Consider the following 142,610-nt stretch of genomic DNA (forward strand, 5'->3'; position numbering starts at 1 on the left):
ATTAAGATTTGGATGTGCAACGGCTCCCTAGCCTGCAATATTCTTCTTACAGAGAAACACAAAGGCTGAATTAAGAGGGTCACTCACACACACCTTCCTCTAGTTTTCCAATGCTTTTTTTCTAAAAATGTTTAGGGGTATTCTCATTTTGACTCAAGAAAATCACCATTTTACATTTCAAATTGGGGAAAATAAATATAGTAAATGGACAAAAGTACAAAGATTCACAAAATGTTTAGGGGTATGCGTACCCCTGCGTCCACCCAGAAAAAAGCACTGCAGTTTTCTATCCATTCATTCCCTGTGTGCTGTTAGCTTGGAAGTGTGCTGTCTCATAGAATCACAAAACTGTAAAATTCGAAAGGGACCACGAGGGTCATCTAGTCCAACCCCCTGCAATGCAATAATATTTTTGGCCAACGTCAGGCTAGAACCCACAACCCTGGGAGAGACAGACGACATGAAATACAGGACAAAACTGTCAATACAGGATGTAGCATTTTACATTGAAATAAGGGACAACTCTGTACTGTATTATACAGGACAGGTGGCAGCCCTACTTCTGACCAATGTTGGGGCTTGAACCCACAACCCAGAGATAAGAGTCTCATGCTCTACCTAATGGGCTGTGCTTCAGCCCTGTTGTGTTCAATATGATGCACTTTGGTTGTTTCCCAATGCACTCTCCACAACAGTTATGGCCAAACTTGGCCCTCCAGCTGTTTTGGGACTACAATTCCCATCATCCCTGACCACTGGTCCTGTTAGCTAGGGATGATGGGAGTTGTAGTCCCAAAACAGCTGGAGGGCCAAGTCTGGCCATCACTGCTTCACAACAAGTATTTGTATGTTTGTTTTAAGAGATACAGCACGGAGCAAAGCTGGTGGGGTGCCGTCATCCAAACAGAAATGGTTTATAGAAACAACACAAGGGAAAGTCTTGTGTGCTAAAAAATAAAGCCATTTTATTAGAGAATTTTAGAAAGTTATTTTGGATGCCTCGTGTTTCACAATTTTAATTGTAAAATTCTACAAAACAGCCAGCGAACATAAAAAAGCAGAACGATATGTAAAAAAAACCCCAAACATTAATATTCCTTCATTTATTCTTGACCCACATTCTAGACTTTATCATCTCTACAAAGTGTGTCTGAACCCTGCAAAGTTCTTACTATCCTCCTGCATATGTAAACTATAAAAAAGTGAACATAAGATTGCAAAGGAGGTCAGCCTCAAGAATTTTGTTAAATTGGCTTTATGTTTATCATTTGTAGAGCTACGACTCTTGGAATTATAAAGTAAAAAGCAGCATCAAAAGATATGTTCTAAAAACCTCCAAGAGGTCAAACAAAGTTGCTTTGGCATTTCGCTTTTCTTGATAAATCTCAGGACTTTTAGAAGACACCTGAAGGTAGCCCTGTATAGGGAAGTTTTTAATGTTTGACATTTTATCGTGTTTTTAATATACTGTTGGGAGCCACCCATAGTGGTTGGCTGGTGCAACCCAGTCAAATGGATGGCTAATAATAATAATAATAATAATAATAATAATAATAATGCAGTCTTTTCCAACCTGATGCCCTCCAGATGTTTTGGACTACAACTCCCATCAGCACCATATGGAGGGCAATAAGTTGGTGTAGTTTGCCTTAGGCACTGACCATTAGACCCCTAATTCCTTGTGCTATTTGATCAGCTCCCTAGCATAACTTTTGTGCAGACCAGAGGTGAGGAACCTGTGGCCCTCCGAAGATTGTCGGGTGACAATTCCCACCATCCCTGACCGTATGGCATGATGGCTGGGGCTGCTGGGAGTTGGAGGAGAACCAGTAGTGTAGGTAGCCTGGGGGGGGGCAATCCACACTGGTTGGGGAGGCGTTGGGCATCATGGGTGTCTATAGGGCGGCACGGGAGTCTTTTGTGTGGCATGCCTTGACCGCCATGCCTTGGGGGCTTGCGGTGCCTTGGTTTTTTGAGCGCTGCAGGGTGGTGGAGTTCAATAACTTTAGCCCCTCCCAGAAGAGAAGAAGAAGAAGAGTTTGGATTTGATATCCCGCTTTATCACTACCCGAAGGAGTCTCAAAGCGGCTAACAATCTCCTTTCCCTTCCTCCCCCACAACAAACACACTGTGAGGTGAGTGGGGCTGAGAGACTTCAGAGAAGTGTGACTGGCCCAAGGTCACCCAGCAGCTGCATGTGGAGGAGCGGGGAATCGAACCCTGTTCCCCAGATTACGAGTCCACCGCTCTTAACCACTACACCACACTGGCTCTCCCAGGCGCCAGCGGGGGTTGCTACACAGCTGAGAACGTCTGGAGGGCCACAAGTTAACGGACTATACAGAACTGGAAAAACTAACTGGGAAAATTAGATATCAACGAGATCACAAGTTCATAGAGGACTGGGAAAAATTTTCGGAGTATTTGAAGAGTGTATGTGATGAGCAAACAACGCTAGTGGGTTTTAAAGAAGCTTTGTGAAAGAATAAGGAATATTGCAAGAATGTAATTATGTTTATAAAGGTATCTTAAAAGGCGATACTAAATTTGGGGAATGCGTAGATAAAAATTTAAACACAGATGATTGTCAGAGAAGCTGAGGGAAGTCCAAAAGATGAAATATGTTATTGGGGAAATTGTTTGATTAGCGATATTTGTGGAAAATTTAATAAAAAATTATTCCTGTTGGGAATCAAGCCTTTATCAGGAGAAAACTGGCCACTCTCCAGGCACCCGGCTTGATCTCCGGTTGACCTCCCTGTCTGCATTTCCCGGCAGGATACAGGCTAGGTCGCGATCGGCGATCCTTCTCAGCGTGAGAAGAACACACCACTCTTTCCTGCCCCCCTCCAGGGAGGGGAAAGAGATAAACAGAAACGTATTTACATGTCTTTATTTCTGTCTTTGCAGCGTTACAGAAAACACGTCTGCTCTCTTCAAACTCCAGCAGCCGAGAGAGAAACTCCTCCTGTACTTCCTGTACAGCTCATATTACACTCTGAGCTAATTCCGGTGCTTCGCACTGTAAATAGACTGTCCCTCTGTTTCCCACGGAACAGTCCCAACATTCCCACTATGTTTTGCTTTCCAGCTAGCAGCAGCTCGCGGCCGCATTGCTTCTATATCGTAACAATTCCCCCCCCCAAAAAAAAGAGAACGTCTGGAGGGCCACATGTACCCCTAAAAAAGGTAAAGGTAAAGGACCCCTGACAGTTAAGTTGAGTCGCAGACGACTCTGGGGTTGCAGCAGCTCGTCTCGCTTTATAGGCCTAGGGAGCCGGTGTTTGTCCACAGACAGTTTTTCCAGGTCATGTGGCCAGCATGACTAAGCTGCTTCTGGCGCAAGGGAACACCGAAACCAGAACAGTGCACAGAAACACCGTTTACCTTACCGCTGGAGAGGTACCTATTTATTTACTTGCACTTTTGGCGTGCTTTCGAACTGCTAGGTTGGCAGGAGCAGGGACCAAGCATTGAGAGCTCACCCCGTCCTGGGGGCTACGAACCGCCAACCTGATCGGCAAGCTCAAGAGGCTCAATGGTTTAGACCACAGCGCCACCTGTGTCCGCACCCCTGGTGTAAATAAAGGCTCCTCTCTAACTCGGGAAGGAAATGGAGCACAGTAGTTATGATCATTTTGGATTCCTGGCCCCTGTGGAAAGGAGACCTATGTAGCACGTGACCTGAAACAATGGAAGCTGATTCACGTACAAATAAACACTTGCCTTCTTCCTAAGCAACAGTTGGTCTGCAGCTGGTATTTTCTGCTGCAACTGTATCAGTCACTGGATTACAAACCGGCTCCTAGCATCAGAAAGTTGTTTTGTGTTTTTTTTAGGGGGGAAACGAGTGAACAAACCTTTTTCATGCTGAACTAATTTGTTACATTTGAACAGAAGAGAGAAGACAAACTTCTGACTTCTGTTCAGTAAATTGGTGAACTTCCAGTGCGGGGTTGTGGTTTCTGTTATCAGCTACTGGAAACTGAAGATTTATGTAGCTATAAACACTGGTCAAGCATCTGAACATGTTCTAAAGTGCAAAATATGGCTTTAAAAGAGACATCCAATATTTTTCTGCCTGCCTTATTTAGCATGAATGATAAATCTGCTTTGCCAGATATGATACTGCTGCTAGGAATAAAACTAAGATAGGCAATTTAGTACTACTTGAAAAGCACTCATGTGCTAGGCTGGGCATTCTGTTCAAAGAGCCAGTGATAACATTCCAAACCTGAAGCTCTTTCTACAGCCATAATTCTGTAGCCTCCATCCAGTGACAATGTGCAGTACAGTGGTACCTTGTTTCCCAAACGGCTTAGTTGACGAACAAATTGGCTCCCGAATGCCACAAACCTGGAAGTGTTCCGGTTTGTGAACATTTTTCAGAAGCCGAACATCCATTTCAACCGTCAGAATTGTTTCCGGTCCAATTAGCCAATCAGAAGCCGTGCCTTGGTTTGCGAATGTTTTGGAAGTTGAACGGACTTCCAGAACGGATTGAGTTTGAGAACCAAGGTACCACTGTATTGGCACACTAGAGTCAAACTGTCTTAGTAAGTACAGTGGTACCTCGGGTTACATAAGCTTCAGGTTACATACGCTTCAGGTTACAAACTCCGCTAACCTAGAAATATTACCTCGGGTTAAGAACTTTGCTTCAGGATGAGAACAGAAATTGTGCTCCAGCGGTGTGGCAGCAGCAGGAGGCCCCATTAGCTAAAGTGGTGCTTCAGGTTAAGTATGGACCTCCGGAACGAATTAAGTACTTAACCTGAGGTATCACTGTAAATTAATTTCCTCTCAGAGGGGAAGGGGGAAGCAATTCACACATCAAAAAGGGAAGCATGCTAACTAAACTACAATTCTCAGGAATCTCCAGGGCAAATCGGCATAAAGACGGTATGTATTTATAGTTCTGGTATAAGGTAATAAAAGGTAAAGGAGCCCTGGACAGTTAAGTCCAGTCAAAGGCGACTATGGGGTTGCAGCACTCATCTTGCTTTCAGGCCAAGGGAGCAGGCGTTAGTCCACAGAAGCTTTCCGGTCATGTGGCCAGTATGACTAAACCGCTTCTGGTTAATTCCTTTTGATATCGTTTATAGTTAAGAAGCCACCTATATCTGTACCATAGATCCAAAAAGCCGGGTAGACAGGGTTTACCACATGGATTTCAAACTGATGCAAAGGGGTTACCTTATCAGTGAGAGAATAAAAAGATAAGCCATTGCTTGGAATGTCCAGGAGAACGCCAACCTGCAGAGGTTTCTCTTCACTAATTGGAGTTTCTTGATTTCTGTGCCATGCCGAGAGCCGTTTCCTTGACCATTCTATGCACCAGGATACCTCACTTCTCCCTAGCTTGTCACTCCTACCAATGTCCTCACTGGCGACACCAATAGCCCATCCTCTGCTGTTTCTGGTGCTAACTTCCCAGTAGTGACACCCTTCAGAGAAACTCTGGGAGCCCAACACCTGGCTGATGCGGAATCTCTTCGGACAATATTCATAGTCAGATTCCCAAGAGGTCACAGAGACTTTCCTTTTATCTGCTGTGAGTTGAAGCATGTTGCTGACCCTCTTGGGATCAAAAGTCACACAGGATGCCCCTGTAATAAGCAAAATCATTTAAATTAAACAAGATCAACGTACTGGATCAAGAGAATTTCTGCAACAGGCAAGGACCGCCTCTTTCCATATGAACCTACCCGGACCCTGAGAATATCTTTTGAGGCCCTTCTTCATGTGTCTCCTTCACAAGAGGTCCGGAGGATGGCAATAGGAGAAAGGGCCTTCTCTGCAGTGGCTCCCCGTCTGTGGAATGCTCTCCCCAGGGAAGTTCGCCTGGCGCCTTCATTATACACCTTTAGGTGCCAGGCAAAAACGTTCCTTTCTAACCAGGCCTTTGGCTGATCTGATTTACATCCTATGCCCTTTTGAAATGTGTTTTTTTGTAAGGGGGGGGGGGACTATTGGGTTGTTGTTTTTATGTTTATGTATTCTGCGGTTTTATATCTTGATTTTATTCTGTGAACCGGCCCGAGACCCCTGGATATAGGGTGGTATATAAATTCAATTAATCAATCAATGCTCATTGTGTATCATGGCTATTTAATTAAAAATCCCAAAGTACATTGGTGGGGGTGGGGTGAGTACTGTATATGATAAATATTTCTCTGTGGCTAGGAAATCATTTAGAACCAGATCCTATCTCACACAATCTGGAGAAGTTTACAAAACATCTTGCAGCTCAATAAAACTAAATGTACCAATGAACAGGCTTTCTGAAAGCTGTCAGTTAACAAAGCTTAAGAGATGCCATGCTGTAGTTTCAAAACATAGGATTGAAAGAAAGCAAGTTCATGATTTCAGTGTGAAGGTTTGACTCTTAAAACAGACAAACAAACAAGTATGACTCTTCAGGGGCAGATTTAGGTTTGATGAGGCCCTAAGCTACTGAAGGTAATGGGGCCCTTTATATGTCCAGCTGTCCTTTGTCAATAACAAATTGTCACTATTTTTTTGTGTTGAATATATGCTATATGGTAATTTATGGACCTAATAGGTATCTAAAGCCATTTGCACATAACAAAATATGTATTTTATCAAAGTTATTGTTGAACTGAAATACAATTAAGAAGAAGTATATTAATAGAGAAATACAATTAAGAAGAAGATTATTAATAGTGAAATTATTATCAAGCTCTAATTGTATCTAGGTTTTATTTTATTTGTTTTTTATCTTATATTTTGGAAATGTACATCCAGTTGTTTTTTCCCTTTAATTTTTTGGGGTGCCCCCAGGAGAGTGGGGCCCTAAGCTATAGCCTGTTTAGCTTATACGTAAATCCGACACTGCTTTAACCGGACATAAGCTGACAGAATTCAGCAGTAGGACAATCAATCTAGGTCTTGAAGTACCAAAACAAGGGTTCATTGAATGCCATGTCCACACTTCCTAACACCACTATCTTGTATATACAGTGACTTATACTTACACTGAGAAAACTGACTTGAAATTGCTGGCATTGGACTATCTCTGGCCGATAACGTTGCTGAAGAAGAGCAGCTGGTTCCCTGAAGAGAATCTTGATGGAGTGCTAATAAAGAGAGTCCCCTTGTTAGCAAGTAAGGTAAAGGTAAAGGGACCCCTGACCATCAGGTCCAGTCGTGACCGACTCTGGGGTTGCGGCGCTCATCTCGCTTTATTGGCCGAGGGAGCCGGCGTACAGCTTCCGAGTCATGTGGCCAGCATGAGTAAGCCACTTCTGGTGAACCAGAGCAGCGCACGAAAACGCTGTTTACCTTCCCGTCGGAGTGGTACCTGTTTATCTACTTGCACTTTGATGTGCTTTCGAACTGCTAGGCTGGCAGGAGCAGGGACCGAGCAATGGGAGCTCACCCCGTCGCGGGGATTTGAACCGCCGACCTTCTGATCGGCAAGTCTTAGGCTCTGTGGTTTAACCCACAGCACCACCCGCATCCCTTTGTTTGCAAGAGGTCCTTAACCAACAACAGAGGGATGCTGTCATGTGATAGCTGCAGAATATACAGGTGGCCCTAAAAACTCCTCCCTGGGATTATACATTTACAGTCATACCTTGGAAGTCGAATGGAATCCGTTCCATAAGTCCATTCGACTTCCAAAACGTTTGGAAACCAAAGCGTGGCTTCTGAAGCCGTGGAAGCCCCAGCTTCAAAAAAGACTTCACAAACCGGAACAGTCACTTCTGGGTTTGAAGTTCGGGAGCCAAAACTTAGCAGTTCGAAAACCAAGGTACGACTGTATTTATTTACTTTTCTTACATTTCCATTCAATCTTTCTTCTGCGATGCAACCAAAGGTAGTATCCATGTGTTTTCCATGTGGTCACCCATCCGGGAACTAACCAGACCTACACCTGCTTAGCTTCACCAACCTCATGTGCTCTGAGACCACGCAGTGTGGGACTATACAGAGAAGTTACTTGATTTCTTACGGTGCTCAACATTTAAAGCACTGTTTTTCTTGAAAAGATCCAGGGGCCCATTGAACATTAACTAGAGGGAGGTGTGGCTTTCAACTCAGAAAAAAACTTCTGCCACAACTTGAAGCATGAGGCTGCAGTCCCATGAACTTCTGTGCAGCTGCTCAAAGTTGTAAAATCACTCAAGCGCATGAGAGCAACAGAGAAGGAATAAGATTCAGTTAGTTAACTACTCACAAGAACTACTGGTGGAGGCAATTTCATCCTCTGCCACGTCGGTTTGGATATCATTAGAGTCACAAGTCATGTTACTTGTTCCTGGAGAAAATTCTGAGGCAAAAAAAAAAAGGCACGCTCAGTTAAATTATTGAAACGCGAAGCCTGTGTTGACAGCACATGTCAAATTGTTCCTCCTTTGCAGACTATGGTTTCAATTCAGATCTTGATTAGATTAGAATCTGGGGTCTTTAAACTCATATTCAAAGTAAAAACTTCTGTATATGTGAGGGACTTATTTGGACAACAATCTACATCTTGGAACCGAGTCTCTGAGTGGACCTCATGGCAACAACATGAAGCCTAATTTTTAAACTCTTGTCTTTTTATTGCCCCTGCCCACTTTTGTGCACCATCTTCTCTGATGAAGAGCTCTCAAAAACTCACAAAATGTGATACTTTAGTGGATCCAAATAAAGGTATTGCACAACTGTGGATTTTGGAGTATCATTAAACATCTTTGTAATTACTCATATTGGCCTAAAATTATCAAATATTGTCCACACGTCCACATCTTTGGGGTGAGGGTAGGGAAATATAAGCACTAGAGCTGACAATCAACAAAGGAACTTGTCGATTTAGGAATTAGCCAATTTAAATAAATGTGCCTATTATCAAAACCTCAACAGAGGTTTCCTTCTGGGATACTGCAGGAAACACAACGCAAACACATTGCTAATAATAGCAGCTATCACTCACAGTTTAAAAAAAGAAAGGCTATCCTTAATATTTCCTCCGTAAAATTCCCCATTTCACCAGAACTGAAACAGCAGTCTCAACAGAATAAACCTCTCATCAAGCGGTCCTGTCTGTATGACTAACAGGGTACAGTACTCATAGTGTTGGCAGAACAGGAAAAAGAATAGGGTGTCTGTCGAGTGAAGAAAGCACCTTGAATTTGTTTGCATATGTGTGGATATCTTAATATATTAATCCAAAATCAAGTTCACTGCACTAATACAAATTGTCACAGCTGTAAAGATTAAGAAAACTGGGATGTGGGTGGCGCTGTGGGTTAAACCACAGAGCCTAGGACTTGCCGATCAGAAGGTCGGCGGTTCGAATCCCCGCGACGGGGTGAGCTCCCGTTGCTCGGTCCCTGCTCTTGCCAACCTAGCAGTTCGAAAGCATGTCAAAGTGCAAGTAGAAAAATAGGTACCAGTCCAGCGGGAAGGTAAATGGCTTTTCCGTGCATTGCTCTGGTTCACCAGAAGTGGCTTAGTCATGCTGGCCACATGACCCGGAAGCTCCCTTGGCCAATAAAGCGAGATGAGCGCCGCAACCCCAGAGTCGGTCACGACTGGACCTAATGGTCAGGGGTCCCTTTACATTTTTTAAGATCTGATTAAAAAAAAAGACCTATACAGTGGACACTCGGGTTGTGAACATGCACATTCGCAACTCGCAGCGTTTGCAACCCACAGCGGCACATCTGCGCACGCGTGGGTTGCGATTCAGCGCTTCTGCGTATGCGTAAAACGTGATTTAGTGCTTCTGCGCATGCTCAACCACCAAAACCCGGAAGTAACCTGTTCTGGTATTTCCGGCTTTCGGCAGTCCATAACCCGAAAAAACGCAACCTGAAGTGTCTATAACGCAAGGTATGACTGTAGTGGGAAATTCCAGAGATTCAGAGTGCTCTGTGGTGGGGCAAATCATCTATGAAGCCCTCCTCACTAACTTCCCAGGGGCATTTGGCTGCTATCATTGTCAGACACAATGCCAGACATGGTCTGATCCAGCCAAGACAGTACCACCTGAATGTTTCTGGCTGTCAGCACTACACTGGTGTAAGTATGCAGACTCCTATTTACTTCTCCAGCATCTTACAGGACTCAGCTTGGTAATGACCAAACACATTTCAGACTTCCTTTTGCTAGTGGAAAATTTCAAACTCCACTCACCATGAGGCTGCTGCCTGGGGCATTTTTCCAGCACTGCCCTATCCAGCTGCCTTCTGAACTCTTCCACTGCATATATGATGCCAGAAATCTTCTGAACACCAAGAACAACTTCGGTCACTCTGATAGGCTCACCGATGGAAACTTCTTGTTCCGATGAGGTATTCTAATAATTGGGGGGGGGGGAGTGTCACAACAACAAGCAACATTTCCAGCAAGGATTTCTGACAACTCTTAAGTTAGAAAAGTATAGATTCAGAGCGGTGGACTGAAAACTTCCAATGGAAAAAAAATATCTGGAATACATCTGTATATAAATCTATCCAGGGCAGTCTAAAACCTTCCAAAGAATGCTGATAATATTAATAGAAAGTTTAAAAAAGTATTTTAATTCAGGGGCTAGTATGAATGAATGGCGTTTCTAAAAACTTCCAGTTCTGTCACATATATTTGTTATTCCTTTTGCCCTAAAATCTTAATCCTGGAGCTCCTGGAAAACAAATTTTTATTTGTTTGTTTGTTTATATGCCACTTTTTTAAATCACAAAGGATTTCTGCTGTAGTCTATGGATGAATGCAGTAAATGCTATTCTATATTCTATTCACATAAGAACTCAAGGCTTGCTACAATATTTTTAAAAATCATGAAATGCATGACTAAAATCAGCAGGCAAAATGTTAAAATCAGCCTATCTGATAAACCTGGCATAACAGAAATGTTTTTACAAGTACTGTGCCTGACAGGTTCCATTTCAAAGAAGTTGCATATGGTCCTTAAGATACAGCCAATATAAACTGAGCCCATTCAAATGTGATTCTCAAGTTTCTGCGTAACTCATAAACACATCTGGGCAGGGGGATGAGGACTGAGAAAAAGGAAATTTAAATGCTGCTTTAGGGGTTTATGTTCAGAAGTGCTACAACAAAAACAAAAGGGGAAGTTTTCTCTAGGTTCAGGGATTCTGGGAGTTGGTCCAAATTTACATATCATATCTTTAGAATTGGAGAGTAAGTTTAGGCATTGTTTTTGTATTGCACTGGAAAAGCCACAATGGCGTGCATCTCGATCCTATACTTGTTTTCCCAGAAAACAAATCCAATTTGTTCAATCGATCTTATATCCAAGTAAGTGTGCACCGTTAATCTCATTCCTCCCCCACCGCTTTTACCTTAATCACTTCCTCAGAGTTACTTTGCAGTTCCAAAAGCCTGTCAATTCTTGCTGTGAGTTGCTCATTCATTAAGTCTATGCTTTGTTGAGCGGCAGCACATTCTTCGTCAATAACATTCAGCACCTTTTCCTCTTGATCATTAATATACTTCTTCATAAAACTGAAGCCTTCTCTAATGGAACTTTTGATCCGAGATACAGAATCCTAAAACCAAGGGAAGAGAAGCTGATTTAGGAGGACACATAAGCTCAGAGCTTCCTAAGAGGTGTGACACAACTCTTCAAATGCTTTTGGGATAGTTCAGCTCCCCCTCTATCCCACAGACAGGAATTCTCAACCCCTACATGGGCTTCTGCCTCTTTAAAACTACGGGATTTTGTATAAGAAGGGACATATCAATATCTGGCTTATGATCTACAGACTAGGATAGCACGATTCGAAGTACAACTTTACAACTTGACTCAATTGAATTAATAAATGGCCTCTTGTGGTATGTGGAATATTGGGGCGAATGGATGTACAGTGGCACCTCGGTTTTCAAACGTCTCAGAAGTCGAATGTTTTGTTTTTCGAACGCCGAAAACCCAGAAGTACATGCTTCGGTTTTCAAATACTTTTCAGAAGTTGAACATGCTACGTGACTTCCGTATTGACTTTCCCATAAGTAAATGTTTCCCTAAGTAAATGCTTTGGTTTTCTAACGTTTCAGAACTCGAACAGTCTTCCAGAACAGATTACGTTTGAAAACCAAGGTACCGCTGTAATAACCAAATTGGATAGCTCAGTCAGTGGAGCATGTGGCTCTTAATCTCAGGACCCCAAGTTGGGTGAAAGATTCCTACATTGCTGGGGGTGTGGGGTGTGGACTAGATACATGACTCTTGCGGTCCCTCCCAACTCTTCAGTTCTATGATACTAGAACATGCCATCCCCCTGAAGTCTTATGAATTATGAGGAAGGGGCACGGCAGACCTCAACTGAACACTCTCTGACCAAATAAACAACAACCCTGAAAGGCCTCTACATGTTCCAGAAGAGGAGAGGGTAGAAAGAAGCCAAACATATCATCGCAACTCATTCAGGTACCAACCTTCATTTCAGCGCTGTCCTTCATGCACTTGTCGATTGCTTCAAACGCCACTTCTATTTGTTTGCAGACTTCACTTATTTTCACCACTTCCTGGAGGATGGAAAACCACAAGCCACATATAAACCTAGATCTTGAAAACAATACCTCACAGACCGCCTTTCCCATATGAATTCGGGTGCTTCCCCAACAAGAGGTGCAAAATGTGGCAACAAAGGAATGGGCAAAGAATCTGCTCTGGAGGGTTAGAAAACCACAAACATATTTTTTGGGGGTAGGGTCAAGGGGGAGGAGGGGGTTTTCCACTTTCCCAAGGAAGCACTTAGCACTACTTTGAATACAAGCCATTATCAAATTTTCTTTGCTATACAGCGGGAGATATTTTCCTTCAGTCCCGTTGAAATGTAACACTTAGTCCTCCTGCCATTAAGGAATCAAACACCCCTGTTTGAAGTTCTAGAACCAGTTCATATGAGCATGTACACCTCCTAATCTTTTAGTGCTTTATCAAAACTCAATATTTGACCAGTCCCAGCCTAATATGTGTACTACCCACCGACAAGAATTGCCTTTGGTATTTGATCTTTGCCTGTGGCATTTGATAGTTGCTTATCCTTTCCCACATGCAATCTAATTCTCCTTAGATTTTGCAGTCACCCAGCCACAAATGCATGTGTCAACAGCGTCCTAATCAAGCCCGTACATACCTTGAGCTGATATGGGAAAACTCCAGCTGACAACTTCAGATCCTGGGATCCACTGGCTGCTTGGTGCTCTCTCCAGGAGGGTCCCAACAATTCCTGGTGGTTTTTCTTCATCTGCTGGTAAGTTTCCACTATGTTCGCAAGTGATCTATGATCTACCAAATTATTTTGACGGAGCTCCCCCCTGCACCTGGGGCACAAAGCCTTGGGCCCCATCTTTTTGCAGTGCTTAGAAATGCACTCCTTGCAGAAGCTGTGGGAGCATTTTATAATCAGTACTGGCTTGTTAAAAAAATCCAGGCAAAGGCAGCAAGTCAATTCGTCCTGCAAATTCTTAGCAAGATCAACAGCCTCCGCGGCGGTAGCCATGGCTGAAGGGAGGCAGAGCTCTAAGGGACTTTCAGTTTCTTTTACAGTATTAGGATAGAAAAGATTCTGTACTTGGAAGGAAAAGAGAGTAGTTTGCGCTTCCGCTCCTCTTCTCTATCGCAGGGCTTGTTGCTGTTTTTAGATGGGGGCGGGCGAAGAGCTGTGAATTTGTGGCTTTCAACAGCCTCTCCGCCGTGTAAAATGTAGTCCCGGTTGCCGGGCAGGCCTGAACGTGCGAATGCAAGAGTGCAGAGTCAGGAACAGCCGAGGTACGTCGCCCCCAATAGCCTCCCCCTACCCAGTTGCGCGGGGAAGGGCCGCGGGCTGTGTGTGGTCTCCATCCTCACATTAGAGCGGACATGAGTATAATAACCCTTTGCGATTCTCGGCCTCCGATCGTGGGAAGGGACGCGCTGCCGTGTAGAAAACAGCTGCGGGTGACACGCGAAGCAGTTCTCCCATCTTCATTTATGGGTGAAAACAAGGAGCAGCCCTCCCACCTCCACCCCCGGCAAAAGACAACGGGTGGGGGCGTCCAGAAGCGCGGGTTCACACGAGCAGCGGCGGCGGCGGCCGAGGGAAACACGCGTGTTAACTTTCTTAGAGCCGCGGGAGGGAGCCGGAACGATGCGCACTGGCTTCGGTTGCCGGGTGGGGGCGGGCGGACTCCTTTTGAGGGCGTGCCAATGGAACGGAGGCGGAGAAGGGGGAAGGAGAAGCGTGTTGCACCGAGCCGAAGCGGGCGAGGATGGGCTGGAGAGGGCTTCCCGACCTTCTCCGGGCAGGTAGAGACGGCACTGGTGCTTTCGAGGGAAGGTTTCCTAACGGGGTGGAAATTGGAAGAGAAGCGGGTGGCCTCTCTGAGGCCTTCTTGCATCTCTGCCTCCCAAAGGCCTGCACAGCTGGTTGTTGCAGCAGCCCTGGCTCCAAGCTCCCTGGGTGAATGGTGCCTCTGGGCTGGCCAGGGGTGCTTTCCAGGTCCCTGTGGGGCAGTGCGAGGAGGCGCCTCTCTTTGGGGCAGCTCAGAGACCAGGGGCAGCAGCTGCCCCAAGGAGAGGGGAGAAGAGAGGAGGCTGAGGGAACTCCCCACAAGGGAAGGCGTTTGGAAAGGGTGAGGGGCTGCCGGCTCTGCAGGCAAGGGGTGACCTAACTGGGCTCCTGAGCCCCACAGGGGTGCTGCAGAAAGAAGGTAGTTGCGTCAAGGGAGCCATGGACTCAAAAAGGTTGAAAAGCTCTACCTTGAAGCAAGACGCTGGGCTCTCTTGGGGGCCCCCAAAAAATAAAAGGGAAAAAAGAAACTGGATGTACATTTCCTAATAATAATAATAATAATAATAATAATAATAATAATTTATTTATACCCTGGCAAGATAAGTTCAACAATTACTTTGATAAAATACATACAGTAGTACCTCGGGTTAAGTATTTAATTCGTTCCGGAGGTCCGTTCTTGACCTGAAACTGTTCTTAACCTGAAGCACCACTTTAGGTAATGGGGCCTCCCGCTACCGCCGGAGCACGATTTCTGTTCTCATCCTGAAGCAAAGTTCTTAACCCGAGGCACTATTTCTGGGTTAGCGGAGTCTGTAACCTGAAGCGTATGTAACCTGAGGTACCACTGTATTTTGTTATGTGCAAACGGCTTTAGATAACTCTTAGGTCCATAAATTACCATATAGCTTATATTCAACACAAAAAACAGTGACAATTTGTTGTTGACAAAGGACAGCTGGACATACAAAGGGCCCCATTACCTTCAGTGGCTTAGGGCCTCATCAAACCTAAATCTGGCCCTGCCTAAGGGTCATCTAGTCCAACTGCCTGCAATGCAGGAATCTCAGCTAGATCACCCATGACAGATGGCCATCCAGCTTGCTTAAAAAGCTCCATTAAAAGGGAGTTCTCCAACTCCCAAGGGAGTCTGTTCCACTGTCAAGCAGCTCTTACTGTCAGAAAGCTCTTCCTCATGTTTAGTCAGAATCTCCTTTCTTGTAACTTGAATCCATTGGTTCAGGTCTCCGGAGCAGAAGAAAACAAGCTTGCTCCATGTGACAGCCCTTTAAATATTTGAAGATGGCTATCATATCTCCTTTCAGTCTCCTCTTATCCAGATTAAACATACCCAACTAACTAACCTTGGATTCTTGAGAAAGAATACATAAAATATTCTTTTTTTGCCCATCACACAGATTCTTCTTCTATGGATGAAGGGCAGGATGTTTTATAAATAAAATAAATGTGTATTCAGAAGTCCTGTTCAATACACCTACTTGTGTCTTTTATTGCTGACTGGCACAGAAACGTTTGGCTAAACTATTCCCTATTATTTGGCATAACAATTACAGGACATTGAGAATCTATTTACAAGTTTTGGAGAGGAACGTAGAGAAGATCCTGACAGTGAGGCCTTTTTGATAGATCTGTGATGAGAATTGGTGTTTACGATCCACTGAATTTTTCAACATATTACTCATGCTGGTGAAATGACTCAAACATGACAGGTGCTTTATTTTCAGGTAGAAGATGCTTTCTGCAGGTTCCATTTGGTTCATCTTCACTTCAACCTTTATATCTTCTACTGCGTCACAAGAAGTCAACATATGTCACACACCTGAATTCTGCGTCAGCAGCTGAGAATTTTAAGGAGGCAAAACGTGCAATAGATGACTTGTATTCTACCGAGCAGAAATCTACTCTTTTGCAGCTACTAAATTCAGCATCCGAGAAAGAACTTAGTGCTGTGAAACTAATGCGAGGAAGGAAGTCCATGAACATAATAGAGTACAGGAACAAGCACGGGCCATTTCGGAATTTACAGTGTTTGCTAGAAGTGCCTCTTTTTCAGTATAAAACAGCTGTTAAAGTCTGCAACTTTATTCTCAATCCCAATGCAAAAGAAGAAAGAAAAGAGAAAAAAATACAGAGTGTCACGTCTGCAATGAAATATATCAAACCTGATATAGAAAGAGAGCGGCTAGAGGTATCGTTTTCATTGGGTCCTATGAATATTGCCATTTCCCACATAGTAACATTAAGTCTTCAGTCATGCAACTTGGGAACAAGTCATTGAATCCCATTAAATCAAGCAGGGCTTACTTCTGAGTAAATATCAATGAAATTCAGCTGCGTGGCTTTTAATATTTTAGATGGTTAGGCAGAATTATGTGTAATGGTGGATTCAAAGACTTCCTCTGAAGGTACCAAAGGGCTTGAATTTTCTCAATGAGATTATTAAAAAAAAAACTTCTCTAGCAAACCCACTGCATTTTAAAGCTTACTTAATAGCAATTGTCTGGTTATTTTGTAGGGAGGGGGGCACTGCTGTTCAAGAAAATGAGGCAGAAGTTCCCTCGGGTGGGCAGAACTTGGTGTACTGTTCTTTGGACAATGTACATTTTATAAGAAATGTCTTAAAACAAGCTCACCCACAGCCCAAGCATGGGGGTATCTGTGCAGCAAGGTGAAGGAACGTATCTGCACATCCTGCCTATGAGAGTAGGTCATTAATGCAATTCAGCCATTTCTCGTGGCAAGAAGATTGTGCAGTCGGGCACTGCTTGTGGTGGTGCTTAGGGTTTATACAGTGCTTCATATTACAGTGGTACCTCTGGTTACGTACTTAATTCGTTCCGGAGGTCCGTTCTTAAGCTGAAACTGTTCTTAACCTGAAGCACCACTTTAGCTAATGGGGCCTTCCGCTGCCGCCACGCCGCCGGAGCACAATTTCTGTTCTCATCCTGAAGCAAAGTTCTTAACCCGAGGTACTATTTCTGGGTAACCGGGTCTGTAACCTGAAGTGTATGTAACCTCAAGCATATGTAACCCGAGGTACTACTGTAGTAGCTATTTGTTCTGTGAATAAGGATGCATAAGCCAACTACTCACTTCTGTACTCTGCCACATGTTTAACCTGCATGTGTGAAGAATTGCCCCTTAGCGTTTACAACAGGGGTCGCCAATCTAAGGCCCATGAACTACCCCCGAACCAAGCTACCCACTCATGCGCTGTGCTAAACCAGCGCGGGGCAGGGACTTGCTTCCGCAGTGCCGGAAATTGCGTCTGCGCAGATGCCAAAAATCTCGGGCGCACGATCCGCCCCCCCAGAGGAATCTTTACAGGACCGATCCGGCCCAGGCAAGATAAACCTTGCCGACCCCTGCTTTACAACCATCTTAGCGAGACTAATTGCCATTCTTCTTTTGTAAAACTCAAAGAGAGATGCATTTACAGTGTTATACCCTTCATTCTGGGGAGATTCTACAACCTGTAGCAAAAGGGGAGATGGGGGAATTATGTATTAGAAAACATGATGTGGTTAATGCTGTAAGTACCAACAAATCTTTTCTATGCTCCCTTTTAGACTGCCAATAGCATTGTATCCATTGTTTTTGGCACTCGCAAAATTGCATGGGCTCATGTTAATAGACGCTTGGCCGTTCAGGATTGGCAGCAGCAGGAGTGCACTATGTTTATGAAAGGTGCTTATATGCCAGCCGTCTATCTTGAAGAGGTAAGCCACATTAAGTTTTGATTGTATGCAGTTTTTCTAACAGCATATTTCTTTTGGGAGCAGCATGGTTCTGTTAGCTACATATATAGACCCAGTTTGCAGAAACCACGAAGCCAAGTGTGAGAGCTCCACAGAAGGGATTGTGGCCACTTGCTCCTCCTCCAGTCCTGCTTTTGTGAACTAAGCCATTGATTGGATTAGTGCAGAGGTCACTCATCTGGCACCTGTGAAGGCTTCCAGTGGTACCCCAGACTCCTGAGATTTTAATATTTTTTTGAAGTAGGTCTCTAAGCCCTCCTAGAAAGTAAGTTATGGAGCAAAAAGTGCAGGTACCTTTAAAGCCTGTGAACTGAGTGTAGCTACCTTGTATATTTTTCCTGGTATGATAAATGATCCCTGTTGCTATTAGGTAGCAACAACATCTGTGTGCATGTGTGATCTCCATAATCAGAATCAGCAGGACTTCCCATGGTAAAAATAAGGTGGTTGGGTGTGGTTGTCTAATTTTGTGTTATGTCGTGCCCCCTCCATGGCACCCATTTTGTGACTGGTGCCCCCAGCACACTCCTTGCTCAATTGGAAATGCCTATTTACTCACGAAAGATATTCTTCATCTAAGCTAATGATTCTAGCTCTAGTCATGTTGCATATTTGTTTTTTTTTAAAAAATGTGTAAAATTCCCCTCATTTTTTTTAAAAAAAGGATTTCAGAGAAATTCTTTCATATGTTGAACCAGCCTTACTTTGAAACCATTCAGGGATCCTGTAGGTTAAATAGAAAAATGTTAACTTGTTCTGCATCCTTGTAGAAACAAGCTTTAGCCACATCTCAAATTTCTTTGTATTTCATACTGGCAGATGAATTTCTTAGAAGCCGTGACAGCTTAATCCTAAAACATGGTTTTACTCCCTGTTGAATCCATTCGTTTGAAAGAGAGTTAAGAGTCTCCCGTGGTACAAGGTTGTGCCACTAGTCTTAGCTTTTGGGCCAGTAGAGGAAAAGGCTGGTACAGTCATACCTCAGCTCCCAAACGCCTTGGGAGTCAAAAGTTCTGGCTCCCAAATGATCAAAAACTGGGAGTGTTCCGGTTTTCGAACATTCTTTTAGAAGCCGAATGTCCGACGGGGCTTCTGCCGCTTCCGATTGGCTGCAGGAGCTTCCTGCAGCCAATCAGAAGCTGTACTTTGGTTTCCAAACGTTTCGGAAGTCGAACGACTTCCGGAACGGATTCCATTCGACTTCCGAGGTACGACTGCACTTCCGTTGTAAAATGTTTTTTGCATGATGCTCTGTACAGGAAAGGGAGCCGCTTTTGTACACTAGGATTGATGCTACTGCAGTCTATGTGCTGAGCTAGTGTCAGCTCCCAGGGGACAAGTTCCTTGTTTTTAAATCCCATTGCTGGAACTACTGTGTCTGATATTTTTGTTAATTATCAAAGTATAGGTGCTTATAGGAGTATCAACAAAAATAGCTCAATACATTTTGTGGGTTGAAGTCAAAAGGTCCAATTCCTCCCGCTTCCTTAATGGTGATAAAATTTGAGTTTGCTGCCCTTTAAGGGATCCCCATAATCTACTGCTTGAGACAAGCCATCTCACCCTTCCTAATGATAATGTACAGAGCCAGCTAGCTGCAAGTCCCAAAACTTTCTAAAATGTACTTCATCCTACTGTATATACCGTATTTTTCGCTCTATAACACGCACCAGACCATAACATGCACGTAGTTTTTAGAGAAGGAAAACAAGAAAAAAAATATTTTAAACGAAATAGTGGATATATGATTTTTGTGGTTCATGCTGTGGCCACAGACATGTGATCTGACAGTGAGTTTGGAGTAGCCCAATGCAAAAATCCTGAGGATCCATGTGGATCCATGCTTTGTAACCACGGAGGAGGAAAGGAAGGGGAACCATGGATCCTCTGCTCACGACTGCAGCAGATCCCCCCGCCACCCGCAGGCATTCACTCCATAACACGCACAGACATTTTCCCTTACTTTCTAGGAGGAAAAAAGTGAGTGTTATGGTGCAAAAAATACGGTAATTACTTGCTCTGGGTAACCAAAAAATAGTGTAAAACATATCTCATAGGACTGGAGATACTATGTTTATGGTGGATTGCTACTATTTATTCAGTGCTTGTTTATTTCAGATTTCTTCAGTAATATCCCGGCTTCCTGAAGCAGATTTTTATGTCTTGGAAAAAAGCGGACTTTCTGCTCTGAATGCAAATCTGTTTCCAGTAACATTACATCTTCGTACAGTGGAAGCCATGCTCTATGCGTTGTTACAAAAAACATTTTCGCAGGATGGCCAGTACAAAGTATTAAGTATGGCCCGAAGTGCTGTAGGAAAGCACTTTGAGTTGATGGTTGGGGACTCGCGAACTAGTGGAATAGACCTTGTGAAACAGTTTCTCTTAGAATCTGTTACGCATGCTGAGCCCCGTGTGAACTTTTCAAGAGAGCAGGTAGTAAATTATCGAAACGTCTTGTCATCAAACAAACAGTGGAGAGACGAAGAGCTGTGCGATTCCTTGTTGCAGGCAATAGCTTTTTATGAGCTACTGATACTGAACAATACGACTTAGTTCTTATCTTATTCAGTTTTGTTCTTTGCTGTCATGGATGATCTGTACAGTAAGTTCCAACTGATTCACTGTATAGGAGTGCTGGACAGCACATGGAAGACTGTGATAGGAAAACAGCATTTAATTCCTGCTGACCTATTAAAATTATTAAATGTGTAGAAACACTTTGTGTCAGGATTGTTGATAGTAACATGAGGTGTTTTTTAGGTTAGTATTGGCTGAAAAAAGGTGGAAGAACATAAAACAGGATCATTTTAACCATGGTTAGTAACAGCCTCACAGAATGAATTAAGTGACTGGTGCATAAACCTGTGGTGCAGTGCCTAAAACTAGACATGGGGAACCTCTAAGCCCTCCAGCTGTTCATCAGTCACAGCCAACACAGCTAGTGATCAGGAATGATGGGAGTTGTCCTAAAACACATGCAGGGGAGCAGGTTCCCCATCTGTAACCTAAACCTAGTTCTTGTTATATTTACATGAGACTTGTATCAAAGCCAGCGTTAGCTAATGTGGCATGTTCTAGATATTGTTGGACTCTCAACTCCGATCAGCCCTGGTGAGCATGTGCAATGGTCAGGCATGATGGGAGTTAGCATTGAGTAATATCCAGAGGGCACGCAATTAGCTAACCCTGCCTTAGATGCAGGTCTAATGTGAATGTAACAGGGTTTACATTGAGATTACAGATGGGGTACCTGCTCCCCTTTCGACAATCATGGTATCATTAATAACATGTCTGTACGTAAACCAAATCAGATGTTTAGATTCATGCAATAGGCCCATTTCCTTTCAGAGCTGCTACTATCATAGCTCCACATAGCAACTATGGAGGCTAAATCTAAATAAAAAGTTACCATCGCTAACAAGTCTTAGATCATCTACTGTTTGCCTCTGCTGTCCAAAGTAACAAAACAAAGATGCAGTATGCTAAATGCTTGGATTCTATGGAACGTTTTGGATTCCTGGTGGACTGTCTTAAATGCTTGTCAGTTGATATGCTTATATGGTGGTGCAGTTTCCATATACAACAGGGTTGACCACTGTGAGAATGGAACAGTGGACTAGATGAGCATTTGGTTTGAGCAGACAGAGCTCTTAAAATTATTACCGTATTTTTCACTCTATAGGATGCACCCGACCATAAGACACACCTTGTTTTAGAGGGGGAGAACAAGAAAAAAAAATTCTCCCTCTCTGCGCAGCGCTCCTTCAGCGAGGTGGCAGGAGAAACGGAGCCCCTTCCATTTCTCCTCCTGCTTTGCTGAAGGGGCGCTGTGCAGAGAGGGAAAGCTGCGCAGCGCCTCTCCAGCGAAGCAAAACCAGGAGAGCAAGAGGGATCGGTGCGCACTGACCCCTCGCTCTCCAGGCTTCAGCAAAAGCAACGCGAAGCCTCCGGAGCACAGCGGGAGCACTCCCACTGCACTTCGGAGGCTTCACATTGCTATCACTGAAGCCATGGAGCCTGCATTCACTCCATAAGACGCACACACATTTCCCCTTAATTTTTGGAGGGGGGAAAGTGCGTCTTATAGAGGAAAAATACGGTACATTTTGCTGCTACTTCAAAAAGCTTTCCACAGCTCTTGATACAAGATCTTCTTATTGCTTCAAAGAGAACGGCACTAAGGATTTTAATGGTTTGGGGCTGCATTTTAGTATAAGCCATTCAGAGAACCTCAGTGATGGAGTGGCAAAGAGTTGTTATTAATATATACATATAGGCTATTTTCCCAACCTATCAACATGTAGGCAGCAGTCTTCAGCAATTTTCAAATGCTTTCCTAGTTCGGAAGTATGATTAATGGTTATAACTGGGGATAATGTCTACTCTTACATCTAAAAGTCACCCTGCAAGAAATAGGTTTCAAAGCCCATCCAGATATTTATTATTTCGCTGTAGGTAAAAAATTAAAAAATAACCCAGAAGAACTTCAAGTGTAGTGGTAGGAAAATATCAGATAGTATAAAAATAAAATGTACAGGGTTACAGATAAATACAGATAAATACGACTATACAACCCAGTAGAACTTTTAGTATAAATTTACAAAACACAGATTATTTCTCCAAGCTGATTGAAGACCTTACTGTGTTGGTGAAGAAAACATTACTGGCTCACATGCACACACATAAAACCAAGCCCAAAAGCAGCCTTTGCAATGTAACAGCAAAAAAGTTTACGGTTACCTCATTATCAGCTGGCTAATCTTTTCCCAAGTAGCACCATACTTATGTGGAAATTAGAATAGCACCTTATAAACACAGTATTATGCCCGAATATATGGGACAAAACCCACACCCTAAAAAGTCAGCCAATACAGTAGTTGCAGCAATGGGCTTGATATGCTTCAGATTGTATTTGAATGCATCTGGTGTAGATTTCAACACATAGTCACTTCACATTTGGAATGTGGAAAGTACCTTGGCGATAGATATATACAAAATACAGTTTGTATTTTTAAATACTTAAAAGATTCACAATATAAGCAACACTCTGTACATATAAAATCATTAATGTATATTCAAAGGTCCTACAGGTTTGTTTTATGGAAAGTCATTTGCCAGGCTGTTCAAAATTTCTCTTGGAAAATCAAAGTGAATTCCTTCAAGGTAGTGGAGAAATCTGTTGAAAAAGAAATGAAGAAAAATGGTCTGTCTTTTTGAAAGAAGGGAAAGAAAATGCAGCATGCATGAGTTTAATGTTAAGTGAGCGTAGGATTGCAGTGTGTGTCTCCTGATAAGATATGAACATGATTGTGTTGCTAATAACACGAAGATTACCTTCTTTTGGCTTTCCCCTGTTCTTTCTGTTTCTCCAACTTGCAGATGTTGCGGAGAATAGGCAGGTAGTCCACTACACTTGCTTGTCTGTTACAAATATTTAAAGAAGGTCTACTGGAAAATACAGTTTCGATTATTTCCAACCTCTTCTGTGCATTATGGTAAATGCTGCAAAAGAAAAGCACATAGGTTTTTCCCCTGTCCCAGCTATAGTTTAACAAGAAATAACAGATTAAATTTCAGCAAATGTGCCCAATGTACAATCGCTGTTACACTGTACTGAACCAGCATCTATTTAATTCCTGATTTTTTATGATCTAGTTCTAGTATTTTTGTCCTTATAGAACCCAGGATTTAGCCTCAAGCATCCCACTGAAGGCAAACATTTTTCAAATGTAGTTCTGATGTAGATCTCAAAGCTTGTATCCTTCTTGGGAAGAGTAGATTGCAGCCCTTTTCAGTTTGAATCTGCTTGGACATTTGACCAATATTGCCTCTGGCACGTCTGAACAGACAAAAGCTGTTGTAGATGGTGGAGCAATACCTGCCTTTATTTCCTTGCTGGCTTGTCCCCATATGCACATCAGTGAGCAAGCTGTGGGGGCTTTAGGAAATATTGCAGGTGATGGTTCTGCCTACAGAGACCTGGTTATTAAATATGGTGCACTTGAACCGCTTTTGGCTCTGCTTGCTGTTCCTCATCTCTTCTATAGCTCTTGGCTACCTGCGCAATGTAACCTGGACTCTATCAAACCTCTGCCGTAACAAGAACCCTGCGTCATCCATAGAAGCTATTAAACAATTTGATTGACACCCTATGCCCTTTTAAAATGTAGGGGTTTGGGGGAGGAGGGTTATTGGGTTGTTGTTTTTATTTTGAGTATATATTTTGTGGTTTTATATTTCGATTTTGTTCTGTGAACAGCCCCGAGACCTCCAGGTATAGGGTGATACATAAAATCAATCAATCAATCAATCAATCAATCAATCAATCAATAGCGTAAATTGTTTTATGAGATTTGCCTGAAAAATGGTATATGCATTACTTAAATAAGTAATAGGTTCAAAATTAGGTTGCATGTGTCCCAAATGGCAGGCTTAAAAGAAAGCCAGCCATAGAACTTATACATGTTGGCTTGGGGGGTGGGGGTGTCATCTTTTTACATTGGTACCTCAGTTTAAGTACTTAATTCGTTCCGGAGGTCCGTTCTTAACCTGAAACTGTTCTTAACCTGAAGCACCACTTTAGTGTTGGTGCTGACCTTTAAAGCCCTAAACGTCCTCGGTCCAGTATACCTGAAGGAGCATCTCCACCCCCAGCGTTTTGCCCGGACGCTGAGGTCCAGCGCCGAGGGCCTTCTGGCGGTTCCCTCATTGCGAGAAGCAAAGCTACGGGGAACCAGACAGAGGGCCTTCTCGGTAGTGGCGCCCGCCCTGTGGAACGCCCTTCCAGCAGATGTCAAAGCGATAAACAACTACCTGACATTCAGAAGACATCTTAAGGCAGCCCTGTTCAGGGAAGTTTTTATTTGTAATAAATATTTGTGATATTTTACTGTATTTTTGGTTTCTATGGAAGCCGCCCAGAGTGGCTGGGGAGGCCCAGCCAGATGGGTGGGGTATAAATAATAAATTATTATTATTATTATTATTATTATTATTATTATTATTATTATTAGCTAACGGGGCCTCCCGCTGCCGCCGCCAGAGCACGATTTCTATTCTCATCCTGAAGCAAAGTTCTTAACCCGAGGTAATATGTCTGGGTTAGTGGAGTCTGTAACCAGAAGCATATGTAACCTGAAGCGTATGTAACCCGAGGTACCACTGTACCTGTGTCAGCCCACAGTCAGGCAGCTGACTCAGGATACTCAGCCAAAGCTTACTGACATCTGCAATCAATAATGTTGTTGCCGTTTCAATTCCAGAACATTGTTTTAGCTGTTTATTTCTATGTTTTACCACCTCTTCCCAGTTCACAGGGGCTTGCTGCACATAGGCACGCAAAAGGCTCAAACTTTGGGGAGGTGTAACATGGCTGGCAGGGAAAAGATTCCATGTATTTTACCTACAAGGTCCTTTTGCTGTTAAAATCTCTTCCTTCCCTACATTTCACACATGACTGGGCAGCCCCGTATTTGAAAGATGGTTCTGCTACCATCTTTGTTATAGCTAAACTGAGGCTGAAACCGGACAAAAAAAAAACAACAAAAAACCAGGCATCATTAAGACTCCAACTAATGTTAGAGTATTAGTGAATATTTGTAATAATTAAACTCGCAATAATTAGCCCACAACCAGCATTCCATGGCTCTTCCAAAGCATACATGGAGTTGCTGTGCAAGGAGTCTCCCTTGACTGCTTCAACTGCTTAGAGGTACCTCTGCAAATAAATATTCACAACATGAAAACAGAAGGAGGAAGCCCTTGCTCTCCTTGGAACTTTATATACTGAAAAAAGCATCCTTTTTCCTGTTTATTCAGTATTTTGACCTTACCTGGAATTAGCTATTGACTGACCAAAGTATAAATCGGCTCTGTCTTTTGAAACATTGAGTGCAAGTTCTTCCAATTCATCCTTCCCAGGAGTCCTGCTAGAGTTACTCTCCATAATTTTCGAAATTGTCTTAATGCACTTGTGAAAACTGAGTGCCTCCGCAGCTGCTTTCAGCTCAGCAGAGCTTTTGAAGTTCCGCCAGTCATTATGCTCCATGCTGAACTCATCCGACAGACCATTTTTTATCTTCCCTTTAGTCCAAATAAATTCCTCATATTTACATGATTGTTTTGATTCCTGACACCTCCTGTTGAAGCAATAATCTAAGAAAGACATGTTGTCCACAAATTCAGTTATTGAATTTAGGCACTGGTATGCTGGTGCAGAGCTCTTTGCTTTCGCTGGCGTTCCACTGTCCAGTGCTGCTGTGTTACCCATCGCAGGTTCCAGTCCACTCTTTTCGTCTTCCAAGCATGAACTAGGCATGCCAGATGGTAAAGTAATGAAACCAGAATAGTCTAAATCACTTTCAAATAAATCACTATCATCTAAGAAAGCCGTAATTCTTTGGCGCTTCGTCCGTTTAACCTTTTTCACTGGGCTTGTTTCCTCTAAGCAATCGCTGTCCAAAGACTTATTACTTGAATCGTTTTCTGTAACTGTGTTACATGAAGGGTTAGCCATTAGCGTTGGTTCTGGAAGTATATTAACTGGTAAAGGTAAAATGAATTCAAGATTGCTATAAATAAAGTCTATATTCTTCATCTGGAATTCTGTAAGCAGATCTGTCAGTCTACTCCAGTCTTCTTTTGTTGTGATTTCATGCTGTGAAAGATGGAATTAACGAATGAGTTTTAAAATTTTCTTTTAACAGATTTGTAGCATATACAGTCACTCTAAAGCAGGGGTGTCCAACTTCCAAGAGACTGCGATCTACTCCCAACTATAAATAAACGGCAGTGATCTACCCATTGGGTTGACCAGAATTCTTGAGCTTTTTTTGGCGGGGGGCGGTGGATCCCACTATCAACCAGGGACGCCCAGCGATTGACCAGTAGATCGGTTGGACAGGCCTGCTCTAAAGCAATAAACAATAAACCAGATGAAACAGTATTTTCTAAAGCAGCCATTATTAGCGCAGAATTGTGCAGCTTTGGTTTAAGTGAGTAAACAATAATATTTTTTTAATTCCCTAGGAGTTCCCTCTCTAAAGTATTTTTCATGTGCCAACATGGTTGCTCATCCATTCTACTTGGATAGTGCTAATTTGACTTCCGCCTACAAAAATGCATGAACCAAACATTTTTTTAAAAAGTATTTGAGATGCCGCAATACAATTTTTTGTAATAGTATTCTGTTTCATTTATGTCATTAATCAGCAGCATGCCCTGGGGAAGCTCATTGTACCAAAATAAACGTACCTTAAGAAATTGGAACAAATCTTCGGAAGGCAAAAAGATGTTCTTAAGGCCAAGCAGGTTCTCAGTGCAGCCAGTGTCACATTTTGGAAGATTCGCTGGAGAGCCAGGTTTACTGATCTTGGAGCTGGTTGCATCATCAATGCAAATAATCTGTTCTTTGCCACTTACCCCTCTCTCTCCTCCTACAAATAAAGCGTTTCAAATGGAATTCATAACAATGATAAGCTCTGACAACAGTGTAGCAGTCCTGTTCCTTTTTCTTTTTTTAAAAACGTTACTGGTGTAGATTTTTTGAAATTTGGATATTTTCTCTGCTGCCATTACTCATTTGATTGTTTACTTCTTTTAGTCTATTTTCCCCTTGTTGCAGCTTCATTTTGTAATTTCCTCATCTGTTCTATGTTGCTTCTTCATCTATTCAATAAAAATCACACTAATCATTCTCTCTAATAACAAAGTCTGGTGACTAACAGGATTGGATCCTAAAGGGTGCCATATACTCAGGTGAAAGCAGATGTATGCAGAAGTTAAAAACATTAAAAATACCAAAAAAGCAGCCCAAGAGTTCCATCAGCTGGAAAAAGAAACCAAAAAAACCAAGGGGGAAGAACAATGAATTGGCCTGCTTTGTCTCCTTACACTTTTCGTATCCTGGAGGACATAAGCTAGCTGGAACAAGAGCTGTCTGTTAGGGATCAAGGATACATTGCAAGATTTTTTTACCAGTTCCATTGTTCTTTCTAATAGACAAATAAAGTGGGTTTTTAAAAAGCATTTTAACTGTTTACCAGGTAAACAACAACAAACAATTCTGACATGTGAACTACTTTGTTCACCACCCCAGCTGGGCAGACTTGCTGTGCAGTACCATACCTTTTTCTTTTAAATAGCCGCCGCCACTCCGAACCCAGAACTGTAAGTATAGAATACTTTGTCTGACGTCACAATTATTTGCAGTTAACAAAGCAGCAAGATCTCTTATATCCACTCTTAAGTTCTCAGCCAAACAGAGAACTTGGAGATAGCTGGCAACATTTATCTAAAACAAAACAGATTCAAAAATTAGTAATACAATTTGGAAAAGAAGCACAACAGCAGAATGTTACTTTACATGCTAAGAATCTGTACCTACTAACTAATGCTGTCTGCCATGAATGGGTAGTGTTTAAATACAGCACATGTAAGCAAAATTTGAACCTTTAGGGGAAGAGCTGTAGCTCACTGGTAGGGCATCTGCTTTCCATACAGAATGTCTCAGGTTCAGTCCCCAGCATCTCCAGGTATGACTGGAAAGCTGCTGCCAGCCAGTGCAGACAAAGCTAAGCTAGATAGAGCAATCATCTGACTCAGTATAAGGCAGCTTCCTATGTTCCTAACTGCAGTGTTAAATCTTATTTAACTACTAAAAAGTAGATGGCTATAAGCCAACTGTGCTGTATGGTACATTATTTGTAAAGATTTGGTGTTATTGCAACAATGTCTTAAAACCCCTTGCATGGGTGATGCTTTAACTAATGCATAAATTTCACAAATCTATGAATTCAACTGCAGTTGCAATAATAGTCGGGTCCACGTTTTGTCATACTATGAAATCGTAAACTACTTATTTTATATTCCAAAAGTGAAAGACTTACCATAGAAGGTATACTGAAGGTGATTTCTTCAAGGCAGCCATCAAATATTAAACTAAATGATGGATCTACACAAAAGATTCAGAAGTAAAGCCTTTTAAAATTTGACCATTGAGAATTATTTTAATGTAATATTAAAATGTGAGCCCTGAACATATTATAGTTAACGTATATTACAACAGGAGAAAAGGAGAAAAAGATGCATGCCAGGGGGCGGGTGGGGGGGGGGGGAGAGAGAGACAGACAGAAGCCAATCTTCAATTATTCTACTCTCCAATAGCTCTTGAAGGAAAAGAGCTCCCACTGCTGTTCTGCCAACATTTATACAAGTCCTAGAGGAAGAGTTCACTCAGTGTGAAAACAGGTAAAGAACTGCCCTACGTTTTGTGTAGTATGGTGTAAGGTAAGGTAAAGGACCCCTGGACAGTTAAGACCAGTCAAAGGAGACTATGGGGTTGCGACGCTCATCTCGCTTTTAGGCCAAGGGAACCAGCGTTTGTCCACAGACAGCTTTCCGGGTCATGTGGCCAGCATGACTAAACCACTTCTGGCGCAACAGGACACCATGGCGGAAACCAGAGCACACGGAAACACTGTTTACCTTCCCACTGCAGCGGTACCTATTTATCTACTTGCACTGGCGTGCTCTTAAACTGCTAGGTTGGCAGGAGCTGGGACAGAGCAACAGGAGCTCACCCCATCGTGGGGATTCGAACCGCCGACCTTGATCGGCAAAGCCCAAGAGGCTCAGTGGTTTAGACCACAGCGCCACCAGCATAATATGGTGAATAACAAAGATAAAGGTGGAAACAGAAGTAGGGTGCCGACTTGTGGGGCAAGACTCAGAAAAGACAAAATGTGGGCACAACAAATGGGGTTGCAGAATGAATTAGATCCACTATGCTGTTTCTAAGAGAGACCAGCCTACAAACAACCATAAAAGGAACAGCATGTTTTATTCCCTCAGCATAGGGTACTGAAAAGTAAACAGTTACTTTGAGCAGAAAGCACCCATAGGAAAAAGGGTTAGGCATCCCCCCTGCATTGCCTGAGAAACCTTATTGAATTCAAGATTCCAAACTGTTTTCTCAACCTCCAAAACAGAAATTTCACTGTTCTAATGTTCACTTATTCAAAGCATTAACAAGATACTTGGAATCATCATCATCATAATACTCACCATTGGTAGTAAGAATGACAGGTCTCTTGGTAGTGCTCATGAATGTTTTTATTGCATTTAGAAATCCAACATCTTCATCAAATATTACATCAACCTATGAGAAGTGGAAAGTGTTTATTCATATAATGTCCAACAGATTTCATATTTGGAAGCCTTAAAAGAAGCTCCTGCAGGAGAGACACTGTGAGCAACAGAGGGATGTTTCTAGGACTCTGGTGAAACTGTGACGTTCCCTTCTTATTTTTGCTATTGGATGCTACATGCTGTTTAAGTAATCTTGTTACTAAAATATTAAAAACAAGAAATCTTGGTTTTTTGTATGTTATTGTTTTGCTATGTTATTATGAAATTGTTACGTTATTGTTTTGCTAAGTTATTATAAAATTGTTTTGTAGTGTATGTTTAAAATGCATCCTTATTTCTTTGTTGTAAGCCACTTTCAGCATGATCCTTTTGTGGAAAAGCAGCATACAAATAAAATGTATGAATGTTTGGACATCAAGTTAAACCATGGTCTAGTGTTTAACAGAAATGAGCTTAAGCTCCTCCCCAGTTCTTCAGCCTGCAGGGACACTCGGAAGCTTTTGCTTTTTATTTAACTATGGGTTGTCATTTTATCTGGAGTGATAAACTATGTATACATTAAGGATGATTCATTTAATACAATCCAGCTTCAAAAAATAGAAGATAGTTGATGTTAGGCAGTACAGAATGTGGGAGCTGCCATATAAACTTGAGCACTGCTACAAAAACTCTGCTGGCAAAAAAAAAAAATTAAAAGAAAAATGTCTAAGGTTGTATACAAAAGTGTCAGAGTGAATCATGCAAAGGAAATTATTCTTCCTCTTGTCCGCCGCTCCCCCCTCCCCCCCCATGCTCCATCCAGCATTTGCTCTGGAAGCTTGGAGGCCCCTCCAAAGTAGGTGTTGGGTATGGGGACTGCAGGGGTGGGAATGTGAAGTCCCATTGTGCAAATGTATTTAACCCATTGTAAGGTTGTATGGGACGCTGGTGGCGCTGTGATGTAAACCACTGAGCCTAGGGCTTGCCGATCAGAAGGTCGGCGGTTCGAATCCCTGCAACAGGGTGAGCTCCCGTTGATCAGTCCCAGCTCCTGCCAACCTAGCAGTTCGAAAGCACGTCAAAGTGCAAGTAGATAAATAAGTACCGCTCCAGCAGGAAGGTAAACGGCATTTCCGTGCACTGCTCTGGTTTCGCCAGAAGCGGTTTAGTCATGCTGGCCACATGACCCGGAAAAACTGTCTGCGGACAAACGTCAGCTCCCTCGGCCAGTAAAGCGAGATTAGCACCGCAACCCCAGAGTTGTTTGTGACTGGACTTAACTCTCAGGGGTGCTTTACCTTTACTTTAAGGTTGTATTATGGGAGTTTGGGGAGATAGATACATCATAGCTGGCCAACTCCTTTATTCTGGATGGTGCTGAAACTTTTTCTTCAGAAAGCAAGACCTGCATTTATGTCTTACCTCTTCAAAGAGGATAAGAGAAGTTGCACTTTTTTTACTGGAATCCTCTTCTCCAGTTTCCCTTTTTAAAGATTGGATCTGCACTTTTTCTTTAGGCAAGCGTTCAGTATATCCTGCATGAATAATATAGTAGGATCTGTATCAGTGGAAAATAAAGGTCCAGCAAAGCTGCCAAAAAAATCACTTAAGCATGTGTGATGTCTGCCACATATACATAAAAATATATTCAGATTGCCTTTCCTCTCAAATCTGATTTTACAATGATTTGTAATATCTAAGCGGTGCATCGAGAGTTTGCTCATGCTCCATACATTTTCATTCTGTAACATTTGCAATTATCCTCCAAGCAGCAACCTTTTGATTTAGCACTTGTCTGGTTTTGAATACATAGCCACTAACACAGATTGCTCCCATGGATATCATTGTTCCTCTGCTGGTAACTGAAAGGATAGAAAGGAGGCAGGGAGCACTGCGTGTGACTTTCATTTCGCTGTTCTAACACAGGGCTAGACCACGGAAGCTATACACAGTGCTTCTAAATCCATTCTATCTGTTTGCAAGCGAAACTCCAAAATAAGGCAATTATTTCTACATACTCGAAGAACCACTGAGATACACTGAAGTATATTTGTTTGTAAAGGGGGGGGGAGTTTTTTTTTATAAAGCAACTTGTAAGAACCGGTGGCTTCCAGCACCTCAGTTAGTTTGAGGGTGTTAGTTGGGGAAGCGGGGGAGGAAAAGGAAGACCAATGAGGGGAGGGAGAGGACATTGTTCTGCTTTTGTACCTTGTACATTAACAGGTGTTTAGTTGGCAGAATGAACAACCACCCTACATGGCTGCCATAGATTATAGCTCAGTTTTCATGTCTGATTACACATGCTGGGAGTTCATTTCTACACAAATACACTATGATCTTTTGTTTCCCATCTCCAAAGATCAAGCACACGAATGTGATGTTAAAAACCTACCTTTGTTGTTTTCTTGCACCCTTTCTTCTTCATTCTTAGGCCTGGGAGAAATTTTGAAGTAGTTTGCTAGTGTTTTGGATGCCGAGCTTTGCTTTAATCCAACTTTTCTGGGTGAAACTGGAAACTTTCTTGGGGACTTCTCTTTTCTGGGAGAGCTTTTTCCTGAAATATACATTTTATTTTTGTCTTAAACTTGAAACAGAAAGCATTGGCTTGCATAATCCAGTTGCAGAACCCCACACCCTTTCCTCGCAGGACTGTGGTGAGATGTGCTGCCATGTCCAGCAAGGGCAGACTGCTTCCATCACAGAAGAGCAAAATTCAGCTGCCCAATCCCAATATCTTGCTCAGGGGAACATGAAAGAACAAGGGCGAGGTCTGCAAATACTGCCTAAATTATCCTGGTTGCATACGGGTGCCATGCAATTTCTGTCCCCTGTACTCAAAACTGATTGATGTTCTATTTTGATAATCTTTTAAAAGCTACTGCAAGAGCCTCTCAGGGCTATGAAGCAGGATACAGGTATTCCACATAAAATCAGTCTTGCAATACTTATAATAATAATAACAATAATTTTTATTTATACCCCGCCCTCCCCAGCCAAGGCCGGGCTCAGGGCGGCTAACAAGCAATAATAAAAACAAGTTGAATAAATACAACTTTTTAAAAAATTTAAAATACATTAAAATATTGAAACATTAAAATATTAAAATGCAGCCTCATCGCAGGAAGAGAAAGGAAAAGAAAAAAGAAAGAGGGGGAGGGAATCAAATTGGCTCCAAGCCAAAGGCCAAGCGGAACAACTCTGTCTTACAGGCCCTGCGGAAAGAAATCAGATCCTGCAGGGCCCTGGTCTCATGAGGCAGAGCGTTCCACCAGGCCGGAGCCAGTGTTGAAAAGGCCCTGGCTCTGGTTGAAGCTAATCTAACTTCCTTAGGGCCCGGGACCACTAGGGTGTTGCTATTTATGGACCTTGAGGCTCTCCGTGGGGCATACTGGGAGAGGCGGTCCCATAGGTACGAGGGTCCTAGGCCATGATACTTATGCACCTTCATAATACTCATAAACACTAGGTGGTCAGAATGACCGGAAATTCTGAAGTGCCATTTATATATTAAAAGCTCCCATTATCTGGCCATGGTACTAAGGTGCACTCCACTCTCCTTACCTCCGGATTGTACGCCACGTACAATCTGAAGTAACCATGTGGCCCAGTGGTGTTGGAAAAAGTGTGCTCCCATGGTGCCTGCCAGGAGGTACTACTGCTATGGGCAAGGTGTGGGGGGATAGGGGATGCCCCGATGAACAGAACTGTGAGAAGGAAGCACCCTCATTCCCTTGGCACGGAGCTGACAGTCAGCCATCATGAAGAAACGAAGGGCAAGACTTTCTCTCAGCACTGCTCCTTATTAACTGCAGCCCAGCAGCAGAGGTTTGGGATATTGGCCAGGGAAGGGGAAGTAGGAGGAGGTCAACCTCACTCCCTTCCAATTAGCAATATGTATTATACCATCAAAATGTACGTATACGTTCTATAAATGGCAACCATGACAAGCTGACAGCTGAGTTCTGCCTACATGAAAATTAAGGCATTTATTTTACAGCATAGATTCCTTTTAGTCAGCAACTGTGACAGTACGCTGCCCCGAAACTCATTTTTTAAAAAAATGGTGTGGTGCATAAAATCTTAAAAAATAAATACATGTTCCAACCAATTTTTTTCACTTCTCTACTGATAAAACGAAGAAGCTCATTACTTACTGGGTGATTTAGTGCTACTGTAATTGTTAAAGAAGCATGGCTTATGAACATTTACACCTTGTTTGTCCACCTGATGAGACTGAGTAGCTTCCTTTAGCTGGGAGAGAATCTGCCTTCCGCTGCGCTGACAAGAAGCATTAACTTCAAATATCTGCAAGAATGTTATAAAATTAAGATTTGCTAAAATCGCTTTGCAGGTCCCACATTTGTTATGTAAGTAGCTACCCAATACAAACCTTGAAGCCAAGCTCCTGTGCGCAGGCATAAACCGCTGCTGTCTTCCCGATGCCTGGGGGACCGATAAGCAGCATTGTATTGCAAAGAACACTCTCTTCCTCGCTGTCCGACTTCTCATCTTTAAAATCCGCATTGTCAAAAGATTCTAGTAAGGTATATCAGAGTAAACACACACATTTGGCTGTGTTATTTTATATATTTTTTCTGCCTCCCTTTCTAAGAAAAAAAAGCAAACTCAAACTAACTTCCATTTTTTTAAAAAAAGCAACAACCAATAACCCTAGATGAAACAAAATTTAAAACAATCTTACATATTCTAAAGCTTACATCCAACTCATAAGTCTTCATTTGGTTTCTGAAATAAATCATTTTTATTAATATAAAACTCATTATTTTACAGATTGAAGAAAGGTTCTGAAGTACCATCTTGGCTGCCACCTTTTGCTTCATTTTGAGTTCTGTCTTCTTCACAGTCAGCTCTTTTTTTCCATTCACATAGCCACCTAAAAATAAAGACATAGGACTATTTTGGTGTCTTTGTGCACATTTGTACCATTTACCGGTCTTTTCACGCTAAGCTATGGCTTAGCAACACATGCATGAGCAGGACTGGCAGCTGTTATTTTTGCTTTCCCTTAAAGACACAAGAGATAATTTCGTATCGGATGAAGTACTGCATCAGAGAATCTGTATTATTAAGTTATATATGTGGTATTATTAATTGTTGTCTTCATCAGTTTCTGCTCTCCAAAATGTTCCTGTTGGCGAAGGCTGACTTTCTGTATTATGTAGTGACCCACCCTGCAACCATTAGTTGAAGGGTGGGATATAAATACTGAAAAATAAATAAATTGGACCGAGTGGGTTATAAACCACAATCTTTAGTCTGGATGGCAGGACAAGCTGAGAAACTGGGGAGTGGGAGAAGCCACTGAAGTCATGCGTGGATGGTATGCAAATTAAGCCACTATCTAAATGTGCGGTGTGTTCTAACACGACACTGAAATGGTGGTGGTAGGGAGAAGGAATAGCACATAACCAGAGACTGTTTTCACCAGGGGGTGGGGTTCTTATGTGAAACCCTCAGTGCTTTTAAAACTGAAAGGTGTTTATAAAAGTCGTTTAGGAGCTTCATGAAGCTGCCAGCATGGACCCAACAGAATCCCAGCTACTGAGCTGATATACGCTTAACACTCTCAATTTTCCTAACCAGTTAGGAGACTGGCTCAAGCCACATACTCAGGTACTCTCCTATGCCAACACGGTGCAGAGCCACACCTAGTTAACCAGAATGACCTTTAACTAGCAAAACATATCACAAAAATCTGGAGGGAAACCCAGTTGCAGCAATAAGCACTTAAAAGTCTTGCACAGATTTTTAAAGTACCTGTGACCCAATCAAATTGTGTCCAAGAACTGACAGACACAGCAGTGGAGAAAAAGAAAGTGATATTTATTGCTGAGCAATAACTGACCCAGTGGAGTTACAGATAGGTAGCCGTGTTGGTCTGCCATAGTCAAAATAAAAAATTCCTTCCAGTAGCACCTTAAAGACCAACTAAGTTAGTTCTTGGTATGAGCTTTCGTGTACATGCACACTGTGTATCTGAAGAAGTGTGCATGCACACGAAAGCTCATACCAAGAACTAACTTAGTTGGTCTTTAAGGTGCTACTGGAAGGAATTTTTTATTTTGACCCAGTGGAATCGTTTCCAGAGACTGGGCACCCCAGATTTAGTGCCCTGAGGCTTTATACCTGAGTACATACATGACATAATTGAATACAATCGCAAACGGCAGCAAAAATAAAACTAATGAGCACATTCAAGCCTTGCCCCTGATCATACAAAGAGTTCCCTCCCAACTTCTGCTTTCTTCAGTCTGTACATCAGTCCGACCTTTCCCCTGGTTTATGGTAAAAGGAGAAAGGAAACCTAAAGAGAAAGGAACTGTATTCGGCCGTTTTCGCTGTTGATAACTTCTCCTACGCAACATCTGTTATACAGGGACACTTGTGGTTAGCATTTTCCTGTTTTATTGGCGAGACATTTGAGGACATAAGAAGAACAAGGGGAGAGAACTGGGGCAGAGGTCATTTTAGATTTTCCAAATCTAAGCATTTTGCATTTAGCTGTGCAGAAGCCTTCATGATTCAAGCATGGATTATGTAAAATCATCATAAAGATATATGGTTATATATGGATATGTGGATAACTGATTATATGGAAAGCATAAAGATAAAATTCCTCCAGGTGGTCCTGCTTCAAAAGGAAAAAAAGATACAAGAAATTCAACAGTTTCTAACCTGTGTAGTTTTTGAACTGCTGCTGTGTTTCCTACAAGTTCACTGGAGTGCTGTGGCTGGTATTTTTCTGTCCAGAGCACATCTTCATTTGAAAAATCTGCAGATTATGAACACAGAAATTACCTATTTTAATGATTACCCCAAGCAGAAACAAGGAAGATTTATTATTTCATTTTCTGAAGATGTTTTTAGCCCAAATGTCTGGCCTACAGAAAGGAAACAGTGAAATAAATTGACAGCACAGGATACTGGAATATTAATCGGTATTACCGATTATCAGATCCTTTGACAAACATAAACGCAAAGACAAATGCTCAAGTTACTAACCCTGAAGGCTTCAGAATAAGTGGATTTGAAAATAACTGGATTGAAAGTTACAGCTTTATGTTTGCAAGAAACTAAAGGCAAATGGTTAAGACACTCTTGAATATATAATTTGCATTTTTAAATCAGCAATCTAACTTACAATAAAATAGTACCATAAGTCAGTAGAATGGACTCAAAGATCCAAATGGTGAAGCAAAAAGCAAGTGTGTATTATAGATTCCACTTCCTGTATGCTGCTCCCAGTGTCCCGCTCCCAACAATTTCTTCCAGAAACCATAAAAAGCATTTTTTTCACTCATAGAGAAGGCAGCTGGTAAAGTCATGGTGCTTATTTTTTAAAGTACATTAATTCCTTTTAGGTCTACTGGGATGTGTTCCAATAAGGTTATCTGTGAATCAATATACTGTAACTTCACAAATATCCATATAACAATTGTCATAAAAAAAAACAGGGTATGAGGTTCTGAAGAACCTGTTAAATATATTCTTTCATTACGTAAGAGGACTGCGCTGATAAGGTGGACTTTGAAATGTCACTGTTCTGTTAACAGCAGTCAGAATCTCAATCCCAACTTATTGGAATATAATATACCGTATTTTTTGCACCATAACACTCACTTTTTTCCTCCTAGAAAGTAAGGGGAAATGTCTGTGCGTGTTATGGAGCGAATGCCTACGGGTGGCGGGGGGGATCTGCTGCAGTCGTGAGCAGAGGATCCATGGTTCCCCTTCCTTCCCTCCTCCATGGTTACAAAGCATGGATCCACATGGATCCTCAGGATTTTTGCATTGGGCTACTCCAAACTCACTGTCAGATCACATGTCTGTGGCCACAGCATGAACCACAAAAATCATATATCCACTATTTCGTTTAGAATATTTTTTTTCTTGTTTTCCTCCTCTAAAAACTACGTGCGTGTTATGGTCTGGTGCATGTTATAGAGCGAAAAATACGGTAGTTTTCCCCTTCCCTTGTCAGAGTGGTTTTTCAGGATTCAGGATTTAGCTGCAATATATAAACTCACTTATTATGTCAGGAGCAAGAGAAAGAGAATTATATGCAAACAGGTTTATTGAAATATGGTGCTCTTGCAATAAATATAATATAAATATGTTTTTAAAGACGCCGTTGGTGCTATGGTCTAATCCACTGAGCCTCTTGGGCTTGCTGATCGAAAGGTCGGCAGTTCAAATCCCCGCAACGGGGTGAGCTCCCATTACTCCGTCCTAGCTCCTGCCAACCTAGCAGTTTGAAAGCACGTGAGTGCAAGTAGATAAACAGGTACCGGAAAGCTGTCTGTGGACAAACGCTGGCTCCCTCGGCCTGAAGCGAGATGAGCACCACACCCCTTAGTCACTTTTGACTGGATTTAACCATCCAGGGGTCCTTTACCTTTTTAAAGAATTTGTCATCTTGAGCACAACATGTATTAATTTGAGGACATTTCAGATTAGCCATTTTAGAATGGATCCACTTCCACATCTAGTTAAATAAGAACTATGTTCTTAATCACAACAGCCATGCTTAATATGTTCTAAAATATTATGGATTAAGTGTAAGTTACCAGAAGCAAAACTACTTTCTGATCCAAGTTCAGAGTCTTCTGTCTCATCTAAATTTATTATGGGGATTATGTTTTCCATGCCAGGCTGTGTTTCACATGGAACCTGGTCTGGAAATTTAATCTCTGCTTTTCCAATTTGTTTCCTCCTTTTGGATTTGTGATCTTCAGCTTTTCGTTTTCTTTTGGTTGCTTTTCGATTGTCAGAGTCTGCATTTGTCCCAGTGCTAACAGCTTCACATTGCTTTGCTAGACAAAGAAAAACAAAACATGCAACGTGTCATACAGCTGAACAATTCCTAGCAACTCTTACTTTTGCCACCACCAACTAATTCAGACAAATAGGCTTTAGTTACGCTGGCTAAGAAGCACAGTACTGTCTTCAGTGTTCCACAAGAGTGTGGGGTTTTTCCAGCTCCTCCCTGCAACTTCATGTACTAAGACATGGCCCCACTGAAGATCTCTGTGGAGCAGCAACACCCATGAGGAAGTGGGGGGTGCTGTCAGCAGCAAACCAAACCACCACTACCACTACTTGCTTGAAGAAAGACTCTGCTTGCATGCATGCACAGACTTCAGCAAAGATCTTTTAAGTTGCCTAGGCTGAAATCCTGTGTATACTTTCCTGTGAGTAAGTTCCATTGAACAAACAGGCTTTATTTCTGAGCAAAAATGCTTCAATATAGCCAGGCCTCCAACTGGTCTGCCACCTCTAGGGGAAGGGACTGCAGTGATAATAACGATTAACAGCAAACATGCTTAGGATTGTGCTGCTAGAAATTAAATTGCTACCCATGCCTGAATTTTACATGTCAGTTACATATACTTGCTAACCTTGTTTAGTAGTTTGGTAAGCAGCTTGCTTTTTCAACAGCAAATGAAAAAACCGTTTCACAGGAAACTGGGCATTGGAAGACTGAATCTCCTCCAACAAACAATTCCTTTGTGTTTCAGAAAAAACTGATCGCCATCCAGAAGACTATAAAACAGAAAAAAACCAACACAATATATTTATTTCCAATTAATATTTTTGAAGATAGAAAACAGAGTTTAGTAGTACACTAACAGACACAAGGAAGCACGTGATCTATGGAATTTAAAAACATTAAGCTGCTACGTGTCAATTTAATAAAAACAAAATGATAAGAGCTTTCATAACAACAGATCAACTGAACTGAAAGCCATCATGGCAATAAAGATTTGTAGATACTAACCACAACAATTGGAGAATCAGTACTGTCAGGCTGTGTTTTTAACACAGAAAATTCACCAAGCGGAAAAGTGAGTTTTACAATATCAGTTACTTCAGAATTCACCTCTCTCAGATTAGTTAGAAGATGTGATGAGGGTGGTGCCAACCTCCACATCAAACATCCTATGAAAGAATAAAGACTCAGTTAGCAAGTGGGGTTTTAGAAATAGGTAACAAGGAAGACATTATAGAAGAATATTCACCCGTTGGCAAAACTCTTTGTTGATAGTAGCCAGGCTCCTTGCAAAGAGCATTACAGACAGTGCAGCACAAAAAGGATGAATTCAGACTCAGATGAATTCAGACACTTGAACTAAAAGAACTTGACAGGTAGGTCCCTTTAACTAAAACCAGTGATCCACTTACCCTGGCATGCACTGTCAGCACTTTGCAGTCCCATATGTGCTGTTAAAAAACCAATATCTGCTTCTTAAAATGGGTGCATCTTTATATCTAGGTTGCTCCTATGCAAGCTGTCCTTAACATTTTATCTCTTATGGCTCTTCTACACAGCTACTCTTCTTCTAATATGATACATCTCTAGAGAAGCACAAAAAATTATCTGATCGTATGCTATTTCTCCCAACTATTAAAAAGAACATTTAGCAGCATTAATGTCTATAGTTGGAGCAGAGGAAGGACTAAATTAGTGCTTGTTTTTGTCGCTGCCTTCTTCCTTATGAAAGAAGCTATCACCATTCCCACTGCTCTTTTCATCTTCAAGTTCCTGCAAAGTAAGAGGCAATCATCTCCTAAGCTAGGAGTGTGAACAGTGTCTAGGCTGAGAACCACATTATAACAGGAAAAGCTGTCAGAACCTGCATCCAGTGGTAGATGCACACACAGTCACATAACACAGAGAAAGCTATTCCTCATGGGGACAGAGGCATAACTTAGAAAGTCAAGTTCCATCTTCCATTTTCTCCACATTTCGTAAAACTTGGGTTTTTTTAAAAAAGCTGTCCAACATCCTTTACCTGCCCTGGCTGCTCAAAAATGTAAACATGACTCAATCTCTGTAAAATAACACAAATGCCAATTCACAAGTGAGCTACAAACCCTGCCCTATAGCTAATTAAAGCCCCTAACTTAAAAAATGCAATTGTATCCCTCCCAAACGCATGCATGCAATTGCAAAGTGTGTGGACGTTTTTTATTCATACAGTGGACCCTCCAGATACGAACTTAATTCATCCCAGGGGTCTGTACTTACCCCGAAAAGTCCATAGCTGGAAACGCTGCTTCTGCGCATGTGCGTGCGGTGAAACCCGGAAGTGTATACCTCCGGGTTTGCCATATTCGTAATTCAAAATCACATTGCCCAAAGGTAACGCAACCCAAGGTACCACTGTATTTGAAAGGAAGACAATCTACCACTCTTGCTGAAGCATTTCCTCCTCTTGCTTTGATCTTCTTGCAGCAGATACAGTATACTGGCAGAAGGATCTGTAATTGCACACTCTGCTCAGTATCAAAGCCCTTTCCTTTATCAGCTGATTCCTACTGAACAGCTGATGGATGGTCCAGGGGCCCTAAGCTGGGGTGGTCACCTCTGGCCTAAGCCCAAACAGAATACAGTCTTATGAGACTCATCTAAATTTATGCCACCCAAACATTTGTTATTCTCTTGTAGTAACAAAAAGTCAATAAACGTTATTTTAAGGCAAAAGCTCCAATAATGTACAGTGATTGCAAGAACTTCATGAGGTCAATACTCACCACAGTCCTTCTGCTGAACATGGACCACTGTTCGAAAACAGGAATTTACTGACGAATATGCTTCCAATGCTGCTGCTTTCTTTGCAATCTGCCTCTTTAAAGACTCTGGCAAACCACTCATTAAAAATTCACGTTTCGCTTGGAACTGCTTGCCATCTTGAGAATTTTCAGAATCTTGATCACTAGGTGGAAGTGACAACCAAAAGCAGATAAGCTTCAGTATTTAATATTGTTTTACATTCCTTGCAGCAAAGGCTTTGGAACTGTTCAGGAGAATCCCAAGATTCCTGAGCAGCTTACCACAATCTACAATGATATGATCAGTAATGGGAGGACAGCTTCTCCCAAACACTAAAGGTAAAAGGTAAAGGCATCCCTGCCCGTACGGGCCAGTCTTGACAGACTCTAGGGTTGTGCGCTCGTCTCACTTAAGAGGCCGGGAGCCGTCGCCGTCCGAGGACACTTCCGGGTCACGTGGCCAGCGTGACGAAGCTGCTCTGACGAGCCAGCACCAGCGCAGCACACGGAAACGCCGTTTACCTTCCCGCTATAAAGCGGTACCTATTTATCTACTTGCACTTAGGGGTGCTTTCGAACAGCTAGGTGGGCAGGAGCTGGGACCGAAAGACGGGAGCTCACCCCACCGCAGGGATTCGAACCGCCGACCATGCGATCGGCAAGTCCTAGGCACTGAGGTTTTACCCACAGCGCCACCCGCGTCCCTCTCCCAAACACTACTTGCCTACAATTACTGACTGTTCTCTGGAGCGTGCAGCTCTGAGAAGAACCATCAAAAATCTCCTGCCACCCACTTTATGCTGCATCTTTGCTTGTTGCATTGCACCAGACAACCCTTTCACCAAGTTTCCACTTGTGTACTAATAATGTTACCACACTTCTCCTCCAAGGGGCTCAGGTTTGAATACAGTGAAACACACCACCACGTTTCACTCTCTGTAAGATTAAGCTGGGCTGAGAGAAAGAGGGTGTCCAGGGTCACCCAGTGTGCTTCATGGATGAGCAGGGTTTGGAAACTGGGTCTCTCCAGTTCTAGTGGAACAGTCCATTCATTCCATTATGTTGCTCATGGTTCTATAAAAATGGGTGTGGATTTATGCAGTTCCATCTCATTCATTAACACACACACCCATATATAGCTCATTTCTAGTCATAAAAAGTATCAGAGCAGTTTACAACAATCGTACATAAAACCATAACATAAACGCCATATTAAAAAGTTCAAATCTGCTATTATGGAAATATGGAATTCTTAATTGCCTGCATAAGCCCGATGAAATAGAAATGTTTTTAGTAGGTATTTAAAACTTGAAATAGAAGGTGCCTATTGGCAGTGTTTTTATAATACTGGGCCAATGACACTTAAAGGCTCAGTTTCTTGAGGTCAAATGAGCCTCACCAGCTTGGGGAATAAGCAGTGATGCTCCTACAGATGATCACAGTGATTGTGCTGGGACAGAAGGGTTCAGACAGTCCCTGAGGTACTCTGGACCTAAGTTGTTCAGGGCTTTATAAATTACTACAAGGATATATGTGACAAACTGACCTGCTTTCATCCAAAACATAAATTGCTGCATCTGTAGTCTTCTGGACCTTTTTCCTAATTGCTGAAGACACTTTCTCTTTGCCTTTAAAAGTAAAATATTGCCAGATTAGCAAGGCACTAATACAGCCCTAACTCTGTGCTGCAATGTGAAGTTATGGAAGGAACAGATATATATCACATTAACCACAATAATAATTAACTGGACACTATATCTCAGATTCTTAATTACATAAAATGCCTTTTAAAGTATACTGTTTAATTTCCCTGATGATATATTAACTATGTATATTTTAGCTGAACTCCATGGTTCTGTGTTACACAGTCATAGGACAGACATTCTCTCGGTTTCTGAAAATCTTAATATTCTGTGACCACAAAACAGTATTCAGTTACTTGAATGAGCATGTGTACCAGGGTACACATATTTAAGAAAAAGCAAACAATTTCATTTTCAGATTTATAGTATAAGGAAGTATGTAACAAATTTTAGGAAAAAATATTAGGAATGTGGAGTTTTCAGAACAGTGCACAAAACTTAGTTGTTTAGCATCTACTCATAAACGTGTTTTAGCTTTATTTTAAGTTCTGACAGTCTGCATAAGCATTTCTCTCATTACGTATGTAAAATTGATACCAATCCCCACAACAGGAGAACACAACCAACAGAGTTATTTATACCTGTAACACACAAAATCCAGATAGTATTACCTCAATGGGGCACATAACATGCAACTCCCCACCCACTGAGGCTATATTCATTGGGCGAATAGTGCAGTTTGACAGGGCTAACATATAAAGAGATGGGAGATCACAGATCTCCAACATTTCAATATATTTTAGCTCTGTGGTGGGTGCTTAACGCTGTACTCATCTCATGTTGAGTGAATAGGATTCTTCTTTGTGGTGGCACCCTGACTGTAGAATGCCCTTCCCATTAATTTAGGCTTGGTGTTGATATCGCTTACCCTTTGACACCACTTGAAGACATACCTCTTTCCCCAGGCTTTTATAGCAGCCCACATAGTGGCTAACACAATGCAGTGAGTTGAAAATTGAAGAAGTGTCCACCTGCTTTTGCTACAATGACTTTCAAATGCTATTATTTAAATTGTGAGTTGTTTTATCATTGTAACCTATCCCAATTTTATGAAACATTGAAGTATGGGCTAGAAATTGGAAAGTTAGTAAAATTTGGTACCATTTGATTTCATAGCTGTCTTCACATTTCCAGTCTTCTTTCCCAATACATCATTCAAGTTTCGAAGTTTCTTTGGTTTGTTCACATTTTCTGAAACAGGACTTGAATCCAGAAAAATCAGTGAATCCTGAACACAAACAGGATAAATATTACAGGTCTCAGGGTGGTTCACAAAATAAAATCAACATCAAAACAACAACCACCCAATAACCCACCCCCCAAGTAATTTTATTGTGCCTATGGAGCCCTGCATGTAAAAGCTCTTGCCACTGTTAGATAACTCACACATCCCCAGTGCAAAGTCCCTGACAAGGAAGAGAATGCAAAAATGCATGCTTCTATAGAGCTCTTGCATACACTACAGTTCACCAGACATTTATTTCATTTTATTTAAAGTATCAGAAAATTCTAGGGTAGTGCACAACATTTTTTATACAGTGGTGCCTCGCAAGACGAAATTAATCCGTTCTGCGAGTCTCTTCGTCTTGCGGTTTTTTCGTCTTGCGAAGCACGGCTATTAGCGGCTTAGCGGCTATTAACGGCTTAGCGGCTTTAAGAAAAAGAAAACAAACTTGCAAGACGTTTCGTCTTGCGAAGCAAGCCCATAGGGAAATTTGTCTGGCGAAGCGACTCAAAAAACGCAAAACCCTTTCGTCTTGCGAGTTTTTCGTCTTGCGAGGCATTCATCTTGCGGGGCACCACTGTAAAAGCAAATATAAATGAATGCAAACCGAAAGACATGATACTAAGTAACAAAATAACCTTCAGCAACTTGCATTTGGTTTGTATATTTTTATGGTATTGGCTGCTACTATATTTCAAATGAACAGTTGCATTTCATACAAACTTCTGTCAGTATTACATCAAATAAAAATGACCCTTTCTATCTACTCAGTGTAGTATGCAAAAACTAATGCACAGCTGGATGTGGAACTTGAGCTCAATTCAAGTTCAGCATTAAATTCACTTGGTGACTGTGAACAAGCCACTTTCCCTTTCTCATTTTCCCTTGTGTAGAACAGGACTAGTGAGAGATCAAGAAAGCATACTGCATAGGTACAGTTAACAAAAAGTTCATTTTTTATAGAAACCGTGTTATACGTTCACTGAAAATGTTAGGAGAAACTATACAATTTCTGCTTACTTTTCATAACCTAAGGAAATGTTTTATTATAGCAAATACTCAAGAACACTAACAATCACCTAAAATGTGATCATCAGCATTTATTGGAGTATGGCTGAAAAGTGAGAGCAAACAATTTTCAGTTATTCATAAAATTAATCTCAGAGACTGTCAGCGTTTACACCAGAGGTTGGCAAACTAAGGCTTGTTAATCCAGGAAGCTCCTGCAGCCAATCAGAAGCCACGGACGCCTCTTGGCGCCACCCCTTCTTCCCGCTGAGGCGGCTGAGAGGGAGAAAGAGGCCAAGCATGAAGGAAGTGGCAGTGGCATGGGCTCTGCGCCCTGCCGAGACAGAGGATGCCGATGCTGCTGAAGACGAGGCGGCGACTGTGGCGACTGGCATTGGTGGTGGTGGGGGCTTTGGGGAGGGGGTGGGTCCGGCCCCACACAAGGCCTGAGAGACAGTGGACCAGCCTCCTTCTGAAAAAGTTTGTTGACCCCTGATTTACACTCATCTACTTTATCACTAAAACAGATAATTTAAAAATTTGTTTTCATTTTTTTTATAATAATCTTTATTAAATTTTCAAAAGGTTACAAACAACAAAACAAAAGAGAAAAAAGAGAAAGAGAGAAAAAAGAAAACCAAAAGAAAACACAAACAACAACAACAACAACAACAACAACAACAACAACAACAACAACAACAACAAATCTCCACCTTTTAACTCATTTTCAATAACTTCTTTTCATGACTTCCCCACGTCTCCCCTTATTGTATTCCAACTCCAATTGTTTGTTCAAACAAGTTTTTCCCTTAATGTCCTAAGCATAGTTTATTAAATTCACTTGGCCCTAATTTATTAAAATAATTCTTTGTGGTAGATTTAAACCTTAATTCGTTGTTATACCTTAATTTAGTTTAATTAGCAATTTTTGAAATATATACCTTAACCCTATATAAAGAGAGAAAACAGAGATGTAGAAATAAAGTTTAAAAAGATACCTTTCGTAAGGTTGCCACTATTTCCCATCCACGGATTCCCCATTCTTATAATAATAAAAAGCATATAGTTTTTACACTGCAAAGACAAAAATCAGACCCCCTTTGGACTTCTAAACCCCAACCTTCTCTCCCCGGTTTCAATCCCAAACCAAAATCCAATTCATCCATCTTTTTAGCCTGGTGACCTTACGTCCGAGGCTCTCAAATCTCTCTCAGTCCCTTTCAGCCGGTTTCTTCGAAAGTCTCTCATACTAAACACCCAAGATCGAAGAAGTACTTTCCCAATGCTGACCATGGTTCTTCCAGCGAGGCCTACTTGTTTAAAGGTGGAGCTCCAGCTCTGTTTCTTAAGTCTATATGTCCCAAATAGTCCAACTTTCACCTTGGTCAAATTAGAATTCTTCTTGGCAGGTCTCCGGCTCTCTTTTATCTTCTGTAACGTTTCATCCATCCCTTCTTTCTGCTCCTCCTGTTTGGCAGATGTCTTTTCCTCCTCAATCTTTGGTTCCTTTTCTTGTCCAACTGCCTGTATTTTGAACGTCGAGTCCCTTTCCAATTCAGTAGGTATGTTTTCTATTAACTTCGGGTTTGAAGGGCTCGTAGACAAAACATGGCCTTTCTCATTCATCTCTCGCAGCTTTCCCACGAGAAAGATCAGCTCTTTCAAGCCAGCTCGTATTTCCTGTATTCCCTGTTTAAGTTCCATTCTTGTAATGTCCAAGAATCCCCTCTAGAGGGATTCTGGTTACTTAATGTTCTTTTCCCTTCTGATCCAAAAGTCAGATTTATTTGTATCAGTCTTTCTTTACTTTCAATATTTTGTAACAATATAACCGGTTAGAGTTTAAGCTTTCGGTTTTTCCAACTTTGACAGCTAATTTGACAGCTGTCAAAAGTTTTCTGTAAATCCTCAGCAGGCTCTTTTCACGGGTTACTCCCGGGCTTGAGAAAAGTGGTACTTAATCCAAACAAAGTAAACTCTAGTCCTCCAGCACATTAACTTAGTCCTTTAAATCCGTGGAATTTATATCCTTATCCAATCACAACAATTCTTCCCGCAACCTTAGTTGACAGATCCTTGCTTTAAACTGTTTACAATAGGGGGGAGACGGACTTCCTTTTTTTTTCCACCTCCCTCGCTCATGCCAAATCCAAAACCGAAATATTTGTAATCCAATTTCCAAATTACTCACGAGTTGTTGTTCTTGATTTTAAGTCCAAATTTTAATAGGAAGAAGTCAGCGCTGTCCGACAAATGGCATGCGGCTTCGCTCGGCAGGGGACGCGGAAGACTCACAGCACCACGACGCTCCCCGGCACCCGTTCCGTAGCCTTTAAAAAGGCTCCTTCACGAGTCGGGAGGGCGCTTACGGTGCCCGCCGAGTCACCATGTCCACGGGCTCCGTGCCCATGGTTTTTAAGGGTCCCCGTGTCGCCGGCACGGCAAGACCCAGCCCCCTGTCAAGCCGATTCCCTCCGGAGCTCGGAGGGAATCCGCCATTAGCCGGTTGCGCCAACCCGGAAGTCGGGAGTCTCTTTAAAAATTTGTTTTCAGACAAATTCATAGCAATGACTACAAGTTTACAATATCATCACAAGTCATCTCAAACCCCTTATACTACAGAAGAGAGAACAGGTCAAAGACAAACTGTTGCTTAAAGCAAGTGAACTCTAACAACAATGCTGATTCCATCTATAAGCTAGAGTTTATGGACTTACTTCTGTGTTCTGTGACTTTTTCTTTTCAGTCAAGGCCTGTTGTCTAGAAGAGCGTCGCAGAGGCACGGGTAATGTCTCTTCAGTAATCTTCGTTGCTCTGTTATGCTTTAGAGCCTTTGCTTTCTCAACCAATTTCTTTGCTTTGCATATACTGTTCATCTACAGCAAAATTAAACGGAATCATTAATGGGTCAAGGGCCAATGCACACTGTGGCTTGGATCTAAAGATGCAAAGGTGGAAATGTTCTTCACCAATTCCTCCTACTTATTAAAGCACCCCCACACAAAAAAAACCTGCTCTTGATGGCTGGGGGACTCTTCAAAATAGCATGGCAAATGACACGGGGCTGCAGCAGGTAGGGGGAAGCCTGGGAAAATCAGACACCATGTCTTGTATGAACAGAAATCCTTTCTGCTCAACAAGGCACTGTTCAATCTAACGTGCTATATTTAAATCTATTAATCCAGGTAAATATTTAAAAGCTGTGTATGTTGTAATTTTTTAAAATAATTACATAATTATATTAAACCATTTCTCACTGAACAAAGAAATATTGTGTATGCCAGTATATTAAAGTGTATGACCAGATATATATTAAGGGCCTTTTCATACAATAATTTCCCTCAGAAATCTAGACATGCACAAAGATCAAAAGAGGTTCCAGATTTCTCCTCCTCACACTCAACATTCATTTGTGTAAACATAAAGCCAGAACAGGAAATCTTAGGTGATATGCAATGTAAGTCATAGATAGACCCACTGAAATCAATGTGCATGAAGTCCATTAATTCCAACAGGTCTATAACTCCATCTTTATTTCAAATTTATTTTCAAATTTGGATTGCGAGTAATGAAGATGGTTATTCCTGGTTTCAGTGTTACACTCTAAATAAAGTGAGGAGGTTGGAAGAACACCTAGAAGTAGTACAATGCTTACTTACATTCTACTGCTGAGGGGGAAGAATAGTATCATTCAAAGTATTCTGTGCATAACTTAAGGGCGTGCAACAACTTTTTACACTAGTACATTTAATTCTATTGGGCCTTCATATTCAAATTACAGTGAAATTTATTCAAAACAATACCTTCACACTCTGTTGCGTAAATCTTTCAGATGTACTAATTCGAGTGAATTTCATCCTGTATGAGGGGGAAAAAATCCTACTTATTATATATTTATTAAAAACCACTCCTTAATACTGTTTTCGGATAAACAGCAAAGTGCTAAAGCTGCATATGTTCAGAGCTACCGTCTCTAGATAAAGTTTAGGTACTTAAACAAAAATTACTTACACTCCAAAAATATGTTTACCTTATTGGGCTCGTTGAATCAAAGGGTTCAGTAATCACAGCCTTATACAACGCACTTTTATTAAAGGATTTTTTTGTTTGGGGAGTTGAAGCCTGTACAGGAATAGGATCTGATGCATTTTCATCAATAGTCTCTGAAAACCTTGCTTTTTCTGGTGTAATATTTATGGAACTTTGGCTTTTCTTTTGACGTGGACTTCTTCTCAATCCATTATTTTTGGGGGACAATTTGCTTTCTGCTTCAGTTGAAGTGGTTTCCCCAGCAGAATGGTCCAGGCTTTTGTTTGTATTTAAATCTTTCTCCTCTCCTCTTAGTATCATCTTTTTCCTGCTGAGCTTGCTGTTTCTTACTCTGGTATGATCCTTTTTAACTGTATTACAATGGGAATCGCTACCAACAAAATCAGATGATAATTCATTTCCTATTTTTTTATTAGAAACATCCTCAGATTCTTCCAGTTCCAGTTTGTGTTTTAAAGATTTTTCTACTTCCTTCTGTTTGCCGGGTCCCTTTTTAGATCCATTTTTTACCATATCAGATGCTGGTTGTCTAAAAGCTTTCATAAACTGGTATCTTTCTTCTGCAGTGCATTTTGACTTAATGCTCTCGGAACCTGCAGCTTCTAATACTGCCAGTTCTAACTCTTCTTCTGCTATCACCACATTAGATTTTCGCTTCTGTGTAATTTGCTCAGTATACATCTCTTCTGAGGCAGGCGGACTGCTTTGTCTTCTAGCTGCTTTGGTTTTTTGCTTTAAAAAGATAGAGGCTATTTTCCTAGAAGAGGGAGATTTTGGAGGCACAGAATGAATTTGTGCAAGGACAGTTACTTTCTTAAGTGGGAGCTGCTGAGCAACTTCGCAGCTCACTGTTTCACAGGATGCAGTGGGACTATCTGCTGTTTCTGCTTCGGGAATTTGATGGCTTTTATTTTCACCTTGGCTTTTTAGAAAGTCTTCAAATGATACAGTAACCGTGCAATCATTTAAAAGTGGTGTCTCATGTGCAATAATCTCAGGATGCATAATTTTTTCTATGCTTTCATTTTCTGGTTTACTCATAGATATACCTTGTTTATTATCAACTTCTCTACTATTATCTTTCTGTTGTGTTTCAGTAGAAAAATGTTTAGGCAAGTCCACCTTATCTTTGTGTTTCCGTTTCTTTAATCTTTTTATGTTACTCTTTATTCCTTCTTCATGTTTCCCGTCAACAGTACTGAGATGGTGTTTACTACAATCATTTAACATTTCTTCCAGGTTTGTAGGGCCAACCAATGAAGGAACACTGTGACTATTGAAACTACTTTTAGAGTCGTCTTCTCTCGGACTGAGAAATTCTCTACTATTATCACTATTAATTTCTATCACAAGGTCATGCCCAATTGTTTTTATATCTTTTAATTTATTATTTAAATTACATCTCTTTCCTTTCCTCTTGAGTCTTGACAAAGCCTTTGAAGAATTTTCCAAGGATGATCTATCTGTTTTACTTTTCATCTCTGTTACAGGTGCAGCAATATTCTCATATGTGGGGGAAGTTCTTTTAAAATAATCCATTATATTGTTGGACTTTGGTGGTGACAACACTTTATCAACATTTTTTCCTAATGGTGAAAAATATTTTGTAATTCCTTTTATAGAAGGATCATCTTCTTTCCGTTTCTTACATGGCTATAAAGGAAAAGCAGAGTGGTTTTGTATAAATGAACAGCTTTAGCTAGCATTAAAATTGCTCGTGTTTATTTCTTATTCAGAACGCAAATTGTCTAAAAAGCTTGTCATGCTTATTACACAAGAACTGTATTCACACATTTCTTTTTAAAAGAAATATAGGGCACCATGTTAATCGGTAAAGCTATGTTAATTGTTAAAGGCAAAATAAAAATAAAATATGATCTATCTATGCTACCTCAGAAGCAGTTAAGCTGGACATATTATTAAAGCAGGCTGCCACCTATGAGACTGGGTTGAATGAAATAACAAATTATTTAAAAGCATACAAGCACCTCCTCATTTATGCATGTTCAATATGTATGTGACCATGTATACGTGCATTGTACTGACCTTGGAAGTGACACAAAAATTTTATAAAGATTTCACTAAATATCATTAAAAGGGCAGAACAGGAGTGGGGTGGAGGCGGAATGAGATGTTTGCGGGCTTTTTCTATGGGTTTCAATGATATGTGATTTTATGTAACCCCAGTATGAACAGGGGGCTGCCTGTATTTAACAGCAAACAAACATTCTCCTTTCTAAACTGACATGAACTTTATTGTTCGTTCTGAAGATCCCATTACAAATACAAGAGCCAGGTATTATTTTTATTTTAGCCCGTTAATACAAAATTGGGCTCAGACCTGGGAAGCTCAGGTTCTGGCTAGAGCTCAACTACTGAGTCAGGCTTGCAAAACAAAAAAAAGACAATGTAAATATATACCTGAACTTTGGCAAGGAATTCTGCACTCTCAACGTCCCCACTATAGGTCAGCCAAATGGAACTGCTCCTCATCCTGAGCTTTAGGGCCCAAGTGGGATGTTTAACAGTTAAGCTAGACTATGACTGTAAAAACATTCCCTAATGAAAAACATTTGGGTGTCTTTTTTAAAAAAAAATACACACATTTTCTCTAAAAGATGATCCCTTTCAGAACATGGGATATAGCAACAAACCAATCACATAATGCACCTTTGCAAGGTTGCTACGTTTTCTCTGGGACAGGCCGCTATGCCCTCTCACCCACAACTACCATTCCCAAGATTCCTTGGGGACAGAAAAATGTGGTGCTAAACCGGTTTAGCGCCACACACCCTCAACAGCATCACAAATGAAGTTTTTCACCGAGGCCCTCATGCCTGCCTTTGTGTGTACCTTACACGTTTATTTTTATTCTATTTATTTATTAAATTTATATACTGTCCTTCATCAAAAGATATCAGGGAAGTTTACTGAATAATATACAAGATAAGATTATTATAAAATTATGGAGGAGAAATCTGTAATAGAAAACTCACTGACCCCACTGAGACAGTAAAAGGCGGCATTTTTCCAGATCTCCCCCCTCAAGGCTATGAGAGACAACCTTTGAGCCACCAATCTATTTCAAACATTTAGAATTTGCATGGGGGTGGGAAGTGAAAGCACGCCTAATGCCACACACCCTGGTAAATATAAAAACATCAAGAATGCTATTTAAAAAGGAAAATAAGGTGTGCATACGGGAGTGTCATAGTTAACCCCTTTCACAAGAGCCAACTAGGGGCAAATAAATAAATATCTGAGGGGGCTGCTTCCCCCAAAAAAGTTGATGAGCATTGCCATCCAAATGGTGCGAAAGTGCTGAGCATCAATGCGATCAATAACACGGGCTGAGACTTATTGGGGGGGGGATATTTTCTTCAAGTTATTGTTATTACTTATTACATTTGTAACCTGATTTCTTTCCACAGGGCCTGTAAGACAGAGTTGTTCCACCTGGCCTTTGGCTTAAAATCAGTTTGATGCCCTCCCCCTCTTTCTTTTTCCTTTCTCCTCCTGTGAAGAGGCTGCATCCTAATGTTTTAATGTTGTGTTTTAATCTTGTTTTTTAAATTGTATTTTAATCAACATGTTTTTATTATTGGTTGTTAGCTGCCCTGAGCCCGGCCTTGACTGGGGGGGGCGGGGTATAAATAAAATTTATTATTATTATTATTATTATTATTACTACTACTACATTTGTTAGTCGCTTTATCTTGGCCAAGGCAGCCCAGAGCAACTTAGTACTGTACAACAAAAAAAATCTGGCCAGTTTGCATGGCATGAAGTAGCCCAAAAAGTTGGCACCTCTGACTCCTTTACCTCTGCCACAGGAGCCAACTCCTGGGGGTTGACCTCTAATAAAATAAAATATTTGAGGAAGCCGGGCCAGCGCCCCCCCCCCCAAAAAAGTTGATGGCCGTTGACACTCCAACGGTGTGCGTGAACCCACGTCATATGATCGATCATGTGGGGCTTGGCTTACCTGCCCCCCCCAAAAAAAAACATTTTATTCGAGTTGGCACTCCTCCTTGGCTCTGACAGCTGCAACTCGCCCACAGGCGGAGCCGCCTCACACCTATCCCTTTCCCAAGCCCATTTCACTCGCTTGAACATGCACCAAGTCCGCGAAGCCAGAGGGAAAAGGAGCTTCGGCCTCTCTCTCGCCCTCTCCCTCTTACCTGGACGTCGCCGTCGGTTGAGGCAGCCGCAGCTTCGGCGGCCATGGCCACCCTCCCCACCATCCGCCTTCTTCCCTCAGCAACGGCCGGCGGTTTCTCTCGCCTCTCAGCTCAGCGGAGGAAGGTCCTCGGAGCCATGAAGGAAGGCAGGCGCTCGCTCGACGGAGGCCGCCTTTGGACTCCCGCCGGCCGGCCGGCCGGGACAACGGATGGCGCGGAGAGAGACAGAGATCCTGTCAGAAATTCGCGCGCCAGACAACAATCGGGCAGAACTAGAAAAGCGCGCGCTGGAGGGATTCCGAGCGCCGCGGCTGCGGTGGGCGGGGCGTGCGCCTCTGGAGGTCACGTGACAGGGGAACGCGCAGCCGCCTTCGTTCCCCCCAACCTTCGCCTGTGTCACGTGAGCTGCTCCCAGCCAAACGTAAAGGGAACCCGACTTATCTCGGGGTGGAATCGCGCCCCAGGCCCCCCTCCTGCTTTTCTGTTTTCTCGCGAGAACTTGGCCTCTCTCGAAGGAAAAAGCAGCACGCGCGGGTTTTTCGAACTGCAGTTCGCCGGCGACTGGAGCTCCCTTGACAGATCCTACACCGTGCATTTAAAGCACGTCCGGCGCACATAGAATTATAGAAGTGTAGAGCTGGAAAGGGACCTCCCAAGGGTCATCTAGTCCAACCCCCTGCAATGCAGGAATGCCATATATATGTGTGTGTGTGTGTGTTGTTACTGTTTAGTCGTGTCCGACTCTTCGTGACCCCATGGACCAGAGCACGCCAGACACTCCTGTCTTCCACTGCCTCCTGCAGTTTGGTCAAACTCATGTTCGTAGCTTCGAGAACACTGTCCAACCATCTCGTCCTCTGTCGTCCCCTTTTGCCCTCCATCTTTCCCAACATCAGGGTCTTTCCAGGGAGTCTTCTCTTCTCATGAGGTGGCCAAAGTATTGGAGCCTCAGCTTTGGGACCTGTCCTTCCAGTGAGCACTCAGGGCTGATTTCCTTAAGAATGGAGAGGTTTGATCTTCTTGCAGTCCATGGGACTCTCAAGAGTCTCCTCCAGCACCATAATTCAAAAGCATCCATTCTTCGGCAATCAGCCTTCTTGATGGTCCAGCTCTCACTTCCATACATCACTACAGTGGTACCTCTAGATACGAACGTAACTAGAAGCAAACGTAACTAGTGACGGCACGTCTGCACACACACACGCGTCGCTTTTCGCCACTTCTGCACATGCGCGTGACGTCATTTTGAGCGGCTGCGCATGCGCAAGCAGCGGAACCTGGAAGTAACGTGCTCCGTTACTTCCGGGTTGCCGCGGAGCGCAACTCGAACGCGCTCAGCCCGAAGCGCATTCAAACCAAGGTATGACTGTACAGGGAAAACCATAGCTTTAACTATATGGACCTTTGTCGGCAAGGTGATGTCTCTGCTTTTTAAGATGCCATCTAGGTTTGTCATCGTTTTTTTCCCAAGAAGCAGGCGTCTTTTAATTTTGTGGCTACTGTCGCCATCTGCATTGATCATGGAGCTCAAGAAAGTAAAATCTCTCACTGCCTCCATTTCTTCCCCTTATATTTGCCAGGAGGTGATGCTTAAAAAAACATACAGTGGTACCTCAGGTTAAGTACTTAATTTGTTCTGGAGGTCTGTTCTTAACCTGAAACTGTTCTTAACCTGAAGCACCACTTTAGCTAATGGGACCTCCCGCTGCTGCCACGCCGCCAGAGCACGATTTCTGTTCTCATCCTGAAGCAAAGTTCTTAACCTGAAGCACTATTTTTGGGTTAGCAGAGTCTGTAACCTGAAGCGTATGTAACCTGAGGTTCCACTGTATTTACATTTTGAACTCAGTAAATGTATTGATCATTGCATGACGCATGCATGCATCACTGAACATTTTTATAGCAAAATAAATAAATAAAAACCCAAGTAACTAAGACTCCCGTCTTAATTTACCCATTGTCTCAACTTCCTCTCCGTCCCCCGCCCAGCGATGCCTCTGCGAGAAAAACCGAGCCAGAAAAAGATGGGGGCACGAGGCCAGGAAGAGGAGAAAGGAAAGCGGGGCGGGGCGGGGCGAACCCCCCCAGACCCCGCCCTTTTCCTGCGCCTGTCGACGGCGCTGGGTGCCCGGATGCCGGCCGCTTCCGGGTGTGAGGCCGTTGCCAGCAGTAGGTCCGCCCGCGGCCTGCGAGCCTCTCTGTCTCTCTCCCCGCCGACGGGGACGGAATGGAGACGGAGGCGTTGTTGCTGGAGGCTCGCGAGAGCGTCGAGGCGGCGCGCACCTACCGCCGCGAGCTGCAGCAGCGCCTGAAGGGGCTGCAGCTGGCCCGGCAGCAGGTAACGGGGGCGGGTTGGGAAAGCGCTGCGGAGCCCCTCTCAGGCTGCAACTGAGATACCCCTGCCGAGGGTCGGGGCAATTCGGTATGGTGTCGGTATTGCCCCTTCTCTACTCCTGACAGAGCTTTTTGCGCCTTCTCTGCAGCGACGGCTGCTGTTCCTCCCGAGGGCGCCAGGAGGAAACGTTTTTATCTCTCTCTCTAGCTATTTATTTGGCTTTTTTGAACATCCTTTTAAACGTGTTTGCTAGGCGGGGCTTATTAGTTTGTTCTGGGTTTTTGCGTTGTGTTTTTTGTTGTTCTCTTTTCTTTTCGTTTTTTGAATAACATTGCTATTATTATTATATTTTCCAAGATTTTTAAAGCAACGTACTTCCATATATATATATATGGAGGTATATATATATATATATGCTATATATATATATACACACACACACACACACACACACAGACATAGGCGCCGACTCCATGGGGCTTGAGGGGGCCCGAGCCCCCTCAAAAATTCGTTTGGGGGGCTCTGCCCCCCCAATAATCTCCGGCGCCCCTCCAGCAGAGCGCAATCGCCGCCGCTCCCCCAGCCCAAAATGCACAGGGTCGGGCTGCATGCCTCCTGCCCTCCCTCCCGAGCAAAAGCTCCACCCAATTTCCTTCGGAGCTGATTAATAGGCGCAGCACGCTGTCCCCTATTCACTCACGAGGAGGCGGCGCCACTTTATTTGCATATTCATGAGCTTATTTATTATTCATGAACTTTCCCGGGCCCCCCCAATATTTTTTATAAGTCCGCGTCCCTGCACACAGACAGTGGTACCTCAGGTTAAGTACTTAATTCGTTGCGGAGGTCCGTTCTTAACCTGAAACTGTTCTTAACCTAAAGCACCACTTTAGCTAATGGGGCCTCCTGCTGCCACTGCGCCGCTGGAGCACGATTTCTGTTCTCATCCTGAAGCAAGGTTCTTAACCTGAAGCACTATTTCTGGGTTAGCAGAGTCTGTAACCTGAAGCGTATGTAACCTGAAGTGTATGTAACCCGAGGTACCACTGTGTGTGTGTGTGTGTGTGTGTGTGTGTGTGTGTATATATATATATATGTTCATGTTTATATATGTTTATATTTGTCCAGTAGCACCTTAGAGACCAACTAAGTTTGTTCTGGATATAAGCTTTCGTGTGCATGCACGCTTCTTCAGATACCAACATTTTCCCATTCATCTTGACACCAAATTCATCTTGTCTGACTCCCCCCCCCCCCCCGGTTTCCTTTTTTTTTTTTGCATTTCTTCCCCTTGCATACAATTACTTTTCCAATTCATTTTTTTTAATTCTTATTTTTTAACTAAGATATCAAATTACTTCATAAATGCTACACCAATCCTGCTAATCTTTTAACATATTTACAGTGTTCTTTGACATAATCTATAAATTTTATCCAATCTTGCTTGAGTTTCTTCTCATCTTTTTTTGAATAACTTTTTATGGGGTTTTATAAAACAAGAATAATGTTATACAAATAAGTATGCCAAGTTTTCTCATGTCATTTGTATGTCATAAAAAATAGCATAATAAATATGGAGTAATATCAACAACATATGGTTCATTATTGGTGGTCAGTGTATAAGTTCTTGGTTCATGACCTGGTTTAAACAAAGGGGAAATAGGATAGAACAGAATCTTATTCTTTTTGTAGGAAGAAAAGAGGGGGAAAGAGGGGATGGGGGGAAATGGTAAGTGGGGTGGTGTCGGGTGGTTATGTTGTGGTGTTGTTCTCGTATTGAATTTTTCATGCCACAAACCACCTTGGTAATCTTCGGGTGAAGGGTGATATACAAATTTAATAAATGATGATGATGATGATAATCAGTGCTTTTTTTCCTGGGGGAAAGGTGGGGGAACTCACCTTGAAAGTTAGTTAATTATGGGCCTAGTGCCCCCCACACACATAGACACCCTGCAGGCGGTAGCAAAATATTAATATGTATGTGATTAAGGAACTTGAGCGAACAATGATATGGACCAGAAATGGCCACAACTTTATTGATTACAGGTATAGCTGGATTTTGGTCTAAGGTATAGGGTGTATGTCTGTTCCGGCCCCCGCAGATAATAATCATAATAATAATTTGATTTTTTTAAAAAAGGTAAGGGAACTCAAGATGCCCTGAGTTCCTGTTCAAAAACCCCACTTATTATTATTATTAATAATAATAATAGGCATCATCAGTGTGCTCTTGTGCCATAGCCAAGGGCAAAACTGGACATTATGTTGCCTGGGTCAAAGACTCAGTTTGGCATCTAAGAGCAATAGCTATTCGGGGGGGGGGGGGAGTTGGCTGAGTTTCTTGCTCCTAGTGAAGCTTGCAAAGGGGCTCCATTGAGGCTTCCATCCATGGATATCTATGTAGCTGGCTGCACATTTTTTTTTTTTTGTATTTTGAAAAGAAGTTCTTGCTTGTTTTGGTTATGATCAAGAACTGCAAGCATGACCCCTATAGGAGCTAATTTTTAATGAGCTCAGACAGCTCCTGCGTGTCTTAAATAGACAGGAATTAAGTAGGTCTTAGATCTGCTTGCTGACCTCTTCCAAATGTTTGAAAACGTTTTTGCCTCTTTAGAACCAGGTTAATTAAATAACTCTGAAATTATATAAAATACAAACATAAATTATAAAAGCAATTTCACTGAATATGCACCTCACTGTAGTAACGGTCATAGAGGTAGCCGTTTTAGTTTGTGTTGCTGCAAGAAGTAACAAACTTATCATTAAATAGGGACGCATGAAATATTATCCCCACTTGCAGGAGGATTGTAATCAGTGAGATTAGGGGGGAATTAATTCCCAAAAAATTCAGATAGTGGACAATTCAATAAAAGCTCGAAGGTTTGCAAAAACAAGCACAGTGAATCTTCTCTTCATAGCAGACGTGACAGGTGAAACACAATCAACTTTGCAATACTGGGTTAATTAATATCTGCAGTGAGACAGGAAACTCTTGTTTTTGTACAGACCCAAAAGAAACTCTTAATAAATTGTAATCCATCTGCTTTACATTGGAGCGCCCTTTGAAATCTCTTTGTTCAAGAATGCCCCCCTTATGATCAGCAACATAAATCAGATGGTTTTTGAATATTGCCATTTCCTACGCCAGATTTGTACTCATTGATTCTTTTCCAAAAGCCTGCTTGACCTATCCAGAATGTGCTGCCTTGTTGTAGCCTGGTTAAATAAGGGATTGGAGCTCCTTCCCAGTGAGGAAAGGGTTTTTGATTTAGAAAAAAATATTCACAGAACATAATCAGCTCACTGGGTTCACTGCCACTGGCTTGTGTCTGGAATGGCCAATGGCTTGTTTGACTTTAAAAGTGGATTAGACAACAGTATAGAATCATAGGAATCATAGGTCTATTGGTGTCTTTTATACATGATCCCCTAATGAAACCAACCTGTTCAGAGGCACAAGACCAGCTGCTATTAGGAAGTAGGCTGGCAAGCTTCCTTGGGATTCCTTGGTTGGTAGATCTTTGGTGGTCTGTTCCAGCTAGGCTACTCTTGCATGCAGACAAGACCTGCAGCCGGATACAAAGGGTTAGTTTGAGTGGGATTTTCTTCCAAGGAAGTTGGTGTTGAATTTCAGCTTTAGGAAATGTCTAGAACAATGTAACAGTGTCATCATCAAGGTACAATCTGGAAAAGTGCCCACTGTTACATACAGGGTTGTACAACAGCCAGTCTTGCTTGCCACACTGTAAGCAACATTGAAAACATGCGTTGGTGGTGTGAGCGTTTAGGCGAGAGAGAGAAATCTGTACTGCACATACTTCATTCTAACATTTGGTTTATTGGTCTTGCCTTCTGTTTAGCCTAGTGTTGTGTGTGCACATTTAAGCTCAGTACTGTATTGAGAATACTTGCTTTGATTTCTTTGAGTTGTTATCAGGGCACATGTTGATATTTGGGTTATAGGGGCTCAAGGGCAGGGGAAGGCTAAGACTGAGTGATTGCTCTGAAAGCGTTATGCTCCTCTCATTCTCAATTATTTTTCTATGTAGCAGTGAACTTTAGCATAGCGGCTGAAATGCTTCCATAGGCTTACCCAACTTGGTGGCTCTGCTCTCTCTCTTACACGAGCCTCAACATTTGGGATGCAGTGGAGTATTTTGACCATTATGCATGACTGTAATTATTCTTGAAAGCTTTGGCTCCAAAGCCATAATTTTGTGAGCATGTATGTGCACGTCTTTCAAGTTCCCACAGTTGGATAGTCAGGGCAGATTGAGTAAAACTGATTCCTTTATGTAAAAGGAAAGCTTGGACATGCTAGGTGGTGGGTTCTGTGAAGCTCCCTTGCTTAAACATTAACCAAAGTTTAGGATTCAGATGACACGCTAAACTGTGATTAATTTCAGAAGTGAAATCTTCCAGAATTTGATTGGTAAATGAAAGCAAAACTTCTTGGACTGTTGTCTATTTTTGTCTTGTTGGCCTGTTAGTTCTGCGCCTCCAATACAGTGGTACCTCGGGTTAAGTACTTAATTCGTTCCGGAGGTCCGTTCTTAACCTGAAACTGTTCTTAACCTGAAGCACCACTTTAGCTAATGGGGCCTCCTGCTGCCGCCGCACCGCCGGAGCACAATTTCTGTTCTCATTCTGAAGCAAAGTTCTTAACCCAAGGTAATATTTATGGGTTAGCGGAGTCTGTAACCTGAAGCGTATGTAACCTGAAGCGTATGTAATCTGAGGTACCACTGTAACTGCTTTCATTTAGCCAGTATTTTCATGGCACTCTGTTTACCGCAGAAAAGGCAATATTTAACTACAACTGCTTATCTCTAAAACTTCTCAGACTCTTGGTGCCTGTTGCTGCCAATGTCTTCTCTTAGTGCCAGATAAATGTTTCCTGCAAAATCCAGATGTTATTTGGCCTTGTATTTGTGCATCAAATCTCTCTAATCCAAACAACTGTAGGTGGATCAGCATAGTTACTTCCATTGTTGATACTGTTCAGGCAGTGAGATAGCCATATGTTGACTTTAAGGCCAGGTGTTGATTTGAACCCGGAGAATGTCAAGGGCCAGTGTGGTGCAATGGTTATACAGTGGTGCCCCGCAAGACGAATGCCTCACAAGACGAAAAACTCGCTAGACGAAAGGGTTTTGCGGTTTTTGAGCTGCTTCGCAAGACGAATTTCCCTATGGGCTTGCTTCGCAAGACGAAAACGTCTTGCGTTTTTTGCAAGTTTGTTTCCTTTTTCTTAACACCGTTAATACAGTTGCGACTTGACTTTGAGGAGCAACTCATAGAACGCGGTGTGGTAGCCTTTTTTGAGGTTTTTGGTGATTTTTGAAGCTTTTCCAAAACTTTTCTGACACCGTGCTTTGCAAGACGAAAAATTCGCTAGACGAAAAAACTCACGGAACGAATTAATTTCGTCTTGCGAGGCACCACTGTAACATTGAACTTGGACTGGGGAGATTTAAGATCAGCCAAGGAGCTAACTGGGGCTGCACCCTTCTACCCATGTTCCTGGGCATCAGCCTCATTGAATTTAAAATGACTTGCTTTTGATTGGGCGCTGTGAATAACCTTGTGCTTTTTGGAGCATTCATGTTCTTGACCTAATCTTCCTTAGTCCAAGCTGTGACTAACATGCTCCAGGAATCCTGGGACAACAGAGCCTTTAGTATTGAGATTCTGTTAAAAACATGAATTTGCAGTATAGTTACCCAAGTTTTCAAGCAAGTCCACGTAACTCAATGGTCCACAATATTAGATAGAACACCTGTCCACATGGGCTTTTGGTCTTCATTTGTGGCCCAAAGAAGAGAAAACAGAACCAACTCAGAGCTGTAGCCTAGAGACACTTTTTGCTTGCCCCAAATGTGCAAGCAAGAAGCCTCTTCTAATGAAATGTAGCTGCCTGCAGGCAGTGTTTTTTACGCCCGGGCAAGCTGGTATCTTAGATGGCATCCTGTTCTTAATCAAAATCCTGTTCTCTGATTAGCCTTGGCATTAACGTTTCTGAATAAGATACAGTACTTGCCTTTTCTGACCAAAGTATTGGACCAGTGCAAAAAGGATCCCTGACACAATTGATGGATGTTACTTTTTCTCCACTCTGCTTCTGCGTGCTGCATCCCTCTTCATGCATAACTTCTCATTCATGCAAGTGCCTGCTCATAAAATCATAGAAATGGAGGGGGCTGTATTATAGACCGTCTTGTGTGACTGCCTGCTTGATGGAAGAAATCTAGAACTCTAGAGAACATTCTGGCTGAGGCTTATGAGAGTTGGACTCCCAACAACCTCTGCAGGATCCCAGATTGCCCGTCCCTGACCTAAAGTAAATACTGTATTTTTCGCTCTATAAGACGCACCTAGCTTTTGGAGGAGGAAAACAAGAAAAGAAATAATTCTGAATCTCAGAAGCCAGAACAAGAGGGATCGCTGTGCAGCGAAAGCAGCGATCCCTCTTGCTGTTCTGGCTTCTGGGATAGCTGCGCAGCCTGCATTCGCTCCATAAGATGGACACACATTTCCCCTTACTTTTTAGGAGGGAAAAAGTGAGTCTTATAGAGCAAAAAATACGGTAATTTTTTTCTTGCCCATAAATTTTATATGCTGTTTGAACTGTTTCCTTTGCTAACTTTTTAAAAAAGTGTATTCTTTCTATTCCAATGTGAATGTAGCTTTCATTATTTTTAACCTTGGTAAACAGCCCTGGAATCTGTTTCAGTGAAGGATAATATATGCGATTAATTTTTAAGAGACCTTACACTACTGCAGTTGTGCTGTCCTGAGTTGCCGCATCAGTGGTTTGTTCCCCTAACATGGATGCTTTATTTATTGTGCTGGATAAATAATATACTGTACCAGCTGATAAGTTGAGATTTACTCATGCAACTACCTGGCCCTATGTCCCTTTTTTTGCCTTGCACAGCATGGTGGAGGATCTGGCCTAAAAGATCTATGGGGAGAAAATTGTGCTTCCCTTCTCCTTTTCCTGCCACTTCTGTTTTATGTATACTTCCTTTTTTTTCTGAAGCACTGAAAGAGCAAGTGAAGTCTTAACTGCAAGGGGACTTCAAAGTCCTTTGAATGTGGCTTAAAGAGGAAGTTGAGCTTTACATAATGGTAGAGCATCCTGTGTTTTTCTGAAGATCAAGAAGTTACATCTGGCTAACATCTCTGCAGCCTCTCTGATTGAGAGAAATGTTTTAAACAACTTTTCCATCTGGACCAGGATTGATTTCTCTCCTACTGAGTGGCTTAATTCTCTTTCCAAACCAGATTAAATTTACAAACTAGCTCTATTCTTTATCGTGTGAAATGGTTATTGCAAAATCATTTTGGCATCTTGCGGTGGTATTTGCCCTCAGAAAGTCTGTTCTGAAATTCAGCTGCTCTGCTTGGCATAAATTAGGCACGTTGCCGTACAATTAGTGCCAATTTTTAAATTTGCACCACTGGCTTCTCTTTACTTGCATCGTTGCATTGCTGATTGCATGAAGCTGTTGATTAAATGAGGGTGGCAGCAGCGGACCTTTCTGGAATGGATGAGAATGGCTTGTGCCCAATCACTCTCCCCCCCCCCTTTATGCCTGGTTTTCAGGACAGAAACTGCCCACACTGCTTTTCTCCTTAATGTAAGCAAGATGCTTTGTTCTGTTTTGTTAATCAAGGATGTGTGGGATTCTGGGGGGAAGTTCCGCCTAATTCTGTCATAGTCATTCTGCTTCCCCATTGCAGTGCAGATCCTTTTGATGAGCGATGCCAAGTGACATCCACAGGCTATGCCAGATGTGGTGTGGGAAGACCTATAATCAGCTCTCCTGTTTTCTTTTTTAAACTTTAAATTGGATGCAAGGAGCACCAAGTTCAATTGCAGCGACGAGAGGGGGAGATGCTATTCCTTCCTGTGCCATTTCTCCAGTCTAAATCATATTGTTAAAATAGTTTGTAGGGATCAGCACAAAATGTCAAGATGTCTGTGTACAGTGGTGCCTCGCAAGACGAAAATAATCCGTTCCGCGAGTCTCTTCGTCTAGCGGTTTTTTCGTCTTGCGAAGCAACCCGCTTAGCGGATTAGCGGATTAGCGCTATTAGCGGTTTAGCGGCTATTAAAGGCTTAGCGGCTAAAAGGCTATTAGCGGCTTAGAAAAAGGGGGGGAAGCGGAAAAAATCGCAAGACTCGCAAGACGTTTTCGTCTTGAGAAGCAAGCCCATAGGGAAATTTGTCTTGCGAAGCGCATCGAAAAATGGAAAACCCTTTCATCTAGCGGGTTTTTCATCTTGCGAGGCATTCGTCTTGCGGGGCACCACTGTATTCAATAACATGGGTTATGAAAATAAATGAATAAAATTGTAGTCTCACAAAGTGCTTACAAATGTGTTTACAGCCCCACTCCCCAAACCAGCTGTTAAACTGCCTGGGGAGGGGTATATGTCTCTTCCCCCCTCCCCATGGAGCTAACTGTAACTTTGAGAGGGGAGTGGTTTTTACTTTGGAGACCTTGTTTCTTAGATTTATGAATACAGATTGGGCTGTTCATTCTCGTTTTCTGACAGGTATAAATAATTAAATTGATGATGATGATTGTATTCCTGTAATTTTTCTCTATTGTACTACATGGTTTTGAGAGCTCTCCTGCACCCTGTGATGTTACTACAGCCATACCTTGGTTTTTGAACAGCTTAGCTCACAAACAACTTGGAACCCGAACGCTGCAAACCTGGAAGCAGGTGTTCCGGTTTGCGAACTTTGCCTCGGAAGCTGAACGTCCGGCGCGGCTTCCGATTGGCTGCAGGACGCTCCTGCAGAACGCTCCTGCAGCCAATCGGAAGCTGTGCCTTGCTTCTTGAACATTTCAGAAGTTGAACGGACTTCTGGAACGCATTCTGTTCCAAAACCAAGGTACAACAAATTCTGAATGGCAAGAGGCCGATTGGTTTTGGCCTTGACCTAGTTGGCCCGGCTTCTCATGCCTTTTGTCTCCTTCCAGATCAAAGAGAGTGCGGCACTGACAAGGGATGTACTTGAGCAGCATTTTAACGACTTGAAAGGGACCTTGAGGAAGCTTCTGGATGAGCGGTTGGTGTCCTTGCTACAAGAAGTGGATGCCATCGAAGAGGAGAGCATCAAACCATTGGACGAGTGCCGAAAGCTAATAGAACAGGGCGTTGGCACGGCTGATGAACTCCTCCGGGAAGGTAGGAAGCTATCTTAAAAACATGCCAGTTCTTTTTGAGCGTGGGGGCTCCCCCCCAAAACCCCACACTTGTTTACAGCACACATGCAGAGATTACACTGTCTTGCCCCACTCCTCTGCCAATGATGCCCCCTGCATCTTAGGTGACAGTTGACTGCTCCTGCTTAGGTACCAATATAAACATACAAGACACCTCCAAGCGATGTAGAATCTCAATTGGCTCCTCCCTTGGGTGGAAGGAACCAAATGCACCTATGATACCGTGTTATGCACTTGGAGCCTGTCCACATGACTGCCAAGCATGCAGGGTCTCTGATTGGTACACCCACACACATCCTTGGTGAGGGGATGGGATTAGCTGCTGCAAGACCCCCTTCACACATGCTTTCTATGCATGCGGATGTTTATGTGCAACACGCCCTCCACACACACAATAGTTACATTTCATTTAAGGTGCACATGGCATCAGCTAAGGTCATTGTGCTAGATCGGCCTTCCCCAACTCCCATCAGACTCAGCCAGCCTGGCCAATGGGCAGGGATGATGGCAGTGGCGTGCAGTGAATTTTTTTCCAGGTGAACAATTAAGGCCAGAGGCACCAGCTTGCAAGGGTTATTTTTTCTGAGGTGGGGGGACGTCATGCACGTGACGTCTTGACATCACATGTGTGAGCATCGCACCTCCCTCAGCCAGGCAGAAGTTTCTCTGGCTTTGGGAAGGAGATACCAGGCCTCTGAAAGGATGCTGCAGCCTTCCTTCCCCAAACCGGATGGGCTCTCTACAATAGAATTATAGAGTTGAAATGGATCTTGATGACCACCTAGTCCAACCCCCTGCAATGCAAGAATCTCAGCTATATCATACATGACAGATTACCATCCAACCTCTGCTTAAAAACCTCCAAGGAAGGAGAGTCGACCACCTCTCGTAGGAGTCCGTTCTTACTGTTGGAAAGTTCTTCCTGAAGTTTAGTCATAATCTCATTTCTTGTAAGTTGAATTCACTGGATCGGGTCCTAGCCTCTGGAGCCATTACATCTGTTGTAGAAATACCTTCTGATGCAGAATTGAATGTTGCATGTGTCCAGTTGCTGCCTCCAGGTCAGGGTTGCCTTTTCTCAATAAAAAAAAAAGGTCAAGGACTCCTGACCATTAAGTCCAGTCGCGAACGACTCTGGGGTTGCGGCGCTCATCTCGCTTTAATGGCCGAGGGAGCCGACATTTGTCCGCAGATAGTTTTTTCCAGGTCATGTGTCCAGCATGACTAAGCCGCTTCTGGCGAAAGCAGAGCAGTGCTCAGAAACGCTGTTTACCTTCCCGCCAGAGCGGTACCTATTTATCTACTTGCACTTTGATGTGCTTCCGAACTGCTAGGTTGGCAGAAGCTGGGATGGAACAACAGGAGCTCACCCCGTTGCAGGGATTCGAACCACCAACCTTCCAATCGGCAAGCCCAAGCCTCAGTGGTTTACACCACAGCACCAGTTTTCTCAATAGGAACCTCTTAATTTTTATTTTTTATTCCAGGAGAAACTGTCATCCATGGTGTAACAGGGGAGGAGAGTGACAAGCTTTGCAGCTTTACCAAAAAGGCATTGCATATTCAGCTGGATAGGTAAGAGCATGGGTAGGCAAACTAAGGCCCGGGGGCCAGATCCGGCCCGGCCCAATCGCCTTCTCAATCCGGCCTGCGGACGGTCCAGCAATCAATGTGTTTTTACATGAGTAGAATGTGTCCTTTTATTTAAAACGCATCTCTGGGTTATTTGTGGGGCATAGGAATTCGTTATTCTTTTTCTCCAAACTATAGTCCGGCCCCCCCACAAGGTCTGAGGGACAGTGGACCAGCCCCCTGTTGAAAAAGTTTGCTGACCCTGGGTAAGAGCCGTGAATTGAGGGTGGAAGTTTGATACTTGTAGTGTGACTGGCTGATAAAGGGTGTCAGGGCTTTCCCAATTTAGGACAGTTGATCTGAATGAGAAACGCCTCTTTTCTTTAAAAAAGGGTACAGTCTAGACCAGCTTTTCCTGACCCGGTGCCCTCCAAATGTTTTGGGACTGATGGGAGCTGTAGTCCAGAACATCTGGAAGGTACAAGGTTGGGCAACGCTGGTTTAGACTTCCCTGGCCCGTTAGTACATGAACTAGCAAGACTGGTGTTCATAGCAGCATTTAACCTTCCAACTCAAAGCACAGTCTGGTCATCATTTGAAATGCCTGGATTTCAGAAGAGATTACTGTGAAACTCGAGTAGGCTAAATTTTGGGTTTTGTAAAAAGCTTTTTGAGGTTGTGGAGATAATCAAATACATGTGCACTCTCTTGTAAATTCTGTCTCTGTAATCAAATCAAGAGCGCCAAACCTTTGTTGATTCTTTGAAAACAGTTGCTTATCAAGTTACTAGCAGTACTGAATAGTGTCTCTCTCTCTCTCTCTCTCTCTCCCTCTCTCTCTCTCTCCTCTCTCTAGTTTGCCAGAAGTACCATCCTTGGTTGATGTGCCTTGTTTATCTGCCCAGTTGGATGACTCTCTCCTTACAGTAGTGAGAAATCAGATCTTTAACCATGGGGCAGTAGCATCTCGACCACCAATACAGATAGAAGAGCTGATTGAGAAGCCTGGGGGCATCATTGTTAAGTGGTGCAAGGTGGGTGGAAAAGAGCCTTTTCAAGATCAGTCTCCAATATGCACCCACTTTCTTTTTGTTTGTGCTTTAATCACTTTCATTTAAGCGGGTGGCACTGTGGGTTCGACCACAGAACCTAGGGCTTGCCGATCAGAAGGTCGGCGGTTCGAATCCCTGCGACAGGGTGAGATCCCATTGCTCGGTCCCTGCTCCTGCCAACCTACAGTTCGAAAGCACACAAAGTGCAAGTAGATAAATAGGTACCACTCCGGCGGGAAGGTAAATGGCGTTTCCTTGCTCTGCTCTGGTTTGTCAGAAGCAGCTTAGTCATGCTGGCCGCATGACCAGCCAGTAAAGCGAGATGAGCGCCGCAACCACAGAGTCGTCTGCGACTGGACCTAACGGTCAGGGGTCCCTTTACCTTTAAGACAGTTTGTGATTATTGATTCTCAGGCAAGACAGATTGCAGTTACTCTGACCTCATAGACTGAAAGTCCAATCCTAACCAGGTATACTCAGGAGTAAGTCCTGTTGAATTCGGGGGGGGGGGCTTACTCCAGGGTAAGTGGGGTGTAGGATTGCAGCCTTAGCTGGCTATAATATTTTTTGCGTTCCATGTTTTAAAAAATCTGTCTTTTTCTGCTTTGCCTTGGAATGTTTTAGACAGTTTCTGCAGACTTCTTGAAGTTCTTTGCAAAACCAAAATTAACTTGCAGCATCTATAAGCAAAATCAAGAAGAAGGGTACAGAAAAGATGCCTTCCTCTCTCTGCATTGACCCAAATTATTCCCCTTTTGAAATTACAGTATATTTCATTGCTTCATATTTCATAGACTCAGGAAGCTTCTCCACAAATTAAAGACTTTCTCATGAATTCATATTACAAGTAGCAGTTTTTAACTCCATGATTGTGTGGCTTACAAATACCTACTTTGAGATGGTTCCCTAAACAGATATGCAGTGCATTTTTGGATAACTTTTTGCTTTAAAAAAAATAAGTAGCCAGCCTACATAGTGAGTGAAGACAGATATCTCGCTAATGATTGCAAACAGCTACAATGTTCACATATTGATTTATTTAAATTATTATTATTATTATTATTATTATTATTATTATTATTATTATTATTATTATTATTTTATTGCATCTTTAGGCCAAGGTTAGGAACATTACACATAACATTGCTGTATAGGAGAGCAGGATACAAATGCAATACAATAGTAACCACCCTCAACAACCCGTTAAAGAAAACACAACTCCATAAGGATAGTCAATGCAGTAATAAAATAGGACCATCATGTCACCAGCTGCTTCCTGGTCTTCTTTGCCTCCGGCAGGATTTATGCTGCAGTCAATGAAACTCCAGTGTTCAAGGGAGACTTTGGTGGTCTGCATGGCTTCCTTTTCCCTTCCTTGCGATTTCTTGCCATTCTTGACTGCCATTCTCCTTTGTTCCGTCCTTTTCCTTCTGAAACTTCACAGGTTGTTTGTTTATTTACTTATATGCCATTTGCATGTCAAAATAACTTCTAAGCAGTATAAAATAAATTACTTGTTTTGTTTTGTGTTTTAAAAACACAACATAATTAAATTTCACAATAAAACAATGCCCTCAATAAATCGTTAAAAACCATACAGTAAAAACCAGCCCTTTCAGAAGCATAGCAATTAAACCGACTCAAAATACAATTAAAACAGTTGGATCAGATAGTTTAAAGTTGAGTGGAATGCTTGTCTAAACTGGTTCTTGGAGCCCCCATACCTGTTTCTTTTTCTTTCCACAAAAATTACAAAGAGTGAGTTCAAATGAAACGTGCAAGCTAAGTCCCTTTTGCAAATCGAACATCAGTTTGCATAATTAACTGTACATTATTTTATTCAGAACACACAATTGAACTTTCTGGGCACCCAAATTTTCATTTATTTATTTGCTGCAGAATGCAGTTACCGCTGAGATTTTTCTCCTTTCGCTGCTGTGATATGAGAGCTTGTGTTGCCCTCCTTCCCCTTGGGAGAGGTTTCTTCAGGACTTCCTGACCCCTGTGACCCTGAGCCAGCAAAAATAACGTGTTGCTGCTTTGCAATATTACCTTGACAACGTTGCACTTTGGAGAGCTAGCAAGATAGTTGAATTGGAGGAAGATTAAAGGCAGTGTGTATCCAATAACTGGGCTCTGTTTCAGGTCGATGAGGACTTTGTGCCACAAGATTACAGGCTTCAGTATCGTAAGAGTACGGCCAGCCACTTTGAAGATGTGTATGTCGGCTCGGACACAGAATTCATAGTGCTCCATATTGATCCCAATGTTGATTACCAGTTCAGGGTTTGTGCACGAGGAGATGGCCGCCAAGAATGGAGCCCGTGGAGTGTTTCTCAGACTGGTCGTTCCACCTTGGTGCCCCACGGTATTATTCTTTGCATTTATTATTATTATTTACTATATCTATCCCGCCCATCTGACTAGATTGCGCCAGCCACTCTGGGCAGCTTCCAGCATATACAGAAACATAATCAAACATTAAAAACTTCCCAATACAGGGCTGCCTTCACATGTCTTCTAAAAGTCAGATAGTTGTTTATTTCCTTGACATCTGATGGGAGGGCGTTCCACAGGGCAGGCGCCACCACCAAGAAGGTCCTCTGCCTGTTTCCCTGTAACCTCACTTCTTGCAGTGAGGGAACCGCCAGAAGGCCATCGGAGCTGGACCTCAGTGTCTAGGCTGAACGATGGGGGTGGAGACTCTTCTTTAGGTATACTTGGCCAAGGCCGTTTAGGGCTTTAAAGGTCAGCACCAACACTTTGAATTGTGCTTTGAAATGTACTGGGAGCCAACGTAGGTCTTTCGGGTCATTATTAATATAATTACCATCTTGATGCCCAATTGATGCAAGGACTTGCAGAGGACTTCCCCCGACAGGACGTAGTTGGATCCTGTCCTTGGGCATTGATTCCAGCGGGACTTCTCTGTGAGTGGACGGATTTGGGTCCAGATGTAGGTGTGTTTAGGAACAGAGACTTGTCATCTTTGTAATGCTGCTGGTGTGGAGTCCCCCCCCCCCCCCGCCAATTTCAAAATAATGCAGTTTTCCCATTTTGGAGTGCAGACAAACGTTCTCTAAACATGAGAGCTGCAGCCCCTCTTTTCCCAGGTGGTGAGCAACATCCTGGGAAGGCTGTGTTGCATCGCACAGCAATCTTGCACCTCCAAGTGATGCGCACGTGCATGCTAGTTCCTATTTGCCCTTCCTTAGAATGGACGCCTGGCTTTGAAGGCTACAGCTTAAGCAGCCGAAGAAACATTGCGCTTCGAAATGATTCACAAGTGGGAGGGGTGCTGTACTCCAGGGCTCCAACCTACTATTGCGGTCAGACATTGACATTCCGGTAAGTCATTTTGCTTAGCTAACGTGCCACAGCATGTTTTCCCCAGCAGGATTTTGTCTGTGTGCTTGCATTTGTTTCTTTCTTCCTTGAGCATAGCTGTCAACCGTCCCTTATTTGGCGGGAAAGTCCCTTATCCCAGCGCTGTGTCCCGCTGCTGTCTCTTATTGATGATGTCCCTTGAATTTCCCAGGTTTCAAAGGAAGCAGCTCCTCTCCCTCCCTGTCTGCCGGCTAGGGAGGAGAGAGGCTCCAACTGTGTTGCTTGGCTGCGTTGCTCACCCAATAAGGAGTCTAAGAACGACTGGGGGGTGGAGCTTGCATGCCTTGTGCCGATCAAATCGGCCGCGTTACCGGGGGACTCGTCTTTGCTCAGCACTTCCCAGCGGAGAGGTGACGGTGGTTTTCCTTGCTGCATCCCCTTTGCCGGGTTGTTGCGCTGTGGGAACCATCGCTTGAGGCTTTGTTTGGCTGCTGGCTGGGCTTTCTGCCTTTGGCTTGGAGGGGCTCAGAAGTTGAACATACCCGTGTTCAGAAAACCCCTTATTTTGGCTGCGGATCCCTTATTTTCGAGGCTGCTGGTCCCTTATTTTCAAATCTGTAAGTTGACAGCTATGTCCTGGAGAGATCTGGCCACCTGTTGTCTTGACTCAGTTTGACGCATTGTCTGATTTTACCCAGCATTCCTAACTGTTGCCTTATTTTACCCAGCATTCCTTGAGCACAAAAGGGGCAAACCTGTAGCACCAAAGGCAGTGTTAGAAACTCAAGATATATAATCTAGGCACCATGTGTCTCCTTAAACCAAGGTTACAGTTGCCAAATTGGAATGTCTAGTTGCTTTTGGGGGGCAAGATGGCTCTAAAAGTCTTTTTTCTTTTCTTTTCCAAATGATGGACTGACTGATTGATTCTCAGTTAAACATCTGGCTAGATCAGATGACAGCCTTGAGCTAGGTTAAGAACTTTGAGGACTTAAAGAAGAAAAATAACTTTATCCAGGGACAGTCCACATATATATACTGGCCTGTTCCAACCTCTTTTTCTTAACGGTGACATGGATCATTCATAATGTGAGAATACTCTTCACAACTGTAAGTGGGGCAGTAGGGTGGGGTAAATGAAGACACGCTGTTGTTGTTTAGTCGTTTAGTCGTGTCCGACTCTTCGTGACCCCATGGACCAGAGCACGCCAGGCACTTCTGTCTTCCACTGCCTCCCGCAGTTTGGTCAAACTCATGCTGGTAGCTTTGAGAACAGTATCCAACCATCTCATCCTCTGTCGTCCCCTTCTCCTTGTGCCCTCCATCTTTCCCAACATCAGGGTCTTTTCCAGGGAGTCTTCTCTTCTCATGAGGTGGCCAAAGTATTGGAGCCTCAGCTTCAGGACCTGTCCTTCCAGTGAGCACTCAGGGCTGATTTCCTTCAGAATGGATAGGTTTGATCTTCTTGCAGTCCGTGGGACTCTCAAGAGTCTCCTCCAGCAGCATAATTCAAAAGCATCAATTCTTTGGCGATCAGTGAAGACACACTACAACAGTTAAATATAACGTTGTTCACAGCTCCTGCTCAGGCTGCATTTTGGTTCCTGAAATTCATTCCGATTGTGCAGATAAAATATAACTGGTAGAATTCTACAGCATGCAGTATTAGTGTGTGAAAACAGTCAAGATCCAAGGATCCCCAGGCATGCACCTCCAAATGGTGGAGAGCTAAGGTGCCATCCTGATCCCCAAGCATCTTTACTTGGTCACAAGTGGCCGCTAGTTAGGTGCAAAATGCGCCTGGCACTTAGCTAATTTCGAACACTGGCCAAGGGTTGGCGTGGATAAGGGGTTGCACGCCGCTGACCTTCAGAGATCCCTGACACTGCTGCTTCTCTTAAATAGTGATGCAGACTGGGGGCAGAGCAGAGGTGGGGCATCTGCAGCCCAGCTTTTCTCCTCGTTATTCTTTCCTTAGATTCCAAGACGGACCATACCCACCCACCCATCAGTCTTAATTCAAAGATATTTGAAGCCCACTGTGCCCTAAATTGTCCTGAGTGATCCCTTATCTAATTATTTCCTCCCTTGGCAGAGGAGCTTGCTCGTTCCACTGGAGCCGTTGCAAAGATTCCAGTTGCAGTTGCTGGTTCATTTGTGTCCAATATTTGCCACCTCCCCCTTAATTATAGATCCCACTATGCTACGGATGGCTGACTTCAGCGGAACCTCCCAGCGGGAGGAGGCTGCTCAGGCAACGTTGGCTTTCAGACTTAAACTTTCTAATTTGGGACAATGATGTTAGAAATCTTGGCACTGCTCCTGTCCCCAGGGCAATGCTGTTTGGGCCAAGGAAGGGACCCTGTGGAACTGCCCTGGTGCCAGTTGCTATTAGTAGGGTAAGAGACTTAGTCTCTGATTACACAGATGCTTAGCTTTAGGAAGCCTCATTCAATAGGCTTCCCACTCGCTCTAACCAGCTCCACATGGCCCTGGTAAGCTATTGGCAGAGGCCCTACATTGCATCCTCCTGCCTTCTCCAGCTAGGGGACGCAGGAGTGGACCTACTTGGCTGCTGCACCCAGGTCTCGAAACTGGGTGTGGCTGCCCTCCTCCCCTCTTGGCTTTCCGTCAGAGTGTCCACATTCCCACCCCCTGAGAGCACATAATGCAGCCGCCTTGCTGGAGCTGAGCTTAGTCTAGGTCTGTTCAGCGCCTGAATGGGCCATTATCTCGGAACCCCGCATAGCTTTGCTTTGAGTTCCACGATCAGAGAAAGGTGGGGTGTCGTTTTTCTTTCGTTTTTAAAATAATTGTTGTTGTTGTTTAGTCGTGTCTGACTCTTTGTGACCCCATGGACCAGAGCACGCCAGGCACTCCTGTCTTCCACTGCCTCCCGCAGTTTGGTCAGACTCATGTTTGTAGCTTCGAGAACACTATCCAACCATCTCGTCCTCTGTCGTCCCCTTCTCCTTGTGCCCTCCATCTTACCCAACATCAGGGTCTTTTCCAGGGAGTCTTCTCTTCTCATGAGCTGGCCAAAGTATTGGAGCCTCAGCTTCATGAACTCATGCTGGTAGCTTCGAGAACACTATCCAACCATCTCGTCCTCTGTCGTCCCCTTCTCCTTATGCCCTCCATCTTTCCCAACATCAGGGTCTTTTCCAGGGAGTCTTCTCATGAGGTGGCCAAAGTATTGGAGCCTCAGCTTCAGCATCTGTCCTTCCAATGAGCACTCAGGGCTGATTTCCTTCAGAATGGAGAGGTTTGATCTTCTTGCAGTCCATGGGACTCTCAAGAGTCTCCTCCAGCACCATAATTCAAAACCATCAATTCTTCGGCCTAACAACCTTAAAAATGAAGCAACCATTAAACACTGTAGGTATAAAATACCAGTTACTACTAAAGCCAAGAATAAAACAGGCTCAGAAGTGCAGCTGCCTCCCGCAGCTCTTGTAGCAGGGAGTTCCAAAGTTGTGGAGCCACTGCAGAAGAGTCGGTTTGCTTGTGTTCTCTTGTGGACGCCCATCTCACAGATTTAGACTGTTCCAAGTTAAATTTTTAATACAGTGGTACCTCGGGTTAAGAACTTAATTCGTTCCAGAGGTCCATTCTTAACCTGAAGCTGTTCTTAACCTGGAGCACCACTTTAGCTAATGGGGCCTCCTGCTGCCGCCGTGCCGCCGGAGCGCGAATTCTGTTCTCATCCTGAAGCAAAGTTCTTAACCCGAGGTAATGTTTCTGGGTTAGCGGAGTCTGTAACCTGAAGCGTCTGTAACCCAAGGTACCACTGTAGTAACCTTTTCATTTCCTAAGGGCGTTAATGGATTCATTTTCTTTTCCCTCATTTTTGTGTTTTCCCTCTTCCTACTGTTCCTTCCTTTCAATGGGAGTAGGAGAGGGCTGCTTTTAAAATGCATTTTGCTGCCGCGAGCTTCCCTGGACTCTTTTTAAACAGAAAAATGGGACAGAAATGTTTTCAAACCACACGCTGCCTCAGAGCTCTTTCACCCACAAGGCTCACTCTTTTTTATTATTCCTCCACGGATGCGTCTCTTGACTCAGGCATTGCTTTGACAGAGGTCTTTCTTCAGGGTGGTGTCAGTCATTTTGCAGCCCCCGCTGTTCCTCCGTCATGGACTGGTGCGTTTACCTGTCATGGACTCAGAGGAATGGTGGGAGGCATCAGCTGGGGAACCACCAGGGGAAGAAGGCTCAGAGCCCAGGGGTGGGGGTAGGACATTAATGAGTGGTCAGAGGGAGAAGAGGGGAAAGGCTAGGAAGAGGTAACAGGGCTTAGTGAGCTGGGAGAATCAGTGATGGAGAGAAGTCCAGAATCAGAGGCAGCTGCTGAAGCAGGAGACTAGGAGGAGGGAGGCCAAGAGGCAGCGCTGGGTCAGGATGGTGAGACACAGGGGTCTCCCACTCTTGCTTTGACAAGCTTCCCTCCCTGCTGGTATCCCAGAACCAGAAGAGGACTGAAACAGGAGGAGCGACAGCATGTAGGCGCAGTCTCTGATTGCTTGAGGGAAAGCCCTGGAGAGGAGGTGACTTAGATGGCTGTGGGGAGGTGGGGACTTTCAGCCTCGGCAACTGAATCATGGGGCAAGGCCTACTGGGGATGAGATGAGCTGCTGTGCTCATTTGGCTTGACACTCAGCCAAGGGTGAAATGTGAAGATTGTGTTTTTGCTAATAAAGGGTTAAGTTAGAATGGTGTGATTTATTGCCGGCCGGCTCTTTGACATCAACTGAGTTTCTAGAGCCATCATTCCCCAAACACAGTAGCGTTCCGTGTGCGAGTAGTTAATTAACTGAATGAAATGCTGTTGGGTCCATAGTTGCTCCCTGCCTCCCCCTCCCCACAACTTGGGAAGAAACCATAGGTCAGTCGTAGAGCATATGCCTCACATGCAGAAGCTCCCAGCATCTCCAGTTAAAAGGAACAGGTAATTAGAAAAAACCCTTCTCTGCCTGTGTTAGATCCTAGAGAGCTTCTGCAAGAGTAGACAATGCTGTCTGGTTTAAGCACCTCTGAGCCAATGGCTATAAATAGTTGCAGAAGTTTAAAATAATATTTTTTAAAAAAAAACCATTAAAAAAACCAACAACATTGGCTGACAAAATCTGATTGTAATTCTCGGGTTTACTTTTCCAAAGAGAGCTAGATTGTTTTCAGATGGAAGATACTTAGGTTTTCCCTACGCTGCCCCCCATTTTGCAATGCACATTTTTGGCTCTTGGGAGACAGGAAGGCTTGGTGGGAGTATTCGCAGTGCAATATGGCTACAAATTTGAGCTGTACTCAAAATGTCTTGACAGGCGTCTCATTATTACCCAACCTGTTCTTTAAAAAAAAAAAAAAAAGCAAGCAAAACAAATGTAATTTCCTCCTGAAAATTTCAAGCGATAATTATCTCTCAACACATGTTCCATATCCAGTTTGCTTTCATTGCTGGCTATAGGAAATTGCGTCATCTCTAAAATAAACTGGTGTGTTTTCTTTTATGTCTGCCACTATGATCAGTGTCTACAACTTCACTGGTATGTTTAACCGGCAAGAAGCAGGGCTGTAAATGTGCTCCTCTTCTTGCATAGGTCCAATCTGCAGGTGTTTTGTCTCATTGGTCAGGCAGATAACATTCTTCCATGAATGGTGGGGATTTTTTTGAAAGGGGAAAAAGAATGATGTCTTCCCCATTAATAACCCTCTGAACAAGGCATTGTTTTCACATAGCAGTGCGTATGACGCATTGATGAAATGGGAAGATAAATGGGTTATTTAACTTGAATCAGAATGAATACTAGACTAATTAAAACTTGAAAAACATTTTTCATAAAATAAAAAATAAACTGTCTAAAACTGTAAGAATACTAGAATATTAAAAAAGCACCTGTGCTTTTCTGCCTGGGGGTCTAGGAACATGATGTGGCCAAATATTGGGTTGTTTTTGTTTTGAGTATGTATTTGGTGTTTTTATATCGTCATTTTATCCTGAGAGCCACCCTAAGACCTGCGGATATAGTATATAGGGTTCATGGGATACGGGTGGCGTTGTTATCTAAACCACTGAGCCTCTTGGGCTTGCCGATCAGAAGGTCAGCGATTCAAATCCCCATGACAGGGTGAGCTTCCATTGCACTGCCCCAGTTCCTGCCAACCTAGCAGTTCGAAAGTGTGCCAAAAGTGTAAGTAGATAAATAAGTACCGCTGCGGCGGGAAGGTAAACGGCATTTCCGTGTGCTCTGGTTTCCGTCACGGTGTTCCATTGCACCAGAAGTGGTTTAGTCATGCTGGCCACATGACCCGGAAAGCTGTCTGTGGAAAAATGCCGGCTCCCTCAGCCTGAAAGTGAGATGAGTACCACAATCCCATAGTCGCCTTTGACTGGATTTAACCATCCAGGGGTCCTTTATCTTTTTTTTAAAATAGGGCAGTATACAAAATTTAATTTAATTAATTAATAAGTAATAATAATTTGTGTCTCTTTCCTAATGTGATCCCTCAGCACTTTGAATGTCATCTCTTTATCTGTGTGATGGTTCAACATTCTTAGATGTGCCTATATCCAAAATGGTACATGACCCATGAATCCATTCGATCAGCTTACACCCTGAGCTGTCGCAGTTTTGCCAGTTTACTTCAGTGCTGAATGAGTTGCACATAGTGTGGCTCCATGTGCTGAGAATGAATGGGCAAACCCTCACCTAGAGAGATTTTATGAATTGGTGTTTTTTTTTTGCTTTAGTTTGCTCCACTTTAACAAAGAGGCAGCCATTCCAACGAGCCACAGATTCAGCAATAAAGTTTCCTCTACCAATTTACTGCCGCTGAACTGAGGCAAATGTCAACGTCAACATTGTTGCCATAATTTTCAGGGTGTGGGTAATACCATAAGAAAGGTGCATTGTCATTGATAAAAACTGATACAGTTTATATTAATAGCACAAAATGCATCCAACTTTCTCCTCAGAATTGAAACAGTTGGTCAGCCGGACAAAAAAGACAGTATCGGTGTTTGTGTGGCGCAGCAGAATGGCGCTGATTCCCTGCAGAGAGATAAAGCAGTTTGCGTGAGCACCAACGGTGAGTTGCCCAAGAATTCACTTGCACACCTTTTTTTAAATGAAAAATAATCTGATTTATCCCAGATTTTGCCCTCTTCTGTCCTCTAATATAGTCTACAAATTCCAGAACTATATAAAACCTTAGAACTGTGAATTTCTTTATTTTTAGAACTTACTTGTTTTATTTTTATTTCGTAAAATTTATATCCTGCTTATGAAGGTGAAGCTTCAAGAATCTGGGAGCTATCGCCCAACCTGGTGACCTCCAAACAGCAACGGGAAATTTATAAGTCTCTCTTAAGGGCACAACCTTCTCCCAAGGCAGCTTCATTCAAATACAAAAGGCATAGGCAAACTCGGCCCTCCAGCTGTTTTGGGACTACAACTCCCATCATCCCTAGCTAACAGGACCAGTGGTCAGGGATGATGGGAATTGTAGTCCCAAAACATCTGGAGGGCCGAGTTTGCCTATGCCTGAAATACAGTACAGTAGTACCTCAGGTTAAGTACTTAATTCGTTCCAGAGGTCCGTTCTTAAACTGAAACGGGTGTTTTTAACCTGAAGCATCACTTTAGCCAATGGGGCCTCCTGCTGCTGCCGCGCCGCCGGAGCACGATTTCTGTTCTCATCCTGAAGCAAAGTTCTTAACCTGAAGCACTATTTCTGGGTTAGCGGAGTCTGTAACCTGAAGCGTATGTAACCTGAGGTACCACTGCATAACTTAGCTTTATATCCATAGCAGCGGCTCTCAGCTGGATCATGATGGAGGAGGTGTCCCTGGTTGTTGATAGCCTCAGCAGAAAGTGTGCCTATTTAACACACATTTAATTATCGCTGACTTTCATTTTTGCATCTCATTGGCATTCAAACACCCCCCCTTACAGTTTCCCCCATTATTTACCTGCCAACTAACATTTCACTTTGTGCATCGTGACAAAGCAGGACTGTGTCCACAGAAGCTTATGCCTTAATAAATGTTACAGCCGTGTTGGTCTGCCATAGTCAAAATAAAAAAATTCCTTCCAGTAGCACCTTAAAGACCAACCAAGTTAGTTCTTGGTATGAGCTTTCGTGTGCATGCACACTTCTTCAGATACCCTGAAGAAGTATCTGAAGAAGTGTGCATGCACACGAAAGCTCATACCAAGAACTAACTTAGTTGGTCTTTAAGGTGCTACTGGAAGGAATTTTTTTATTTTAACTTAATAAATGTATTCGTCATTAGGGTACTGCAGGACTCCAAGAGACTTAGCATGGCTAGCAGTCTGGAAATTTATAGTTACTTCAGGAAATCAACGCATTGTGGAGCAAAGGGTAGGGCTCTTGAGAACAAATTCAGTGGAACCTTGGTTCTCAAACTTAATCTGTCCCAGGAGTCTGTTTTATTCCCGAAACCATTCAAAAACCAAGGCGTGGCTTCCGATTGGCTGCAGGAGCCAAATACAGATGCCAAAAATATATATAATTTGGCATCTGTATTTGGCTTCTTCTTTGGTTTTAATTGGTATAAAATGGAAAGCTTAAAAAATAATAATAAACAAATAATAAAAATTGGACCGATTAACTAATGCTGATTTCTTGCTGGCCTAATAATATAATACTATATAATAATAATTTATTATTTATACCCCCCCCCCATCTGGCTGGGCTTCCCCAGCCACTCTGGGTGGCTTCCAAAAAAATATTAAAATACTGTAATACATCAAACACTAAAAGCTTCCCTAAATAAAAGCTTCCCTAATAACCTTTATAAAGTTGTTTGCAAGGCTGCAAAGGGGGATAGAATAGTCAGATCACAGTCCAGACGTTACTGGGTTTTCATGTCTAGTTCATGAAAGCTAATGTTTCTTGCCTTACCTGTTCCAGGTGCTGTCTTTGTAAACGGAAAAGAGATGACAAACCAGTTGCCTGCGGTTACTTCAGGATCAGCTGTGACATTTGACATAGAAGCTGTGAATTTAGGCCCTTCCAATAATAATAATGAAGGGGGGAACTTCAAACTCAGAGTGACAATTGGCTCCAACAACAGGGAAGTGGTCTTTGACTGGGTACTTGATCAGTCCTGCGGTTCTCTTTATTTTGGGTGTTCGTTCTCCTATCCAGGCTGGAAGGTGCTGGTGTTCTAACTTCTCCACCTCTGAAATGATGCCAATTGTTTTAAACTGCATCATTCCTCCAGTGGTTGGACTTGGTGATACAGCGATTAACTAGTGCAGGCTCTGAGTACACTGGTGTGAGTCTGTGCAGGAGGGAGCCCTCTTAACGCAACCTGCCGATGTGATAAACATTACTTGAACTATTTACTGTGTACAGTTTAAAATACTGATGGTGTGTTTAAGTAATCTGGGGTGGGGGTGGGGAGTAAGCCTTCACTGTTGCTATCAAATTTGTATTACTATTATTTTTATTATTATTAATTTTAAGGGAGGAAAAGCCAGAGTTGAACCTTTTGCTGTGCTCCTGTCTGTGTGGTTACGCTTAATGAACAGCCCAATTTTGCTAAAGTGCTGTTCTTTTGGCTCAGGGTTTATGGACCAAAGTTCCTTGTATGTTTATCCTATTCATCAGAGTACGGTACTGTAAACTGCTGCTGGGCAGACACTCAGCAAATGCTTCATTTTTGTCAGTTGAATACCAGGCATTAGTGTTTATTGAATCCTGCTCCCCCATTTACTGCAGCAAGCTGAAGTATTTGTTTCCCCATGTGCAGTACCTCGGTCTCATCTCTTTACCTCTGTGCCTTGGTTTTTATTCAAAAGTATTGTACAGGACGGAGAGATAAGCTTTCCAACAGTGAACATGCAGTGCCCAGTTGAGTGCCATTGAACGGCTGATATTTAACTTGGGCTTTATTATTACCTCCTGCTTCAGAAAGTGCCTCTACCAAGATGACGTCACATGTTCCCAGGGGAAATTCTATAGTAGGGGAGGCCAGCCTGTAGGGCAGATCCTGCCCAGGAAGCCATGTTGTAGCAGCAGCCTGTTAAGATCAGGAAATTTTGGTTACCTTCAAAAAGTGTCTCTTTTCCCTCTGGCTAAGGTACCATTGCAGGAAGATCTAGAGTGGTGGTTCTCAACCTGTGGGTCCCCAGATGTTGTTAGACTACAACTCCCATCATCCCTAGCTAGCCAGGCCAGAGCTTAGGGATGATGGGAGTTGTAGTCCAACATCTGGGGACCCACAGGTTGAGGACGGTTGATCTAGAGGCTCTGAGAGGGAACACACCATTTCTTGCAGTGGTGGCTCCCAAAAGGAAGAAGAGATTTTTTACAAGGGAAAAGAAGAAGTCCTGATCTAGGAGATCTCCCTCTCCTAGCCCAGTACTCCCATCAGGAAAAATGCTATTGAAAAGATCTCTGTCTCTCCCTCCCCGCCCTGTTTTTCTGCTAATCAGCAGAAGGGGAGGGTGTGTCTGATATATGGCTAGTGACTGTGTTGGCCACTTCTGGCACATGGCTGTCAGTGGGTTGACCTCAACAGCGTCCTTCTGCTGAAAGAATTAGGCTACCCTCATTCTGTAAGGAGGTTTTGTAGAACTTCTGAGCATTTGTGGGTGGGTGGGTGGGTGGGAATCTATAGTAGGTGGCAGTCAGAATTAACCAGCATTCTTATACATCGTTGCTTTGCCCTTTCTTACCCATCCGTGAGTTCAAAGAACAACTCTGCAATAACTTACTTAGGATAGCGTGCTACATGAATGATGCTGAAGTTAAGGTACCATGTAGACAAAGGTGTCTGTAAATGCATCATCTATCAGGGATTTTATTATTTTGCTGATGTAACAAGGTCAGTGCATAGACAGGGTAGTGATATTAAGAGGGAATAACTGCTGTGTGGCACAGTTGTGCACTCAATCAGGGTTTCCCAAACTTGGGTCTCCAGCTGTTTTTGGACAATTTCCATAATCTCTGAGCATTGCTTCTGCTAGCTAGAGATGGCGGAAGTTGTAGTCCCAACAGCACCTGGTCTAATGATAGTTTAGGCCAGGTGTGACCCTCCAGATGTTGTTGAATTACAAACCCCACTAGCCTTGGTCATTGGCCATACTTGCTGGGACTGATGTGGCTTCTAATTTAGGAAGCTCTGGAAGGCCAAAGGTTTCTCTCCCCCCCTCCACCCTTTGTTTAGGCAAATTCAACCGTGCAAGTGACGTGAATGCCCTTTTTTCATGTTTAAAATACAGTACAGACCAGTATTACTTGCAGACATGTCCTGTCACAAACTGTAGCTGTTCAGTGCCAGCCAGAGGCTGCTTACCACAGCATCCTGTTAGGGACAAACAAAGTAAGACGTTGTTGATGAAAAACAGGAAAACACCTTTCTGCATATCCCAGCTGCTCTAGGGCTGCGTTGATGCCGAGACCTCAGGTGCTGGCACAAGAGCTCCAGTGACCTTAAACTGGAGCCTAAGAGGGTCGCAATATCTCCTTGCTGCACCAAGTTAGCGCCTCTCCCCTGTCCTGAAGCCTTAAGGCAATTACTAGTGGGGAATCTTTGTCCCTCCAGATGTTGCTAACTACAACTCCCATTAGCACTAGCAAGCATAGCAAATGTCCCGGAATGATGGGAGTTTTAGTTCAGAGGGATAAAGGTTCATCCACCTTCGCTGTAGCCCAACAGCTCTGCGGAACAGAGGCTGTTGACATTTTGCAAGCGAAAGGCTCCCCCCGACACTCCCTTGGCCTCAAAGTAAAAAGCTGGGGTTTGTCGTGTTCTCTTGTGCCACATGCCAGTATATTTCCCTTGCACTCAGGCAAGCAGCCTGCCTTACTCATGTTAACGCAGGTGGCATCGTAGAATTGGGAGTGACCCCCCTCCCTGAGGATCATCTAGTCCAACTCTCCGCAACGCAGGAATTAAGGCATGAGCTACAATTAGAGCAATTCTAAGAATTAGGCAATATAGTAAAATCTAATGTAAGCTAGCAGAGCTCTGCAAACTTTAAATGGAGCAAACAACAACACTGTATGAGATGTTAAAGGTGGCTAACTCCCCTTCCCCTCCAGATCTGTTTCCTAAACCTCCCATAAGATTTTGAGGACGCATTGGATGATCAGGCCAATGCTGTCGGATGTCACCCTGCTGTTACGTAGAAAAATGTGACAGCAAAGACCAATTCACATTTAGCTGTCAAGTGTGTGTACATGAGATATATACACTGGAGGGTGGGAATCCTCTTCCTCTCGAACAGCCTTTCTCAACCTGTGGGTCCCTAGATGGTGTTGGACTACAACTCCCATCACCCCTAGCTAGCAAGGCCAGAGCTCAGGGATGATGGGAGTTGTAGTCCAACATCTGGGGACCCACAGGTTGAGAACCGCTGCACTAGAATGTGTTATAAATGAACTGGAGCTTGTAAATGTGCCTCTGACCAGGAGGCGGCTGTGCTGCCTTCCACAAAGGCACACATGGGGGGAATTGTGGCCTGCCATATGCTGTTGGGGCTACAGCTCCCATCATTCCTGACCGCTGCCTGTGCTGCCTGGGGCTGACGGGAGTTGAGAAGTCCATGCATGCGCAGTGCTTGGTTCATAGAAAACTTGTAGACAGAACTGGGTAGCTGAAGTTGCTCAGCGTCACTCCTGCAACAGTAGCTTCCAACCCTGTTTTCCCAAATGAGGAAGAGGCAAAGGGCAAGCTAGCCATTGGCCCCATAAATAAATGTTTTACCAGTTCTGGTGCTTTCATTTAGCCCGAATGCCTTTCCTCCATTGACTGACTCGTCACATATTGGGGGGGGGGGTTACCCGGGATTGATAATCCTTTGTGGTGGGGGAGAGAGCATGTGTGAATGAGTTGTATTTGGGAACAGCAGCACTGTGCAAAAAATATTGGTTTGAAAACTTACCAATAAAGGTGATACGAGGACCCAAAGGCTCGATGGAGATTAAAGGCACCTAGCAATTGACCAGTGATAAACTGCTTCGCTAGTGAAAAATATATGTAAAAGGGAAAGGTTCCCAATACATTTGCAATATTTTTGTACTTTAACAATACCTTACAAGTATTTGGTCCTTTGGAAGACATTTTACCCATACAGTGTTAAGGTAAAACTTGGAGACAATGTTGGGAAGGAAATGTGTTTATAAAACTTGTATCTATTTACCTCAGCATACGTACTTTGTATTATGACTTTTTAATAAAAGTTTGTCCATCTGCTTGACTAGTGTTATTCCATTAATATTGACTCACTATACACTGGTGGTGCTGTGGTCTAAACCACTGAGCCTCTTGGGCTTGCCGATCGGAAGGTCGGCGGTTCGAACCCCCACGTCGGGGTGAGCTCCCATTGCTCTGTCCCAGCTCCTGCCAACCTAGCAGTTTGAAAGCATGCCAGTGCAAGTAGATAAATAGGTACCACTGTAGTGGGAAGGTAAACTGCATTTCCGTGTGCTCTGGCTTCCATCTCTGTGTTCCATTGTGCCAGAAGTGGTTTAGTCATGCTGGCCACATGACCCGGAAAGTTGTCTGTGGACAAACGCCGGCTCCCTCGGCCTGAAGCGAGATGAGCACCACACCCCCTAGTCACTTTTGACTGGACTTAACCATCCAGGGCTCCTTTACTTTTTCAAAGAATTTGTCATCTTGAGCACAACATGGATTAATTTGAGAATATTTCAGATCAGCCATTTTAGAATGACACCCCATAGCTGTCATTGACTGGACTTAACCGTCTAGGGGTCTTTTACCTTACCTTTACCTTACTATATTCATCCCACCTTTTCTACAAAAGACCTAAAGGTGGCAAACATGGCTTCCCTACTCCTTCTCAACCTAATTTCCTTTTTATCCTCCCGAAAAACAAAGTGGGTAAGGTTACACCCAGTGTGGTTTACCACAATGCTACTCAAAAGTGGCGGCCCACAGGCCACTGCCTGCCTGAATGTCATCAGCTCCTACTTGACAGTGACTCCACCACATCCCAGACCAGGTGGGACCCCTCAGGGACCAAATACGGTATTGGGGGAGGGGAGTTGCCAGACTACCACATCCAATAGCTTGAGAAGCCCTTCCTTAGCAGAAATTGGCCTGGTTTTGATACATCATTAATTCTTTTGCCTGGAGCGTGTATATGTCTAAGGTGGGGGACTGTGACAATGTTCCTTCTCCTCCCATAAGAGAAAAAGGGGCCACTTTTTGAATATTTCTCCATCTCAACAGCCTCCTACATGTTCCAATTAGTATTTAGAGTGCTGGAGACATTTAAATACTGCACACTCAAAGGGAGAGAAAAAAATAGAGGTGTCATGAATCAATTTTTATTTGACCCATTTTGATTTAGTCACCAATCTAGCAGCCGCATTCTGGATTAGTTATAGTTTCCAAGGCAGCTTCAAAGGTAAACCCACGTAGAGCGCATTGCAGTAGTGCAAGTGGAAGATAACCAGAGCATGTGCCATGACTAAAGGATTTCAGGCTCAAGAGATACAGTCCTCATTTCATGCAGGTAAAAAGGGAAAATAAACAGAAGTTACTTCATTTCAAGAAACATATAATGCACAAATTAATGCATAGAGAACTGTCCATATCAGGCTGCAGATCACAATACCTGTTCCAAATTCAAAAATTCGATATGCCTGGTTCCAAGTCAGAATCAATCTCTCTCTCTCTCTCTCTCTCTCTCTCTCTCTCTCTCTCTCTCTCACACACACACACACACACACACACCTTACCTGGTTGCACCTTTAAAAAAGCAATAGCACACCTCAGAAGATTTTATATTATTGAACTTTATGTACAAAATCCAATTTCAAATAAACATTTAATGTAAAAACAAAAAGGTCCATTAAACACTTCTTTTATATCTACTGTACCATTCAAATGTTCACCCAGTTTACATGATTTATTGAAAGTCTCATTAAGGGTACATATAGAAAATCCATCTTTATTATAAATAGAAACAAAGGGATTCTCAGCTTTTATTATAAATTGACATGACATACAAAGTTTATTGGACAGAAGTAATTTCATTACTATTTTGGGAGGGGTCACCAACTTTTTTGTGCAAACAATGCTAGCCTCCTTTTAAGCATTAAGAGCGCGGCTGCTTAAGAAGTGACATAAGCAATAGTTCTACAACTACGTCTCTCCTAAAATATATTTTTTTACATATGTGCACAGCTTTAGCAAATTAAAGCCCAAGAGAAATGCTTGACCGGCTATTCAAAGGTGTAATAAGAGTTTGCTACAACTCAAGAGCAGGAAATTCGAGAAGTCTAAAGAAAGCTGCAGTCTCCCTCTTTCCTATTGACACAAATCTGTGACCAAGAACTTAATACTGGATGACAAATCACATCCACACCATTAGTTAAATAGTCTCACAGTTAAACACATCTTTAGGGACCAAAGTCAGTATTTACAGTTTTATAAATTTCTGGAAAAAAAACCCATTACAAAGCTTACCCCCCACCCCCACCCCAAACAAAAAACAAAAACCAACAGGGATCTGCCTTCTTGTGGTGGTGGAATGAAATAAAAAATTAGAAACACCTGTATTTACATAATCAATCCTTTATAAATAAAGAATATGAAAAAATGAACTATTCAAGAATTTTTTAAAAAATGAGGCGATGCCGCTCAACTACAGTGCTTGCTGGAATAAACCCTTGAAGCTGATACTGTACCAGTAGTGAAGCTACTTTCCATTGGAAAAAAGAAAATCTGTAAACATGTGCATAAAATGTGTTAGCAGTGCAAGACTGCACAGGTTAGCATCTGTATTGAATGCAATACATCACAGAGTACTTGCATAAGAAGTGCAACACATTTTCTGGCCTAATTTTACAGTGCATTTCCCCTTCAAAACTAGCAACCAAAAATTCTCTTTAACGCCACGCTTCGATCTTACAGTCTGTATATAGGCAAAATAGGTACGTATCCAGGCACTGCCTACCATGGCCTCCAGGTGTTAACACTTATCTCTTAGCCAAAAGGCCGAGAAGCGATCTCTAGGTGTTAAACAAAGCATTCTATTAAACAACTCTCAACAGTTATGCTTGATTAGGTTAAAGCTTTGATCTAGTACACCTTGTTATCTACAGATTCGTTCGGACTACTGACAGAATTAATATGGTACTTCCACTGTGTTTGTAATGAGAAAAGCAGAGGTTGTTGTTGTTTTTTCCAAAAAAGGTTTGAGACAAAGAAGTGCTATGTTACAGCTGAATGTTTAAAAAGTGTTTAGAAATTTGCAATCTGTAGTTTGACACCTATAAGATCAAGGCAAACTTTAAATGGTGTGTTATTTGCCACAAAAAAAGTTAACCTAAGGAATTTCTAAGTACAAAGCATAAACTGTCCGAATCTCTTTCCCTAATTTTCAACTCCATGGTAGGAAAGACAGCCAGTACAGATGAAAAAAAAAATCGGGAAAAAAATCTTTATATAAAAACTGGTTTACATATACTCAAGTTATGTAAATTCAGTACAGTTCATAATTAAAATTCCCAAAAATTGTATTGCTCTTCATGCTCAAACTTTGAGTATTGTCATTACACCACTAGAACTGATATACACGTAGTACTTGCATAATCAACTCAAAAGGAACCATATTGTTGAAATCCTGTTTCCAGCAGTGCCTGTTAGGAGCCTGTGTGTCTTATTAAATTCCTTATAAGAGTTCATGCATCTTAAAATGTCACTTCATTGTTTGTGCATTGAATGCCCCTTTGCTCTTCTTTTCAGATCTTCTGTTTTCTATTCTGTTTTGCCATACATGAGATAGCATCCATTTCTGAGGATCTTTCCCTAGTGTTAGTTTCACTGCAGCCATTGGTTATTCCAGTTTGTTCTTCAGAAATCTCCTCCATTGTGGGGGTAGCAGTAGACTCTCCTTTTTCCAATTTCTGCTGCATTTCTCGAAGCTTAGTAACAGCTTTGTCTATGGACATTATGCTTATAAGGTTAAAGTCATGCATGCTGACCAGGTGAAGCATGAAGTTTCGACACAAGTTCTTCTTAATTATTTTGTGTCCATAATTTTCAACAAACAGCATACAGGCATGATTCATTTGATTGTCTGCAATAAACCTGTAACATAAAAAAATGACGCAAGGCATTATTACAGATTTGGGTGCCCAAAGATGCCTACAATATCAAAATCCTGCTCAGACATGCTGTCATGTAATACTTGCTTCTCCACAATTCCTACATAGGGTTTTTTAAATGCTCAGTAGTTCAAACAATAAAAAAACACATTAAAATAACAGATATGTGAAAGGCTTAAAAGCATTTCAGGGTTGTTGTTTTATTTTTAATTGTAACCTAATCACTTTTCATAAATTTATAAAATTGAAGTTCTAAGTACGCACCCGTGCTTCATAACGTGTAGATTCCATAATTTCATCACTTCTTTTTCCCCTTCATTCACATCTGAAAACTCTTCAATTTGCTGCAGTGAGACAACCATTTAAAGGTCATTAGCATGCATCTATTAAGTCAGGCATTGCTTGGCTTGTTTTCCCCATCATCTGCTTATTATTGTCATAATTGCTCTGCATAGTCAGTACAATTCCACACAGCCAGAACCAAGCAGCAAGAGCTGGGAAAAGGCACACAGTTTTGCTACAAATGTCCCTGAAGTTACTTTTGGAAGAAAGTGAAGAGATAACAGTTAATATATTTTGGGAGGGGAAGGGGGAATACAGTGATACCTCGGGTTACATACGCTTCAGGTTACATATGCTTCAGGTTACAGACTCCGCTAACCCAGAAATAGTGCTTCAGGTTAAGAACTTTGCTTCAGGATAAGAACAGAAATCGTGCTCTGGCGATGCGGCGGCAGCAGGAGGCCCCATTAGCTAAAGTGGTGCTTCAGGTTAAGAACAGTTTCAGTTTAAGAACAGACCTCTGGAACGAATTAAGTACGTAACCCGAGGTACCACTGTATATGGAACGTGCCTTGTGCTTGCATCTAAGTGTTTACACTAACAGAGAATATTTGGGGGAGAAATGAGAGGGGAAAGTCTATTAAATCCCTTCAGTAGGTCGATGCAAAGGCTCTTTCACTTCAGTTTACACATTATTTGAATTGGAGGTTTCATTTAAAATAATTGTTAGATATCACTTCATGTCAAATCAAAAGGATGAAACAGGAACAGAAAGCTGAATGCTGTCAAAAAGCAGGGATGTTACATTATTTGGTGGTGTGGTCCTGCGATACCAACATTATGGAGGTGAATTAAGGAAAATTAAGGCTGTAATGGAGGTAAATATTTCTTCAGCCCTTTTAAATAATTTTATTTTAAATAATTTTATTAGGATTTTTGGAAGAAACAGAAGAGCTAGATTTTGTGGGTTTTTTATTGGTGGCAGACAAAATACTAATTGAAAAAAGGAAGAAGTCCAAAAATGATTAGAAGTTTAAATGTTAAAAATAATCAAGTTGGCAAAGTTAACCTGCTGGATTAAAGAATAGAGAATAAAAAAAGAAGTCTGTAAAATGAATTATTTTGAAACTTCAAAAAATATATATGTAAAAGTAATCTAATTTTAAGTGGAAATTAGATTGAATTAATGGAGTTCTAAGCAGGTGTTTATAGATATGGAATATATATAGATTTAAAATAATTGTTGTATTTAAATGATCAATGTATAGGTTTAAATATTAATTTGTTATCTGAAGAAATGTATTTTCAGATTTTGTGATTCTTATGAGCATTTTGTTTCTAAAGCTGAAATTATAGCAGTAATAATAAAAAGAACAGGTTCTTTCATGAGCCTAAAATGGGTTGTGACAAATGAAGATTGCCATGCCTAACTTCAGTTTCCTAAACAGCCTGCAATGTTTTGTATTACGATTATTTGTGTGGCATCCAAGAATGTCAGTCTGCCAACAGAATGGACAAAGCAGGTGGAATTCCTTTTCTTCCTACAGCACTCCCAAATAACCCTGCTCTGGAGAGTTGGGGGTCACACCAATACAGATTTGGGGAGGGGTGTGTGTGAGTTGCAAGAGCGAGGAGAGGAAATCAAAGCCTGCTCATGTGACGTTAGAGGTCACTCTTAAATCTTCCTTGCCAAACTAGTCCTAGGCTATTACTGAATAGTCTAGTATTGCCCAAGTCGTAATATTCTGTTACGATAGCTTCTAGCAGACATTCAGCATCCAGCAATTCCAAAATGTTTTCAGCACAAAAATGTGTGTGCATGTAATCATAACTGCCTCTGACAGTCACAACCTTCTATTTAGTGGGAAGAAATCCTAATGAAAACCCTCATTGTTATATATTTTACATGGCTGTTAATTTGTATTCATGTTAAATTTTTACACATGGATGATTTATGATGGCAAATATTTGTAATGCCTAATAAAGGTTTGGCAAAGTAAGAAAGCTAGTCACAACCATCAATTTGGTCCTGTTTTATCACCAAGCTCGTCTATTGCCCATATCCAATATTTCACCACCCCATAAAAAGTAATTAATAGATGGCTTCCTCAACCTTGGCCCTCCAGATGTTTTTGGCCTACAACTCCCATGATCCCTAGCTAGCAGGACCAGTGGTCAGGGATGCTGAGAATTGTAGTCTCAAATCATCTGGAGGGCCGAGGTTGAGGAAGCCTGGATTAAAACATAGTATCGCAATGTGCCTTTTCCAAGAATGCAAAGTGGGAAACACAGTATGTAGGTTTGTCCCATGGAAAGCAGGAATATCGCTCAGCAAAAAAACCCCTATCTGCTGTTGGACAAAGTTACCGTGATAGTTTTCTCCCTTAGCCACTCAGGGTCCTTTTCATCTTCACTGTCAACTTCCATTTCTTGTGGACGGAGAGGTAAGCATGTATCACTGTGGAAGTATAACCGATTGTGTCCACTGCTGTATGTTCTTTGCTGTTCCACTTCTCCATCTTCAGATTCAAGGAATTCAGACATGCTAGCTTTTGTACGCTTTGGTCTGAAAAAAAAGATGCACGTAGAAGAGGAAAAAAACAGTATGTATGGTTTGTAGCAGGTACCTAAAAGCCTGGCAGCCATATATCTGCAACGCATAGAACAGAGGATACCTACAAAGCTCACTTTTCAGTCGGATCAGGGCTATTCTATGATTCTAGAGTTGATGCCCATCTGCAGATTAACCAAGACCTTAACCACATCCACGAAAAGAAGGCCAGAGGGGTAGCCATGTTAGTTTCTTGCAGAAAAAACAACCAAAAGTTTTATATGGGTAACCTTCAAGGTGCCACAAGACACTTTGCTGCATTTGTGGGGGGAAGTGGAAATATATACAATGGCTAGCAATATGGAGTGTCATTGCTGCACATTTCCAACTATTTCGAGAACCCAAAATAGTCTGTTTTGACAGGTTTCTGCCTCTGCATAGCATGTCACTAACGAATTATCTGAGCCTGACTAAAAATCAAGCTCTGATAAGTGGTGAGTATCACAATGTCCTAGCAACCAAACTAGCTGGATACCGCAGAGTAAGAATAAAGAGCTTTGTTTAATTTTCTGACTTCTATAGCTATGGGAGTAACATTCTGATCACTACAGCAACATTAGTAACAGCACAATCCTAGCCTTGTCTATGCTACTGAATCCATTGGGGCTTACACACAAGTGGGGTTAGGACTGCGGCCAAAGTTACTAGAAAATAGGAAGATTTAGATTGGATGCTATAAATTAAGCCAATTTTTGTTAGGCCTGCGAGTTTTAATAGGTTTTGCTTGGTAGACGAACCAAGTGATCAGGGGAGACCAATTGGAATCAGCAGAGCTATGAAAGAAGAGCAGACTATTTCATTTTTTGAGGCTGTGGCAATGCAGGAATAGCAAAGTATTAAGGATGGCCTTTACTTTCAGTGGGGGGTAACGCTTATTAGTGGAATTCCTTCAGTGTGTCAAAGCAGGCTTCCACATTTTCATTTGTCACAGTGGCTATGGACACATGTAAAACTGAATCAAACTATGGCTTAGTACGAAGCAGCAAGAATGCTAATGCGGTGAGAAAACGGCAGTCATTGTGCTCTTACGCTGCTCCTGCTGTACTCCTGTGAGCTAAGCCATGGTTTGGGCTTAGCGTTACATTTGTTTGGGGAGCCAAACAATGATCTCAGATTGAGACGTAATGCTAAACCAAACCATGGCTTAGCATGGCAGCAGCAGGACTGGAGAGAAGCACAGCGGCCATGGTTAATGTCCAAATGTTTCAAAAGGTAGGCATAATAAAAGTTCCTCAGCTGACAGTCCTAAATTAAAGTTATGTTTAGGTTTGTTGCTGAATTTAATTTACGTACTCTACTTTGATCAATCCCCACCACTGGCTTTATTTAACAAGGAGCGCATATACCAATGAAGTTAAATGGAATGTGCTATTGTGCATGTCCTACAAAGAGGGCAATTTTTAATATCCACTGAGGAAGTGGGAATAAAATATGGAGATCGAGAACTTACAGTAATAAAACTGCTGTGAGTCGCTTTAAGATTTTCAGCAGCAGGCAGTACAGAAACATTTTAATAGAGAGATAGCTATATAAACAGATAAATAAGATCTTACAGACAGGGAATGCAAACAGTTGCAGATATCTGCAGAACACGGTTTCCTACCAACCTGCATACAAGAATGTGCGTAATTGGTGTTCGCTTGACTGGCCCATTACGACTGAATGCAAACCCAGGCTGGCGATGAATATCCTGAGGATTTCCTGCATATGAGCCATCATAACACTCATTGATGGAAACATCTATCCTAGCACCTTTGGGATGGTACTGTAATAAATAAATATTTAGCATCGTAAGTGTTAATTGCAACCACACATTCCTTCCGCGACGTGAAAACTATGCTTTCCTTGACACATCTCTTACTCTGGCTAAAGCCCCTGAACACCGAAAGAGCAGCGTTAACCAAATTTAACGGTTTAGCACTTCTGCGCATGCGGCGAAAACCCAGAAAAATACTTCCGGGTTTGCCACGTTCGCATCCCGAAGTTTACGTATCCAGAGGGATACGTAAGCGGAGGTACGACTGTATTATAGAGGATCCCCCAACCCTCTAGAGCTGATCTTCCAGGGTGTCATCTCCCTTCGTCTTGTTAGTGGATCAAGAGTCCTTGTGTGAGCATAGGAGCAGCAACTGGATTCCCTCCGCACCAGAGGTGTTACAGAGATACAAGGAAAAATACTTACCACATAATTGAAAATAAACCGGCTGTGACAAAGCTTGAGATGTTTGAGTAAGCTGTAAAGTTTACGGCAGTTCAGTGTGCACCAGGGGCAATGCAAGTCATCTCTCGCTTCAGTCTGCTGCCTTGTATTGTTGTTATACAGGAACTGGCAAAAACAAGAGCTTGTTATTAGTATAAAGTTGTCTCCTCTTTTTCTGCTATTCAGATGGGAAGCAGTGCTTGCTAATGGTCAGTTCTAATCACGCACCGTCTCAAATATTAGATTTTTCAATACCTGATAAAATATTCTCAGTTTCTGTCGAGGCTCATTTGAAACATCCCTTTCTTTTCTTGCCTGCAGGTCTGGTGGCAAAGATTCTTTTACAGCTGCAAAAGAACACGGATGTCACTAACTGTACTACTGTTCAAAACAAACCTCTACAGGACTCAATGTTTTGTAAGTAAAGTGCCACCATTTTGTTATAAGTAGCTGCTTAGCAAAAGGGAATTGAGTGGTCTCATTGAATAGTTACACACATTTCAGAACACAAGACAGGGCTCCTAATTAAGACAAGTAGGAGAGCATAGCATGCTTTTAGCACTAGCTTCAACCTCTCTTCCTTTTTTTATTTAAAAAAAACAACTTCCACTTTTTAGTGCATAAAAAGTACAAAAGAAAAAGAAAACAAATTGCTGATAAACATAGACTGTGTATGGACAAATATACTGACATTTTGAATGCAGACATAGACTGTGTATGGACAAATACACTGACAATTGGAATGCATTTATAAAAAATATAGCAGGAAATAAATATATGAATAAATGAATGTATTAAAATAATAATTCCACTTATATACCTTTGTATTAGACAAGCGTGTACGCAATCACCCCTACTTGACATACTACCTAGATTTGTTCTTGGAAAATAATTATGTTAATCTTGCAAACAAACACAGACTTCAAGCCTATACTACATTTGTATCAGCCCTTCCTTCCATGCAGCTTATTATCCCATTCTATGATCTTAAATGCTCGCCTAAAGCTATCCACAACCTTCATGGCTGAGCAGTCATGTCTAACACACCATCTACTAAATCACACAAGAACTAGTCAGTGTATGAACTTTTTAACAATTGGCTGAACAAAAAAACACCTTTATTATAATTCCTCACAGTAGACCACTCCTTTTCACCCACCAGCATGGCAGCATACCATGATTTTCGAGAACCTTTTGATAAGAAGAAAAAAGTATTTACACCCTCAGAAATACAAGGCAAACGATGCTTCATACATTATAATACTGCCACCACTAAAATTCTCACATCAATTTCACTTTTCCCACCAATCTTTTTTGGAGTGAAAACTGCTCTGCATCTAAATCTTCCCCGTACCTGTGCCACTGCTACATGCTGATGAAAGGAATTGGAAGCAGTACAGTTGCTTTTTAATGGATATTCTCAATATTACTAATGTGAACCCCCTTGCTTTGGCACCTTGTGTGAGGGAACTGCTTGCCCTGCCCTAAATTCAGCGCTGGCTTAAGAGTCGTACAGCTAAAGACAGCACTAAAGGTCTTCAAGATCCACACATTGATTCTTTGCAGATATAAGAACCAATATATCCAATACATTCTGGCCAGTGACTGAAATAAATCAATTCACTCATTCATTCAATATATCCAAAACCATGACACTAAGAATGGTTCTCACCTAAAAGGTGACTTGGGTGGTTATACTGTCCTCTTGTGAGACGACAGAAAACAGAGCTCTTTGCCCATTACTTACTTACTTACTTACTTACTTACTTACTTACTTACACACACACACACACCTGCTCTGGGTCAAGACTAAGATTACCAGGTTTTTTTCAATGAATCAAGGGACACTTTTTAACTTCAGTAGGAATGATAGGATTGTATATAGGACTGATTTGTAAAACTGGGGACTGTCCCCAGGAAATGGGGATGTCTGGCAACCTTAGTCAAGACAGGGAAAGGACTGGTCAAGAGGAGAAGGAAAGTACCATATTTTTCGCACCATAGGGCGCACCGGACCATAGGGCGCACCCAGTTTTTAGGGGGGGAATTCAAGAAAAAAAATCTTCCCCCCCCCGCAGCCCCAAAGAGCAGCGTACAGGCTGCACACAACCTCTCCCTGCCGGAGGGGTTGCGTGCAGCTATGGATCAAGCCAAGGCAGCGAGCGGGATGGATCCCGCTCGCTGTTTTGGCTTCCCCTTTAGCCCCGTGCAGCCTCTCCTTGGCGGAGGGGCTGCACAGGGCTTTCCTGGGAGGTGGGGGGATTCCCTCACCTCTCCCCAAAGCCCGCAGAAGCCGTGCAAACCCTTTAAAGAGATCACGGCTTCTCCTGGCTTTCCTGGGAGGCGGGGGGATTCCCCCACCTCCCGCAAAACCGGCAGAAGCCGCGCGCCTTTTAAATGGGCTGCACGGCTTCTCCTGGCTTTCCTGGGAGGCGGGGAGATTCCCCCGCCTCCCGCAAAACCGGCAGAAGCCACGCGCCTTTTAAAAGGGCTGCACGGCTTCTCCTGGCTTTCCTGGGAGGCGGGGGGATTCCCCCGCCTCCCGCAAAACCGGCAGAAGCCACGCGCCTTTTAAAAGGGCTGCACGGCTTCTCCTGGCTTTCCTGGGAGGCGGGGGGATTCCCCCGCCTCCCGCAAAACCAGGCTCCCCCCCCCCAGCCTTCTAGCCTCTCCCGCTGTCTCCCGAGTTTGCGGGGCTGGCGACGGGGAGGAGCAGGCTTCTCCCCCCGCCAGCCTTCTAGCCAAGTCGGGGGACAGCGGGAATGGCGCGCTGCGCCTCTCCCGCTGTCTCCCGAGTTTGCGGGGCTGGCGAGGGGGAGGAGCAGGCTCCCCCCCCCCGCCAGCCTTCTAACCAAGTCAGGGGACAGCGGGAAGGGCGCACTGCGCCTCTCCCGCTGTCCCCCGAGCTTGTGGGGCTGGCGGTGGGGCTCTCCTGAAGCCTGGAGAGCGAGAGGGGTCGGTGCGCACCGACCCCTCTCGCTCTCCAGGCTTCAGCGAAAGCCTGCATTCGCACCATAGGACGCACACACATTTCCCCTTCATTTTTGGAGGGGAAAAAGTGCGTCCTATAGTGCGAAAAATACGGTAAGTAGCTAACCATGTGATTCCAGTCTTATGACACTAGAGGGCAGCATAACCCACCATGTGATGTGCTTACCACCTTTGGAGAGCTCAAAAATAGGATGCTTCACATTCTGTACCTTGGTGAAAGGTGAACTATGCAAAATTTCATCTGGCAGAACGAAAAAACCTCAGCAACCATGTTTTCTTGTTATTTTGACATACACTTCTATCATGCAGGTCATGATCTTTTAACCATTACTGAGATGCTTGCTTGGCTTCTGTTAGCCTGATTCTGCTTAATATTATCTAGTGTTTCTCTTCACTGGAATTTGCTAACAGTTAAAATCTGTAAGAACAATGTGCTTGTTTGCATGAGGTGGGTGTACTCAATGGTTAGGAGAGGTTGCCTGCACTGATGTTTAATGTCATTTCTAATTGTTATAATTGTCAGAGTGTGTGTCGACTGCCCCAGTTATTTTAACAACTGGCAGCCCCCATTCTATGGAACAGCATTTCTGTTTAGATACAAGAAGCATAATAATAATAATAATAATAATAATAATAATAATAATAATAATAATAATAATAATAATAATAATTTTTATTTATACCCCGCTTATCTGGCTGGGTTTCCCCAGCCACTCTGGGCGGCTTCCAACAAAATATTAAAATACAATGGTCTGTTAAACATTAAAAGCTTCCCTAAACAGGGCGGCCTTCAGATGTCTTCTAAAAGTCTGGTAGTTATTTTTCTCTTTGACATCTGGTGGGAGGGCATTCCACAGGGCGGGTGCCACTATACCAAGAAGGCTCTCTGCCTGGTTCCCTGTAACCTCACTTCTCGCAGTGAGGGAACCGCCAGAAGGCCCTTTTGTTTTGACAAGCTTAGATGTTCATATTGCATCATTTTTAAAACCACTTTCAGTTGGCTTTTGTAGTGGGACCTCAGGTTACAGACGCTTCAGGTTACAGATGCCGCTAACCCAAAAATAGTACCTCAGGTTAAGAACTTTGCTTCAGGATGACAACAGAAATTGCACAGTGGCGGCGCAGCGGCAGGCCCCATTAGCTAAAGTGGTGCTTCAGGTTAAGAACAGTCTCAGGTTAAGAAAGGACCTCCGGAACGAATAAAGTTCTTAACCAGAGGTACCACTGTACTTCAAATGCATGGCAACATTAATGCTCTACATTTGTATTATCTCCTGGAAAAAATAACTGAAAATAAATTCAATTTCAGCCTTCCCTAAGATTCAAAAGAATCTGAATAAAACCAGTTCTAAGAATACTTTCCCAGCATTCCTTGAAACTACTGAAACACTTAAAATAGTAAGATTTTTACGGTTTGAATCTCGACTCCTGATTCATTACAAGAAGTCTTTACAGCAGGTTTTAACAGGCTGCAAAGACGGGAAAAGAGTGTCAAGAGAATGTTTGAAACCAAAGGGAACAAAGCTTCAATGTTTTAAAAAGCTGTACCTATCAAGAGTATTCTCCTGCTAAAAATAGGCTTGCGTTCATCAAGATGTATCTGACCAATTTAAGAAAATAAACACTTTGCGAATAACTGTTTTCCACACAATACAGACACCTGCATTCCAAAACACGCTAGCATCCAGAATATCCCAGTTTTATCACCAAGAGCAGAGGGTGAGCATTGAGGGGAAATTCACAAAACCATATTCCACAAACCAAAATAAGCCCAATTCACCCTAAACATCTTTTGTATTATCAGAAATCTTCGTTTCTTCTATCACATATGGACCGCTAAAGATGAAAATGGAAACTCTTACAAAATTAATCAACCCAGACAGAAATATAAGCAACCACAAACAAGCTGCAGATTTAAGTGAAGGGCTCATTAGGGAGTGGCACTCCGCTTATGGATGGAGGGAGCTGCTTCCGTCTGACTTTTGAAAATTCCCCTCTTCCTTCTCAGGTTCTCCTCCCAAACCCCAACCCTACCCAAGATATACTGTGTGTTTATAAGCTTCATAAAAACAGGTAACAAGAGCATTCGCCAACAACTTTTTATCTATTCCATACTGAACATATCCAACTCATGTAAACATTAAAAAACAGCATGGAAATATAAATGTAAGCAGGAAAAAAGCTATTAACACAATAGACTTAAAACAACATAAATTGAAGTCACAGTTGGCAGCAGAAAGCAGACTAGAAAATAAGGAAACTGCAATAATGAGCAGAGGCGTTATATAAAGAAGGGACCGACTGGAGTTCCCTAGGCATAGAAATTCCTAAGAGGGTACCATGATGGGGAAAAGAAAACTCTTACAGATCACAGCAACGAAAGGGATGGAGTACATGCAGAATTTCAGTTGCTGATCTCACAGTGTGATGAGGCAAGTACAGAAGCAGGTGTTCCCAAAGGTATGCAGGATGCAAACATTAAGGGCTTTAAAGGTCAACATGGTCATACTGAATTGGGTTCAGGAACAAATCCAAAACAGTGCAGTTGGACCAGCACCCGACTGACAGATTCTCTCTTGGGCTGCCAACTAGGAAGCAAACAAGCACACCCTGAGCTCTGACACAACAGGATCAAATTCCCACAGATTTCCAAACAGAGATTTCCACCAGATAAAGACATTTAAGCATTGTACACGTTAATCCTACCCAACTTTAGGCAAATCCCCATAAACATATATATTTCTCTTGATTCTAGGCTAGTAATAAAGGTAAAGGGACCCCTGACCATTAGGTCCAGTCGTGGCCAACTCTGGGGTTGCGGCATTCATCTCGCTTTATTGGCTGAGGGAGCCGGCGTTCAGCTTCCGGGTCATGTGGCCAGCTTGACTAAGCCGCTTCTGGAGAACCAGAGCAGCACACGGAAACACCGGTTACCTTCCCGCCGGAGCGGTACCAATTTATCTACTTGCACTGGTGTGCTTTCGAACTGCTAGGTTGGCAGGAGCAGGGACCGAGCAACGGGAGCTCACCCCGTCACGGGGATTTGAACCGCTGACCTTCTGATTGGCAAGTCCTAGGCTCTGTGGTTTAACCCACAGCGCCACCCGCGTCCCTAGACTAGTAATAGAATCACAAAATTGTAGAGTTGGAATCGACTCCCAAGGATCATCTAGTCGAACCCCCTGGAATGCAGGAATCTCAATTGAAGCGTACGCATGAAACACATTAGAACAGTTTTCAGAACTAGGCAATGAAAGAAAACAAAATCCAATGTATGCAAGCAGCACTATCTGTATGTCAACACTTCCTACCTATAGTCTGTGTAGGTTTCACAGAGCTGGGCTTGTTTTCTTGAGGGAAGCTCTCCGAATTCCGGGTTGAAAGGGGCTTCGCAGTAGGAGTTGTCGGTTTGTCATTTGCCTCTCCTGACCATCGTAGGGTAAACTGAAGTGTGGGTCCCTGAGAAAATGTTTCAAATGGAGGTAACCTCTGAAACAAAAATATATTGCTTTGAGAGATTTTCAAAGGAGCTTCAAATTGGGACCGTTACAGATGCCACCGCCAGCTACTGACATCAGGCACCTTTTCGGCGCTTGCAAAAAACAGCAAGCGTATCCAGATGTACAGATGTTTTATGCATTTAATCTGTTTTTAGCTTACTGTTGATTTCATGTTTATTTTTAAAGTACCAGTTTTTAACTCTTTTTACTGATAAATTTAATGACTTGTGGGGTGTTTGTTTTTTGTTCTTTGTAAACAGCTTTGAGGTTTTATTACAATTAAGCAGTACAGTGGTACCTTGGTTTGCATACGTTTTGGATTACTAACACATCAAAACCAGAAGTGTGTGTTTGCAACTTTTTTTTTTTTTTTGGATTACAACCCATTTTCTTACAAATGTTTTTTGGGGGAGGCCCCATTGGCGAAAGCGTGCCTTAGGTTACAACCTGCTTTGGTTTACAAATGGACCTCCACAACGGATTATGGTTGTAAACCAAGGTAAATAAATTTTGTTAATTAAATAGTCTACTTCGCTTCAAGGCTTCGGTCCTACAGCTTTCAAGAAGCATCACTATTTTCAAGGTCCTTAAGTGTTTTGAAGCTCCTCACTTTATATACACTTTTCAAGAAGGCTTTTTGGCAAATGCCAGTGGCACAAACCTTCCCATCCAGTATTGTCTCCCATGTTGCTCTTTTCTTGCTGACTGGGCACTCTTCCATTTCTTGCATGGCTACTTCATATTCCCCATCAAGAAGCTGCAGTCGTCTGTTGCGCAAAATATATGTAAAGAGAAATTAATTTCATTAGCTGGTATTCAATAACAAGTCATGTTAATTTGCATGAATCCATCATCCACATCGTCATGCGAAAGGCTGGGCTGGATGAATCCCAATCCGGAATTCAGATTGCTGGAAGAAATATCAACAACCTCAGATATGCAGATGACACAACCTTGATGGCAGAAAGCGAGGAGGAATTAAAGAACCTTTTATTGAGGGTGAAAGAGGAGAGCGCAAAATATGGTCTGAAGCTCAACATCAAAAAAACGAAGATCATGGCCACTGGTCCCATCACCTCCTGGCAAACAGAAGGGGAAGAAATGGAGGCAGTGAGAGATTTTACTTTCTTGGGCTCCATGATCACTGCAGATGGTGACAGCAGCCACGAAATTAAGAGACGCCTGCTTCTTGGGAGGAAAACAATGATAAACGTAGACAGCATCTTAAAAAGTAGAGACATCACCTTGCCAACAAAGGTCCGTATAGTAAAAGCTATGGTTTTTCCAATAGTGATGTATGGAAGTGAGAGCTGGACCATAAAGGCTGATCGCTGAAGAATTGATGCTTTTGAATTCTGGTGCTGGAGGAGACTCTTGAGAGTCCCATGGACTGCAAGAAGATCAAACCTATCCTTTCTTAAGGAAATCAGCCCTGAGTGCTCACTGGAAGGACAGATCCTGAAGCTGAGGCTCCAATACTTTGGCCACCTCATGAGAAGAGAAGACTCCCTGGAAAAGACCCTGATGTTGGGAAAGATGGAGGGCACAAGGAGAAGGGGACGACAGAGGACGAGATGGTTGGATAGTGTCTTCAAAGCTACAAACATGAGTCTGACCAAACTGCGGGAGGCAGTGGAAGACAGAAGTGCCTGGCGTGCTCTGGTCCATGGGGTCACCAAGAGTCGGACACGACTAAACGACTAAACAACAACAACATCATCATCCACATCATGGCTGGGCTGCACGCACACTAGGGCTTTTAAAAGTTCCCCATCCTATTGCAGTTCCATGTCACATACCTACCCCGAAGCATACCTGAGCAAGGGCTTCTGTGAATCCCAGCCAGTTCTCTAAATAGTCCAACGTACATGACAACCGAACACAAATATTCCTAATCTATTTATTCCACACACACACACGGAAAATTAGCAGCATGACAATAAGGTGTATAGTTTCATTAGAACAGCAGCAGCACTTGTTCATACAATGGAATTTATTACTTAAGTAGTTAAACCCACCACAGGAAGCCCTTAAAAACTATGATGATGGCACATGAATTCTAGACATCAAGTTCCAATATAATCCATGAAAGGAGAGTACAAAGACAGTGAAAGGCAGCTACTTATAGTTTAGCCAGGAACTTAAAGCTGCAAGTTTGTAACTTTTGTTTGCATGTGAAAAATGTATAAATTCAGTATCCTAGAGTTTAATCACAATAGCACAGCCCACTTGAAGGATGAAAGCTCTACCCTTTTCCATAATATTTTAAAGCATTCCACCAGATCAGGGCCCCAGCAGTCACATGTTTTAAAACAAACACAGACGTCAGAAATGTGTGGGGTTTATTTATTGACACTATTTTGATACTATTATGTACACATGAGCAGCTTGCATTTTAAATAGAGATGGGGCAGTAGACATGTTTCAGGCAATTCTTTTTACTATGCCACTACTAAAAATGTGAAGGCTGGGGGTGTGGAGAGAGAGAAAAACTGGGGAGAGGAATAAAATGTTCAGAACAATATATTTATTCCCCCTAAATGATTTCTAAAAACTATGTGAGAGGAAGACTTTTATGTAAGGTTATGTACTGGAGGAAACAGTTTCTGGAATACTTAACATTCTTCTTTGTTTTACTATAATGCCAGTGGTTTCTTTTATTTTTTGCTTGTTCCTCATAAACTGGTACAAATAAAAAATGTGGTGGCTTCTTATAGTAGCTCATTTGTAGCAAAAAATTAAAAAAGGAAATTTGCTCATTTGTTTGAATGAATTGTGTTTTTAATATACCAAACATGATAATTTTATGGCTAACCAATTCATACACAATGCATTTTATGCTTCTAAATTGATGGTTGACTTGTAAAGGCGGTTTAAAAGTAAATCTTGCATTTTTTTCATTTCCCCCAAAATTTCTGATTTCCTCCTGTTGCTTCAAAATTTCACATCTCTAGCCATGACAAAGAATTTCTCAATGCCATTTTGGGAAACATGAATCTCTAAAACTAGGATTTATTTTAAAGAAGACATTTAAAAGATTAAAATGAAATTCACGCAGAAAAAGGCAAATCCAATACATGCCCTAGGAGAAGTCTCTTTTTAAAAAGTATTACCTGTTTTTATCAAATACAGTCATTTGTGCTACAAAAGTCTTCTCCTCATCTTCACGGTTGGAAGAATTGCGTTTTCTTCTAGCTGGAAGCTCCTCGTTAACATCTGCAGTTAAGCACACTAAATATTATACTTGTAAGGAATAAATATACACAAATTTTCTGGCATAGCTGTTCAGTAAGAGTCACTGAATTAGATTCAATGAGGGTTTATTTTAACGATTGTTTCAAACTTTAGACAAAGTTCTTTGTTCAACCCCTGCTGAATATTACATTATGAGAAGAAAGCTCAGTTAAGAATCTTCCAGGGACATCGAAAAATGGAAGTTCTATTCTAGAATGAAAAAATGAACAGAGAACCCTCCAAGTTAGTATTCTTGCAAGGAGTGCAGGCTTCTTGAAATCTTACACACACATTTCAGTTGTAGTGGTGGTTGCGCAATTGTGTATGCCAGTGTAACATCCAAACAGTTCCCATGTTGATCCTCAACTTTTTAATGGGAGGGAAATTATTTACACCAGTTCCTGACAGGTTTTTAACCATGGAATGAATAGGCATAGATGTGCTCTTCCTCTATGCCACCCACTTCACCAGCAGAGCTTATCTGCAGTACGTGGGGGAATTTCCATGGACACATCTACAGTCAAGGCAGTGGATCTGCAACCTCCAGGGTTGTCAGGAACACTTTGTCTCATCCTAAAACCACTCAACCAGAAAAGCTGTTGAGTATAGGATTGGAAGTATAAAGCAATTAACGCCCACGCATTCAAATGCCTGCTTAATATTTTTCTTTTAAGCAGCTAGCTGATTTCCCCCGATTAAATGAGTAAGTTCTGGATATACTTTGTGCTTACCAATGTTTTCATTAGTTTCACCATTTATCATCCCATTAAATTCTCTTCTTCCTGGACGCGTTACTCTGAATAATAATGAGTAAGACTTCACCATATGGCTGTTACTGGGTTCAAATTCGTTGCTGGAAACTGCTAGTGATGGAAAGCTGCCTGGTTTCATTTGGTTGAGGTCTGGATTCAAGGGCACCTGCTTTTTACCAGTAGGTACTTGCCTTACTGGACAACTAACATCCTGTAGACATAGAACATATTTAATACTTTTCAGTATCTGGATAAAGTGAAAATGAAATGCATGTGAGGTTTAACGAAAACCCATTGGGGGGATGGGAAACAGTTTATAAATGATGAACATGTATTGTCAAACTCCCTCTTCTATAGATTATTGTGCAGTCTAAATCTAGGATATGACACATGATGAAGTTAACAAGTGAGAGAGAAGACAGCAAGTAATCTCTTTCAACATTTATTGAATTCATTATTTTATTAGAGCAACAAAGCACAAGATTCTGTGAACCCATATTCTTTAGGGGAATTTTAAAAGCAGAGAATACAGACAAAATATTAAAATAAACTGGAAAATGATTATTACTTTTTTCTTTATGACTTGTAGAAATACTTAAATGATATATTTTCCACCAGGGAAAATGTGGGCTATAATTAATAATAATAATAATAATAATAATAATAATAGTAGTAGCAGCAGCATTTTGGAGATCTTACAGTATTGAATTTAACTGGGGACTGTTGTATTATATTGTATTTAAACGCCTTTGCAGAGTCTCGTTAATAAAGAAAATGGTTTATATATATTTTTAGGAAACTCGACTGTTAAAAGCTGCTTTCTCCTGCTATTGCTAAACCATGCCTAAACTTACCTTTCGTTTCTTGTGGCAAACTTTTATAAGCAGTACTTCCAGAGTTACAGAACTTTGTTCATTTTCTGAGTTTTGCAATGGCTTATCTAAAAAGAGCCCAAGGGGGAAAATGTTTTAAACTTCTGAAAGAGAGGTTCTACTTCAGTGCAACCCAAATACATATCTGCCAGTCTAGGTGCTGTCTTTTTGCTTTAATGTGTCACTGGCCCTTTAAACTATATAGAGAACCTTAAGCACAGGCCCTGTAGCACTGTACTGCATTACCCAATTTGCGTGCAGGGCAGGGAGGAGAGAGATCAAGGGGAGAGTTGAATGGAGAAGTGCATGTTAACTCTCAGCTGTGCTCACTGGAGCCACTGCTGAAGCCCAGGGTTAATAGTCACAAGGAATAGTCCAGGGAAATGAAGATTACATGCAGGTGCTTCGTCTATTCTATCAAAGGACTGGGCCTTACTGCTGCCAGCTCACCACCTCCCTAGTAACTATTTTTTTAAAAGCAATTTCATTAGCTATTGGTTAGCTAATGAGAAGAAATCCCATAGGACAGAGCAAGGGCTCCAGCAGGGCACTTGGATCACATCCCCCTGAAACCTGATTCCAACCCTGCAACAGCTATTCATTTTGGGGAGCAAGCAAACAGCAATTTGCAGAAAAAGAGGGCTGTTGCCATTTTCATGGACATGTAGAGCTCAACACTTTCTGACAATTTAACACCATTCAACCAAGAGGCCAGTCTTTAATGTTGTCTGCCTGCACATGTACCAATAAAATTACATGGGTTACAGCACTAAAATTTAAATGTATCTTGATTCTAGCTTAGATCATTTCTGCTGTTATTTTTCTCCATGATAACTTATCATCCCAAAATGTTAAGTGTACTATAAAATGATATACAGTTCAGATTAGTCATAATGAAAGGATTTTATAAGGACACATTTCGCAGTCTACAAGCAAATCACAATAAATACTATTTCACCCAGTGAAAATGGAGAGGTCCATGAACCTCAGAACATTCCTCTATCATCAGTAAATGACATTGAAAGAAAAAGTGTATGATGAAATACGTACCATTTTTATGGAAGAAACCAGTAAAGGTGAGTTGTAGATGAGCAGACAAGCTAAAATAAGGAAAGAAATATTGTTTCACTCTTCAGACATTCTAGGCACATTTAAGAAATGTGAGAGAAGACAACAAGTAATCTTTTTTAACATTTATTTTCTTAATCTAACCTGGCCTCATTCATGCAATAATTGCACCCAGATTACCGTATGTTACAGCAACGCACTTCACACGTGGCTGCCTTTTTAGACAGTTTAGGAATTTCTAGAAGTATCTGGCTGGCCAATGCATGATGTTAATCAGATGGGTCCTTCTCATGTTCTTATGAAAACATGAAACATGCCTCCCTTTAGCAACATCATGGGACAAAGCATTGGCCCAGGAATTTCCTAAAGGGATTATACTTAATGGTCAAATCAGTGTTTTTCACTCATATTTTGGATCGTATCACAACTAGATGATTGTGCTCGTGGAATGAGTTCAAGTGCAACAATGCTTCCCTTCCTTTATTAACTGTATCTGTTTTTCCTTTATTTTTATTGTGTGCCCTCTTAGGAGTTTTATGCTTAAGCAGCCTATGATTTTTTTCTTACAATAAATAATTGATAATAGGGTCACCGATTCATTAACAAGTTCAAAATAGCTTTCTTTGTTTTGTATTCAATTCAGGTTTTTAAACAGGGTAATTTAAAAAAATCATTTATACCCTATCTTTCCAAATAGTTCAAGGTGGCCAACAAAATTAACATTAAATTAAGATATGAACGATAACACATAATTAAAAACTGTACAGCAACAACAAAACAAAACAAAAAAACACCTTAAGGATGGTCAACCAAGTGCACTAAAATAACTAACAAACCAAGGTTTTCCCTAAAGTGGAAGGTTTTCACATTGCGGTGGAAGACATGTCAGGTATAGAGTGAGGTACATGTGTCCGGGAGGAAATCCCAAAGTCTGACCAAGGCCACTAAAAAGGCCATCACTCTGGTCCCAGGAGCACAAAGGTTCTCCTGTTAATTATCTTAATACTTGAGCAGACTCATAATGGTCCATCAAGAATCCTGGTCCCATACCATATAAGACTTCACATGTCTTAACCAGCACTTTGAAATGGGCCCAGAAACCAACTGGAAGCCAATTCAGCTGTTCCAACAATGATGGAACTTACCCCTGGCATTCACCTCTAGTTAATATCCTAGCCATCAGAGTTTATTTTTCTGAACACTCTTCAAAGGCTGCCCCATGAAGTAGTTCAAGCATGATGTGATCACCCGAGCTGGGCAAAACCGTATTCCACCACAGCTTGTCACCTGGTCACCCAGGGTCAAGGCTGCGTCCAGAATTACTCCCAAAATATGAAGCTGCAATTTCAAGTAGATACTTCCCCATCTATCAAGTGATATGTTGACAATTGGGAGTCATAGAAATAATTAAATAATGATGATCAATAAACGTATTCCTATCTACACCATAGCACAGGCATTTTATGAAGGTTTTCTGGCAAGGTTTCGGCATATTCACTAACACAAATGCAACAACAGTTTTGAACAACAACAAGCAACGTGCAGCAATAGATGGAAAGGTGTGTTTTCGCACATGCACTACAGAATAAACTGTGATTCAACTACATAATGGAAATCAATGAAATTTCAAAAACAAATAAATTACTAGAGCCAGTTTGCATGTTTTGCCGCTTTTCAGGAAGTGACTATGTTTTATTTCATCCATATTAAGAGCTAAACACTGTAGCGCAAGTTTACCAGAGAACAAACAGACACCACACACAACACCTCTGGTAAAATTAGTTTACATGTATTTTATTATGGGAGGAGCAGAATTTCATTATACTTCCAGTCATATTTCAGTATGACTTCTACTGACATAGAAAATACATAATCCCATTTGAAACACTGTTACTGAAACATTCTCGGTAGATAAAATGAATGTTACCTTTGCAAGTCGTGTTCTCCCTGTTTTTTCTCTACTTTCGTCAGCATCCCGTCTACTCTGAATGTTTTCCTGTAATAAAAGTTGTTTTTTTTTGAAATTTCACTGATCTCCATTATGTTGTTAAGTTTTGCTTCATAAAGATTTGTTCCAATTGCTTTTTTTTAGGACCTGGAAGGGAGTCGGGTGCACCAAGTTGTGAAATACTTCACAATATGACACAGAAAGCTAGTGTTTAGCCGCATGATGTTAATCCCTAAATATTTTGTCTTTCAATCATGGCTATTTTCAAAATGTTTCAATATTTACGCTTAGCTCAAGAACGCTTACAGAAGTAAAATGTACTATCACTTAAGAATCACCACAGGCATAAATAGACAAAGGTATCAGAAACTGAATTCTAGAGTTACAGAACTAGAATTCAGAAAAGCTGTTTTTGCTTTGTGGGAGCTCAGCTGAACACTAGCGACATTCCTTGTACTAAAAACATTCAGGTCTGGCAGTGTGCCAGTGTCTTCATATGACAGCCCTTTACTGAATATTGGGGCATAGTACAAGGAGGACTTGGGCCAGGCATCAGCAAGTGGTTGCTAGTTGCATTTCTCTAAGAAGATAACTGAAAAAGGTTACGCAATCGTTTAGATCAGCCTGTCAAAGTGAAAATAATTCACAATTGAGAAAAAGCTGGTTTCTTATCAAATAGATCTTGAAATCCCATACCTGACTGCACTCGTCAACCTTTAATACTTCTATTTCTCAAGTTGTAAAAGACTGAGAAATTAAATAAGTATATATAATTGGAAGGTACTTCCCTTTCCAATTCTAAGGACAAAAAATACAAATATGAGAGAATCTTCATACAACAATAGGAAATTTCAAATAAGGTCTAAGTATAATCTGTAAGGCAAAGGACAAAAGTAAAAAAAGGAAATAGTGCAAGTTCCTTAAAGGCTTAAGCAATGCTATTTTCATTGCTTTGTAAATAATTTACTCAAACGGAAACATGAATATATATTTATACAAGACAATCCACGCCAAACTCACTCAGCTGCCTTATATTCAGAAAGCTAGTAACTGTGGTTGTAGCATTTTATATTTGCTTTGACTACTCTGAAGAATAAAAAGCGAACATTTTGACATCTCTGCAGCTTAGGGCTTAAAATATATAGTTTAGTCTCTGCCCATGCAGAACATAAGCACTTGAAGGCTTATGTGTGGAACCGTTGTTAAATATTCGGGAAATGCTTTTTGACTGTTTATATTGGGAGTATGTTTCTGAAGCAAGACAGATGGGGCCATGTTACTGGATATGTGTAGGAAGGTGTATGGGATAGGGAAGAACACGCCAGGTAATCGGAAGCTGAGATATCACACAAGTGTCTCTCCTGATCCATCCTTCAGTCCTGCGAACTGAGGTAGCCTTGCTAGCAATCCACCAAGTCTTCGAATGTTGTGGGTGAATACAGGGTCAGTTAACAAAGAAACAAAGTTCATCCACGATTTGATTCTGGGTGAGAAAATAGACATGTTGCTTACGAGTATCTATTTGGGGGAAGGAAGCATAAATCTCCTATCTCTGCCCACTAGGCTGATTGATGCAACAATCTCCTGAATCAGATGAGCATGCGTGTGACGCTAGGATTCAATACCCTTTTTCAAGGAGCCTTGTCCAACACTCTGCTAGCTTCCATTGTGTGTCCTTACAACTGGGTTTATAAAGACAGGGTACTAAATTTGTAGAATTTGTACCCTGTTCTTCAGCCAAAAAGGCTTTCGGAGCTGCTTACATGAGCAAAACAGAACATGCGCTACCCGCAGGCTTACAATCTAAACACACACACACGGAGGGAAGATGGGGGAAGTGACACCAAGGGTTATCTAGTCCAAAGCCCTGCTATGCGGGAATCTCAGCTAAAGCATCCTTGACAGGTAGCCATCCAACCTGTGCTTTAGAACATCCAAGGAAGAAGCATCTGCCACCTTCCAAGGGGGTCAGTTCCATTGACAGCTCTTATTGTCAGAAAGCTCTTCCTGATGTTTACTAGTAACTTCCTTTCTTGTAACTTGAATCCATTGGTTCAGGTCCCAAGCCTGCTCCGCCTTCCATGTGACAGCCCTTTCAATATCTCCTCTGTCTCCTCTTTTCCAGGCGAAACATATCCAACATTCCTCAACCACTTCTCATAAGGCTTTGTTTCCAGACGCTTGATCATCTTGACTGTCCTACTCTGCATGCATTCCAGCTTGTCCTTCTCAAATTGTAGCACCCAGAACTGGACACAGTGTGGCTGACAAGGCAGAATAGAGCAGTACTATTACTTCCCTTCATCTGGACGCTATATTTCTGTTGATGCAACCTAAAATAGCACTGGCGTGTTTTTTTTTGCTGTTGCATCACACTGTTGACTCTTTTGGTCTATTATGATCCCAATATCCTTTTCATATACAGCGATACCTCGGGTTAAGTACTTAATTCGTTCTGGAGGTCCATTCTTAACATGAAGAACCACTGCCTCCCACTGCCGCCGCACGATTTCTGTTCTCATCCTGAAGCAAAGTTCTTAACCCGAGGTACTATTTCTGGGTTAGCGGAGTCTGTAACCTGAAGCGTCTGTAACCTGAGGTACCACTGTATACTACTGGCAATCCAGCTGTCCCCCATTTTATATTTGTGCAGCTGGTTCTTCCTGTCTAAGTATAGAACCTTGCATTTCTCTCTACTGAAATTAATTTGGTTAATTTTGACCCAGTTCTCCAATCTGTTAAGGTCATTTTGAATCCCAATTCTGTCTTCAGTGGCATTAGCTACCCCTCCCAGTTTGCTCTCATCTGCAATAATGATTAACATCCCCTCAATTCCATCATCCAAATCATTTATAAAGATGTTGAACAACAAAGGGTTCAGGACAGAACCCTGCGGCACCCTACTTGTCACTTTTTCCCAGGATGACAAGGAACCATTCATGAACACTCTTTGGGTTTGGTCAGTCAAATTCACCTAAAAGTTACTTTGTCCAGTCTACATTTTACCAGCTTCTGTACAGGAATATTATGAAGGACTTTGTCAAAAGCCTTACTGAAATCAAGGTACACTACATCCACAGCACTCCCCTAATCCACTAAGCTGGTAACTATATATAAAAAAAGAAAAACAAGATTCATCTGGCATGGCTTGTTTTTGAGAAACCCATAATGGGTTTCAGTAATCACAGCATGACAGTTTAATTATCTGTTTTAGGACCTTTCCAGGCACTGATGTCAAGCTCACCAGTCGGTAGTTACCTGGGTATTCTCTCCGCCCCCCCCCCTTTTAAGATGGGGACAATATTTGGCCACCTCCAATCTACAGGGACTTCACCTGTTCTCCAAGAATTCTCAAAGATTATAGACAGAGGTTCTGAGATTACATCCAAAAGCTCCTGCAGTAAGATCACTGTTCTTTCCCTTTCCTACAATTTTTACACAATCTGCCTTCCATGCTCAAAATCTTAGATATCGTCACAAGTGTACACATCATTTATTTTGAGCAGGTTGTACCCCTCAGTTTCTACATTCCAGTCATGAGTCTCATCTCACCAAGTTTCAGCAATGCTTATTGGGTCATATTTGTCATCCTATAAGAGCTCAAGTTCTTCTTGCTTGCTTCCTGTACTTTGTGCATTCGGGTAGGGACAACTAAAACCACCAGTCATTCCTCCACACATTGCTGCCCCGTCCTCTGCCACCACACATCTTTTCTTCTCTGGGGAGCGACAGAAATCATTCTGTCCACTGTCCACTACTACCTCAATGTATTCCAAGGCCTGCAGTTGTAGTTCTTGCTCCTCAGGCTGAGAATCAGTATCTGAGGTGAGGACATGAAATTGATTTTGTAGCTCGAGAGACACGGCATGGCTCCTGACAGTCCTGCTTTTCTGCCTAAAGTTGCTGTAGCTTCTCTTCCAGCAAGGCAACTAGCTTGTACTCCCTGCAGGTGCAGTTTTGCATTCTCAGGTAGGAAGACAAACATGGTACTGGTGTTGCAGGTCACTGAAGCAGCTCCCTTGCTGTCAATGTCTCTTGGTCCTACATGCACCATGAGACAGCACTGCAGGCTTCCCCCTCAAACTTTCCTCATAAACACCCTTGTTTACAAGTCCCTCCAATGCTCCAAACACATTCCTTCCTCCCTGGAACTCTCGACTTTGACTCTCTTGACTTTGTGGAATTTAAATATCGTTCCCTGCGAGGTCATTTGTTCATGTCCCCTAAAGCACCTTTGTCTTGGTTGGATCCAGCTTAAAGCACAGAACTCTCGACTTTGTGGAATTTAAGTATCATTCCCTGTGGGTCATTTGTTCGTGGCGAAGGGAAATGTGATACGTTTTGTTAATAGGAGAGTGGGGGTGTACAACTCTGCTAAGTAACCATTTTCTCGCTAGAATCTATATGGGATCTCCTGCTTTGTACTGCCCTTTGCAAACGTAAGAGCCCTGATGGATCAGACGAAAGGCCTGTTGTCATGTTTCTTATAATGTCCAACCAGATGCCTGTGAGAAGTCCTGCAGTTTGCTCTAAAGCACCTTTTCAGACCTCCCCATGCCTTATACTTTTCATTTTGCACAATCTGAGAATGTGGACAAGATTCTTGTCCACAGCATGATCTTTGTTCATCATGGCTTGTAAATGCAGCCAGAACAGAGTTTGGGTTGCAGAGGTCGTTTGACAGCAATTAAGTAATTGTGAAGACACTCTTGAAGATATCCTTGCACTTCTCTCCAATATGAACGAGTTCTGCCCAGTTTCTAATCTGCATTTTTGATTAAGATACCTGACCATGTTGTGGTGAACCAGCTCCAGCCTTTTGATTTTTGGGAGTCCTAAACAGTGAGGCGAGGAAACACTGACTCCTGCATGAATCTGTCCAGAACGTCTGTTATGGGTCTCCTCTAGATTCCATAATGGGAGGCCCTCTTCCGTGTTCCCCTGCTATCTGAGGAATGGTGAGCAAGCACAAAAGTGGGCCTTCTCACCTGTGGCATCCATATTGTGAAATAACTCTTTTACAGAGGTATGGTTTGGCCCCCATAATACACCCTGTCCTTTGGCGGGTGGTAGAGACAATTTTATTTCAGCAAGCATTCTCCTAATTTGGTCTCTCTGTTTAAACTGATGGCTTTTACGGTTTAATTCTTTGTACTTTATTATTTGTAGCTGCGAGCTGCCTTGAGAGTACACTTCAGGAAAAGACAGAATAAAAATGTATTCAACAACATTGTTGTTTTTGCTTCTCGCAGAACACAGTTGACATGACCATCATTCACCTACAATTCAGGTGACCTTATTTTGCAATTCTCATGGCTGTGCTTGCACATTAATATTCTTATGAATATCACACATAGTTACTAGCCCTTAACACATTTTAATAGTCATTTACGTCACACTGTCATTTATACCACATTGCTGGAAACAACCAACAGATCTCATTTACAAAAGATTCACTGCCTGGCCTCTTGGATGCAGTTCTTTCTTACCAAATGTTTACCAGTCAACTAACTATATGCAAACATGAATTAAAGATTAAAGCTAAGAATCTAGGCCTTTTCAGAGTGAAATGTGGCATTTACCAATGCTGTCTACCAATTAGCAGCAGTAGAGAGAAACATACACAATGGCAGCTTTTGCATATCACAGTAAGCTATGACTTACTATGCACAAGAGAATAGCAGCTATTTTGCTACTTCCCTCTTGGGATGGGAGAAAACAAACCCATGACCCCCAATTTAGTGTTACAGCCCAATTAGGAACCAGTTTATTTTGCTCAAGCTATAACTGGTATGCCAAGAAGAAACATTGGCTTATCAGTATGGTTTTCTTTAAAGAGCAAACCAAACCAAACCATGATCACTTGTTTGGACTGCTAAGCCAGTGATCACAATTTGGTTCCTCCCAATGTGGCTGAGGAGTAAAGCAAGCACAATTCATTTGAACATGGCAATCCATGGTTTATGGTTTACCATGATGTGCAAACACAGCCAATTTCATCTTTCTCCATCACACTGCAGAAATATATACTAAGTATAGACGTTGCACTAAAAAAATATTCCTTGGCTATCTGCAGTAGCAGAAAAAGCAGGCTCCCATACTGTCGCTAAATGTAAGATATTTCTGGAAAGAAAACAGATTTAGTTCGAGGAATTCTATGAGTCCTTAAATAGCCATACTCTTTCAATACCACAACTACATTGAAACAAAGACATACCAAAAAAATACACCTATATGTAGCTGATGCTCCCTATCATCCGGTAGCAGCACTGACCATTACAAGTTATTTGACAAAACGTCCCAGACTCAGAACATGACCAAGGATTCATCCCTCTGTTTGCACTAACACCCTACAGCACACAAACCTAATTCCTAGATGTCTACTGACCTATACTCCACTATAGTCTTCTGACTAATTAGACCTATTTTTACATTATTTAAATCTGTTGGTTCTTGCTTTATTTTAAATGGCTTTCGAGAACAATTCATGTTAATGGGCAACAGCAATGCTATATGCCTAAGAATTAACTCCCATTGTAGTTCCCTTTTCTGTGGCAAGCATACCCCATTCCTTCAGTGTACATTTTATCGCTTTGTTTTTTTTCCATCCTCTGACGTATCTTATGCGTATCTTGTTGACTCAAACAATGTTCTGCGCCACTAATTCCATTCAAGTGGAGTTACAAATTTAATCTTTATAGGTTATCTGAGATAAAAACATTACGTTGCAAGCACTCAAAGCTAAAGGCAGTTTTAATTATTTTGAAGTGTATTAGTATTTCAAGGCTCCTGATTGCTAAACCCACTGTAGAAGCTCAAAAATGAAGTTAGTTTGGATTACCATTTTTCTTTACTTTCCCACAGACATTGTCTATAATTATTTTTTACTGAGAGGCTAAGTTTAAAGAAAATATAAAGTATTACCCACATTGACCTGAAGCAAAGCATTGTGACTTAAGATGGAAGTACCACAAGCAGTAACAGCTAAATAGCAAGCACAATACAATGTTAATTAATTACTAAACACTCCCAATTACTTATGAAGTATATACATTTTTTATGCAATGTGATTTCATCTTTGACAGCAAACAGTTGATATTTTTCATTGCTATGCATCAGCAAAGTGAATCTCTGAAAAACTACCACTTGCAAGCTCACATTGCAAACCAAACCACATGAAAATTTAAGACAAATACAAGGCTTCATTACATATGTACATGTTATGTGGTCATTAAGTTCATTTCCAAGTGAAGTTTACAAAAAGAATTTAGGTCCCAATTTTGGATAAAGTTATCATTCATACTATACATAGGCAGTACCCTACTATTATCATCATCTCAGTTGCTAAAGAGGGGAGGACGCTAACATATTAAATAACAAACATTTTTAATATACGAAGTTACCTTTTGATATTTGTTCGAGAGTTTCTGTGGGACATATATGTGAGAGTTCTGTGCAAGAATATTGGCTGCAACAGAAAATGAAAAAAGTCAATTCAACATTGCCACGAGTGGGTCAAAAAATTAAAATAAAGGATTAACAGTTACTCACAGCTATGAGATTGCGGGTGCGTAGAAATCTATATATTTGTGTTGGTTCTGTGAGAGAAAATAGAGCAGTCTTTTACAAAGCAGAAAATTTGACACTTTACTAGCTTTTCCCTGAAACACATTAAATTTTTGAATATACAACATTATCCATTCATACCAAACATGTGTAGTACATAAATACCTAGACTGTAATGAAGCAAGTGGGCACTTTCAAGCAGCAACCTAATCACTATCAGCTACAACCAAGTGACCACTACTGTGACCACTACCCATCTACTACTGGGAAATATGGCAGTATATATTTGAAAACAAACACCCATAACATACAGCAGTAGATCCAATAAGATAGATTAAAAATACTTTTGTGGAATTGAGTATTTCCAGAAGCCAATTTTGCATCCCTGACACTTGAATAACCAACAGCAGCATATGCCCTTGGATATAATACATTCTATCTTGCTAGCAAAGTCTTGACTACTTAGCTCCTATGAAACACAAAGTTCACAAAGGAGGAAGAATATTCAGATGCTTAACCAGAGTTATGCCTGTCAGCATAGAACCCTTCAACATTTCTACAACATCTCTGAAAATTTATAATTTAGTGGAAGAAAACATCTTAAATTCTTAGAAAACTGACTTCTGGGAAACACACTAGTTCCTTCCTAATCCAACTTTAAAATCTTACTCTATAAAGTGTACAGATTTATCATTCACAATTTCATTTTACAAGAATCAGAAGATGTGCTTTAAGTGTTCTAAGAGCAACTGCTGTCCCCCCCCCCAATGTTTTTGTTAAGCTGCTGTCTTGTTAGATGAAAGTTCTAGGGACTGAACCGTTTCACTTTAAAAACTAGTTGTTGCAATGTTTAAAAAGGGGTGGCAGTTAAAACCTTTTTTCTATACATAAGGCAATTTTGTAAGGCTACCAAATAATCGGCCACATTCTTCAGACTAATTCCTGATCACAAGTTTCCTTCTCGAGTTCTCCACTCCTCCTTGACCAGCCTTATCCATACCTTCAGCCTTCACCATACAACTCAAAATGACAAGTCTGCAATTTTTGCCCCAAATAGAATAACCAACCTTTTTAAGGTCCAAAACCAGAGACCAATTCCCTAACCCTCCATACATCCATCCCCCCTTGACTTTCCTTACAGTTCATAAAACCTCAGCTTCGAAAATGATCTTTTGTGGGACAAGGAGTCCTTCAATCGCTTAGGAAGACCAGCTTCCCAATGAGCTCTCAAGGGGTCGGGAGAGATGAAGAAGACACTCGTAACAACATAGTATCAACTTACAACGCCCCCCGCGGCTCTCCCGAGCCCCGAAAGGTAATCCTACCGAGAGGCGCAATCTGACTACTCCTTAAAATCCTTCGAGGTGGAGCGTGTGTGGCACGGCCTCATTAATGTAACAATTAGGCAGGGCGCGGGTTTCCCCCCACGGGCAGCCCTGGGGGCTGACAACCCTGGCAGAGGAGCAACAGCATTGCTTGCAGAGCACCCCTCCCCAACCGAAAGAAGGGGGGGAACCACCTCCCGCCGAAGGACCCGCGCGCGCCAGGGGGGAAAGGAAGGCAGCCCCGCCGCCCCACAATAAGCGGCCGATGCTGCTCCCTCTCCTCCGCCCATCACGCCTCGACTCGGGCGGGAGGGGGGAGGGACGGGAACGGTTGTTATTTTCGGGGGGCCCCCCTCCCTCCTCCCCCCCCACGAAGCTCACTCTCGAAGGCCTGCAGAAAGAGCTCGTGGTCGGCCTGGATTTGCTCCATCTTCGGCTTCTTCACCGGCGGGAGGGCCGCAGCCGAGGAGGCCGCTGCCGACGACGCCGAGGAGCCGCAGCCGCTGCCGCCCCCCGAGTAGCCGCTGCCGAGGCCTCCCACGGCGCCGCCGGACTTGCCGCCCGGCGCGGCGGCCGAGGTCGAGCCGCCGCCGAACCCGCCGCCACTGCCACCACCGCCGCCCGCGCCTCCGCCCGTGGCGGTGGCCGCGACGGCGCCTCCCCCTCCGCTAGGAGCAGCCGAGCTGGGCCCCGCGCCGCCGCCTCCTCCGCCGCCGTGCTTCTGAGGAGCCATGGTGGGAGGGGAGGGAGAGGGCCCTTTCCGACGGGGCCGGGTCGCGTGGCGGGAGACGCGGGGAGCGGCGGCCCGCGAGGGCCAGGAGGCGCGGCGGAGGAAGTGGGCAGCGCTTCGACTCCGCCAACTCGCCCCGCCGCCGATCGGTTCTCCTCAAGCGCCCTCTCTGCTCCAGCCAAACCCGACGGCGCCGCCGCCAGCCGCTCCCGCCCCCTCCGCCGAGCGCCCATTGGCCCGCGCCCTGGCGCCGCGCCGCTCCATTGGCCGGCCCAGAGCCCGCCCAGAAGTGACGGCAGAATGATTCCGCGAGAGTTTGGTTGGACCGCGCGCTTCGCCGCTGGGAGCTCGCCTCCCCCCCTCCCCCTCCTGCTTCCTTTGAACTGAATTCGCGGGAAAGCGGAGCTGCTCCTTCCTCCCCCCACCCGCACGCTTTCGCCGCTGCGGTGCATGACGGGAGAGGACGTGGGCTTTAGGGAACTTCTTTTAACCGACGGCTCACGTCGAGGCGCGAGGGGCTCTGAGGCGCGCGCCTTCGTTGCGTGGAACGCGCCCCGATTGGAGCCGGAATTCGAGCGCGCGGAAACAGGAGTGGGGGGGGGGCGTAGTGAGGCTACGTCCACACGTGCCACGCAGAGTAAGGTGTCGGCTGCCATCTTGGTTTGTTTCCCTCCTGCAGCACCAGGTGCTCTCTGCAACTCCCATTAGCCTAGTGGGGGGAAACTGCCCCCCCCACTAAATAAAGTAAATAAATGACAATTTGCATCGTAGATAACTACACCTCCACCCCCCAAAAATCTTGGCTATGCCCATGGCCGCAACCAAGCATATGGGGAGATGGTCATGGCCCTCTTGTTTTATACCCCTTTGCCTGGGGTGGGGGGACACAGGTGGCATTGTGGGTTAAGCCCACAGTCTTAGTGCTGACCTTTAAAGCCCTAAACGGCCTCTGTCCTGTATACCTGAAGGAGCGTCTCCACCCCCATCATTCAGCCAGGACACAGATCCAGCACCGAGGGCCTTCTGCCAGTTCCCTCATTGCGAGAAGTGAAGTTACAGGGAACCAGCCAGAGGGCCTTCTCGGTAGTGGCGCCCGCCCTGTGGAATGCCCTCCCTTCAGATGTGAAGGAAATAAGCAGCTATCTTCTCTTTAAAAGACATCTGAAGGCAGCCCTGTTTAGGGAAGTTTTTAATATTTATTGTTTTTAACACTTGATTGGAAGCCGCCCAGAGTGGCTGGGGAAACTCAGCCAGATTGGGGGGGGTATAAATAATAAATTATTATTATTATTAAACCACAGAGCCTAGGACTTGCCAATCAGAAGGTCGGCGGTTCGAATCCCCACGATGAGGTGAGCTCCCGTTACTCAGTCCCTGCTCCTGCCAGCCTAGCAGTTTGAAAGCATGTCAAAGGGCAAGTAGATAAATAGGTAAGGCGGAAAGGTAAACGGCGTTTCCGTGTGCTGCTCTGGTTCACCAGAAGAGGCTTAGTCATGCTGGTCACATGACCCAGAAGCTGTACGCCGGCTCCCTCGGCCAATAAAGCGAGATGAGCGCCGCAACCCCAGAGTCGGTCACGACTGGACCTAATGGTCAGGGGTCCCTTTACCTTTACCTGGGGTGGGCAGCCTAGGTTCAAATGGCAGGAACTACAGTACAGTATGTGTTTTTGTTAAGGGAAAGGGTGAAGGAGCCTAATATTTTACTACTGTACTTATCTGCTAGGCTGACTCCTAGTGTCTGCCTCTCCCAGGTTGGCAGCTACTTCTGACACAATGTGCTTGATATTGTTGAGTGAGAACTTGCACAGGTTTTAAAGGTGAAAGGTATTCAGTTGTTCACAAACCACAGAGTGAGGCCTTCTTGAGGAAAGGTGATTCGGGTGCACTAGCTGACAGAGGAGGTGAGAACTGTTGCTAAGGCCATTTGCTTCCTTCCATTTGCGTCCACAGGGGAAGGGGGGAGCTCTTCAGTGAATCACAATCTGCAGACCACCCCACCACCCCTGCTTGCTTTCTTTTTTAAAGAGAGCTGCTAGCATTTGTAGAACCTAAAACACAATGTACATACTCTAATAATCCTTTTCTTTTTTAGAAATTGGGCTGCTTCCTTTTTTGGTGTTTTATTCCTGCAGACACCTGTGGTTAAATGCCGTATTTTCTTTACCTAGGTATTTTGTTAAATTGCAAACCCTTAACTTTTGTTTTGCTTTACAATAGATCTGTTAATTTGGTTGTTACTTACTGGACTTGTTTTTATAGGTTTTGCCGTTTTTGTATATTCCTTTTTCTGTATCATGTTACTGTTATTTTGTTTCACTGTTCCCCACTTGGGGATTGAAATGTTCAGTGAAGAGGATTTATCAATAATATCCATAATGGCACAAATTGTTTCTCTTTTCCACATCTTTGAAAGGTAACCCAGAAGGCAGTTTAAAGAATAAAATTCTAGAATTACCGTACTACTGTGTGATTACCCTTGTAGCTTGTCTCCTGTTGATATGCCACCTTTCCACAGCGAACTACAGTTGAAGCAGCTAACAACAGACATCCATTCTTCAGAATTCAAAACATGGTGGGATGAGAAACTAGTTTTATAAAGTTTAATAAATTCAAATAATACAATATCAACAATTCAACAAACAATTCATTACTGCAGATAAACAACCCAGGCTTTATATGTAAGAACAAATAAAAATAAAAATTAATGGGCAAGCAATAAACACAGTTCAGAGTGGAAGAGGACTCTTCTCAGCATGCTTGATGCTTCAAGGTTGATTCCCTCAGCTCTCCACGAGAGAAGGGTGAAAGCAGCAAGACGGAAGTCTTGAGAGCAATGATGGTGCGTTTTATTTCCCAGCTTTCCCAAAGCAGCAGCATTTATAAAGTATATAATAAACAATGTGGTGGTTCTGGTAATCCTCTTGGAAGTTTTTTTTTTTTTAAATAGTATCAAGTGCTGTGGAGCAGCAACCTATGTTGCCTTGCAGGACCTTGACATGGTGTGTCCCCCCCCCCCCCCGCTTTAGTATTTAAAGATTCTGGGTTGTTTCTAAGATGAAACCCCACTTCTTGGGAATCTCCTGAGATTAAACCAGTCTCTTCTATCCTGGTGTTCTCCAGATGTTTTGGAAGAAACATCTGTTTTACTCCAAACACGCACACCACTTTCCATCATGAGACATTTTCAAATTCTTCCTCTAAACTCATTGAAAACTGGGTTTTTCTCCAGACCCAATTCCTGAGTCCAAATAATTATTATCTATCTTCTCCTTTGAAAAGGCAAAACTATAGAATATCATCTTCTTTGATGATCACGCATAGCCGAGTAAGATTGTCTTCCATGAACACTGTCTTAACAGTGAGTCTGTCCGTAAGTGACTGTGGAGGCCAATTCTGGATCCACACATCCTTACACAGTGGGGACATAGGTTTCTGGGTGGGAGAGCAGTGCTAGGGAGTGGGCAGGCTGGCGAGGCCCCCTAGATTTAGAGGCCCAAGTTGCCCTGCCCTTGCATGAAGTCTTTGGTTTGCAATTTTGGGAGAGTGAAGACTGCGGCGCTGGGGAGCGGGCAGGTTGGTGAGGTCCCCTAGATCTAGAGGCCCTAGGCTTCAGGCTACTTAGCCTATACATAAATCTAGCACTGGCGGAAGTTGATCACTGTGAGGGTTTGCCAAACGTGCCTCCTCCTTGGCACGTTTCTCCCTTTGGTCCTGAGTTCGAGTGTCTTCAAAGTCCACTTTGATAAAGGCTGTTCTCCAGTTGCAGCGCTTGCAGGCCAGTGTTTCCCAGCTGTCGGTGTTTATACTACATTTTTTTGAGACTTGCCTTGAGAGAGTCCTTAAACCTCTTGCTGATCACCAGCATTACATTTTCCATTACCTGCTACTGAATCATGATTCTGAATCTAAACTTTTTATGAGTCATAATTGCCTACTATTCATATTCAGAACAAAATTAACTGCTTTTAGTTAGCTCTGAATTTGAACGTCTGTAGGCAGGACATTTTCCGTAAGTGATAGGGTTGGCATGACCCTTAAATATTACTGAAATACAGCTCACAATGTGAACCATAGGTAGCTTATCTACTAGCTGCAAGAGCTACAAGAAAATCTGCTGAGGTTTTGTATTCAGTTTGAGCCCATTAATATTAGCTATAGGAACATCTGAATACCAGCAGGTGAATCTCCAGAGAGGCATATTATGCTTGACCGGACATTACATGTGGAATAGTGATGCTTTTAAAGAGGGATAGAAGCCTTTCATTTTGGGGCAGAGGGGGGAGGCATACAGGGTGGTAACAGAGCTATTTCCAAGTGCTTATTTCAGAACACTGGGTCACTATTCTCTCAGTGGAGGGAATTGCTCAGATTTTGTTTCCTTAAACAATTTAAAATGTGATACATACCTTTCCATAAATTACATTTAAATTGGTTAAGCGGATTATCCTTACACTGATAAACCCCGATCATATTATTTTTTTTGGTCAATGCCCCATGTTTTGATGGGAGCTAGCAGCATTAGTTTGGGTGACTTAAAATAACTTTTACCATGAGAAGGGAGAGTAGTGTATGGTATTTGATATATGTGCTCAAGGGAAAATTGCTCTTAAGCAAATAAAAGATTAAAAGATTGCAGCAGCAACAGAGCATGAGGGACAGTAATGGGCCTCCCTCTGATTATCCCGTTGTAGCATTTCTGAGACAGTCTCTCCCCTACTCTTAAAAATGTGTAATAGATCCTTTTTGCCTAATTTTCCGTGATCCGTTCAGATGATAAGCTTACAAAAAGGGCACATGGGAAGCATTTAAAGTGGATTTTCCATGGGGGAAAGAACAAAGGACATGTCAGGTTGCATTTTGATTTGCATTCCAAATCTACTGTGCACTGTTCTCCTGGGTCTGGTCTTTGCTTGCCTGCCATGCGCTGCATTTGTTACTTTGGTTTGAATACTTCTGACAGTCCATAATGTTAATTGTTCTAAGGATCACTTTGTTAGACTGTGAATTAGAAACGAGGTCTATTTTGGTGATTTCCCCCACCCCAGAAACAGAATATTATTTTCAGTTATTGGTTATACTTAGACTGGCTATTTAACATCACATGCCAGCATTTTAAACATATTTGTTGTTGTTTCCTCAATGTTTGTGTTTCTAGCAAAGAGACTTCAGGCACTCCCGAAATATAAAAGCTTTGGAATTCCATTGTCCTGCTGTACTGCTTTCTTTTTGTTCTGCTTTGAGCCTAACAGCTATAGGTCATGCAGAGTGGTTTTAGCTTTGTCTGTGTGCTCATATCAGTTGCAATATTGTAAGGCTGCATACACCCTAACCTGTTTGTAGCACAAAAATAAAGTTTTCCTAAATCTGTAATCATCCGTGCTCAACCTCAACGTAATCTAGATTGATTCTAGATCCTGCCACCCACAAGGGTGGGCGTGGTTAACTGAAATGTTTGAAAGCTCTCCCCTTGATCAGGTTATCCATGTGTTTTCCTTTCTGCACATGCCCCAAATGAATTGAGAAGGAAGTGGTTATTGCAGTCTTGGCATGTGCCCCACTCACAACATCAGTGGGCAGGTATGGATACATACACCTCCCCCATTGACAGGACTGCCTACATCTGTTTTCAAATGGACATGTAATGGGATCATGCACAATCAATCCTCAACAAGGTTTTATTTCCAGAATAAAACCAGTTTCTCAATAAGAGCTTTTCAAGGGCAAAAATCAATGCAATAGATCTAGAGTGCGTGAACTACATAAGAAAAAAAAATCTGTTCTGGAAGTCCATTCAACTTCCAAAACATTCAGAAAGCAAAGTGTGGCTTCTGATTGGCTGCAGGAAGTTCCTGCAGCCAATCAGAAGCCGCGGAAGTCCCATTAGACATTTGGGTTCTGAAGAACGTTTGCAAACCAGAACACTCTCACTTCCGGGTTTGCTGCGTTCAGGAGCCAAAACGTCCGAGTACCAAGGAGTTTGGTATCCAAGGTACGACTGTATAAACTAATCACCAAATGGTACCTTAAACCTAGTTTATGCTCACCACAATAGAATGTGTAAACACCTTTTTGCAGTAGGATGTTGTTGTTGTTATTGTTATTCTTTCTATACCATCTGATATTTTAAAGAAAAAAATCTCAGAGTGGTTTACAACATATTAAAACATCAGATAAAACAATTCAGAAACAAACACATTCAAGATTCAAGGAAAATATTTAAAATCCTTCTCTAAGTGACACATTGCTTTCCCCATAACTATTTACCTACTTTATTTATATAGCTGCTCCATAGCAGAAGTGCTCTAGGAAGTCAATGTGGTGTAGTGGTTAAGAGTGACAGACTAGGACACAGGAGATTAGGGTTCGAATCCTCAGTCAGGAAACTTACTGGGTTATCTTGGGCCAGTCAGAGTCTCTTAACCTACCTCACAGGGTTGTCGTATGGATTAACAGGAGGTGGGTGAACCATGCACTCCTTGGAGAAAAAGGTGGGATACACAGTAAATGCAACAAATAAGTTATTCTGCTTACCTGCTTAAGAAAGCTGGAGGGGCCAGCCAGATAGAGATGTCAGTCGCTAACCTAGCATCCAGAGATAGCCACATGGTCGCAGTTGGACTCACACCAGTTGCAAAACATGCCTGGCATCTGGGGAGGTTTCTAACACTGCCTGTAAGAAAATGAATCACACAGACTGTCTCCTGCTTTATATCATGCCAACCAGGGTTAGAACACAAAAGTGTTTGTGGGGTTAGCGTACTGATACAGCAAAGATGCTGAAGTCATTCCATTCCCAAGTCAGTAGACCTGCCTCAGAGTTGATTCTTCCAGTGGTGAATCCAATGTTCCTACAACTACCACCTTGCTCACTACTACCAATGTTTGTACAGTGGTACCTTGGGTTAAGAACTTAATTCATTCTGGAGGTCTGTTCTTAACCTGAAACTGTTCTTAATCTGAAGCACCACTTTAGCTAATGGGGCCTCCTGCTACTGCTGCGCGATTTCTGTTCTCATCCTGAAGCAAAGTTCTTAACCCAAGGTACTATTTCTGGGTTAGCGGAGTCTGCAGTGGCGTAGCGTGGGGGGTGCAGGGGGCCCGGCCGCACCATCTGGGGGTTAGGGTTAGGGGGCGCAAATCCACGGGTTAGGGGGCGCAAATCCACGGGTTAGGGGGAACAAATTACTTGCCTTGCCCCGGGTGCTGACAACCCACGCTACGCCACTGGGAGTCTGTAACCTGAAGTGTCTGTAACCCGAGGTACCACTGTATTAACTGCTTTGCCAAGTTGCAACACTGAGAACCTATAGTTGAAAAAACGGCTGCTGTTAGGGCTCACGTTGCTTTTTATGGTATTGTGGCTGGTTCTGTCATCGCCGTTTCTTCACTGACTGGGTTATAAAATTCCAGAGAGCATAATTATTTTTCCAGGTAAGGGAGCAGAACACAGTGGTTGCTAAGCAGAGCCCGGATTTGTTCTCCACTGCTTCCTGTTCACAGCTCAATTCTCTTATGTTCGCTCATAAGGAAGTCCTAATGTGTTGAGTGATTCTTATTTCCGAGTAAACCTGCTTGGAGTTGCATCAGCGGGTGAAAACAAGTTAAATTTTCTATTGATATCACCCCTTTTTATTATAGTAAATAACTACCTTAATGTAACCGTAAGAATCAAGGATGTTTCTAACTGATATTCTATAAAGTGTTTCATATAATCTACGAACTACAGAGAAAGGCATTTGAGGCAGCTGCACATGGTGACAGTGCAATCTACTTTTCTGCAATTCCTTTGAGCAGTAGAGTAGCAAATATAAATATATACTTCAGATGTATGAATTCCAGACTTACAAGGAATATGATGATCATTGTTGCACCAGAAGATGGGCATCTTTATGGGTGTGAGCTACAAAACAACTGGATCTGTAGCTATTGGAGAATAGACCCTACTATAAAGTATAGTCGATGAGGTGTTGTAGTCACAGAAAGGTGACACTAATGTAGTATAATGTAGTAATAATGTAGTAAGAGGAGAAGAGTCCTCCTCTTGTGATTCCTCCTGAATATTCTTTTGATATATTCAGAAGAAAATACTGTTAAGGCAGGTAGTGGTCATGGTCATGTGGCCAGCATGACAAACCCACTTCTGGCGCAATGGGACACTGTGATGGAAGTCAGAACACACAGAAACGCCATTTACCTTCCTGCCACAGTGGTACCTATTTATCTACTTGCACTGGCATGCTTTCAAACTGCTAGATTGGCAGAAGCTAGGACAGAAAAATGGGAGCTCGCCCCGTGGTGCAGATTCAAACCGCTGACCTTCCAATTGGCAATCCCAAGAGGTGCAGTGGTTTAGACCACAATCCCACCTGAGTCCCAGTAAAATGGTACATAAGTATATATTGTTCTGTAGATCCAAAATGGTGAAGCTTTCAGTGTCTCCAAAGCAAACATGCAGAAGCATGTAAGAATGGTCAGGAAAAAAGCTTATCACAAAACCTGGCGTGCGCACACACACACATTGCGTTTCAATGAATGTCAGTCTTCAAGGTTCAGAGAAATGAGGACAAGCCAAGAATCAAAATTTCAGAACATCAAGGATGTTGCTAGGGATCTAGAAAGAATGCTTCAGATGTGTGTTAAAAACGTTAAAATACAGACTTGCTTAATTATATTCATGAAGCCATATTATTTGCACACATATAAGTAAGGGAAGGATGATAAGGAAAACAGAGGAATGTAGTCTACGAACGCAACCTGATTATACCTTATAGCGTCTGGTAGAAATAATGTATGTGCAAAATCATTGATTTTTATATGGGTTTGGATCCTAAGTGTTAGCAGAGAAATCTGAGGGCTCCCTTGGACAAAAAACAAGGACACCAGCCAGGAATACCAGAGCAAAACAGCAGCCAGTAGGCTTGGTCTTTACTGAAGACTCTTGCGACAGGACTCCCACCTGCCACAAGGTGGAACAAGATGGAAGCCCCAAACAAAAGAGCCCCCAAACTTTTATTAGCTGCTAATCCCCATGTTACACCCCCCAAAACTACATCACTCATACATCACGGTTGCATCATGAAAGGGGAGGTCTGGTGGCAGTAATCTGAGCATCCTGGACCCTGCCCCATGGTTCTCCTTGCCCTCCACCAAACACCCATCAAGTGTAACAAAAAAATATATTTACACTTCCCTGTTTCCCAGCCAAGTTAATCATACCCTTTTGTCTTCATCTGGGTTTGTTATTTCTGGAATGGCTACCTGTCTGGCACTCAGGTATCAGGATGCCAGGAATTATCACTCAGGCAGAGGGGCTGCTGAGTAGCTGAGCTCACATGTCTATATTTCTGAAGTTTTCCCAGTGAGCCAGTACATAGATACATTTATCAGTGAATTGTTACATTTGGTATCGTGCAGCAAAGGCCCTTTGAATAGATAGGAAGAAACTGTGATTAAGTGTTTTGTGGGGACAAATAATAAACGTCACAAAAGTGATTGTGCTGATTCTGGTAGTGGGCTGCATGTGCATGATATCTGCTGGAGGGGCAACCCCCCCAACCTATACATAAATTCCTGCAACATAAGAAAAGTTAACAAAGTTCATGGAAGGCAAATTTATTATTTCCTTCTCCCTGTGTGGCACCTTAAAAGACCCTCTGCAATGTTTGACAGAGGCATGGGATTCTGCTGCTGGGAGAAGAGAACAGGAAACCTTTCTGTGAACTTCCCTAAGTAAATTTACTTAGAGTGATTCCCCCTACCAGCAGCAGCCCCCTCCACCCCATAAGACTACTGTACATTGTTCTTATCTAGACTTTTAAGGGAGCTGTAGTGGAAGAGTGAGGCAGAACGCCTTCGTTCTATGGACTTTCATAAGTTAATTTAGGATCTAAGTGGTTATTGTTGTAAATAAAAATTGCTCTTTTCCCTTAGGGGGTATCCAAGAGCCCATATAGAGTCCTTACATAGGTTCCCTATTGGTAGGAGAAAATAACAGAGGCCAACCAGAGAATATTGAGAAGCAAACGGTGAGTATAAAATCTGGATTTGTTTCACACGCACTGGAGCATATGCATTCGTCAACACCTCTACAGTTTGTAGCAGCTACAATGTACTGCAGCTGGCTCTTCGAGGCCAGAACTCCTCCTAGCACAGCATATGAATACATCCCTTCTCAGGGCCTGCAGCAATACAGAAATGCAACTATTCTCAGCCTGACCTTGGCGCAAGGATGAGTCACAAAATGTGAGAGCACCTTTTGAAACCTGTTTGTTATGAAAGGCCTTCTCAAGGGCGGGGAGCTTTAAGCATTTATCCTGTCCTGCTGCCCCATCTGTATGGGGATGGCAGCAGTGGCGTAGCGTGGGTTGTCAGCACCCGGGGCAAGGCAAGTAATTTGCGCCCCCTAACCCATGGATTTTAGCACTTGAGTGTGAGCGCCCCCCCCCCAGATGTTGTGCCCGGTGCGCCCAGCCCCCTGCACCCCCCACTCTACGCCACTGGATGGCAGCAAGGATGCTCTCTTTAAAGAGAGCTTGCATTAGCTGTTTAACCATGTACCAGGAATGGTCTTTTTCGACAGAAATATAGCTAAACATTTGAAGTTATCCTGGCCAAAGCACACTTTCTGGGTCAGGGATGAACCTTTATTATTCCCCTTTTGCCAAGCAGTCACATTTTCTAATCTGCAAGCCCCTTCCCTCTCATCTCAGGCTGGTTTTATTCAGGATCAATTCAAACAAACAAATGTGTGCTTTGAAAATGACAATAAGATTTGAGCTTGAGAAGTTGCAAAATGTTTTACACAAACATTTAGTTCAGTAGTCCCTAAGGGCTTAACTGGAACCAGGGCTCAGGTGCCAAGCCCTAGTTTTGTGTCAGGCTTAATCCTGGAACAAGATTTAATTATAGTACAGTACCTCTGAGCCATGTTCAAAGTGCATTTCCCACAGCACTTGCAGTCTGATGCTACTTAGACATGTGCTCAGTGAAACTTTAAAGTAATTACAGCCCATCTTCAACATACTCAGATAGGGGAAATATTTCAGGTCGGGGGATATAGTAAGCTCCATCACCTCTCTTATATGTACTGGTTAGTGAACCCTGGCATTGAAAGTAGGTTATGGAGCAAAGCCCTGGAAAACTCTGGCTCAGTCTGAGCATTTCAAATCTGATGTGTTTGGTGTGACAGGGAAATAATGCCCTTTCAAATCTTCCTACTATAGACTCAAAAAGCCTTTTAAGGCATATCTAAAACAAACCTTTCATGTGCATGCACACTTCTTCAGAAAGCTTATACCAAGAACAAACTTAGTTGGTCTCTAAGGTGCTGCTGGACAATTTTTTTAATTTTTAAAATATATTTCGACTGCGTCAGACCAACACGGCTACCTACCTGAATAGTACTGTGAACGATAACTTATCCTACACATTCAGATTGGGACGCGGGTGGCGCTGTGGGTTAAACCACAGAGCCTAGGACTTACCGATCAGAAGGTCGGCAGTTCGAATCCCCGCGGCGGGGTGAGCTCCCGTTGCTCGGTCCCTGCTCCTGCCAACCTAGCAGTTCGAAACCATGTCAAAGTGCAAGTAGAGAAATAGGTACCACTCTGGCGGGAAGGTAAATGGCGTTTCCGTGTGCTGCTCCGGTTCGCCAGAAGCGGCTTAGTCATGCTGGCCACATGACCTAGAAGCTGTATACAGGCTCCCTCAGCCAATAAAGCGAGATGAGCGTCGCAACCCCAGATTCGGCCACGACTGGACCTAATGGTCAGGGGTCCCTTTACCTTTACACATTCGGATTGCAGGTTGGATTTTTGTTTTGTTTTATTGGGTGCTTCTGTGGCGAAGGTACAGCTAGTATTTTATAGCTGGCACTCGATGCCATTATTTTCGTGATATTTCACACTATCTGTGCCAGATAAATGCAACTCCTTTGATTTTAGAGGAGTGTTGCAGATGATATATCAAAGAGGGAGATCCCGAATGACAGCGTTTGTAGTATGGAAGACAAGATTAGTAGGAAATTGCTGGGGGTGTTTCACAGAAATTGGTAAATTTTGATTAATGAAGTGTATATTCCTTGAATTAACGAAGTGTATATTCCACATCTTAGCAACTCAGGTTGTCACCAGGCCCTCATCCCACCTCAGGTCTGGACCAGGTTTTCCTTTCACAGGTGCGGAGGAGGAAAGGCTGACAAAGCGGCCCTGATCTGCCCTGGCCGCTTTTCCCGGCCGGAGCCAGAAATGCTGCAGTTCCCCTGGGAGCCGCAGGGAGGCAGCGAGCCCTGCGCGGAAGGGAAACGCGGCGACGCCCCGGCGGAAGCGGAAGTGGAGTCTCTCTCCTGGCGCGGGCATGTGTTGCTCACTGCTGCTGTGCATCTAGATAGAGACCGGCGCTCGGAGGCTGGTCGCCTTTCCCGGTCATGGCGGAGAGGACCGAGCAGCGCATCGAGGACCGGATCCCCGAGCTAGAGGAGCTGGGGAGGGTCGGGCTCCTCACCAGCAAAGAGATCAGGTTGGGCGAGGCGGGATCTCCGCGATCCCCGGGGATCTAGGGAGGGAACGACCCCATGGATTGGGGGTGGAAGCAGGAAGGTGGGGAAAGGGAACCTCGTTTGTGTGGGTCGGTTTTACGTATAAGCTAAACAAGCTCTAGCTTAGGGTCACACTCTCTTGGGGTCCCCCAAAAATTTAAAGGAAAAAAAAACCCCTGGATGTACGTTTCCAAAATGTAAAAACAAATCAAATAAAACCTACATACAGCAACAGTGTTTTGTGTTGTGTAGGCTCCTGTGATGTAAGTAATGGGCCCCCAACCATTTTAAGTTAGAGCTTAATAATTATTCCACAATTAATGTACTTGGGACGCGGGTGGCGCTGTGGGTTAAACCACAGAGCCTAGGACTTGCCGATCAGAAGGTTGGCGGTTCGAATCCCTGCGATGGGTGAGGTCCCTGCTCCTGCCAACCTAGCAGTTCGAAAGCATGTCAAAGTGCAAGTAGATAAATAGGTACCACTCCGGTGGGAAGGTAAACGGCGTTTCCCTGCACTGCTCTGGTTCGCCAGAAGCGGCTTAGGCATGCTGGCCACATGACCCGGAAGCTCCCTTGGCCAATAAAGCGAGATGAGCGCCACAACCCCAGAGTCGGTCACGACTGGACCTAATGGTCAGGGGTCCCTTTACCTTTACCTATTAATGTACTTATTAATTGTATTTCACTATTAATATATTAATATACTTCTTCTAAATTTTATTTCAGTTCAACAATTACTTTGATAAAATACATACTTTGTTACGTGCAAATGGCTTTGGATACCTATTAGGTCCATAAATGACCATGTAGCATATATTCAACACAAAAAAATCAGTGACAATTTGTTGACAAAGGACAGCTGGACATATAAAGGGCCCCATTACCTTCAGTAGCTTAGGGCCTCATCAAACCTAAATCTGGCCCTGGTCCTACTCCTTCAAGGTTGGTAGGGAACAGGCTGTTCACCTTACTCGGCAGACCTGCAAGCAGCCAAGCCATAATATCTTCTTTTAAAAAATAAATATGATTTTTATTAATTTTTACTATTTCAGAGAAACATTTAACATACTTAAGATATCAATGACTTCCCTGCTTCTCTTTCCATGGTTCATTTTACATATCTTACATCCCTGTATTTTTTTTTTTTACAAAAACTATACCATTCAGTTATTCCATTATTGCATCCATCAAAACTTATTTACACTGTGGAATTTATCTCAATGCTACCAACTGTGTCTTTTGTTTCTCATAAATGCAAACTGAAAATATAATGCCAGGAAAGCACTGCTTAGTGCTCAAATGCACATTCTGGTATATCTCTTGGGTTCTAAATTTCACAGCCAAGCCATTACATCTTTTATTTTTATTTTTTGTAAATGTGATTTTTATTAAATCTTCTGTTTTACAAGTTCAGATAAACATTTTACATACTTAAGACTTCCCTTCTTCTCTTTTCATGGTTCATCATATATATTTTATATCCCTGCATGTTTTACAAAAAACTATGCCAGTCGCTTTTCCATTGTGACATCCCTCAAAACTTATTTACACTGTGGAATTTATCTTACTGCTGCCAGCGTTTTCAGCTGTACACAGTTATTTTCCATATATTCAGTAACATCTTTTCAGGATTTTATCAGCCCCCCACCCAGCCCATTCTAACAGCCAGGCACCTATCTAGAACCTGCAAGCCCCTCTCCAGACATGGACGATAAGGAGGAAATTGAGTTGTTAACACCTCAATTTGTTGTGATACCTGTGTTTTTCTGTGGATTGGGAACCATGGAAGGATGTTACCTTTTTGTATTTCTGCAGGGCGGTTATTAAGAAGACCTTAGCCCTTGAATATAAAATACAACGGAGAGCACTCCATAAGGAGAATTTTATCAGTTACATTCAGGTAGGTTTCTTAAGAAGATTCATTTTCAGTATGCTTTCATCTCTTGATATTTTTCTCAGTTAACAAGCGTTATATCTTGTGGTGTTTCTTAAAAATGTGAACTGAAAACATAATGCAAGAAAGCATGGCTTAGTTGTCAAATGCACTTGTCTGGTATATCTCTTGGTTCTAAATTTTGCTGCAGCAGACAGATCTATACATTAATTACAATGCAGTTATAAGGATGTAGAGAGGGCCTTTTAAAAACGGGAAGCTGCCTTATATCACCAGATGAGTAGATAACTTATTGACCCTCCAGATGTTGCTGGACTACAGGTCCCATAATCCCTGACAATTGGCCATGCTGGCTGAGGTTGATGGGGTTTGGACTACCAACATCTGGAGGTTCGCAGGTTCCCCATCCCTGGTCTATGCACTGATTAGCAGCAGCTCTTAAGAATAGACAGAAGTCTTTCTGGACCCTACATAGAGAAATGAGTGTGTGCGAGAGAGAGAGAGAGAGAGGGGGGGGGGGAGAGAGAGAGAGAAAGTGGTAAATGTATGTTTTGGTTCCATCAAAATCCAAGAGGATTCAGCCCACTGACTGGGGAGGAGCGTTTCTCCATGTTTAGTAGCTAGGATGAATGGGCACTGGATAATTTTTGATTTATTCACCTCATTATTACAGGCCTTAATTGCAGTTGTTATTATATAATAGCATATAAAATCTATATAAAGCAATAAATGCATGGCTTTTTCTGTGCTAGACATTTCTCAGTTTTTATCATCCTTGAAGTATTGTTGACCTTCTAAATATTTTCTTTCTTTCAGTATGAAATCAATCTTTTGGAATTGATTAAGAAAAGAAGAGCGGTAAGTCGGCATGTAACTGAAAACTTGAAGAGCTCTTTATGGAATTTATCAAGGATTGTAAAGTTGGTCATTGTTTTCCATAGCGCACGGGCTACTCGTTCAAGAAAGATGAGATTGAATACTCCATTCTGCAGAGAATACATGGTGTCTTCAAACGGGCCACAACAAAATGGAGTGTAAGACTGTTTTATTCTATAGCACTTGGATGATTTTGTATAACCTCTTGTGTAACATGATGCTGACCTTATTTGTGCAAAATTCTAAAGCCAAACTGCAGCTAAGTATGAATGGGCAGGTGTCCTAGCGACATAGTTAGAAAACAGCAGTTGTTTCACTCCTCTCGTGGTGTTGCTGTTTTTCTTGGAGCTGTGACAGAGTTTGGCTTAGTGTTATGTTCAAACCTGGGCTCATGGGTTGTCTTGCTCCAAACAAACCATGAGTGGTAAGCCAAGAACAAACAAGTTGCAATTTGTAGCTTTCTAGTTTCTAAAATAGGGACGCAGGTGGCGCTGTGGGTTAAACCACAGAGCCTAGGACCTGCCGATCAGAAGGTCGGCGGTTTGAATCCCCGCGACGGGGTGAGCTCCCGTCGCTTGATCCCTGCTCCTGCCAACCTAGCAGTTCGAAAGCACGTCAAAGTGCAAGTAGATAAATAGGTACTGCTCCGGCGGGAAGGTAAACGGCATTTCCGTGCGCTGCTCTGGTTCGCCAGAAGCAGCTTAGTCATGCTGGCCACATGACCTGGAAGCTGTACGCTGGCTCCCTCGGCCAGTAAAGCGAGATGAGCGCCGCAACCCCAGAGTCAGTCACAACTGGACCTAATGGTCAGGGGTCCCTTTACCTTTACCTTTTTAGTTTCTAAAATGCTTGTTTTAGAATACTGGTTCTTCCTCCTCCTGAAAGACAGGTCCATCACTGACTGCTAGTTGAGACACTTCTTCATTCCATAGTTTCTTTTCTCAATTGCTGGCTGTGGAAGCTTTGACTTTCCCATATCTTGCTCCTTACGCCATTGTTGTAAAAAGGATAACAATTCTGGATTAATGGTACTTGTTGTGTTCTTAGCTTACCTGTACCCTCCTCTTTGTTTCACTTCCATAGGATGATCTTCAGCTGTGGTTGTCTCATGTGGCCTTTTGCAAGAAATGGGTGAGTATTGGAGTGTAATTTCCTCATTTCAGCTGTGAGCTTATAAAGCAGTTGAACCTCCTTTCAAGGGAGCCACGGGATGTGGTCTTTGCATGGTGATAATTTGGAAGAACCTTGTTGAAATGACCGGATTTGTTGGAATGACTGGACTTGCTTTTGATATTTTTACCTGCCAGTACTATCAGAGGACTGTGAGTTAGTCTCTGTCTCTTATATATGAGTATGCATGACAGAGTTTACAACAGCCGGAGTTGGTGATAAATAAATAAATACTAAATAAATATTCACAGTCTTGCTGCTGTTTGAGCTTTGTTGTTCTGCCTGACCACCCCAAGCTTTTGTTATGGGGAATAATAATAGTAATAATAATAATAATTTTTATTTATACCCCGCCCTCCCTAGCCAAGGCTGGGCTCAGGGCGGCTAACAAGCAATAATAAAAACAAGTTGAATGAATACAACTTAAAAACAAAATTAAAATACAACATTAAAATATTGAAACATTAAAATATTAAAATGTAGCCTCATCGCAGGAGGAGAAAGGAAAAGAAAAAAGAAAGAGGGGGAGGGAATCAAATTGGCTCCAAGCCAAAGGCCAGGCGGAACAACTCTGTCTTACAGGCCCTGCGGAAAGAAATCAGATCCTGCAGGGCCCTGGTCTCATGAGGCAGAGCGTCCCACCAGGCTGGAGCCAGTGCTGAAAAGGCCCTGGCTCTGGTTGAAGCTAATCTAACTTCCTTAGGGCCGGGACCACTAGGGTGTTGCTATTTATGGACCTTGAGTCTCTCTGTGGGGCATACCAGGAGAGGCAATCCCATAGGTACGAGGGTCCTAGGCCGTGAAGGGCTTTAAAGGTCAAAAGCAGCACCTTAAATCTGACCCTGTACTCCACCGGGAGCCAGTGCAGCTGGAAAAGCACTGGGTGAATGTGCTCCCATGGCAGAGACCCTGTGAGGAGCCTCGCTGCAGCATTCTGCACCCGCTGGAGTTTCTGGGACAGCTTCAAGGGCAGCCCCGCGTAGAGCAAATTACAGTAGTCAAGCCTGGAGGTGACCGTTGCATGGATCACTGCAGGTACTAAAAACTGTAAGTTGCCTGCTGTGCAGATCCAGATATATTTCACTGTAAGATGGCAAACCAGACAGTATCAAAGTCCTGTGTAATGAAGGTGTATCTGTTTCACTTGAAAAGGTACACAATATAAGACAGTGATATGATGCTTTCTGTTTCCTAATAGAACAGGAAAATACAGCTGGGCAAGGTGTTTTCAGCCATGTTAGCCCTTCATCCCAACAAACCAGGTACAGTACTTACTCTTGTAAATGAAGTGAGTGGGGTAGGCAGTCTTGGAGTGATGGATGGGATATCTTGGCAGTGGCACAATTCGCTTGCCTGATCTGGCTCATTTAAGCTGATGGAACAGGTTATGTTGGTATACCAGAGCAACCTTCCCCAATGTTGTGTCCTCCAGATCCCATCAGCTCCAGCCAGTGTGGCCAATGCCCAGGGATGATGAGAGGTGTAGTCTAGCAGTATCTGGAAGGTACCAGGTTGGGGAAGGCGAGGCTAGCAGAACAAGGCATAAGAACCATTACTCGGAATGACTTCTTGGTTGTCAGCTGGTTTTGCAGTGGCTGTCTTAAACAGGACCATGCATCTCTCTCTCACTCTCTGTTGTAGCTCTCTGGATCATGGCTGCAAAATGGGAAATGGAGGACCGCCTGTCATCTGAAAGTGCCCGGCAGTTGTTCCTTCGTGCCTTGCGTTTCCATCCAGAATGTCCCAAACTGTATCAAGAGGTAATATGTATTTCTGATGCTTCCCCCCTCCACCGCTGCAAATGTTTAACTAGTTCGTTTCAGCTAAGATCTGCTTGTTGATTGACTGCTAGTTTGTTGAACTGAAGAACAGAACGCCATTCTGGTTTTCCAGCCTCACTGGCAAATTATTCTTTTTTTTAGTTGTAGTTCCTCCGAAGATCACAAGGCCGTTCACAACAGAAAAATACAAAACGAAAACACAAAATGCGTAGTAAAGTAAAAGCAAAACAAACCAATAACCCCGCTCCCACAGACACATTTAAAAAGCCATATAATGCTAATCAGTCAAAGGCCTGGTTGAAGAGAAATGGTTTTGTTTAGTGCCTAAGGAGATGTAATGAATGGGCCAAGTGAGCCTGGTTGGACATACTGTTGCTTTTTTATATACATATAACTTTCGAGCTAATAGTATGATGCCCTTTTTTCATTCTCAAAGCTATAGTTAAATACGGTAGGCATTGAGTCAGAGTGTGTCTGCCAGGAAAAACTTCAGATGTACCGGTAATTGTCTTTACCATGGGTGGGAAAGTGAGATATGCAGTAGTTCTTGTGAAGTCCTTCGTGTTTTATCTTTGTAGCTTGAAAGTGATGCAGTTTAGTATTGCTTTTGTTGTTAAAATCATCAAAAGTCCAAGGGAGCTTTAAATTTTCTCTCTAAAATTTTAACATGCCAACTTGATCTCCACTGTCGTCATTATTTTTATGTGTCAATAGTAGCCTCTGTTGTTGTGAAACAGCCATGTTTATCCTGGTCCACCCACAATCACGGCGTCAGTTTCTGGTGAAGCGCTTAACCGGGCAAAGTCTTCAACAGTGTCAAGAACCAGTAGTGAGGGAAAAGTCAAAAGAACAACGAATGGAAAGTTTATTAAGAAGAAGACAGCTAATTTTTTTTTTTAGTAGTAGTCATAATGCTGGGAGTCCCTTAATCATGGTTAATTGGGAGCACGCCACAAAATGGCTGATTTCCTATTCCTGATGTTACTCCAGTTACGTTTTACATCAGCACCGCTATTAACCACAGTAGTAACAAGGAATCCTTCTCCGCTGGCGTTTGAAGCCTTTGCCACTTCATTTCCCTCTCTTTGCCTTTCTTTGTTTCTGTAGTATTTCAGGATGGAGCTCATGAATGCCGAAAAGCAAAGGAAAGAGAAGAAAGAATTTGAGCAAGCAAAGATGGACCTGGTAAGAAATGAGATGTCGTTAGTCACGGAAAATTTCTGCCTGTGCCAGAAACAATTCCCCTTGGGTCAGGGGTGGGGAAACTCTAGACCTGTCCGTTGAGCCCTTGGGAATTTTTTCCAGGCTACATCTCCTGTCCCCAGGCCACACTCCTCTTCAGCCTGTCTCTACACCCTTCTCAAGTGCTTTTGCTTGGCTGAAATAAGTCCTTGAACTGTGAAAATGCCTCTTTCCTCCCTGGGTGGAGATGGGTGTGTGTTTGTGGAAACCTGTGAGCGTTGTGTGACTGGCACTGCCGGATTTATGTATAAGCAAAACAAGCTATAGCTTAGAGCCCCATTCTCTTGCCTAATAATAATAATAATAATAATATATTATTTATACCCTGCCCATCTGGCTGGGTTTCCCCAGCCGCTCTGGGTGGCTTCTAATAAAACACTAAAATACAATAACCTATTAAACATTAAAAGCTTCCCTAAATAGGGCTGCCTTCAGATGTCTTCTAAAAGTTTGGTAGTTATTTTTCTCTTTGACATCTGATGGGAGGGCGTTCCACAGGGCGGGTGCCACTACCGAGGAGGCCCTCTGCCTGGTTCCCTGTAACTTGGCTTCTTGCAGCGAGGGAACTGGCAGAAGGCCCTCAGCGCTGGACCTCAGTGTCCGGGCAGAATGATGGAGGTGGAGACGATCCTTCAGGTATACTGGACCAAGGCCGTTTAGGGCTTTAAAGGTCAGCACCGATTGTGCTTGGAAACGTACTAGGAGCCAATGTAGTTCTTTCAAGACCAGTGTTATATGGTCTCGGCGGCCGGTCCCAGTCACCAGTCTGGCTGCTGCATTCTGGATTAGTTGTAGTTTCCGGGTCACCTTCAAAGGTAGCCCCACATTGCAGTAGTCCAAGCGAGAGATAACTAGAGCATGCACCACTCTGGCGAGACAGTCCGCAGGCAGGTAGGGTCTCAGCCTGCGTACCAGATGGAGCTGATAAACAGCTGCCCTGGACACAGAATTGACCTGCGCCTCCACGGACAGCTGTGAGTCCAGAATGACTCCCAGGCTGCGCACCTGGCCCTTCAGGGGCACAGTTACCCCATTCAGGACCTGGGAGTCCTCCACACCCGCCTGTCTCCTGTCCCCCCAAAACAGTACTTCTGTACCCCCCAATATACTTCTTCTTAATTGTATTTCACTATTAATATACTTCTTCTTAATTGTATTTCAGTTCAACAATTACTTTGATATACATATTTTGTTACGTGCAAATGGCTTTAGATACCTATTAGGTCCATAAATTACCATATAGCATATGTTCAACCCAAAAAACAGCAACAATTTGTTGTTGACAAAGGACAGCTGAATATATAAAGGGCCCCATTACCTTCAGTAGCTTAGGGTCTCATCAAACCTAAATCCGGCCCTGGCGACTGGGATGCACTTAACTTTGTACGGTAAAGTGTCACAACAGTTGCTGTACTCACTTTGCGCCTGCTTCTGGCCCCCTTCCCATCACTGGTGTGCATCCCCCAAAACGTGGCCCAGGAGGGTATGGGGATCCTTAATCTGGAAAATGTTTTCCCGCCTCTGACTTAGACAGTTAAGTTGTATCATTTGAAGTGTTTGCAATACAATAAATTACGACACGCTTATACAGTACAGTCATACCTCGGGTTAACAGATGCCTTAGGTAGCATTTTTTGAGGTTACGGACCGCCGAAACCCGGAAGTACTGGAACGGGTTACTTCTAGGTTTCGGTGGTTGCGCATGCGCAGAAGCAGTAAATCACGCTATGCGCAGAAGCGCCAAATCGCAACCCATGTGTGCACAGCTGCGGGTTGCGAACACTGCGGCTTGCGAACGTGCATCCCTCACAGATCACGTTCGCAACCCAAGCGTCCACTGTACTTTCCTTTTTTTTATATAAAATTTTTATTGGGTTTTTAGATTTTATACAAGACACAACACAGACACACAAACACAAACATGCATAATTTCAAATCCTTACTTTCTTAACCACTTTCCCTGACTTCCCCGCACCTCCCCCTCATACATCCTAATTCCAATAGTTAACTCAGCAAGTTCTTATCTCCCACCTTTACCTTATTATTGTTTTTTTAACTAAATTCTTCTTCATTAACCAAATTTAACTTATACCTCAATTGATTCATAATACTAATCTTTTACGTCTTTTCCTAAGGTCGACCCAAATTCCCTTCCACAGATTTCCCAATTTTATAATAATTACTAAACATACTAAGAAAAAACAACAACAACATAAAATTATACACCCTTTGGATTCAAAAACTCTCCCCCCCCCCTTTCCCGGTTTCAATCCCCAAAATATGTCCATAATATCAGTTCTTAGCCTGGATTCCTCACGTCCGAGGCCTTCAAATCTCTCTCAGTCCCTCTCTGCCGGTTTTCGTCCACTGTACTTTCCTGTGCTATGTGTCCATTTGAGACATCTGAAGCAAAAACAGCTATCCCTTAATTGGTCTTGTGCTTGTCCTTTAAGTGCAGCACAGAGTCTCCGTGACTCGAAGATCATCGCTGGCGCAGCTTTCTCCCATGGAGCAATGTTTCTGTGCTCCTGTAATAGTGGCGAGTCATCAACTTGGGACATGTGCTGTGGAACAGTTCTAGTAACTTGTACAGCTGTTAACAAACACAAGGCGAACACCGGATTGTGTTTTGTTGAGTGACTGCACTCTTTCAGAGACCACACACCTCTTGTGAAAGGTTCTTTGCCAAGTTCCTTTTTCATTTATGTATTCTGTTGAACATGTAGCCCACCCCACCCAAATGGCTTGGGGTGGGTAGGAAAAAGCTAAATTATTCCATCTTGCCCTTTCCTGACCCTGCCCACCAAAGTGTATTGTGTTGCTTCTGGAAGACGTTGACAAGCTGCAAGTTTTTTGTGACCTGCTGTGCTTTTCCTCCTCCCCCCCTACCCTCATTGCTTATGGAAAATATATGCCAACAAAGCTAACCAGAGGCCACACTATTGTTGCTTTTTCAATATTGGGGAATGTCCACCTATCAATATATGTGGAGCATTTCTCTGACAGTGCAGTGGCTCATATGTGCAGTGGGGCCCCGGTTGCAACTCTGTGGAGGAAAAGGTGTTGGTCATGTGCCATGAATTGTTTTTTTAATATGAAAAGGGTCTAGGACATGAAAGCTTGTCTTTTGCCTGCAATTTTAGGGTGAATTCAGCTATTCTGAGGAAATACTTAATGGTGCAATGGCCCGAGTTGTCTACAGAAATGCTGTTCAGAAAATCAAAGGTAACTCCATGTTGTGTTTCTCGTGTGTGTGTGTGTTTTAAGTAGCAACCTGCCTTAGGTAAAGGTAAAGTGACCTCTGACCATTAGGTCCAGTCGTGACCGACTCTGGGGTTGCGGCACTCATCTCGCTTTATTGGCCGAGGGAGCCAGCGTACAGCTTCCAGCTCATGTGGCCAGCATGACTAAGCCACTTCTGGCGAACCAGAGCAGCGCACGGAATAGCCGTTTACCTTCCTGCCGGAACGGTACCTATTTATCTACTTGCACTTGGACGTGCTTTTGAACTGCTAGGTTGGCAGGAGCAGGGAGCGAGCAACGGGAGCTCACCCCGTCGCGGGGATTCGAACCGCTGACCTTCTGATCGGCAAGTCCTAGGCTCAGTGGTTTAACCCACAGTGCCACCTGCGTCCCAGCAACTTGCCTTAGGTTTTTAAAAATAAATATAGGCCACTGGTGACTGAAGTTTGGCTGGCTGGGGTTGAATATTGCGGCACCCATTCTAACAGAATGATTTTGGGGTGGCTACAACCCTGAAGGTGTTACTGACAAAGGGGTGCTTTCACAGACAGTTAAACGACCTCTCTGCTCACCCTAACTTTCCACAAGTGTTGATAACTGAGTTCTGGTTTGGTTCTGGCTGCGGAGGTTTCTGAAATTAAATCAACTACAGTGGTACCTCGGGTTAAGTACTTAATTCGTTCCGGAGGTCCGTACTTAACCTGAAACTGTTCTTAACCTGAAGCACCACTTTAGCTAATGGGGCCTCCTGCTGCCGCCGCACTGCCAGAGCACAATTTCTGTTCTCATCCTGAAGCAAAGTTCTTAACCTGAGGTACTATTTGTGGGTTAGCGGAGTCTGTAACCTGAAGCGTATATAACCTGAAGCGTATGTAACCCGAGGTACCACTGTATGTGGATGTTTTCACTGTTGTTTATTGTTTCAAATGGTTTTATGAATTTTGGGACTGATTTAAAATTCAAAAGTGGCACCTAGCTTTTAAAGAAATATATTTACTAGTATGTAGGATGAGTTGTTCAGCTTTCTTGTAGCATCTGGATTTGGCTGCTCTCAGGATGGTAGTATTGATGGGCCAGTTGTCTCTGACCTGGTATTATCTGCATAGAATCACAAGAGTTGAAAGGGACTCTGAGGGTCATCTAGTCTGACCCCCTGCAATGCAGGAATCTTTTGCCCAATGTGGGGCCTGGAACCCATGACCCTGAGGTTAAGAGCCTCGTGATCTACAGACTGATCTGTCCCAGCTGCTGTACTGAGCATTCATGAATTGCGTAGGCAAGTTCACATACAAGTCAATCCAAGCCTTGCGGCAAAATTTGACACTCCACATTAAAGAGATGCGTTTCAAGCAAGAGAGTTCTTACGGTTTTATTCATTTTTTTAAATTAATCCTCTTGTTATAGAGTACATATATTTTATTTGTTAAATATTTTCTGGCTTAAGAGAGACTGTTTATGAGGTTCTGGACCCTCCCTAATTACCGTCTGTCTGTCTCACTCCATTCTAGGTGCCGAGTTTCTTCTGTCACTGCTGTCAATTGCAAAACTTTTTGATTTTACACAAGACCTTCAAAAGGAAATTCTGGAAAAGTAAGTCTGGGGTGGTTGTGGAGAACTATTAGTGTCGTCCATTCAGGTGGTCTGCAGCGTGTCTGTAAAAATACAATTTTTAAAAACATATATCATACAACATATATCGCATCGCATTGCAATTGCTACAACAGGCAGAAAAATCATTAAGTAGTCTGCCAAGACCTTCAGCAATTTCCAAGTGGTCTTTGGGAAAGAAAAGTTTGGAAGCCACTGTGCTAGAAGTATTATTTTGTTTAACATGGAAAGCATTCAGGTTTGATGTTCTCACTTTCAGTCTACCACCTCATCCCCATTCTGTTCTTTAGTGTGTGTAGACCAGACTATGACTTGGCAGACTCCGGCATGTCTGATGTGGCTTCACCTGAATTGGTGCCGAGAGTATCTCAGGATAAATAAAATGTCACTGTTGTGATATAGCTGCCTGCTTGTAGAGCAAAGCACTCTTAATGCTCCCTCCTAAGAAGAGGGTAGCGCATGGAACAATAGCATGATAGTTTTCCTCTTAGCCTGCAGGCAGAATACTCCAACGATCCTCTTATGTGGGACTACATAGCACGGCAGGAGCTGGAGAAGGACTCCTTGCCCACAACAGAACATCGGTCCAAACAGTCAAAAGCACAGGAAGCAGCCCTAAAAGAAGAACGGTGTTGCATGGTGTTTGATGAAGCAGTCGCCTCCCTTCCCACAGGTTAGAACTTGTGCCTCTAATAT

At 42.7% G+C, this 142,610-nt stretch overlaps 6 protein-coding genes across 11 annotated transcripts in view; 3 read left to right on the forward strand and 3 right to left on the reverse strand.

Annotated features, from left to right (window-relative positions):
- Window positions 1–4,677: 4,677 nt before the first annotated feature.
- On the reverse strand, window positions 4,678–13,475 carry RNF135 (ring finger protein 135; the record flags this gene model as incomplete). Its single annotated transcript, XM_081181428.1, has 7 exons — window positions 4,678–5,609; window positions 6,999–7,100; window positions 8,204–8,296; window positions 10,147–10,309; window positions 11,313–11,519; window positions 12,406–12,495; window positions 13,110–13,475. 7 exons carry the CDS (start codon window positions 13,473–13,475, stop codon window positions 5,080–5,082), a joined length of 1,551 nt encoding a protein of 516 aa, XP_081037554.1. The 3' UTR covers window positions 4,678–5,079.
- A 223-nt stretch (window positions 13,476–13,698) lies between these two features.
- On the forward strand, window positions 13,699–20,745 carry TEFM (transcription elongation factor, mitochondrial). Of its 3 annotated transcripts, XM_081181488.1 has the most exons (5): window positions 14,228–14,260; window positions 15,821–15,910; window positions 15,992–16,455; window positions 17,837–17,986; window positions 20,144–20,745. In XM_081181488.1, exons 2-5 carry the CDS (start codon window positions 15,901–15,903, stop codon window positions 20,579–20,581), a joined length of 1,062 nt encoding a protein of 353 aa, XP_081037614.1. In that variant the 5' UTR covers window positions 14,228–14,260; window positions 15,821–15,900; the 3' UTR covers window positions 20,582–20,745. The 3 variants fall into 3 exon arrangements, with proteins under 3 accessions (XP_081037613.1, XP_081037612.1, XP_081037614.1); XM_081181487.1 differs by lacking the exons at window positions 14,228–14,260; window positions 15,821–15,910 and adding an exon at window positions 13,699–13,744; XM_081181486.1 differs by lacking the exon at window positions 15,821–15,910 and having other exon boundaries at window positions 14,145–14,260.
- Window positions 20,746–22,441: 1,696 nt separating this feature from the next.
- On the reverse strand, window positions 22,442–54,137 carry ATAD5 (ATPase family AAA domain containing 5). 2 transcript variants are annotated; one of them, XM_081181230.1, is made up of 23 exons: window positions 53,836–54,137; window positions 49,635–51,307; window positions 49,408–49,462; window positions 48,322–48,480; window positions 44,473–44,599; window positions 43,275–43,356; window positions 41,711–41,892; window positions 39,954–40,114; window positions 39,574–39,718; window positions 38,743–38,988; window positions 36,851–36,947; window positions 34,969–35,048; window positions 34,545–34,690; window positions 34,309–34,459; window positions 32,547–32,708; window positions 31,577–31,689; window positions 30,092–30,185; window positions 28,915–28,979; window positions 28,154–28,319; window positions 27,281–27,462; window positions 25,861–26,684; window positions 23,363–23,530; window positions 22,442–23,204 (listed from the first exon to the last, which is right to left on the reverse strand). In XM_081181230.1, exons 1-23 carry the CDS (start codon window positions 53,896–53,898, stop codon window positions 23,126–23,128), a joined length of 5,220 nt encoding a protein of 1,739 aa, XP_081037356.1. In that variant the 5' UTR covers window positions 53,899–54,137; the 3' UTR covers window positions 22,442–23,125. The 2 variants fall into 2 exon arrangements, with proteins under 2 accessions (XP_081037356.1, XP_081037357.1); XM_081181231.1 differs by lacking the exon at window positions 49,635–51,307 and having other exon boundaries at window positions 53,836–54,131.
- A 1,841-nt stretch (window positions 54,138–55,978) lies between these two features.
- On the forward strand, window positions 55,979–84,601 carry CRLF3 (cytokine receptor like factor 3). Its single transcript, XM_081181465.1, has 8 exons — window positions 55,979–56,173; window positions 65,173–65,380; window positions 66,906–66,993; window positions 67,847–68,024; window positions 70,188–70,410; window positions 71,258–71,390; window positions 78,343–78,455; window positions 80,304–84,601. Exons 1-8 carry the CDS (start codon window positions 56,063–56,065, stop codon window positions 80,561–80,563), a joined length of 1,314 nt encoding a protein of 437 aa, XP_081037591.1. The 5' UTR covers window positions 55,979–56,062; the 3' UTR covers window positions 80,564–84,601.
- Window positions 84,602–86,152: 1,551 nt separating this feature from the next.
- Window positions 86,153–117,740, reverse strand: SUZ12 (SUZ12 polycomb repressive complex 2 subunit). 3 transcript variants are annotated; one of them, XM_081181309.1, is made up of 16 exons: window positions 117,215–117,740; window positions 115,494–115,540; window positions 115,346–115,410; window positions 107,922–107,990; window positions 105,977–106,026; window positions 104,909–104,994; window positions 104,034–104,265; window positions 103,182–103,284; window positions 100,730–100,835; window positions 99,880–100,027; window positions 93,833–93,924; window positions 93,560–93,703; window positions 92,985–93,142; window positions 91,134–91,332; window positions 88,749–88,828; window positions 86,153–88,467 (listed from the first exon to the last, which is right to left on the reverse strand). In XM_081181309.1, the coding sequence occupies exons 1-16, from the start codon at window positions 117,564–117,566 to the stop codon at window positions 88,119–88,121; spliced, it is 2,280 nt and encodes a 759-aa protein (XP_081037435.1). In that variant the 5' UTR covers window positions 117,567–117,740; the 3' UTR covers window positions 86,153–88,118. The 3 variants fall into 3 exon arrangements, with proteins under 3 accessions (XP_081037435.1, XP_081037434.1, XP_081037436.1); XM_081181308.1 differs by having other exon boundaries at window positions 99,880–100,057; window positions 117,215–117,738; XM_081181310.1 differs by lacking the exon at window positions 107,922–107,990 and having other exon boundaries at window positions 99,880–100,057; window positions 117,215–117,738.
- A 12,153-nt stretch (window positions 117,741–129,893) lies between these two features.
- UTP6 (UTP6 small subunit processome component) overlaps window positions 129,894–142,610 on the forward strand; it is a 22,137-nt gene continuing 9,420 nt past the window's right edge. The window contains exons 1-11 of the mRNA XM_081181396.1: window positions 129,894–130,081; window positions 131,916–132,000; window positions 132,811–132,852; window positions 132,936–133,028; window positions 133,954–134,001; window positions 135,239–135,302; window positions 135,682–135,800; window positions 136,929–137,006; window positions 140,207–140,288; window positions 141,815–141,896; window positions 142,406–142,587. Coding sequence (XP_081037522.1) covers window positions 129,990–130,081; window positions 131,916–132,000; window positions 132,811–132,852; window positions 132,936–133,028; window positions 133,954–134,001; window positions 135,239–135,302; window positions 135,682–135,800; window positions 136,929–137,006; window positions 140,207–140,288; window positions 141,815–141,896; window positions 142,406–142,587 — 967 coding nt within the window. The 5' untranslated portion in view covers window positions 129,894–129,989. The remainder of the gene's footprint in view (window positions 130,082–131,915; window positions 132,001–132,810; window positions 132,853–132,935; window positions 133,029–133,953; window positions 134,002–135,238; window positions 135,303–135,681; window positions 135,801–136,928; window positions 137,007–140,206; window positions 140,289–141,814; window positions 141,897–142,405; window positions 142,588–142,610) is intronic.

This window comes from Podarcis bocagei, assembly GCF_964188305.1.
Source record: "Podarcis bocagei genome assembly, chromosome: 2".
NCBI lineage: Eukaryota > Metazoa > Chordata > Lepidosauria > Squamata > Lacertidae > Podarcis > Podarcis bocagei.

What these genes read in the sequence shown, in the direction of transcription:
- TEFM (XM_081181486.1), top strand. Translation starts at nt 14,224, where the DNA reads ATGGGCTGGAGAGGGCTTCCCGACCTTCTCCGGGCAG. An exon ending in TCCCGACCTTCTCCGGGCAG is followed by an intron (nt 14,261 to 15,991) that starts GTAGAGACGGCA and finishes CTTTATTTTCAG; the next exon opens with GTAGAAGATGCTTTCTGCAG. An exon ending in CAGCCGTCTATCTTGAAGAG is followed by an intron (nt 17,987 to 20,143) that starts GTAAGCCACATT and finishes TGTTTATTTCAG; the next exon opens with ATTTCTTCAGTAATATCCCG.
- ATAD5 (XM_081181230.1), bottom strand. Translation starts at nt 53,898, where the DNA reads ATGGTGGGGAGGGTGGCCATGGCCGCCGAAGCTGCGGCTGCCTCAACC. An exon ending in CACAGGAGCTTGGCTTCAAG is followed by an intron (nt 34,460 to 34,544) that starts GTTTGTATTGGG and finishes ACATTCTTGCAG; the next exon opens with ATATTTGAAGTTAATGCTTC. An exon ending in TGTCATTCTTACTACCAATG is followed by an intron (nt 28,980 to 30,091) that starts GTGAGTATTATG and finishes TCTTTTGTGTAG; the next exon opens with ATCCATCATTTAGTTTAATA.
- CRLF3 (XM_081181465.1), top strand. Translation starts at nt 56,063, where the DNA reads ATGGAGACGGAGGCGTTGTTGCTGGAGGCTCGCGAGAGCGTCGAGGCG. An exon ending in TGATGAACTCCTCCGGGAAG is followed by an intron (nt 65,381 to 66,905) that starts GTAGGAAGCTAT and finishes TTTTTATTCCAG; the next exon opens with GAGAAACTGTCATCCATGGT. An exon ending in AGTTTGCGTGAGCACCAACG is followed by an intron (nt 78,456 to 80,303) that starts GTGAGTTGCCCA and finishes TACCTGTTCCAG; the next exon opens with GTGCTGTCTTTGTAAACGGA.
- SUZ12 (XM_081181308.1), bottom strand. Translation starts at nt 117,566, where the DNA reads ATGGCTCCTCAGAAGCACGGCGGCGGAGGAGGCGGCGGCGCGGGGCCC. An exon ending in ACTGTATTTGATAAAAACAG is followed by an intron (nt 100,836 to 103,181) that starts GTAATACTTTTT and finishes TTTGCGCAACAG; the next exon opens with ACGACTGCAGCTTCTTGATG. An exon ending in AGACAATACTGGATGGGAAG is followed by an intron (nt 100,058 to 100,729) that starts GTTTGTGCCACT and finishes TTTTTGTTTCAG; the next exon opens with AGGTTACCTCCATTTGAAAC.